The following is a 144,179-nucleotide window of genomic DNA, read 5'->3' on the forward strand; positions in this document are numbered from 1 at the left end:
GGACCCGCCGGCACTCGGATAGTAATCTTGGGCATAGCATTTTACCAAATCACCTCATTCTTTGGGGCACACGTGAGGAACACAAATGCAAACAAGCCTGAATGGTCCCCAGGACAATATGCAACTGAAAACTAACACCCCAGAAGTGACTCGAACCCATACTCCCAGGAGCCACGCAACTGGTGTGTACAAGACGCCTTAATCCACTTGACCATCACGACCGGACCCGCCGGCACTCGGATAGTAATCTTGGGCATAGCATTTTACCAAATCACCTCATTCTTTGGGGCACACGTGAGGAACACAAATGCGAACAAGCCTGAATGGTCCCCAGGACAATATGCAACTGAAAACTCACACCCCAGAAGTGACTCGAACCCATACTCCCAGGAGCCACGCAACTGTATGTACAAGACGCCTTAATCCACTTGACCATCACGACCGGACCCGCCGGCACTCGGATAGTAATCTTGGGCATAGCATTTTACCAAATCACCTCATTCTTTGGGGCACACGTGAGGAACACAAATGTGAACAAGCCTGAATGGTCCCCAGGACAATATGCAACTGAAAACTCACACCCCAGAAGTGACTCGAACCCATACTCCCAGGAGCCACGCAACTGGTATGTACAAGACGCCTTAATCCACTTGACCATCACGACCGGACCCGCCGGCACTCGGATAGTAATCTTGGGCATAGCATTTTACCAAATCACCTCATTCTTTGGGGCACCGTGAGGAACACAAATGCGAAGTTACTATCCGAGTGCCGGCGGGTCCGGTCGTGATGGTCAAGTGGATTAAGGCGTCTTGTACATACCAGTTGCGTGGCTCCTGGGAGCGATTTGCCTAATAAGCCAAGTTTTCATGAATTAATTGTTTTTCGACTACCTAACCTACCTAACCTAACCTAACCTAACTTTTTCTACTACCTAACGTAACCTATAAAGATAGGTAAGGTTAGGTTAGGTAGGGTTGGTTAGGTTCGGTCATATATCTACGTTAATTTTAACTCCAATAAAACAAATTGACCTCATACATAGAGAAAAGGGTTGCTTTATCATTTCATAAGAAAAAAATTATAGTAAATATAATAATTCAGGAAAACTTGGCTTATTAGGCAAATCGGGCCTTGAATAGTAGGCGGAGAAGTGAGTTCTGGCTACTAGGTACGACATATATATATATATATATATATATATATATATATATATATATATATATATATATATATAGATATATAGATTTAGGTGTATTTGCGGCGAGGTGGTGGCTGACAGGTACGGTCACCATGGCCTACTCTGCCAAAGCACAGGGGGATGGCACTCGAGGCACAGTGAAGTTAACGACATCATCAAGAGGAGCCTCACCACAGCTGGATGCCCAGCTGAAAGAGAGCCCCGTTACCTAACGCCCCGTAACTCTGATGCTCTTATTGGTCGCCCTGATGGTATCACAGTGAACCCCTGGAAGAATAGCAAGCAGTTGGTATGGGACTACACGTGCGTATCAACCCTGGCTAACACCTACATTAACCTCAGTGTTGCACAACCAGGTGGCGCTGCCACCCACAGGGAAGCAGCCAAATCCCGTAAGTATAGAGAACTGGATCACCACTACAATTTTGTCCCCATTGCTTCTGAGACGCTCGGCGCCTGGGGTAAAAGTGCTACCAGTTTTTTTAAGGAACTGGGTTCTAGGCTCATTGAAACAACAAGGGACCCGAGAGCTGCAAGCTTTCTTTTCCAGCGCCTCAGTGTGGCGATACAGAGGGAAAATGCGCACTGCATCCAGGGTTCCTGCCCGCCATCTGAGGAGCTGGAGGAACTCGACAACCTATGACAACCATCTTTGTAACCCATATGTAACTCCTTTTTTGTAACAAAGTTCAAATAAGGTAAATATATATGTGTACATACAAAAGAATGGGGGTGGTAGGAGAAGATAATATTAGTGTTCAGTGAGAAACCACAAGGTCTCCTCTGAATACTTTTTATTTTCTTCTCCGAGGCTATGGGTCCCCACATTGGCACCAGAGGTGGTACCATTTTTTGTTTTTATATATATATATATATATATATATATATATATATATATATATATATATATATATATATATATATATATATATATATATATATATATATATATATATATATATATATATGTCGTACCTAGTAGCCAGAATGCACTTCTCGGCCTACTATGCAAGGCCCGATTTGCCTAATAAGCCAAGTTTTCCTGAATTAATGTATTTTCTCTAATTTTTTTCTTATGAAATGATACAGCTACCCATTTCATTATGTATGAGGTCAATTTTTTTTATTGGAGTTAAAATTAACGTAGATATATGACCGAACCTAACCAACCCTACCTAACCTAACCTAACCTATCGTTATAGGTTAGGTTAGGTTAGGTAGCCGAAAAAGTTAGGTTAGGTTAGGTTAGGTAGGTTAGGTCGTCGAGAAACAATTAGTTCATGAAAACTTGGCTTATTAGGCAAATCGGGCCTTGCATAGTAGGCTAAGAAGTGCGTTCTGGCTATTAGGTACGACATATATATATATATATATATATATATATATATATATATATATATATATATATATATATATATATATATATATATATATATATATATATATATATATATATATATATATATATATATATATATATATATATATATATATATATATATATATATATATATGCAATTGACGATCACAAAACACTGATCATTTTATGCGGAAAATCCACAGAGAAATATGAAATGAGGTGAACGTTTCGGCTTTGTTAAAGCCTTTGTCAACACCAGACTGACTAAGGAGAAGGGAGAAGGGGGAGGATATATAGGCCGACACCTGACCAACCCATCCCTAGGGTTGGTCAGGTGTAATTAACCAAAATCAGGTATAGCTTAGCTTAAAATGGTCAAAGAGGATTAAGCGGTCAGAGAATAAGGATGAAAGATTAAAGAAAAGCCTCATGAACACACAATATATGAATATACAATTATAATGAGACATTGTAAGCCTCTTTATCAGAGTTGTTTCTTAAACTGTTGTGCAATATTATAACTTAAAAATGGATCAAGTTTGTACATTCCAGTACTAACATTAAGAAGATTTGGACACTGACTGATTAGAGCAGACTCAATCAAATTCCGTTCAACGAAATCCCCACAATTGGTAATGCTTTTTGCCCCATTCCAGTTAATATTGTGATCGCATAAACTCGTATGTAGATACAATGCATTAGACGTTTGGGCAGTTCTAATACTATAAGCATGTTGTGACAACCGCAATTGTAAGGACTTTCCTGTTTGTCCAAGGTACACAGAATCACAATCATTGCAGGGAATTGAATACACACAACCTGCTGTATCAGGGGAGTTTTTTATTAAATTGGATTTGATCGTACTATTAGTGAACACCAAATTTATATTAAGTTTCTTAAAAATCAGAGACAATTTTTCAAGTCCACTCGCATAAGGTACCACCAATGAGTTAATAATTTTTGGTTTCGCCTTAGGGACGTGATTATAAAACGTACGTTTGGCTTGTACAAACGAGAAATCCAAAAACCTCTTAGGATATTGTAAACTCTTCCCAATTTCATATATTTTAGCAATCTCTTCATCAAAAAACTCAGGGCTGCAAACCCTCAAAGCTCGTAGAAACATTCCTGAAAATACTGCCTGTTTAACTTTACTATGATGATTCGAATAAAAATGAACATACGACCCCACGTTGGTAGGTTTCCTATACACATTAAATTTGAACTTTCTAGCGACTCTATGAATCATAATGTCCAAAAACGGAAGAGTACCATTCTCCTCAGTCTCACAAGTGAATTTTATTGAAGGTACCAAAGAATTGAGTTCATTAAGAAAAACTATCTGGTCTTTGTTGCACGGCCATAAGCACAAAATATCATCAACATACCTATACCAAACCACATTAGCCGGCATAATCCTGGATAAGATTTTTGTTTCAAATAATTCCATATACAAATTGCTTAAAACTGGGGACAGGGGATTGCCCATCGCCATACCAAATGTTTGTTTGAAAAATTTTCCATTAAAACTAAAATAATTGTCTTTTATACACAATTTAATAAGTTCCAATACTTTATTGGTCTGCAAGCTCAAAGTGGTTAGTCAAAGTTTTGTCCCCTATAGTTGGTACTATTTCCAACTCACACTTGACAAACAATGTGGACTTAGTTAATAAGCTATCCACACTGAATTTAAATTTTGATTTTAAACTTATAAGTTTCGATGTAACCTCTTTATTCACTAAAGTTCCTGTTGATGATCTGTTAGAATTTCTACGTGAGGAACTGCCTAAATATAATTTGAGCCAATAAAGTATTGGAACTTATTAAATTGTGTATAAAAGACAATTATTTTAGTTTTAATGGAAAATTTTTCAAACAAACATTTGGTATGGCGATGGGCAATCCCCTGTCCCCAGTTTTAAGCAATTTGTATATGGAATTATTTGAAACAAAAATCTTATCCAGGATTATGCCGGCTAATGTGGTTTGGTATAGGTATGTTGATGATATTTTGTGCTTATGGCCGTGCAACAAAGACCAGATAGTTTTTCTTAATGAACTCAATTCTTTGGTACCTTCAATAAAATTCACTTGTGAGACTGAGGAGAATGGTACTCTTCCGTTTTTGGACATTATGATTCATAGAGTCGCTAGAAAGTTCAAATTTAATGTGTATAGGAAACCTACCAACGTGGGGTCGTATGTTCATTTTTATTCGAATCATCATAGTAAAGTTAAACAGGCAGTATTTTCAGGAATGTTTCTACGAGCTTTGAGGGTTTGCAGCCCTGAGTTTTTTGATGAAGAGATTGCTAAAATATATGAAATTGGGAAGAGTTTACAATATCCTAAGAGGTTTTTGGATTTCTCGTTTGTACAAGCCAAACGTACGTTTTATAATCACGTCCCTAAGGCGAAACCAAAAATTATTAACTCATTGGTGGTACCTTATGCGAGTGGACTTGAAAAATTGTCTCTGATTTTTAAGAAACTTAATATAAATTTGGTGTTCACTAATAGTACGATCAAATCCAATTTAATAAAAAACTCCCCTGATACAGCAGGTTGTGTGTATTCAATTCCCTGCAATGATTGTGATTCTGTGTACCTTGGACAAACAGGAAAGTCCTTACAATTGCGGTTGTCACAACATGCTTATAGTATTAGAACTGCCCAAACGTCTAATGCATTGTATCTACATACGAGTTTATGCGATCACAATATTAACTGGAATGGGGCAAAAAGCATTACCAATTGTGGGGATTTCGTGGAACGGAATTTGATTGAGTCTGCTCTAATCAGTCAGTGTCCAAATCTTCTTAATGTTAGTACTGGAATGTACAAACTTGATCCATTTTTAAGTTATAATATTGCACAACAGTTTAAGAAACAACTCTGATAAAGAGGCTTACAATGTCTCATTATAATTGTATATTCATATATTGTGTGTTCATGAGGCTTTTCTTTAATCTTTCATCCTTATTCTCTGACCGCTTAATCCTCTTTGACCATTTTAAGCTAAGCTATACCTGATTTTGGTTAATTACACCTGACCAACCCTAGGGATGGGTTGGTCAGGTGTCGGCCTATATATCCTCCCCCTTCTCCCTTCTCCTTAGTCAGTCTGGTGTTGACAAAGGCTTTAACAAAGCCGAAACGTTCACCTCATTTCATATTTCTCTGTGGATTTTCCGCATATATATATATTCTCCCAAATTATATTTATATTCCCAAATTCCCATCCCAGCCTCCCAAATTGCTCAACCAGCCTTCCTTTCCTCCTCCCACGCATCGCACGACCTCGTCAGAGATATGTTATCTGCAACCCTGAGAGATTTATCAGGAATACACGATCCTGCTTTCACTGAATGTTCAAATCAGTGGGATGTTCTTGCAACCTCAGCAACCATTATAGAGCCAACAAAACAACACAAACAGTCCGGCTGGGACCACCCATTAGTGGAAAAAGTAGCTGATGCCATGCTCAGCGCCGCAACATCAGACAAGGAGAAAGCCCGCCTCAGAGCAGTGCCTGCCCCCCATGCAGAAGACTTCCTCCTGGCAGTACCCATGTCAGCAATGGGCACGCGCCTAGATCCAGAATCCCTTCGTGTAGCAGTGGCCCTCCGCCTTGGTGCCCCAATTCACTCTGAAGATAAGTGTATTTGCAACAGGGTGGGAGCAGACCAATACGGACTGCATGGGTTGCATTGCGGAAGCACAAAGGGCTAACATGCAACGCACATCGAGGTCAATGACATCATCAAGAGAAGCCTTGTCTCAGCTAGGTGCCCAGCGGAGAGAGAACCTCGCATCCTAGGGGTCCAAACCCCGGATTTCCCCGCACTTCGTTCTGATGGCATCACCATATACTCATGGAAGGAGGGTAGACAGTTGGTGTGGGACTACACATGTGTATCCACCCTGGCTGACACCTATGTACACTTCGGAACTGATGAAGCAGGTGTGGTGGCCAACCACAGAGAAACAGCAAAATCACTCAAGTACAGGCGACTGGAAGGTCAATACCTCTTTGTTCCCATAGCGTCTGAGACGCATGGCCCCTGGGGCAAGAGTGCCTTGGGATTTCTCAAGGAATTGGGTTCCAAGCTCATTGACGTCACCAGAGACCCAAGGGCTTCCAGTTTTTTGTTTCAGCGCCTCAGTGTGGCGATCCAGAGGGGAAATGCTTGCTGCGTCCTCGGTTCCTGTCCGGAAGCAGAGGAGCATCATGAGATCCATAACCTTTAGGCATTTGTCTTGTATGTTTTGTAACCTTCAAATACACAATAAAGCAAAAAAAAATTATATATATATATATATATATATATATATATATATATATATATATATATATATATATATATATATATATATATATATATATATATATATATATGTCGTACCTAGTAGCCAGAACGTACGTCTCGGCCTACTATGCAATGCCCGATTTGCCTAATAGGCCGAGTGATTTTCTTGATTTTCAATAAAATATTTCCAGTTGGTTTATTTGAAGTTTTTTTTATTATATTATATTAAGAACATAAATTATTGATTTAGTTATGTTACTTTAGGTTAGGTTAAGATGGGTTAGGTTAGGTTGGGTAGGTTGGGTTCGGTCATATATCTCCGTTAGTTGTAACTCAAATTTAAAAAAATTAAGGCATACATAATGATATGGATAGTGTGACGGGAAAGTGTTGGAGTGTTGATGTTCGTCAGTCCTCCAATGGCAGGTGTCAAAGCCTGGTCACACATAAAACAAAAAGATAGACTGCTTGCCTATTGTCTGTGGTAAGTGAGAGGGAGGAACACGTAAAACACAAAGTATGAACAATGAAACTTTAATATATTTACTTTAAACATAAATGAAAATAAAGACAAATCTCAGGAGAATTAAAAGTACAATTACATAACAAAGATAAATGCAAAGACAATGTGAGACACAATAGTATCAAGGTGAAATGTTAAAATGGTGCTGAGAATATCGGCTATGGCTCAAACCTCCCTTCGTATACAAGCCAATGAGCTTAGTATGCCAGAGAGAGATGTCAACTCTAAGAGCACAAAGAATATTCTGAACTTGATAGCTGGTCAGGCTTCGACGTCGACTCAGGTAGATGGCACGGAGGTGCAGTGTGCAGGTGCGCGGTCGGCGAGTCACCAATCAGGAGCAGGCAGGCTGGAATGTGTAGTTTGCTGGTTGATGACAAGCCGACGTGGGGGGTTCTTGGGTACGTTTTGCCTCTTGGTCAAAACGTTTTGTGCTACCGATGACGTATCTTGAATGTGGCATCTTATACTTGTATAATTTGACGTAACTTGAGGTAGGGAAGAGCAGGCTCAATCTCTAGAAAGAGATTATCATCACAATAGCTTTATCATTTCGTAAGAAAAAATATTGAAATTCAGGAAAACTTGGCTTATTAGGCAAATCTGGCCTTGCATAGTTGGCCAAGAACTGCGTTCTGGCTACTAGGTACGACATATATATATATATATATATATATATATATATATATATATATATATATATATATATATATATATATATATATATATATATATATATATATATATATATATATATATATATATATATATATATATATATATATATATATATATATATATATATATATATATATATATATATATATATATATATATATATATATATATATATATATATATATATATATATATATATATATATATATATATATATATATATATATATATATATATATATATATATATATATATATATATATATATATATATATATATATTGTGACGGTAAAGCGTTGGTGTTCGGCTGTTTCAAAAGCTAGGGGCAGGGCCTCGTCACATAATAGAAAAAAAAGAGAAAAGCTGGAGCTTTCATCTGTGGTAAGGTAATGGGAAGACACACAAAACACAAGTAAATTAACAATGAAATTTTAATTACTTTAGAAAAACAAGACATGAATAAAGTTAAGCACATAAAATATGAAAGACAAGTCAACAAACAAAATAATATGAATAATCACTGGCAAATGAAAAGTTACGTTAAGACAAGTGAGTTACAGTGATAGCGAAATAAAATATTAGTGATGCTGGAATATTGGCTTCGAGCTGCCACCTCCCTTAGTACACGAAAGCCAAGGCTTAGTCTACCAGTGAGAGATGTCAACTGCTTGGAGAACTGAGATATTCTGATGATATTAGCGCACTGCAGCCCAGACGTCAACTTGTGTCGGAGGCGGAGGGCAGGTGCGACAGGACACCAGCCAATCAGCGACAGGCAGGCAAAGGATGAGCAGTTTGCTGGTTACGGCGGTGGTAGGTAGCAGGTGTCACTGTGTGCTGGGTACGATTTGCTCTCTGGGCAAAACGTTTGGCGATACTTGCTGGACGTATCTTCTATATTATCTTGTATATTGACGTACTTTGTAGGGAAGAGCAGGCTCCATCTCTCTTGAAAGAGATTATCGTCACAATATATATATATATATATATATATATATATATATATATATATATATATATATATATATATATATATATATATATATTGGTGTATACTGGCAGCAGGTTTTCTTTCAAACATGTTTCATTGAATATGACCGCATATTCTGTATTTATTATTTTTTGGTTTAGGGCTTCTATCCCTCTAACTATTTTCTTAGCATCAGGGCTTAATTGGAATAGGAGTTCTCCAAAACTCATTTTCGTACTTTTAAGGTGAAGAAAAGAAGTGATTTACTATAGAGTGTATTACACTTATTTGTATAATTTGCACGACGTTTCGAACCTCCATGGTTCATTCTCAAGTGAACAGATCTTACAATACTAGTTGATTTTATACCCGCATTAGGTCAGGTGATAATACAATGAAGGTGAAAAACATGGGGGGATACATAAGGGATAAACATAGGGGCTGCAGAAGGCTTATTGGCCCATACGAGGCATCTCCTATCCAAACACAAAGATTAATCCAGTGTAATTGGCCTGTTATGTTGGACATTGTCTTCTGTGTTGGCATCGATATGTTCTTGTCTTGTCCTTACTCTCATGGTGGGTAGAGTAAATAGTTCCGTGATTTGGGTGTTCATGGTAGGTCGCTCTATTCTTATGTGAATTGCCTCAAGAATTTGTAATCTTCTTGAATCTTGGGTTTTGTCTATTATGCAAGTATTCTTGTTCAACATTTCTCTTGTTAGAGTAATGTCATGGGCTTGTCTCATGTGATTCCTAGGGGCACCAGATTGAAGATGGCATGTCAAACGCCTCGTCAGCTTGGTCGACGTCATACCTATGTACTTACATTGAAGGTTACATCCTTCGTGGGGGCAAGTGTACATGTATACAACGCTTGACTGCTGTAGAGGGTTCTCCGTCGCCTTCGGGCTGTTTTTGATAAGGAGTTCGGAAGTCTTCTTGGTTTTGTAGAATATTATCAGGTTTATGTTTTGGTTAGGAGTAGTGCTTTTTACTCCTTTACGGATTATTTCTTTCATTATTCTTTCCTCTTTTATATGTTCACTGTGCATGGTTGATTTGTAATATAATTTTATTGGGGGTGTTGTGGTTTCTGTTCTAGGTTCTGAATTATACCAACGGTCCAAGTGTCTTCTTATAGCAGCGTTTATTTCCGCGTTGCTATATCCGTTGTTCACCAATACCTGAGGATTGTCTCGTACCTGTGGACGAGACAATCGGGATGATAGCCGACAGAGTGTATCGTGATCCAGCCTGTACTCCTCTTGACATACCAGAAAATATTCTAAGGAAACTACTCCAAGCTTGTACTAAAGAGGCACCCTTCTTGAGCCCGGATGGGCACATGTATAAGCAAGTAGATGGGGTCGCCATGGGTTCTCCCTTAGGTGTCCTGTTTGCAAACTTCTACATGGGTACCATCGAGCAAAAAGTCTTAGTCGACATGAACTTGAAACCGGCCATATACTGCAGGTATGTTGACGACATTTTTACACAGGTACCTGATGTCAGACATCTGCAGAAGCTGAAGGAGGCGTTTGAGCAGAGTTCCGTGCTGCGTTTCACTTACGAGATGGAAAAGGATGGGAAGCTGCCCTTTCTAGATGTAACAGTCATGGAAAAGAGCGGAGGTTTCCACACTGCAGTCTACACTAAGGAAACGAACATAGGAATGTGCCTAAATGCCAACAGCGACTGCCCAGACAGGTACAAAAGGAGTGTTGTTAACGCATATGTCGACCGTGCTCTCAGCCACAGCTCAGAATGGAAGCAAGTCGACGAAGAACTCTGTAGGGTAAGGCAGGTCCTAGTCAACAACGGCTTCTCCAATGGTTTCGTCGAAGACATCATAAGAAGGAAAGTGAAACGCCATGCAACCTCTGAAGAGACAACCAACACAACACCTATACCCCCTATTAGACTATTTTACAGGAACTTCTTTTCCACAGCTCATAAAACGGAGGAAAGGGTCCTGAATGATATTGTTAATATAAACGTTATCCCTACCAACAAAAATCAGAGGATACAACTGACGATTAACTATAAAACCAGAAAAACGGCCAGCCTACTCATGAGAAACTCTCCAGACACAAAGCAGAACGCTTTAAAAGAGACCAACGTCGTCTATGCCTTCAAATGCCCTCTTGGGGACTGTAAGCTCCAAAAAACCCAGTATATAGGCAAGACAACAACATCTCTTTCTAGGCGTTTAACGATGCATAAGCAACAGGGCTCTATTAAGGAACATATAATCTCTTCCCACAACCAAACCATCGCCAGAGAAATCCTAGTAAACAACACAGAAATCATCGATAGATACAGCGATAGCAGGCGGCATGACGTTTGCGAGGCACTACACATTAAAAAGTCAACACCAGCAATCAACAGCCAATTAATGCACAACTATATTCTACACACCTCAAGACTCCGCTCCAATATAGAAGCATCAAGAAATATGGACCAATAGGCTTTCTACAATCACTTCCATTCAATACCCATTGTTTCGTGTTCTGTCTTGTGTTGATGAAATTAATACCCTATTAATACCACCTCACCCCATCGACCTCACTCAAATGTAGATATAAACAAAATCGGAGATGCGTAAGTTCTATTCAGTTGTGTATTTGTAAACTAAAGTCTTTGAAAATGTAATAAGTTTTACGAAACGCGCTCGTGTCGCGTCAGACTAGAAATAAAAATGAATTTTGGAGAATTGATTTTTGAATTACCTCCAACAGTGAAAAGAAATGTACGAAAGATTGAGAAAATTCGTGTTAGAATTATTAATCTTACCTTTTCGGTCATATTTAATAATATATGTCTACAGGAAAGACTGTTACCAAAATATACTAATATATATATATATATATATATATATATATATATATATATATATATATATATATATATATATATATATATATATATATATATATATATATATATATATATATATATATATATATATATGTATATATATATATATATATATATATATATATATATATATATATATATATATATATATATATATATATTAGTATATTTTGGTAGCAGTCTTTCCTGTAGACATATATTATTAAATATGACCGAAAAAGTAAGATTAATAATTCTAACACGAATTTTCTCAATCTTTCGTACATTTCTTTTCACTGTTGGAGGTAAATCAAAAATCAATTCTCCAAAATTCATTTTTATTTCTAGTCTGACGCGACACGAGCGCGTTTCGTAAAACTTATTACATTTTCAAAGACTTTAGTTCGCAAATACACAACTGAATAGAACTTACGCATCTCCGATTTTATATCTACATATAAAGAGACTAACGTCGTCTATGCCTTCAAATGCCCTCTTGGGGACTGTAAGCTCCAAAAAACCCAGTATATAGGCAAGACAACAACATCTCTTTCTAGGCGTTTAACGATGCATAAGCAACAGGGCTCCATTAAGGAACATATAATCTCTTCCCACAACCAAACCATCGCCAGAGAAATCCTAGTAAACAACACAGAAATCATCGATAGATACAGCGATAGCAGGCGGCTTGACGTTTGCGAGGCACTACACATCAAGAAGTCAACACCAGCAATCAACAGCCAATTATTGCACAACTATATTCTACCCACCTCAAGACTCCGCTCCAATATATATATAAATATATATAATAAATATCAAGAAATATGGACCAATAGGCTTTCTACAAACACTTCTATTCAATATCCATTGTTTCGTGTTCTGTCTTGTGTTGATGAAATTAATACCCTATTAATACCACTTCTTGTTCTGTCTTGTGTTGATGAAATTAATACCCTATTAATACCCTATTGTTCTGTTTTGTGTTAATGCCACATCACCCCTTCCACCTCACTCAAATGTAGATATAGAATCGGAGATGCGTAAGTTCTATTCAGTTGTGTATTTGTGAACTAAAGTCTTTGAAAATGTAATAAGTTTTACGAAACGCGCTCGTGTCGCGTCAGACTAGAAATAAAAATGAATTTTGGAGAATTGATTTTTTATTTACCTCCAACAGTGAAAAGAAATGTAGGAAAGATTGAGAAAATTCGTGTTAGAATTATTAATCTTACTTTTTCGGTCATATTTAATAATATATATATATATATATATATATATATATATATATATATATATATATATATATATATATATATATATATATATATATGTATATATATATATATATATATATATATATATACATATATATATATATATATATATATATATATACATATATATATAAATGTAAATTAATAGATGGATATACAAATGGATGGTTAGAAGTAAAGTTAGATGGAGAAGTATATAAATGGCTAGATAAAAAGTAAATTGATAGAGGGATGAGTACTTGGATGTATTGACGGATAGAGATGAATATATTGGTTCATGAATAGATGGAGACATAGAAAGGTAAATTGATAAATGGATGGATAGATGTAGTAACAAATAGATAGCTAGATAGATGGTTAGACTGATAGATGTATGGATATATGAACAGACTGACTTTTCTTGGACTGTCAGAAAATCTTTGACACAGTACCAATTAAAAAGCCTGTTCCATAAGTTGTAGCAAAAGGCAGGAGTAAACGGTAAGGGCTCCGGTGAATAAGGAAGTATCTAAGCAACAGGAAACCGAGTAACTGTGAAAGGGGGAGACATCAAAGTCACGAGATTTCACCAGCGGAGCCCCACAGGGCTCTGTGCTTGTGCCCTTTCTGTTTCTAATATTTGTAAACGATCTTCCAGACTTATTCCTCTCAATGTTTGTTGATGATGCAAAAATTATGAGAGTAATCAAGACAGATGACGATAGACAGAGAATACAGGAGGACCTGGACAAATTGGAGGAATGGTCTAGAATATGGCTACTAAAGTTCAACTCGGTAGAGTGTAAGGTGATAAAATTAGATAAAGGGAGAAGAAGGCTGAACACAAGGTAACATCTCGAAGGTGAAATCCAGCAAGAGTCAATTAGAAAGAAAGATCTGGGGATTGATATCACACCGAACCTGTCCCCCAGAGGCCCATATCAAAAGGATATCATCAGCAGCATATGCTAGATTGGCCAACATAAGAACTTCCTTTAGAAAATTGTGTAAAGAATCGCTCAGGACCTTGTATACCATTTTTATGTCAGACCAATCCTGGAATATGTAGGTCCAGCCTGGAGTGGATACCTAGTTAAACACAAGATAAAGTTAGAGAAGATTCAGAGGTATGCCTCCAGACTAGTCCCAGAACTGAGAGGAATGAACTATGAGGAAAGGCTAAGGGAGCTAAACCTCACGTCCCTGGAAAACAGAAGAGTATGCGGAAACATGATAACCACCTACAAAATCCTCAGGGGAATAGATAGGTTGGACAAAGACAAACTCTTTAGCATGGGTGGAACACGTACAAGGGAACACAGGTGAAAACGTAGTACCCAAATTTGCCACAGAGACATTAGAATGAATTTGTTTGATGTCAGAGTAGTTAACATATGGAATGCATTACGCAGTGATGTGGTGGAGGCAGACCCCGTACACAGTTTCAAATGTTGATTTGATAGAGCCCAGTAGGCTCCAGATTCTGTAGACCAGTTGATTGACAGTTGAGAGGTGGTTATCTTGAGGTTATCTTGAGATGATTTCGGGGCTTTAGTGTCCCCGCGGCCCGGTCCTCGACCAGGCCTCCACCCCCAGGAAGCAGCCCGTGACAGCTGACTAACACCCAGGTACCTATTTTACTGCTAGGTAACAGGGGCCTAGGGTGAAAGAAACTCTGCCCATTGTTTCTCGCCGGCGCCTGGGGTCGAACCCAGGACCACAGGATCACAAGTCCAGCGTGTTGTCCGCTCGGCCGACCGGCTCCCTGGATGGGACCAAAGAGCCAAAGCTCGAGCCTCACAAGCATTACTAGGTGAGTACAATTAGGTGAGAACAGATGATGTTGTTTTCGGGATGAATATTCGGTTGGTGATTCAGCTCATGGTCATAGTGTTGATTATTCTCAGCATTACTTGCATCTTCACGCTTGATAGCGTTTCTGATTGGAGCTTGTAAAGGTGTAATGGGGGCTTCGCTATTATTAGTGACTGGAGATGGAGGAGACAGTGCTTCCGAATTAGTCACAAAAGTGGACACAGATGATAATTAATGAATTGTGTTAGTAGGTCGTAGCTATAACTCAGTGGTGCTGAAGGTCCTGCCCAATGATATGCAGCATTCCAATATCTGACAATCTCCACAACATTTGTTGAGTATCCAATCTTTTTTGGAAGTTGGTTAGGGTTTGTTGCATTATATAAATATATACTTACTTTCGAACTGCTGCTTTCGACCAATTTTTATATCTTATGCAGAAAAAATACGAGCCTATTAAGCAGTACCACTCATCGTTAAGGAACAAACCCCTAGAAGAAGAAAACCTGGTGGGTTCATTTTCTCCCTTTTACAAAAACGCACTTGGGACTCTCTTAATTGTCTGAAGTGGGTACTTCAAAAATTGTGTACTATCTTCCCCTCACTCAAGTATGTTATCATCCTTGGGCGAAGTGGGGAAATTCCGTACATAGAGTATCTATGTGTGATAACAAAGTCAAGTCTTAAATAATCAGTTTATATTGATTGTATCCTACACGTTTCCACTGATATCTAAGTATTTCAACACTCTCAGTTAGTGGTTCATGCACTTGACATCCATTACACTTGGGACATGAAGGTCAATCACTTTCTCTCATGTTCGCAGATTATCAAACTTCGCCGCTAAGCAGCAGGTTCTATCCTTTTGCTAGTTCAAATTCTCGTTATCGACCACCTGTTTCTCTGTGTTGGTAAATCCTTCAAGGCAAGTTCAAAGCAGTAATTGAGTTTACTCCATTTAGTCAGTGGAATCCGCCACATGGCTAATTTCCCTATTGCTAATACTTTGTCTAAATATGTTTTATATCAACGTCACAGAACGAAACAATGAATTTAGGAGCCGTGAGATCTGCTACCTGGGTAACTCACATTATCTCCCTCACACTCTTTCCATATCTATCTCTCTTCACATCCTATTCATTTCTCTTTCGTCTTCTCTCCTCCTAGTTCCTCCATTTTCTTGCCTTTTCGAAGACTCTCTCTATCACTCCTTCCACTGTCCTCCTCGTACCCCACCTATCATCGTATCTTTTAAATCTTATGCACCGAGTATACTTATCATAGGGTCCTTCATAATAACCTTGTCTGCCATTACCACATCAACTCCGCTACTGCTACCTCACTCTCCACTCAGTCTGGACGCAGCTGCATCACGCTTATCACTGCCACTCTTCCACTTCATCATGGGAGACAAAACGACTGAAGAAAGGTATGTAGTACATGTATGACAACAGGAACTCGTCTGTATTTTTTGAGCTGTTTATACATGTGTAACATATGATTACGAGTATTAGTTGATTTGACACACAGTTTAGTGGTTTTATATATCTATTTAGTATAGTCTTGGTTACATCAGTCTGTTTGTTGGCAATGTAGCGAAGTGTCGTTGAAGTTTAGACGAAGCCTGGAGCAGAACAGAGAACTGAGTGAGGCTGGGGGTAGATAGCTCGGTAGCGGGGTGAGAGTCGATGATCCTGGCGCTCTGAATGCGGGCGAGTCAAAGAGCTTGTGCAGAGCGAGAGTGTGAAAGCTCGATGCGGCCTGAGTCAGGCTGTGTGCTCTGTGTCAAAGTTGCAGCATTTTATGAGGGTAGGAACTGTACACATCAAGTGTTATGTTATTATTGATGAATGTTGAAGATATGCACTAGTCACTTACATCCTTTACTCAACAAATATAGATGCCTTGTACAGATATTTATATTATCTCCACAGACAACCTTAATATTAATTTATTTCACTATAACAAGTGTTTGGATGACCACCACTAACCAGCAGCAGCAGACCGAGGAAGGGAGGGAGAGCACCGTATCAACTGGGTGTGGAAAAAGATTACCAGTTGCTTGCTTGCACCTCAGTCAGCTAGTCCTCTTGTGCATTCACAATGTCACTAATAAGATGAACAAAATTGCCCGAGCCTAGCTTAACCCACGAATAGAAAACGGGACACCACGTCAATTTTGTGAGCCTCTATGATTTATAGAACATGTTTCTTTGATGTTGAGAATTTTGATATAAAAATATTATCTATTATATGTGAGGACAGATGGCTTTAGTTGGAAAAATTTGGATAGAGGCTGACAATTTTAGTTTGGCAGGGATGCTCCATACAGCTGGGAGGTGTCTTTTGGCTGGGACGGTTTCCAGTTTCAGACCCCTATTTTTGTATAATTGGGTGGATGGAATCGGATGTGATGAAGGTTGGGTTCTCTGAAAACATTCGTGATTGCCAATATCTGTGCTCTTTGGTGAGACCGTTGGTTTACACATGCGAGAGGTGACCTGTTTCCATCCCGTGTCCACCAGCTTACCTGCGCGTAACCGTCCTACCCACCACTATCCACTGTCACCCCTCACTTTACCTTGCAAGCGCCACTGTTGTTCATACTAGCCGCCGCTTACGCCGCCGCCAGCTCAACCTGTTAATTTCACCAGCTCACCTGCACGTCTCACGTTAGTAACAACTAATTTTCACAACCCCTGACATTTGTAATTATCTATTTGTGACTACTAGGAGAGACTTTGTGACGGCCAATTTATACAGCCGGTCGGTACTCCGAATTCATGTTTGGTGAGACCACGACAGTCAGCCTTCCACACTAACCACCCCCTCCGTACCAGTCGCTAGCTCACCTGGCCATTGCACCCACAGGAGGCCAAACACTCAACCTGCCTCCACGCACCGGGAGAACTAGTCGATCCTACACACAAGCCATGTTGCTTCTTAAATACATTACCAGCAAATGTTAATTTTAGGATCTCTACCAACAGATAGTTGGATAGGCAAAGAAACGGTAATACAGGCAGTCAAGACTTAAAGAAAAAAAATAACTCTAGACAGATAGTTGGATAGGCAAAGCAACAGAAATACAGTCAGAGTCGGGATACAGAGACAAACAATCATCCCTCTAGACACATAGACAGACAGGAAGAGAAAATCACAGACACATATGGAAAGGGCCAAAATTCCTTATATAAAACCGACTCACTATCTGAACTTTCATCTCATTAAAATAATAGAGCAATATAATGTTTAAGACAGAAAATAGAGACAGAGCTATCCCAGAGGCTAGAGACCTATCCTAGACCCTATTTCTTGGTCCTGTCACGTACGATTTAACCAGGTCTCGCATTCATTGCATAATTCCTACACACGAGGTTTAGGGGATTTTATCATCATAGTTCTTAAAACCGCTTCTAGGTTCCTCTAAAGGTATACAACGCTTTAAAATTAGTCTAACCTTCAATACTTAACTAAATAGTCAAAAGCATCAATTGGAGCATCAATTGGGGAGTGAGGGGCATCAATGAGAGAGAGAGAGAGAGAGAGAGAGAGAGAGAGAGAGAGAGAGAGAGAGAGAGAGAGAGAGAGAGAGAGAGAGAGAGAGAGAGAGAGAGAGAGAGAGAGAGAGAGAGAGAGAGAGAGAGTGGGAGAGAGAGAGAGAGAGTGAGAGAGAGAGAGAGAGAGTGAGAGAGAGTGGGAGAGAGAGAGAGAGAGAGAGAGAGAGAGAGAGAGAGAGAGAGAGAGAGAGAGAGAGAGAGAGAGAGAGAGAGAGAGAGAGAGAGAGAAAGAGACAGACAGACAGAGAGAGAGAGATCGTGTCATGATTCAAAGTAATGCTTGGTAACTTTCTGTAAGAAAAGTAATGTAAGTAAATAATGCAAAGTAACTTTTCCTCGTAAATCATTGAACTTTCTGGCCTTGAAGTGAATAAAATAAAAATGTCTAGGGGTGAGTTAAAGTCGAATGAAAATTCCCCAGTTTACTGGGGCGAACTTATCTAGATGACACAGCTTTATATACACTTATATATATATATATATATATATATATATATATATATATATATATATATATATATATATATATATATATATATATATATATATATATATATATATATATATATATATGTCGTACCTAGTAGCCAGAACGCACCTCTCAGCCTACTATGCAAGGCCCGATTTGCCTAATAAGCCAACTTTTCATGAATTAACTGTTTTTCGGCTACCTAACCTACCTAACCTAACCTAACCTAACTTTTTCTGCTACCTAACCTAACCTAACCTATAAAGATAGGTTAGGTTAGGTTAGGTAGGGTTGGTTAGGTTCAGTCATATATCTACGTTAATTTTAACCCCAATAAAATAAAATTGACCTCATACATAATGAAATGGGTAGCTTTATCAGTTCATAAGAAAAAAAATAGAGAAAATATATTAATTCAGGAAAAGTTGGCTTATTAGGCAAATCAGGCCTTGCATAGTAGGCTGAAAAGTGCGTTCTGGCTACTAGGTACGACATATATATATATATATATATATATATATATATATATATATGTCGTACCTAGTAGCCAGAACTCACTTCTCAGCCTACTATGCAAGGCCCGATTTGCCTAATAAGCCAAGTTTTCATGAATTAATGTTTTTTCGTCTATCTAACCTACCTAACCTAACCTAACCTAGCTTTTTTTGGCTACCCAGCCTAACCTTACCTATATATATAGGTTAGGTTAGGTTAGGTAGGGTTGGTTAGGTTCGGTCATATATCTACGTTAATTTTAACTTCAATAAAAAAAAATTGACCTCATACATATTGAAAAGGGTAGCTTTATCATTTCATAAGAAAAAAATTATAGTAAATATATTAATTCAGGAAAACTTGGCTTATTAGGCAAATCGGGCCTTGAATAGTAGGCTGAGAAGTGAGTTCTGGCTACTAGGTACGACATATATATATATATAGATGTCGTACCTAGTAGCCAGAACGCACTTCTCAGCCTACTATTCAAGGCCCGATTTGCCTAATAAGCCAAGTTTTCTTGAATTAATATACTTTCTCTAATTTTTTTCTTATGAAATGATAATGCTACCCATTTCATTATGTATGAGGTCAATTTTTTTTTATTGGAGGTAAAATTAACGTAGATATGTGACCAAATCTAACCAACCCTACCTAACCTAACCTAACCTATCTTTATAGGTTAGGTTAGGTTAGGTAGCAGAAAAAGTTAGGTTAGGTTAGGTTAGGTAGGTTATGTAGTCGAAAAACAATTAATTCATGAAAACCTGGCTTATTAGGCAAATCGGGCCTTGCATAGTAGGCATAGAAGTGCGTTCTGGCTACTAGGTACGACATATATATATATATATATATATATATATATATATATATATATATATATATATATATATATATATATATATATATATATATATATATATATATATATATATATATATATATATATATATTAGTATATATTGGTAGCAGTCTTTCCTGTAGACATATATTATTAAATATGACCGAAAAAGTAAGATTAATAATTCTAACACGAATTTTCTCAATCTTTCGTACATTTCTTTTCACTGTTGGAGGTAAATCAAAAATCAATTCTCCAAAATTCATTTTTATTTCTAGTCTGACGCGACACGAGCGCGTTTCGTAAAACTTATTACATTTTCAAAGACTTTTAGTTTACAAATACACAACTGAATAGAACTTACGCATCTCCGATTTTATATCTACATTTGAGTGAGGTGGATAGGGTTAGGTGGCATTAATAGGGTATTAATTTCATCAACACAAGACAGAACAAGAGGTGGCATTAATAGGGTATTAATTTCATCAACACAAGACATAACACGAAACAATGGGTATTGAATAGAAGTGTTTGTAGAAAGCCTATTGGTCCATATTTCTTGATGCTTCTATATTGGAGCGGAGTCTTGAGGTGGGTAGAATATAGTTGTGCATTAATTGGCTGTTGATTGCTGGTGTTGACTTCTTGATGTGTAGTGCCTCGCAAACGTCAAGCCGCCTGCTATCGCAATATCTATCGATGATTTCTGTGTTGTTTACTAGGATTTCTCTGGCGATGGTTTGGTTGTGGGAAGAGATTATATGTACCTTAATGGAGCCCTGTTGCTTATGCATCGTTAAACGCCTAGAAAGAGATGTTGTTGTCTTGCCTATATACTGGGTTTTTTGGAGCTTACAGTCCCCAAGAGGGCATTTGAAGGCATAGACGACGTTAGTCTCTTTTAAAGCGTTCTGTTTTGTGTCTGGAGAGTTTCTCATGAGTAGGCTGGCCGTTTTTCTGGCTTTATAGTAAATCGTCAGTTGTATCCTCTGATTTTTGTCTGTAGGGATAACGTTTCTATTAACAATATCTTTCAGGACCCTTTCCTCCGTTTTATGAGCTGTGGAAAAGAAGTTCCTGTAAAATAGTCTAAAAGGGGGTATAGGTGTTGTGTTATTTGTCTCTTCAGAGGTTGCATGGCGTTTCGCTTTTCTTCTTATGATGTCTTCGACGAAACCATTGGAGAAGGCGTTGTTGACTAGGACCTGCCTTACCCTACAGAGTTCTTCGTCGACTTGCTTCCATTCTGAGCTGTGGCTGAGAGCACGGTCGACATATGCGTTAACAACACTCCTCTTGTACCTGTCTGGGCAGTCGCTGTTGGCATTTAGGCACATTCCTATGTTCGTTTCCTTAGTGTAGACTGCAGTGTGGAAACCTCCGCTCTTTTCCATGATTGTTACATCTAGAAAGGGCAGCTTCCCATCCTTTTCCATCTCGTAAGTGAAACGCAGCACGGAACTCTGCTCAAATGCCTCCTTCAGCTCCAACATCAGAACATCAACAACACCTCATCAACAGACCAACATCACCTCAGCACTGAAACAAGGATTATCAAGAAACTAACAAAATTAATTTTTTTTTTTTTTTTTTTTTTTTTTTTTTGAGATATATACAAGAGTTGTTACATTCATGTACAGCCACTAGTACGCGTAGCGTTTCGGGCAGGTCCCTGGAATACGATCCCCTGCCGCGAAGAATCGTTTTTTCATCCAAGTACACATTTTACTGTTGCGTTAAACAGAGGCTACAGTTAAGGAATTGCGCCCAGTAAATCCTCCCCGGCCAGGATACGAACCCATGACATAGCGCTCGCGGAACGCCAGGCGAGTGTCTTACCACTACACCACGGAGACTGTAAAATATGGATATGGAGATATGGAGGACCTATGGCAATTCCACGACCAAGAGATGGCTTCCTGAACCTTGCAGGAATTAACCTCACTGAGGACCAAGTCACTCTCCTAAATCTGGGCATAAACTGTCATGTTATGTCCAGACCGAGTGAGATGGCCCGGAAAGTAGAGTTGGAAATTCTGTTGGACGACATATTCGACCTCGAGACACAAAAGAAGGTCACTACCAAAGATACCTTACAAGCAGAACTTATTGCAGAAGGAGGAAAGAATCGAGGCAATTACAGAAGCACCATACTGTCCCCGGAGCTCAAAGCGGCAGCTAAAAGCCTTCGTGAGAACAAGGAGATAGTTGTCAGGAGAGGTGACAAGTCGCCAATATATGTCATTCTTAAAAAAGACGAATATCTGGCGAAACTGAACATCATACTCTCTGACCAAACTAAGTTCCAAAGGGTAACGAAGGACACTACAGCCGAATTAAAAGCAAAGGTCAACAAACTGATCGAAACTGTGAACGCCAAGAAATCCGGACTCCACCTGCCAAAGATCATTGGGGAATATAAACCTGGATATGCGTATGGAAATGTCAAGACACACAAGCCTGGAAACCCACTTCGGCCAATCATTAGCCAGATACCCACACCCACGTACAGACTGGCGAAGCGACTCAACGGCCTGCTGACTCCTTATGTCCCCTGCGCCTTCAGCCTGAAGTCTCCAAAGGAATTTGTTGACTTACTGCGGGGCACACGGGCCACAGGGATAAGAGCCTTGTTGGACGTAGAATCGCTGTTTACCAACGTACCTGTGGACGAGACAATCGGGATGATAGCCGACAGAGTGTATCGTGATCCAGCCTGTACTCCTCTTGACATACCAGAAAATATTCTGAGGAAACTACTCCAAGCTTGTACTAAAGAGGCACCCTTCTTGAGCCCGGATGGGCACATGTATAAGCAAGTAGATGGGGTCGCCATGGGTTCTCCCCTAGGTGTCCTGTTTGCAAACTTCTACATGGGTACCATCGAGCAAAAAGTCTTAGTCGACATGAACATGAAACCGGCCATATACTGCAGGTATGTTGACGACATTTTTACACAGGTACCTGATGTCAGACATCTGCAGGAGTTGAAGGAGGCATTTGAGCGGAGTTCCATGCTGCGTTTCACTTACGAGATGGAAAAGGATGGGAAGCTGCCCTTTCTAGATGTAACAGTCATGGAAAAGAGCGGAGGTTTCCACACTGCAGTCTACACTAAGGAAACGAACATAGGAATGTGCCTAAATGCCAAAAGCGACTGCCCAGATAGGTACAAGAGGAGTGTTGTTAACGCATATGTCGACCGTGCTCTCAGCCACAGCTCAGAATGGAAGCAAGTCGACGAAGAACCCTGTAGGGTAAGGCAGGTCCTAGTCAACAACGGCTTCTCCAATGGTTTCGTCGAAGACATCATAAGAAGGAAAGTGAAACGCCATGCAACCTCTGAAGAGACAACCAACACAACACCTATACCCCCTATTAGACTATTTTACAGGAACTTCTTTTCCACAGCTCATAAAATGGAGGAAAGGGTCCTGAAAGATATTGTTAATAGGTACGTTATCCCTACAGACAAAAATCAGAGGATACAACTGATGATTTACTATAAAACCAGAAAAACGGCCAGCCTACTCATGAGAAACTCTCCAGACACAAAACAGAACGCTTTAAAAGAGACTAACGCCGTCTATGCCTTCAAATGCCCTCTTGGGGACTGTAAGCTCCAAAAAACCCAGTATATAGGCAAAACAACAACATCTCTTTCTAGGCGTTTAACGATGCATAAGCAACAGGGCTCCATTAAGGAACATATAATCTCTTCCCACAAACAAACCATCGCCAGAGAAATCCTAGCAAACAACACAGAAATCATCGATAGATACAGCGATAGCAGGCGGCTTGACGTTTGCGAGGCATTACACATCAAGAAGTCAACACCAGCAATCAACAGCCAATTAATGCACAACTATATTCTACCCACCTCAAGACTCCGCTCCAATATAGAAGCATCAAGAAATATGGACCAATAGGCTTTCTAAATTAACTTCTATTCAATACCCATTGTTTCATGTTCTGGCTTGTGTTGATGAAATTAATACCTTATTAAATACCACCTCACCCCATCCACCTCACTCAAATGTAGATATAAACAAAATCGGAGATGTTCTATTCTATTCAGTAAGTTCTATTATATATATATATATATATATATATATATATATATATATATATATATATATATATATATATATATATATATATATATATATATATATATATATATATATATATATATATATACATGTTCACAACTAAGTTACAATCAAATAGTTCAATGCACAAGTCAAGCAGCTCGATGTCACTAAGTAAAGATTACTTAATAACATTGGTACACTAGACGGCTGAAGACTGGCTGTTAAGCTGTGAACATGATGAGTATTGACTTCCCACAACTACAGTGGGGAATAATGTCTCAGCATAAACATCAATAATACAAATTAATGAAGTATTGCTTTGCCTTCAGAAAACGAAGTCCTAACTGGACAAGCTAGTAGCAAAATCTATCAAACTATCTATCATTGCCAGTCCACAAGGACTGGCAATGACAAATCCAAAAACTCATCAATTTACGTTAGAGTCAACACTGATGGACAAATGCAAAAATCTATTACTTGTCTTCAAAAGTTAGAGTACACAATGTCTCAGAAATCTGAGAGAGTCAGGAATTGCATTTCAAAAGTTAAATCCACAAACCATGAAATTTGCCTAAGTTTTGAATGTCCTCTCCAGAGTTAAAATTCACACAGGCACCGGAAATGACAATGTCCCCAAACGGCTCAAATACAAATATAAGTCGTCTCACCAAAAGTTACACATATGAATCAAGTGACAACACTATACAAACTCTGATCCACACTAATAATACACTTCTTACATTTTCAAGTAAAAAGCTCAAAAGATATATATACAAATATCTTTTGAAGTAATATACTCAAGAGAATACACACACACACGTGTGACCCCCTACATCCTGAGAGACCAGAGAGGCAACCGCTGGGTGACACCAATGGTCAACACACAGTACCAACACTGCACATCTATATACCTAAAAATATGTTGTTAAATATGACTGAAAAGGAAAAATTAATAATTCTAACAGGAATTTTCTCAATATTTCTTATGTTTTTTTTACTGTCGATGGTAATTGAAAAATCAAATCTCCAAAATTCCTTTTTATTTCTAGTCTGACGCGACGCCTGAACGCGTTTCGTAATAACTTATTACATTTTCAAAGACTTTAGTTTACACACACAACTGTAACCTGTAAACACACACAAATACATCTATATTTATTCTCGCATTTGGGTGAGGTGATATGATACAAAAGTTTTGGGTGAGGTGATTGAAATTTACACAAGATAGAACACGAACCAATGGGTATAAAAACATAAGAATGGAAGTAACTGCAGAAGGCCTATTGGACCATAGCATCAACACTTCATTTTGATACTTTAATATTGGTTCGGAGTCTTGAAGTGGGTAGAATACTGTTGTGCATTAATTGGGTTTTGATTGCTGGTGTTGACTTTTTGATGTGTAGTGCCTCACAGGTTTCCAGCCTCCTGCTATGGTTGTATCTATCGAAGATTTCTGTGTTGTTTGTTAAGATTTCTCTGGTGATGGTCTGGTTGTGGGAAGAGATTATATGTTCCTTGATGGAGCCCTGTTGTTTATGCATTGTTAATCGCCTGGAAAGAGAAGTTGTTGCCCTGCCTATATACTGAGTTCTTTGGGGCATACAGTCTCTAAGTGGGTATTTGAAGACAGACGACGTTGGTTTCCATCAAGGCATTATGCTTGGTGTCTGGAGAGTTCTTCATGAGTAGGTTGGCAGTTTTTCAGGTTTTATTGTAAATCGTTAATTGAATTTTGTCTGTAGGGATAACGTTCCTGTCAACAATATCTTTCAGATAAGTACAATTAGGTAAGTACGTTACCCCAACACCTCCACACCTTCACCACCTCCACATCTTCACCCCCCTTCCTCTAACGCCTCCACACCTTCACCACATTCCTCCAACACCACTACCACCAACCACAACTATCAACCACTGCCAACCCACCAATACCATCACCACCCTGCCAACTCCACCCCACCACTACCAACCCACCAACACCACCCAACCACTGGCAACCCACCACTGGCAACTCACCAACACCACCCCCACCACTGGTAACCTACCAACACCACCCCACCACTGGTAACCTACCAACACCACCCTACCACTGTCACTCCACCAACACCACCCTGCCAACGCGACCCCTCCACCGCCAACCCACCAGCACGCATAAAATTGTTGATGCAGTCACAGCTGAGAGCCCCCCTGTGATACCTACTTATCTACTTATCATTTGTGGCCCCTCTGGCGACCGAGTGGCCATGAAGCTGACCTTTATCACCATAGCTGAGACGGACTTTGTAGCAACGCAATGGATTGAGTGCTTTGGATTCAAGATTCCACCTGTCCTGATCAAGTAGGAGTGCTATTATGATCTACAGCAATGCTTCAAGTGTTACAAGTATACACACTCCACCAATAAATTTCTTGAACGCATCACCAAGTGCAGCTCTGCGCCGAAGACTACCTTTACTTCATTTGCAAGGTTGATTCCAACATTGTCTGCTCTGTGATGGTGACCATCCTGTTGTTTCATATTATTGCCCACGTCAACAGGAGGAAATACAGAAAATTGCTGATATGAGGAGACCTTATTCAATCACCAGCAACGCCATTTCAGCCAGCGCACGCGCCAACTCTCCCGACTCCACCAACCAATCAGAAGATTTGCCTGTTCTGCCAGGCGGTGACTCCCGGCCTCGGACCTCACAGCCTCCTCATTCTGGGCCCAACGTCCAATCAGCAGCCCAGTCTTGACCTACTTCAGAGGCTAGTCTGATACCTGCTCTGCTGCTCCCTGTTGAGAGGATTACTGGGTCTGACAACTGCATGTTCGTCACAACTCTCAACACGCTATATGCTGCAAAAGACATATAGCGTTCAGAGTTCCTGAGACAATGCTTCCTGCAGGACACGTGCCTTCATCATCAACAGAAACTGCCTCGGCAGCTGCTCAGCCTACAACACCTGCTGCTAACCCTCCATCTTACCCTGCAGAGGAAGACGACTCATTAGAAGATCCTACTGTTCCCTGTAGATCCTAAGGAACATACATCTTTCCCTGTAGAGGCTGCAGACCTTTCAGTTCCAGACGACTATCCTGATGAACCCATGTTGTTCTACATCGAAGACGCCGGCAACATGCAAGCTACCCCAGAAGAAAAACGCTCCCACATTCTGACTTGGAACCAGGAGCATGAGGAAGATCTAAAGAAAGGCAAGAGGAAGAAGTAGTACACTGATGCGCCCACAGTCCGTTACCAGTCGGATGTGATCCTACTCCTCCCGCACTTTATTAAACCCAAATGCTATGTTAAATATCAGAAACACGCCGCAAAGATTTTAGGAAAATGTCACAGCACTTACGAGAACGAGCAGGCGCCCCAACGGAGCCAGCCCACACCAAAACCTGTGACTACAATACCTTCACGGAGCCCTGCGCTAGTACACGCACAAGTACAAAGATACAGGACAAGATTTGGTGAGCTCGTAGTTGACTTACCTGGCACAGGAGCGGGGCTGTAACTGGTGTGGCTATTCGCATAACGCTTGCTTATATTTGGATTTGGAAACTACACTTCAGCTTCCTCCAATAGGATAGAAAGAATGTTACCTGTAATTAGGGAAAGAATTTCAGTAGCTATAATTAGTGCTAATTAGTTTGTCATTAAGGTAATGAGAGATTGAAGCGAGTATAAGGTTTACTCTCTACAGATCTGCCAGTACAGCTGGAGAGACACTAATGTCATAAGCTGGAGTTTTTACGGTAGCCGAAGTGGCTTTTGTGGCTGTTTTCTAGAAGAGTTCCTTCGCAATAGTGAATGTTGGTAGGCCGGTTGCAGCATAGAGTATGTTAAAAATTCGGACGAATTCATTGTAGTTTGAGCCTGCCATCTTCTCAGTCAGGTGCATGAGTGCGTAAACAGTACTGTTAACGATGATGGAGCAGGTATCGAAGGTTGGCTTGATGCTTGGCCGGAATGTGGTGGTAGCGGCTGATAGGTTGGTGACTTGTTGATGGTCTGGGAGCGGGGTCTCCATTGGCTTGCAGGATGTGCGGTAGCTGCTCTTCCCGGAAGCTCAGGGAAAAAGTTGGCTTGCACGTTGAAAGATGTTGGGTGACGAGCGGTGGACATCATCTTGATTTTTTGGATTCTGGTAGGGCACTCAATGGACACAGCAGTATGTTCACCAGAGTAGTAAAAGCAGTGAGGAGATTCGGCATCACAGATCTTGAAGTGATGATCCACGGCACATTTGCTGAACTTTTGGTCCTAGAGAGTGCACTTTTTCGTGAAGTGATCGAAGCTGTAGCACTTAAAACATTGACCAAGTCGAAAATAACGTTCATTGGCGATCTGGTGACGTGTGGTAGCAATGCCAAAGCATCAGAAGGCGTTGTGAGCAGCAAACAAAAGTAGCTTCTTCTGGTGATGGCGATTTATGGTGGCGAGGTGGGTGTCAGTTTCAGTGACTGTGACAGCAGTCAATGAAGAGTTCTGTTCGTTCCTTCTGTCTCTTTCCGATATAAGAAACCACGCTGGGAGTGAGGTCTGACCTAGAGTAAAGTGCTCAAAATCTGCGCTAGCTCGCCTCCCTTCAGATTCATCATCGGAGGAGGATATCTCTGAGGAAACACAGTCTACTGTATCCAAACCTAATTACAACCCTAAGGGCTTCCTTCTTGACACCACACCCTTCAACCCTAACGAAATTGCTGTGTCAACAAGAAGTAAGATCGCAACCAACAAAAAGAACAAGACCAAGAACGAAGGTCCAGCCAAAATCAATTAAGCCTGAAGAAATGACCCAAGAATGAAGAAGGAAGTGACACCATCGACCACCATTACTAACTAGCATCAACTACCTTCAATTACCATCAACTGTGAGCTGCTTGCTTACCAGCTCTATGGATCTTTTTAAGTTCAAGAACAACACAAAGTTAACTCACCACTCCACCTCCCCTCAAGCCCTTGCACAGCCCTTTCCAGCGCACACCCTGCGAACCACTCCGCCTCTCGCCGAACAAAAAAAAAATTAAATCAAGAAAAACATTTGATGCCAACCCACGGTGGATAGGCCACCAAATATTTTGGCCTTATTCCACTCTCCACCACTGCCACTCACCACTCTCCACCACTGCCACTCTCCACCACTGCCACTCTCCACCACTGCCACTCTCCACCACTGCCACTCACCACTCTCCACCACTGCCACTCACCACTCTCCACCACTGCCACTCTCCACCACTGCCACTCTCCACCACTGCCACTCTCCACCACTGCCACTCACCACTCTCCACCACTGTCACTCACCACTCTCCACCACTGTCACTCACCACTCTCCACCACTGCCACTCACCACTTTCCACTACTGCCACTCACCACTCTCCACCACTGTCCTTCACTATCAACACCCATACTACCCCTCCACCATCAACACCCACAACACCACCACCTACATCACCTCTCCACCATCATCACCCAACAAAACTCATCCTCCCCCATCACTACACATATCACCCGCACCACCACCACCACCCCAACACCGCCGACACCCACTTCACCCCTTTACCACCACCCACACCACCTCTCCACCATCACAACCACTCACACCACCCATCCACCACCACCCCTCCACCATCAACATCCACACCACCACTCCATCATCAACATTCACACCACCCCTTCACCATCAACACCCACACCACCTTTCCACCACCACCTCCCTCACCACTCATCCACCACCACCACCTCTCCATCACCAACACCCACACCACTCGTCTACCACCACTACGACCCACACCACCCCTCCACCACCCCCACCACCCCACCCCTACCACCACCTCCCCTCCACCATGACAACCATCCTTCTTTTGGTTCTTTTATTATCTTATATACTGTTAGTGAATACCTCTTCAACGGTTCTTTGGAATTGTGTTGTGGGGGAAGAATTAGTTCTACCATATAATAACCCTAAATGTTTCGAAGGAATAAAATTAATATTACAGAATCAGAGAACCAGTAGCTTATGGATCACATATAATAAATGCATAAATGAAATTACATAGATTTAGAGAAATGGACTGTAATATTTCTATTAAATCAGAACTAACAACATACACATCACAAATTGTGGGAAATAAATAATATAAATTTAATATACTTCTAATAATGAAATAATGCATTCAGAAATATTAAATTCAATAAGAAAACTGGTCAATTAGCTAACTTCAATGTGGAAGCAGAAACGGCATTGCTGCCAGAGATGAACATAGACAGCGTCTGGCAGCTTTTACCCATATATTCCTGTCTGAGTCAGCAGTCCCTAGCGACACGTAAACATGCAGGTAGAAACACATCTCTCTCGTAGTTAACTCCATGCTGAAAGGCAAATCTTATATAATTTCCACTCCAAACTGTCTACTCATACATTTAATCACATAATCTAAGTGGGTTGGGGGTAAAAAAAAGCTCTCACGTGGTTTATAGGAATATCCGGCGGCGTAACGACAGGACAATAATTAGATTTCAGAATAATGGCCAAAATTACAGAATCTATAAATACTGTCCTGCCGAACACGGTGTTTATAAACTGTGGAAGTTGTGTGATCAACCAGAAACTCGTAGATAGATGGATGCTCCCAAATACGATCGATAACAAGTGGACTACTCCAAAACACCTCAGTCCGAAATCAATGATGGCGGCTGTTTCCCCCGAGCTCCCTCCTCGATTTCTGGTGCATGTGCACTCACGTCGAATGTTGAAACGTAGGAAATTGTCATAATATTTTACTCAATGTTCCAAAGGGATGCAGATGTTCTTGAAATTAATTTATATCGAAATAAGGGTTTTATAAGACAGCAAATTATTTCTCGTGGTACAAATCATTTAATTTAAATGACGTTAAATGAACGAGAATATCGAGAGTGGAAATTAAGTTTATTGCTTTATTTACCGGAACAGCTGATCGTGACTGTATAAAATATTTCCAGTAAACAACTATATATTTTATTAACTAGAAGTAAATCTATTACTAATCTATAATCCTTAATAAAAAAAACGTAAAATGAGACTGGATTCAATTTGATGCATAAATATGTGGAAATTCTTCCCTCTGGCTGGGTGGCTGACGCAACTTCCCGGCCAAAATTTCTAGAAGGGATCTGACATGCTATGCCTCAATTCTATAATTTTAATATCTCTATTCTACTGGTTAGTTGTGTTAGTAAATTATAATGTCTAGTACAAGAACTACCTCTTATCGTATTAGAGGTTAGTATTTAAGTGTTGGAAATTTCCAACATAACTTCGGGGCAAGAAACTACGGGTCACAGTTCATGATTCAGTACTGGCGTATCTGTTACTCTTCCTGAAATTGTATTCATTACTTGTTAGTTAGTTAGTACATTAGAATGTACATGATGGATGACCCGTATCTGTGAAAAAGGTATGAAACTAAGTCATCATGGGAACATCAATTAAATGTTGAAAATATAACTCATAATGTCTTCTTAGATCAAAAAATCTCTAAGATCTACAGCAAAATCAATGATTGGGGTCGCAATGACTTGTAACGATTAAGTTACTTGGTCACTGAATTGTTTCTGTAGACTCAAGAAGTCTTCTCAACATCAGATGGCTATCATCTGCATTTATGCAGAATGAAAATCCAGTTTAAGTTTTAATTTTACATTGTTATGCATCAGTTAAAGAATTTAAAGTATTAGTCATTATGTCATTCAAAATCAAGTTGACTTCGAATCTTCAGTGAGGTCACTGTCTAGGGTCCCAGTGACTTGTGACTGTTGAGTTACTAGACACTAACTCATCACTGAAGAGTCATGATCTCCTCAACCTCAAATAAGGAATTATCTGCACTTAAGCAGAATTAAATATGGCCTAAATTTGCACTGTGGTGCAATAGTCATTTTAGACTATTTCATAGTATAAGTTTCTAACCTAGCTAGATTTTATTTAATATTAGAGAACTGAGTATGTTCATTCGTTAAAATTAAGGATGACTGAATCGACGGTGAAATTAGTAATTTGGTCATTATGACTTGTAGCTAGTTGATGTACAACTCACAGGCTTGTCACTGAAGACTCATTAATTCATCCTCAACTTTAAATGAGGGATTATTTTAATTTATCATCATTTCTTTAAATCAGTCTCTATTAATAGTTAACTATATTTATTTATAAGCACAGACTCAGCTGATACACTGCTGACCTTAACTAATTTCCCTAATATCTACCTAAGTAGAGGGCTATGCTAATTGTGACAACTTACTATTTCTTTGGTAGTGTCACCATAACTAAATTATGAGCAGTTAAGCTGCTCGTTTATGAATGTGTTAGTCTACAGTGCTATTGCCATCTTGAGACTTAACGAAGCACAGAGCTTAAAGAAATTTATGGTGAGCAGTATTGGGCTCGAATTATCGTGGTGGGCAATAATAGGATCGAATTATCATGGTGAACAATAAAGTGTGCTTGATTTATAATTATTAGTGACCATGCTCTCAGCCACATCTAAGGATGGAAGCAAGTCGATTTTGAACTCTGTAGGGTAAGGCAAGTCCTAGTCAACAACGGCTTTTCTACAGGTTTCGTTGAAGACATCATAAAAAGAAAGGTAAAAACGCCATTCTGAGGAGTCAACCAACACAACACTTGTACCCCCAATTGGACTATTTTACAGGAACTTCTTTTCGACGGCTCTTAAAACGGAGGACAGGGTCCTGAAAGATATTGTTGATAGGAACGTCATCCCAACAGACAAAAATCAGAAAAAACAATTGATAATTTATTATAAAACCAAAAAAACCGGCCAATCTACTCATGAAAAACTCCCCAGACACCAATCAAAACGCTTTGAAGGAGACTTACGTCGTCTATGCCTTTAAATGCCCATTTGGGGACTGTAAACCCCAAAGAACTCAGTATATAGGCAAGACAACAACGTCTCTTTCTAGGCGACTAATAATGCATAAGCAACAGGGAGCCATCAAGGAACACATAATCTCTTCTCACAACCAGACCATCACCAGAGAAATCTTAACAAGCAACACAGAAATTATCGATAGGTACGGCGATAGCAGGCGGCTTGACATCAGCGAGGCACTACACATTATAAAGTCAACACCAGCAATCAACAGCCAACAGCACAACTATATTCTACCTACTTCAAGACCCCGAACCAATATGGAAGCAGCAAGAGGAAGTATGGGCCAATAGGCCTTCTGCAGTTACTTGAAATTCATATGTTCACTTATCCAATTTATACCCATTGTTTCGTGTTCTGTCCTGTGTTTGTCACCTCACTCAAAACGTTTGTACCATATATCACCTCATCCAATAGAGTATAAGTACGAAGAATTTGCTTGCAAATTAAGTCTTTGAAAATGTAATATGAATTACGAAACGTGTTCAGGCGTCAAACAATTAAAAAAAGAATTTCGGAGAATTGTTATTTTTATTACAATCTCAATTTCAATCTCAATCTCAATACAATCTGGAAATTACAATCTCTTAAATTGAAATGGTATATCTGCTGGAATCATAGAAATGCGAGGAATGAGGACATAATCACCTTTGAAATGTCCTGTCAAGATTATTATTACTACGACATTGCTGATTAATTTTTTACTGCAAGGCGCGTGGCATTGCAAAGTTTTGGTTAGTTGATATTTCGCAACATGATAATTGGCACGCCGATTTTCAATTGCTGTATGTGTAATGGTATCCTTGGCAGATCAAGTGAATTAAAAAAAAAATTTGGGATAATTAACCGCTTCATGTGCTTCCTCAACAGTGTCGACGGACTTGTATGTGACTGCCTCGCTTTGAATGTTAGACTGAATAATGTTGTTAAGTTCGTAGATGTCTTTGTTCTTGGGGGCAAGAATAAATCGTTCACACAGCCAATCGGGATTCTTATAATTAGTTTGAATATTGGGAAATACTTTTTTCATCCAATTCTTCTTTTGACATCACTAAATTTTATAAGTTATGAGGCAATGAAATTCGTCCTGAGGTCAAATCAACCGGCACGTTCACGTTCCCAATTTCCTGAAATTGATGTGAGAATATCTCAGCTGATGAGTCGTTTTGCAGCTGGACACTCATATTTGTAGTTAATTTTAATGTCTTTACGTGGCAACACAAAGTAAAGTTTTTCAGGCGAGCATTTATTTCGTCCGCGGGTGTCGATCGAGGAATTACAGGTAATGTTTGCATGAAATCTCCTGCAAGCAATATTAATGTGTTCCGAAATAGTCTGATGTTTCCACGCAAATCTTGCAATGATCGATCAAGAGCTTCCAGCGATTTTTTGTGGGCCATTGTGCATTCATCCCAAACAATAATTTACATTTCTGCAATACTTTTCCCATGCCGGATGTTTTGGAAATGTTGCACATGGGAGTTTCAATGAATTGCATGTTCAATGGCAATTTCAAAGCCGAAGTAGCAGTTCTTCCTCCTGGTAGCGATGTCACAGCTATTCCGGACAATGCAAGTGCTAAGGCTATAACATTTTGGGATCGAAATGCTGCCAGAATCAATCTAATTAGAAAGGTTTTACAGTTCCTCCTGGCGCATCTAAGAAGATTTCTCCAAACCCGTTATTGACAGTTTGAATTATTTGATTGTAAATGCCTTTTCGCTCAAGCGTTAGCTTAGGAAAATTTGATTGCACATACGACAACAGATCACCCGTTGTGAAATTTTGTTCACGACGCAATTATACATCGAACGCAACAGCAGCAGATCGATTCGGTGATGGCATTTCCAATTGATTTAAAACATTGTTCGCGATTTCTAAACACAAATCTTCAATCATTACCATCGCTTCGTTGTAGATTTCTGCCGTGAAATCCATGTTCATATTTGAATTTGCGTATTCGACAGATAATATCTTCAGCCATGAGTGATTTATATTTCTCCGATAACTCTGTTGGAGATGCAGCAGAGTCGGTGGTCAATATGATTGCAAATAATGAACGAATTTGATTTTGATGTGACGTGTTGGTCGCGTCATTAGTGCATACATCCCAGTGTCTATCGGTCTCTAATAAATTCAGAGCTTGACATGCACTACGAAAAGTGACATGTGTGACGCCATGTTGTTGGTGGAAGCGGTTTTTGTTTGTTGTTTGTGGTAGTGTTAGTAGTTGTTAGTAGTTGTGGCTGTTGGGGGAAGTGGATGGTGGTAGTAGTTGATGGGGATTGTTGTTGTTAGCTGTATTTGTTGTTGGTTGTTGTTGTGGTGGTTGTTGGTTGTTTTTGGTTGTGGTGGTTATTGGTGGTAGTGGATGTTGGTGGAAGTGGTTGTTGGTGGTTGGGGTTGTTTGTGCAGGTAGTGGTTGTTGGTAGTAGTGGTTGTTGGTGGTAATTGTAGGGAGTGAATGTTCGTGGTTGTTGGTAGTAGTGGTTGTTGGCGGTAATTGTTGGTAGTGAATGTTCGTGGTTGTTGGATTTTATTGGTGGTAGTGGTTGATGTTGTTGGTTGTGGTTCTTGATGGAAGTGGTTGCTGGTGGTAGTCGTTGTCGTTGGTCTTGGTGGTGGTGGTTGATGGTTGTGGTTGTTTGTTCTGGCAGTGGGTGTTGGTAGTAGCGGTTGCGGTTGTTGTTGATGGTAGTAGTGGTTATTGATGTTGTTGGTAGTGGTTGTTGGTGGTTGTGGTTGTTGTTGGTAGTGGTTGTTGGTGGTTGTGGTTGTTAGTGGTAGTGTTTGTTGATGTTAGTGGTTGTTGTTGGCGGTACTGGTTGTTGTTTGTTATTGGTGGTAGTAGTTGTTGTTGGTAGTGGTTGTTCGTGGTAGTGGTTTATCGTAGTGGCTGTTGTTGGTGGCAATGGTTGTTGGTGATAGTGGTTTATGGTAGTGGTTGTCGTTGGTAGTATTGGTTGTAGTTGGTGGTAGTGGTTGTTGGTGGTGGTAGTGGTTGTCGTTGGTGGTAGTGGTTGTTGATGGTTGTTGATTTTGGTGGTAGTGATTGGTCTTGGTGATAGTGGTTGTTGATGGTTGATGTTGTTGGTGGTAGTGGTTGTTGTGGTTGATGTTGGTGGTTGTTGATGGTAGTGGTTGGTGATAGTAAATGTTGGTGGTACCGGTTGTTGGTGGTTGTTGGTGGTATTGGTTGGTGATAGTAATTGTTGGTGGTACTGGTTGTTGGTGATTGTGGCTGATGTTGGTGGTAGTGGTTGTTGTTGGTGGTGGTGGTTGTTGATGGTAGTGGTTGTTGGTTGCAACCACGCAAGAAGGGCCTCGTGTGTCAGTTATATTGATATTGTACACCATGCTAGTGGGGACGAGCTTGTCAGTCGTACTGGTATTGTACTCAACGGAAGTGGGGATTAATGTGTCAGTTGTACTGGTATTGTACACCATGCTAGTAGGTACTAGTGTGTCTGTTGTACTGGTATTGTACACCATGCTAGTAGGTACTAGTGTGTCTGTTGTACTGGTATTCTACACCATGCTAGTAGGTACTAGTGTGTCTGTTGTACTGGTATTGTACACCATACTAGTAGGTACTAGTGTGTCTGTTGTACTGGTATTCTACACCATGCTAGTGAGGACTAGTATGTAAGTTGTCCTGGTATTGTACACCATGTTAGTTAGGACTAGTGTATGAGTTTTACTGGTATTGTACACCATGCTAGTGGGGACTAGTGTTTTAGTTGTACTGGTATTCTACGCCATACTAGTGGGGATTAGTGTGGCAGTTGTACTGGTATTGTTCACTACGCTAGTGGGGACTAATGTGTTCATTGTACTAGCGTTGTACTCAATGCTAGGTGGGACTATATTCATCTAGTGGTGCTCACCATGTTGTTATCACCTATATGTATTTACTCTCCTTGTTGTTCCCGGGTAGTTGTACTCTCCTACTTGCATTTACCTGGCAGTATATGAGAGTACATAAATTGTACTCACCTATGTGTTCTCTCCTAGTTGCACCTATTTAGTTGTATTTACCATGTTGATCTCACGAATTTGTGTTTCAGTTATATTTTATGTAAAATCTGCTAGAATACAGATGCATGTGATAAAGGTTTTTTTATGTACCTTAATTTTTCTCTAATGTATTTTACATAAAGAACCTCAATATCATTTTAAACTTGAAAACAGTAATATTTAATATGTCATTTAGAAAATAGTGTTTTAACAAAAAAATTTTGCAAAATCATTTTAAAGTCAATAACAGTTTAGATTAAGTGAATGTTTTGCACACCTTTTATACAACTAAGATACAACCTTTCAATTATTATTATTATTATTATTATGATTACTATTATTATTATTATTATTGTGAAGTACAAAATGACATGTAAATTTAATAAATATACCTGGAAAAATAGTTTTAATAATTTTGGGAACAAATAGTATATGTCAATATATTCGGTATATATATATATATAAATTATGATCCGATCATCTAGTAACTAAATGATTTAAAAATATTTCATACAGCTTTAAAACAACATTAAAATATATATATGTAATATACATAAATTTAATTTTTAAACATGAACAAAATATTTTTGTAATATATTAAGGTGAAAATAGTGTTAGAAAAGGCGGCATTTACCTTATTACAAAAAGAAATACTTTTAACATTCTTTTGGTTTGGAGGTTGCACATGTACCTGCTGAAGCACACATGAAACTTTTCTTTCCCACAACCTATTGAAACGTTATTGGACGTTGCCCCGACGTTTTGTGTTTGCTGGGGAGAGACTGACTGCATGCTATTTTCTGTGTGTTTGTCACGTGTATGTTGTGTTTTAGTGATACTCAAGATGGGAGCATAATAACGAATTCTTATTAATCCACTAAACACCTAGTTTGGTAAAAAATAAGGGTAAGTTATCCTGATTTGCTGTCAACACATGACAAATTTAGAGTTATCAATAGCATTTTGTTTACCCCACAGAATTATGATAAGGGAAGTGACGGGTCCACAAATAGACATCATTCGTGATCTTTCGCTGGTGACCCCCCCTGGGTACTTGGAGATTGGGCCAGAGAACGTGTTATTGCCAAGTTTTTATGCCAAATGGCAATCCAAATACACCAGTTTTCCAGTTTACCCGGATGATGTTTGGGTCGTGACATTCCCGAAGTCAGGTGAGAAAGTTTTCCATTGTCATGTGGTTTCTTTATCGCGGCAGTTTACCGCTAGAATTTTATTTACAAAAAAGAAATAGTAAACTAAGTAGTCCAATGATATCACTCATTATCAGATATACTGATCAAGTGTTTGAATATGATGTCCCTTTTTCCACTTTCCTTGTTGACTATGACAAATTTTGAACCTGGTCAGTTTTCAATATTGGTTCAGTTTATCTACCACTCAAAATGTCTGCATCGAATCAACTCAGAAAGATGTTATCAAGATCAATAACGTTCCTGAGAAAACACCAAATTAACGTTAGAAGCCACGTACGACTTTATTCAGAAAAGTATTCGAGGGGAGTTTGACATACATAAGATATTTTGATCTTCTCTAGGTATGTACATCTGATTCAATCTATAATAAGGATATTATTTTAGTGTATTCAGCATAAAATTTTTAGATGTTAAGTAGTGGGATCAATAGTTAAGGTAAACCTAAAAAATATGGTTTTTACATTGCCAGCTAACATTTAATTAATATCGGCTTCATTTAAATGTTGATAAATGAGTTTTTTGTTGTGAGGTTCATGGATAAACTCACAAGCTCAATAGAAGGAATACTTCTGTCTAACAAAATTCTTTACAAAATATCATACATATATGATCTTATTATTCATCAGCCATGAGTCTAACATATATACTGTGACTTTTTCAACCTAAAAATTTTAGAAAGTTGGGTTTCTACCATCAATCCAAATATATACCAATATTTATTTGTATATATTGTAGAATTATAGGGGGTACTATTTTCCCACAATACAGAGTGATTGAGAGTAGTGGAGTGAGTAGACTCACAATACTTTAGCCATATTTAATTACAGGTCTTCCACACAGAGTTCTTAAGTCTCAGAGACTTTTCTGAGAAGCTGAGCGACTAGAGTTGCCACGATTCTGAATCCTTGTGTTTAAAAGTATCTACAATGTTTCTACTCAATTACTGTGGAGTCGCTTAGAGCAGTATATTGCTAAGTGTCCGTGAATCTCACTGTATTATTAGTATTAAAGTAACTATTAATATTGTGTTCATTGGATCATGAGTCGGGTAACTTAATGAGGATTTTCTGTATATTGTTCCTCAAACGCTCTTAATTTTGGCTGCATAATTTACATGGCAAGGGCTTCAACTTTTTATAATTGTTCAACATAGTAACTTGAGCACTAAAATATTGTAAAATGCCAAAATTTTTGTATTATGGTATCAGATTTGAATATAATATTTATTTTGTTTATTTTAGAATATAGCTTGCGAGTATAGTTTACTTTAAACAAAATTTCAATGTAGTCGACCAAATATGCTCCAATTTTAAAAGGAAACAAATTATAACTCCAATAGTTTTCCGTTTATGAAAAAACGAAAAAGAGCATATTTTAGAACAAAGAATTTGTACATAATATATAAAAATGGTGGGAATCGATCAGAAACTAATTTTTCAGTCTTCTCAAATTTCAAAATCATATTTAAAAGAAAACTGAAGATCAAGTTCTCATCAATGCATATGGTCATTCTACACGCATATGGACATTCTTTCAGTGTTCAATATATATTACTGGCTACTCGTACTCGAATATGTGAAAGTTGTAGGTCAATATATTTTTAAATGAAGTCAAGAAAAATTAATACCAAAAAGATTTTCACATATTTACTGTATAATTATTATTTTAAAAATGTACAACATTTCACAGGTATGATTTGATATACATCGACTTTATTAGCACTGCTATTGAATATTTTCCGGTGTTCTGATATATGTCACTATAACTGAACATAAAGTTCAGTAATGTGTGTGAGTTAAGGTAAAAAACAAATATATTTCAATAATTTTTGGCCAATATTTAGGCAATAAATTTTCCTGGCAACCCATTCTTCCTTCTTGTATTTGTACGTGTAACACACTTTCCCTCTTCTAATTAGTGTCCTTCGATAGGAAAGGAATCGTGAATACGGACAATGTAACAGTCAAGAAACCAAGGGATACGTAATGACACAATAGTGTGTCATGGTTTGTCACACCAGCCTTAGTGTGTCACCTGACAACTGGCAGGGCTGGCAGGGCCCAGGTTTAGTGTGACACACCTGACAACGGTCGTGGCTGGCAGGGCTTAGCCTTAGTGTGTCACCTGACAACGGTCAAGGCTGGCAGGGGCCCAGCTTTAGTGTGTCACCTGACAACGGTCGTGGCTGGCAGGGCTTAGCCTTAGTGTGTCACCTGACAACGGTCGTGGCTGGCAGGGCTTAGCCTTAGTGTGTCACCTGACAACGGTCAAGGCTGGCAGGGGCCAAGCTTTAGTGTGTCACCTGACAACTGTCGTTGCTAGCAGGGGCCCAGCTTTAGTGTGTCACCTGACACCGGTCGTGGCTGGCAGGGCCCAGCCTTAGTGTGTCACCTGACACCGGTCGTGGCTGGCAGGGCCCAGTCTTAGTGTGTCACCTGACACCGGTCGTGGCTGGCAGGGCCCAGCCTTAGTGTGTCACCTGACACCGGTCGTGGCTGGCAGGGCCCAGCCTTGGTGTGTCACCTGACACCGGTCGTGGCTGGCAGGGCCCAGTCTTAGTGTGTCACCTGACACCGGTCGTGGCTGGCAGGGCCCAGTCTTAGTGTGTCACCTGACACCGGTCGTGGCTGGCAGGGCCCAGTCTTAGTGTGTCACCTGACACCGGTCGTGGCTGGCAGGGCCCAGCCTTAGTGTGCCACCTGATACCGGTCGTGTCTGGCAGGGCCCAGCTTTTGCGTGTCACCTGACACCGGTCGTGGCTGGCAGGGCCCAGCCTTAGTGTGTCACACCTGACAACGGGTCTGCTGGCAGAAATTTTTTCTAACACAATTCATGAAGACCTCGTAGGGAAAACAGAACATAAACAATACCACTGCCACTAAACATGTGTTGTGATTTCCTTTAGAAGGAGGTAACATCCTAACACCATTCCATATTTGGTGAGGATCCTTTAAAGATGTAGTATGGCCAGATGTCGCAATCCAAAGTAGATCGCAGGTAGATACTCATTTGGGATTAGATGCACTGTTTAACAGTACACCTACTCCACCAGTCGTCGACAGTACTCCATATACCTCTCTAGTTTCTATTCCAGAACCAAGCACTGGTCTAGAGCCACCTTCATTGTGGAGCAAGAGAAGGAAGCACCCCCAGGGGCAAGCACTCGCAGATACTATTGAGTCTGGATCGAAGACAGGTGACCAGTACTTCTGGAAGGATAAGATACTGTGCCTTATCGACAAAGAACTCCCCAGACTCTAGAAGTAGGTACACAGAAAGTCGTGCCCTACGTGTTCAGAACCAAGATGTTGGAAACAGCTCACGATGGATTATTTTCCTGACATTGTGGGATATCCAGAAATTTTCATCGCCTTGCCAGATGTTGCTACTGGTCTAGTATGAAACAGGACGTTCGACGGTACTGTAAATCCTGCCTTGTATGTCAGCTTACAGGGAAAGTGTATCGTCTGTCCCGAAAGCCCCTCATTGTCCCATACCCTCCATTGGTGAACCCTCAGAACACCTCATCCTGGACATAGTAGGCCCGCTTCCACCTTCTACTGCTGGGGTGCAGTATTTGCTCACCATTATGGATAGAGTTAGTAGATACCTTAAGCGATCCTCTTTAAGTCCATCACATGAAGGTAGTAGTCAAACATCTGATATGGTTCTTTTCCAGACAGTGTCTCCATAAGAAGATTCATACACACCAAGGGACTAAACTCACCTACCGATATTTTAACAAGCAGATAGCCGACAAGGGAGTCCAACATACAACACCGAGTGCCAACCATCCCGAGTTGCAAGGGGCATTAGAACGATTTCATCAGACGTTGAAGAACATGAGAAAATATTACATCGAAAGGCAAGGTAGATGGGCTGAAGATCTACCTTACTTCCTCTTTGGCATTAGATTAGTACTGAATGAGTCTCGGGGCCTTCGAGATGGTGTATGGTCACACTGTGAGAGGACCATTGGAGGTTATCAAGGACCAGTGGGCGGACAAAGAGAGCAACATTAATGTGCTGGACTGGTTATCTACACACAAAGTCAGGTTGTTTGATGCATGAGAACTAGCTAAAGAGAACCTGTTACGTTCTCAGGTAAATGCATGGAAGAGATACGAGAGCAAAGCGACAACCAGGGAATTTCAGATAGGAGACCTCGTACTGGTATGTGCTCCATACCAGTACGTACTGGTATGTAACAGGACGCTTGAATACCAAATTCATTGGTCCTTACCCTGTTCTCAAGAAAGATAATTCTGCTAACTATATCCTTAGCAAAAAATGCAGATGTTTGTACACGTGCACATGGTGAAGTTGCACCAACGACGGGTCATTCGCCCAGTGACGATGGGGGTCACAAGAGACCATGACCAACAGATGATGGAGGATGTTAGTAAACAAATGGGATCGAATTCAGCTATTCCGCTGAATCTTTCTACCAAGTTGACTTACGTGCCTGAGGAGCAACATAGGGCCCTAAAAGAGTTAATAATGCAATATAAGTTTATTTTCAGAGATACTCCAAGCCTGACGTCCGTCTTGAAGCACGACGTTATCCTTGAGGAGAGCGTGAGACCGATAAAGCAACATCTCCATCGACCAAATCCCCATAAGAAAGAGGTGATAAGTCTTGAGATGCTACATGCTCCAACATGATCTGATCGCCCCAAGTCTTTAGTCGTCCTCTATTCTACTATTATTGAAGCCTGGTAATGAACAGAGGCTATGCATAGACTACCGACCAGTTAACAAGGTCACAGTAGCTGATACATATCCCATTCCCAGGATAGAAGAGTGTATGGGCCTACCATCGGTAGGCCCACCTATTAACAAAGTTTCATCTCTACAAAGGTTATTGGCAGGTACGTCTGACAGAGAGTGCCAAACCTATTTCTGCTTTTGTGACTCCTGATGGTCTTTTAGCGTGTCAAGTCATGCTATTTGGTATGACAAAATGCTGCTTTTATGTTTCAATGATTGATTACTAGTGTACTACGCGACGTAGAGAATTCTTTGGTCTGCATAAATGATGTATTGATCTACGATTCCAGTTGGGAAGAGTATTTGCGGTATATTGAAGATTTTTTTCGGCTTTTCAACAAACTCGGTCAGCAATCAATCTACACAAATCTGAATTTGTTAAGACATCTGTAATCTTATTAGGACATGTGGTTGGGGGAGGATGGATCGCCCCTAAGAACAGCAACGTAGAAGCCGTCTTTCAGTACCCGACCCCTTCAACACCTAAGGAGGTCTTGTGTTTCCTGGGTATGGCCGGATTCTACCGTAAGTTTGTTCCTAAATTCTCGACTACAATGGTACCTTTGACAAATCTCCTGAAGAAAGGAGCAAAGTTCACGTGGACCAAGGACTGTCAGCTTGCCTTTGAGAGCCAAACAACCATTCTCATATCATCTCCAATTTGCTTGTCCCGTATTTTCGATGACATTCATATTAACAGTCGATGCTTCAGATTATGACATAGGGGCAGTGTTGACACAAAGTTATAACAAAGGGGTAGAACACCCTGTGGCTTATTATTACAAGAAAATTAAGTGGTTTTCAACGGAATTATTCAGTGATAGAAAAATAAACATTGGCTCTTGTCAGCGCTGTGCAACACGTTAACGTCTATCTGACGAGAATGGTTATCCAGTTTTGATCAGGTCTGACCATAATCCATTGATGTTTTAAGCACAGTTCCATCATAAGGATTTTCGGTTAAATAGATGGAGCCAACACCTTCAACAGGTGGAGGTGTAGGCTGTACCCCTGCCTGTAGGCTGGAGGTTTAGTTCACTTAGTAATAATATAAAAGGAGTTGAGAACGTTGAGAATAGTAGCAGATGCCTTATTACGCATCTAAAACACTAATTGGTTTTCTGTCAAGAAATAAAACAAATTCTTTCAGGAAGGGAAGGGTGACCCTACCAACGTCATCTGTCGAGCGCACCTGACCCCATTTTCTTGTCCCCGGTGGAAGGCTGTGATCTTACTAACACCTGTGAAGTTTCCTCCTTACTATACAATTTTTACTCCTCAGAAGTGATGTAGGGGATACCATGGTCGACAAGAGTCGACCTGAAGTGACGACAAAGAGTAGTCCTGAACGCAAGACTTGTCAGAACAAGTAGGGCCCAGTCGGTGGCGACAGTGGTGGTCAGCGAAGTATTGGTGATTGGACCTACATATCCCGGGAGGGCCCAGTTGTGTTACTTGAAGGAATTAGCATAGATCTGTCCACTAAGTTAAGGCTTGTTATAGGTGTAGCCTTTAGTGAAAGAAAATTAGTGTGTTGCTGGAGACCAGCTAGCGTGTTGCTGGAGACCGGCCAGGGTGTTGCTGGAGACCGGCCAGGGTGTTGTTGGAGACCAGCCAGTGTGTTGCTGGAGACCAGCCAGTGTGTTGCTGTAGACCAGCAAGGGTGTTGCTGGAGACCAGCCAGCTTGTTACTGGAGACTAGCCAGCATGTTGCTGGAGACCAGCAAGGGTGTTGCTGGAGACCGGCCCAGGGTGTTGCTGGAGACCAGCCCAGGGTGTTGCTGGGGACCGGCCCAGGGTGTTGCTGGAGACCGGCCAGGGTGTTGCTGGAGACCGGCCCAGGGTGTTGCTGGAGACCAGCCAGCGTGTTGCTGGAGACCAGCCAGCGTGTTGCTGGAGACCAGCCAGGGTGTTGCTGGAGACCAGCCCAGGGTGTTGCTGGAGACCGGCCAGCGAGTTGCTGGGGACACAGTGATGATACTGTGGAGGACTGTTCCCTGATTTGCTGAGAAAGATGGGCTCACCAGCGTGGGTACCGTTGAGGAAAGGCTCAGGGAATTAACCCTTAGTGTTGTGCGATAGAAGATACAGAAGGACTCGCCAAGATAGAAGATTGCAGAAGTTCTTTTGTAATGTCCAGAGTGACAGTGACACCTGCTGTGTTATCTGTGCTATACATGTGTAATAAGTGTATATTGTTAAGTAGTTCGTGTGCTAATGGTTTCGTTTAGTGTTAATTACGCACATTCCCGTTGGGTTGATTATTACTGCTCAGTTCTTAATGACTTACCATTGCCTCAGGGTTGGATCTGGGGAATAAGAGGCACTAAAGCCCCATAGAATGTTTGTGTAAAGATACCGGTTACTGGCTAAGTGAGGCCGTAACATTTTGCTTGAGGAATAACATCAGTTCGGGATCTGGTCATTTCATACTAACGAACCAGATGCTTTATTTCAGGAACTACCTGGACTCAGGAGGTGGTGTGGTGTCTAGTGAAGGATACGAAGTCTCCTGAGGCGTCACTCGAGATGATGAAGAGGTTCCCTTTCCTTGAGTAGGCACTGTTCATTTTTTTAGTATTTTGAATTTACTTTAGACTTCCAAATAACATTACAAATGGTCACTAAAACATCAGATTAAGGTAGTAAGACTTTTCCTTCTGTTATGGACCTTTATCAAGTTGTATGTGATGGAACACAGGGAGAAGGAAGGTAATAAAGTGAGGTTCAGTAATATTAGTGGTCGGTGAAGAGACAAAAGTGTTGACAGATGACAGACAATCTAGTAGATTGTCAAGAATTTTTTGGCAAATTTTCAGAGGAAAAGGAAATGTCAACTTCTTTTGGTCGCAGTATCTACCTGAGGTTGGCGATAGCAGGTTACATTTGTGAATGAGGAAAGCCGCACAGTCATGATAATTAGAGAACATGATATCGTAATTGTGGTAAATAAATCGTGACCAGTAAACCCGTATTGCTCAGTGAGGAAGGACTCGCCTAGCTGTGCTTGCGGGGGTTGAGCTTCGACTCTTTGGTCTCGCCTCTCAAGGATCAATCTACTGGTCCACAGAAGATTGGCAGTTGAGCTTCTCCTGATCTTCTCGAGCTCTGTCATATATATACATTTGAAATTGTGTATGGAGTCAGACTCTACCACATTACTTCCTAATGCATTCCATTTATTAATTACTCTGACACTGAAAAAAATTCTTTCTAATATCTCTGTGACTCATTTGCGTATTCGGCTTCCACCTGTGTCCCCTTGTGCGAGTATCACCCAAGTTGATTCATTGATGAATACTAAGCCACCCAAGAGGTGGCACGGGCATGAATTGCCCGTAAGTGGTAGATTTTTTTAGTAAATGATGTGTGTTCGACCTGTGTACTGAGGTTGCATTTAATCATCAAGCTGCTTTCGTGGGGGAGGATACTGCTTGACAGTATTTATGAGGGTGTCCAGCTGCTGGACACCTTTTTTTGACCAGAAGAGTGGCAGTGTTGATGGCTTCAGGGTGGTTACTGGAAGATTCGGGGTTCTTTTAAAACTCTAATAAGGTCGTTGGTTGCTTCACATTCCACGAGATTGTGAAGTAGTGACTTTTCTGTAATGGTTTTGGCAGAAGATGCATTCCCTCTTTCGGTGTTCACCAGTCTACCAGTTGCATATGCAACCTAGATGTAGTCTATATAACCGAACTGCTATTTCCCTGTGGATTACTTTTGGGATAGTTAACCTTTCTAACTTAGTGGCCTGAAGATACCGTATTGCAGAGGGCGAACCTTCTGTTATTCACTGGTGATTTCAACCGTGTTAGATAATCCATCCTTAGCAACCATGTCAATTTCCTTGAGACTTTTGTATGCGGTGATCATGTCTCCTCGACGTCTTTTGTCTTCCAGCGACGTGAGGTGCAGTTCACTCAGCCTCTTAGTTCTGGGACTAGGCTAGTGGCAAACATCAGAACTTTCCCCAGCTTCGTCTGCTTAGCAAGGTATGAGCTCCAAGCAGAAAATACATACTCCAGGATTGGTCTTTTATATGTGTGTCAACCTGTCCTCTTACAAATTACGTCTAAATTTTGGCCGTTGCCCGTGTTGCCGGAAATATACGTAACTTGAAATGAAACAAAATTAAAAATATATTTTTGATATTTGTTTTCCAAAACAGTCAGTTAAGGGTCCTCTGGTAGGTTAGAACAATAGGAAATTCTCCTAAGGTTTCATTACGTCATGGTAAACGTTAATTGAAAGTTTCCTCTTTTAATCCTGCCAAGTAAGCCAGAGGATTCAAACAGACAACTAAACAGTACATCACTTTCGTGAGCTGATTTCATTTCAAATTACGTTTATTTTGGACCATAGAACGCATACGTGCAAAAAGTGACGATATTTTTAAAAGGACGGGTAGGGTATACAAGGTTCTGAAAGATTCCTTACAAATTCCTAACACAGATTCTTTCTGTTGCTTAGGTGCTCCCTTATCCAATGGAGGACCTTCCCTTTCCCTCCTGCCTGCATATCCAGCTTGTGCACTAGTCTCCTATGTGGTACTGGGGCTTTCTGGCAATCCAAAAATATGCAGTCTGCCCGCCATTCTCTTTCTTGTCTGATTCTTGTTGCCAGGTCAAAGAATTCAAATAATCCTGTGAGGCAAGATAGGCTATCCCTGAACCCATGCTGATGCGGAGTTACAAAGTTCATTCGCTCCAGATGTTTACTTTTTTCGCACTGTGTTCTCCATCACCTTGCATGGTATGCAAGTTAGGGACACAGGCCTTTCGTTAGTGTCCCTAACGAATAATGACCTCCTGTTTGTCACCCTTCTTATACATCGGGACTACAATAGTCGTCTTCCAGGTTTTAGGCATTTCCCATTTTACCAGATATTTCTATAAACCATGTAGAGTGAAGTCATCAACATAGGATTTATTTAACTTCCAATGAAAAATCCATGACTTAAGCAAGTCAGTCAAGAACCTTAGAGTACTAAAACAATACAATACAATACACAACAAAAACGTTTGTGAAATTATACCATGTTGATAAAGGAGCCTGGATATATTTCAAGAACGTTACTTAATTTTTTTCGGAAAATTCATAAGCAGGAAGCAGTCGGGATTTAGTATGTGAGCTATTGAGCTCATATAAAAATTTGGGATAAAATGTCTCAAAAAATAAAAACAATTACTTCTTCAATTATCATTTGAACTTATTCCTTGAAAAACCGAATACTGTCGGGGCCGAAATCGAGCGATTTCCTCAGAACATTCCGAACATGTACAAACGGTACCAGGGCAAGTGGAGCTCTAATATCCTGGCTCATTACTACTCCATACTCAAAATGGATGTATCTGAAGCAAAATATACCAATAAATCATAAAATCAGTCGTTTAAAAAATATTAATTTGTAATATAAGTGTATATCAAATGTGTGTATATATAAATATGATTTATTAAAATTAGCCTGTATATTACCAAAAACTTTGCAAGGTACAGATATCTAATAATATATTTGAATTTATCATTAATATCATTTATCAAAATATATAAAGAAAACATATTACTGTGTATGTGACAAAAATAAGTTATTTTGTAAATCAGTAATCCAACAGTATTACGGATTAGATTTGTAAATATGTTTTTCAGACTTGACACTATTCGTCCTCCTACCGACGAGAACTTTCCGTTTGAGAAAACGTGTGATGTTACTCAGCTCACTTCCACTTGGGACATCATTGAGAAGCTAAAGGCTCCCAGGACCATTAAGTCTCACCTCCCAAAGGAACTCCTTCCCAAACAACTCTGGAACGTGAAACCAAAGGTATTCCTACACTTTCTGTGTGCACGTCTGTTTTTTTCTCATATTTTTGTATAAATACTTTGGTGCACTCTAGCGTTGTTACACGACGACAATGTATTCATTATCAGCAACAGAAATAATAAATAAAAAATATAAATAACTTGCAGAAGGTTTAAAATAAAGAGCACACACACACCAGTATTACAATTTCCGTAATACGGCAAATAGGTTGACAAGATAGCAGGCTGGTAGACTGGCAAAATGGTAGGCTGTATGCTTGTAGAATGGCAGATAGGTGGACAAGATGGCTGGCAGGATGGCTGATTAGCAGGACGGCATCCAGACTGGGAGATAGGAGACAGAAAGGCTGTGAGGAAGGATGGCTGGACGGAAGACAGACGAGCAGATAGGATGGCAGGTAGGCCGACAAGATGGCTGGCTGACTGGCTGGCAGGCAGGCCGGTAGGATATAAAACTGGCAGGCAATCTAAAAGACTGGCCTGCAGAATGGCAGGCAGGCCGGCAGGAAGGTTGGCAGACTGACAGAATGGTAGGCAGGCCAGCATGATGGCAAGCAGGATGGCAGATAGGTTGACAAGATGGCAGGCAGGCTGCCAGACAGGATAGCGGAAGAGCAAGTTGGCAGGCTATCTGGCAGGCAGGGTGACAGTCAGATGGCAAACTGGTAATCTAGCTGGCAGGCATGCTGGAACACAGACTGGCAGGGTACCTGACAGGCTGGCATGCACGCAGGCAGCCAAGTTGGGAAAGCTGAGAGGTGGGCAGAGGGGAGGCAGCCTTGTGGTTAAGAAGGTCGGTAACCACAAGGGGGTGGCCTGGTTGTGCCCGAGCCTTGATTATACCGCATTGGAAATGTTAAACAACGCAGCCTGGGCATTATAAACAGTATGTCTCAGGAGTACTTTAGAACCCTGAGGACGGGTTGAAGCATGATACCCTCCCTATAAGTCTCGGCGGCATTGGTGTCTGTACAGCCTCCAAGATTACTCTGCCAGCCTTCCTTCCCCCTCCTCCTATGCATCGTATAACCTCGTAATTCTACCAGATTTCCTGGGATATCCTACCAGAACCCTAAAGTGATTCAGCAGGGATACGCGATCCTGCTTTCACTGAATGTTCAAATCAGTGTGATGCACTTGCAGCCCCAGCACCCATCATAGATCCAACAAAAACACAAACAGCCCAGCTGGGACCACCCACTAGTGGAGAAAATACCTGATGCCATGTTCAGTGCTGCAACATTAGATAAGGAGAAAGCCCACCTCAGAGCAGTGCCTGCCCGCCGTTCAGGAGACTTCCTTCTGGAAGTACCCATGTCAGTAACTGGCACGCACCTACATCCAGCATACCTTCGTGTATCAGTGGCCCTCCGCCTTGGTGCCCCAATTCACACTGAGCACAAGTGTATTTGCAGCAGGGTGGAAGCAGACCAATATGGACTCCATGGGATGCTGAGGCTTCCACTGAGATCCAGAGTGCATGGGGGGGGGGGATTGTGTGAAAATCCTGCTTCGGTTTCAATGGAAGCATCAGGAAACACTTGTGAGCTCAGTAGAACTCCAGGTTGCAATCATTTTGAACATGTCGTGGTTTAGTCGTTAGCGCATGTGTGTGGGAACTGCCACCACATAGGTTCGAACCTTCATCACAACCCCCACGGATTTTCTCTCTTATCTCTGATAAGTATCACACTGGGAGGGACCCACCAGTGCCCGGGACAGTCTCCACCCACACAACCCATTCCCCTCTCTTCTCTTGCCACATGTCCCATATTCCCTCTGACCTACACAGTATGCCAATGTGTAGTGACTCGGGCATGAGCTATGTGAACTGTGTTCCGGTCAACACTGTGGAGAAATGCCCGACAGGCCACTGGAACATTATCTAACACAGTGCACAGTTACAAACCCATTCATATTTCAACTTAGATTCAACAGAGCAGAAGAGGTTGTTAAACATATATCGCAAAATCTTACTTAAGCGACCATACGAGTCATAAATACTTATACTCCGCCCAAGTAAAACAGAAACAAGCAACACTTAGTGGGCCAGCCAGAAGCTTAGGGCCCGCGCAGGAATATCCCTGCAAAACAAAAAAAAAATGTGTTCCTGTATTCACTTTTCACATGATGAAGGCAAATATGTGAATGGAACTTATTCAGTTAAATGATATTTTCATTTTCAGGAAGAATATAGAAAAAATATATATATTGCATGAAATTCTAGCAAAAAATGGCATAGTAAACAATATTTATTATACCAGTTTTAATTTAATGAGAAGATGCGCTAATTTGTCCTTAAGTAGTTGATGACAATTTGAGGAAGTCAACGCTGCACAATGCTTATGCATTTCAATTCAGTTTCTTTCTTTATTATGTACCCCATACCTATCCCGTGGTCGGTGGTTAAAACAAAGATTTCTCGCACATAGCATAGAAAGACTCTTACAGAATGGTAAGAATGTGAGTTAGTGTAACAAAAAAACTATCACTCTGCAAAACTACAATGCTGTACAAAAGACTAAGACAGTCTGCAAAAACTAGATCAGTCTGCAAAAACTAAATGGCACTATTGTTAATTCTACCAAAACGATAGGACGGGTAGAAGTTTGGTTGGATAACACCATTAAGCTAGCAGATTTCGGGGGAAAATAACACATAAGCAATAAGCTGAGATTGGACAAGTAAGGAAATAACTGATATTGATATAATAATAACAATATTATTTGTTAGTCATGAAACATATACCCTAATATATGCAAACTCTCCTATTGCATGGGAGAGTTTGACAGTGTTGAAAGCATAAATTGTTGATCTAGATATATTTATAATGGAAAAACCAGCTTTACCCTAAAAATAAATACATCGAGCAGGAAGTAGCAGTGCTAAGAGGGGTGAATTTCTATGAGAGCATAGGTTTAGATCTCTTATTGTGAGAGGAAATAATATAAAATAAAATAAATAAAACTCAGCTTGAGAGAAAGAGAGAGAGAGAGAGAGAGAGAGAGAGTATAGTGGAATTTGAAGTGGAAGTGGAACAAGTAGGAAAACCATGCAGCAAAATAATTCCAGAGTTAACGTAATAATAACACAACAATCTAAGTTTTACATCAGTTACAAGTAGGGGTTACATCCTAGTACATGATCATGATCAAGTATGTAGGGTGGAAGTGTTCTACATGTGGAGTACCATATAATACAATGGAGAAATAATGAGAGAACTGGGAAATATCCAGACGAAAAAAATGAGGAAGCACTTAACTACTGTATAGTATAAGCTATTCAGCAGTTGTGTTTATGTGAAACTACCTAATAATACGTCTTGGTAAAGTAAATGGAGTAATATAGTTGTTCTACAACTTGTGATATTCTCTGATAATATGGAGAAATGATGAGTGAACCGGTAAATAACCGAACAGAATAATGAGAAAGCACTTGACCACTGTAGAGCAACGTGTCAAACACTGGGATAAGTAAACTCACTAGGAGAAAGATTTGAATTGTGGGTAGTTTTCTTATATAATTGAGTAGAATGGGGAGGGGTATTTATGTGGAAAATAAATAAGTATGGAATGATACCCCTGATGCTGCTGCAAAACCTTGCTTTAAAAATGAAATTTAACTTGTAATGGTAAAAGTAATACCTTTATGGGGGGAGAGAAAAATAGAGAGATAGTGGAAATAAGAATGGATGAACCTATCAAGATGTTAAAAGATTGTGAACGTTTAGTTGGAACTTGGATGTTAGATGTGATGTGATGAGAAAAGTGAGCTTTGGTAATTATATTCAGAGATGGACAGAGTGACGTTAAGAAATCTAAAAGATAACTATAATGTGATGGATTGGGATCAAGGGGATGAGATTAGGGTGCATATGAGTGTTAAAAGCGTAAATTGTGTTTGAAACTGTGATTGACATAGAGTGTTATGTGACTACCTCACAGATGACTAGGGGAGGAGCGTTGAACTAACTAATTAGTGCATGTATATTGGTGGAAGGAGTAAGTGCACCTGTGGAGTATTGTTTTCCTCTTAACAAGAGGAACATTGAACAGTGTATTTTTACTGGGAAGCGCAACTTACGCGCACAAGGGTGGATAACATGAGCAAGTATAATCTGAGATCATATTAAAAAATTGTACTTGAATGTTAAATTGTTGCGTATAGTGAGGGAAAAGGATTACCTTGACTAGTATGTGGAAGAGTAAAAGGATTCGATGGTCTTGATTACCTAGTTTGATTCTTGACTGGACCTGATGAGTGGAAAGGCTAAAAGTAAATACAGGAATGAAGCAGAGTACTGACATGATGAGTGTATAATGTTTTAAACTGTACTGTGATATTGAAGAAATACTTGATGGGTTACTAAACTTGATAAGATACTATGGAAAAGCAAATATGACTGGAGAAAAGACTCTAGATAGAATTTGATCCGAATGGATCTATACAAAAATATGTGATTTTTCTATTCGCTAAATAGTGAATTAACATGAGTCTCTCATGATGTTACGGAGTTGTAAGACCTAACGCGCAGTGATGAGGCGGGTGGGGTATCAGGCTTTTTTGTACGCATATGTTATATCAGTGGATAGTATCTTGTTTACCCTAATACTCCTAACACGTGATGTAATACACTCTAATAGTCTGTCATATATTTTTTATTAACTTAAGCTACACATTGTGATAAACTGATAGCGTGTGATAAGAATGAAAGTCTCCTGTCTCTGTCCACTTCAGTGATTTGAGAATAAAGGCCAATTTACTTTAACTCTGATTAACCCTCCTAGGGCTTGGAGGCAGTATCTCTCACATACACTCACTCACCGTGTCAGTTGACAATCGGATGAGGTGATTATGGGAAGCGTGTGTGTGGTCACCTATTTGTGCTTGCAGGGTCGAGCATTGACTCTTGGATCCCGCCTTTCTAGCCATCGATTGTGTAGAGCAATGACTCCTGTCCCATTTCCCTATCATAACTAGTTTTAACATTTGAAATAGAGTTTACTTCTACAACCTGTTAGTTAAGTATGTGTGTGTGTGTGTACCAACCGTGTTAAATAATTCATCCATCCTGTTTAGCCTGTCAATTCCCCTGAACATCGCATCAGGCTTGGATACCCGTGTGTATGGGAAATAGGCTTACAGGTTCCGGAAGATGAGAGGAAATGTCAGCACTGTAGAGAAATGCCCGACAAACTACTGGAACATTATCTAACACAGTGCACAATTACAAACCATTAAGATTTCAACTTAGATTCAACAGAGTAGAAAAAGTTGTTAAACACATATGGCAAAATCTTACTGAAGTGATCATTCGAGTCATAAATACTCATACTCCACCCGGGTAAAACGGAAACAAGCAACACTTAGTGGATCAGCCAGGGTAAAATTAATAATTCTAACACAAATCTTCTCAATATTTCTAATGTTTTCTTCACTGTAGAGGGTAATTGAAAAATTAACTCTACAAAATTAATTTTTTTTATTTTTTTTTTATTTTTTTATTTTATTACCCTCTTCACTGTAGAGGGTAATTGAAAAATTAACTCTACAAAATTAATTTTTTAAACTTTTATTTTTGGTCTGACGCCTAAAAGCATTTCGTATGGCTTCTAACATTTTCAAAGACAGGTTTTCACATAACATACATCATGCTTATATTTGTTTTGGGTGAGGTGATATGATACAAATGTGTTGGGTGGGGTGAGTATAAATTGGGTATGAAAACATAAGAATGGAAGTAACTACAGAAGGCATATTGGCCCATACTTTCTCTTGCTGCTTCTTTGTTGGTTCGGGGTCTTGAAATGGGTAGAATATAGTTGTGCATTAATTGGCTGTTGATTGACGGTGATGACTTTTTGATATGTAGTGCCTCGCTGATGTCGAGTCTCCTGTTCTCGCTGGAGACGATATATATATATATATATATATATATATATATATATATATATATATATATATATATATATATATATATATATAAATATATATATATATATGTCGTACCTAATAGCCAGAACGCACTTCTCAGCCTACTATGCAAGGCCCGATTTGCCTAATAAGCCAAGTTTTCATGAAATAATATATTTTCTCTAATTTTTTGCTTATGAAATGATAAAGCTACCCATTTCATTATGTATGAGGTCAATTTTTTTTATTGGAGTTAAAATTGACGTAAATATATGACCGAATGTAACCAACCCTACCTAACCTAACCTAACCTATCTTTATAGGTTAGGTTAGGTTAGGTAGCCGAAAAAGTAAGGTTAGGTTAGGTTAGGTAGGTTAGGTAGTCGAAAAACAATTAATTCATGAAAACTTCGATTATTAGGCAAATTGGGCCTTGCGTAGTAGGCTGAGAAGTGCGTTCTGGCTATTAGGTACGACATATATATATATATATATATATATATATATATATATATATATATATATATATATATATATGTCGTACCTAGTAGCCAGAACGCACTTCTCGGCCAACTATGCAAGGCCCAATTTGCCTAATAAGCCAAGTTTTCGTGAATTAATTGTTTTTCGACTACCTAACCGACCTAACCTAACCTAACCTAACTTTTTCTGCTACCTAACCTAACCTAACCTATAGAGAATGGTTAGGTAAGGTTAGGTGGCGTTGGTTAGGTTCGGTCATATATCTACGTTAATTTTAACTCCAATAAAAAAAATTGACATCATACATAATGAAATGGGTAGCTTTATCATTTCATAAGAAAAAAATTAGAGAAAATGTATTAATTCAGGAAAACTTGGCTTATTAGACAAATCAGGCATTGCATAGTAGGCTGAGAAGTGCGTTCTGGCTACTAGGTACGACATATATATATATATATATATATATATATATATATATATATATATATATATATATATATATATATATATATAAATATATATATATATATATATATATATATATATATATATATATATAAATATATATATATATATATATATATATATATATATATATATATATATATATATATATATATATATATATATATATATATATATATATATATATATGCGAACAAGCCTGAATGGTCCCCAGGACAATATGCAACTGAAAACTCACACCCCAGAAGTGACTCGAACCCATACTCCCAGGAGCAACGCAACTGGTATGTACAAGACGCCTTAATCCACTTGACCATCACGACCGGACATAATGAGGTGATAGCCGAGGCTATTTGAACCACCCCACCGCCGGCACTCAGATAGTAATCTTGGGCATAGCATTTTACCAAATCACCTCATTCTTTGGGGCACACGTGAGGAACACAAATGCGAACAAGCCTGAATGGTCCCCAGGACAATATGCAACTGAAAACTCACACCCCAGAAGTGACTCGAACCCATACTCCCAGGAGCAACGCAACTGGTATGTACAAGACGCCTTAATCCACTTGACCATCACGACCGGACATAATGAGGTGATAGCCGAGGCTATTTGAACCACCCCACCGCCGGCACTCGGATAGTAATCTTGGGCATAGCATTTTACCAAATCACCTCATTCTTTGGGGCACACGTGAGGAACACAAATACGAACAAGCCTGAATGGTCCCCAGGACAATATGCAACTGAAAACTCACACCCCAGAAGTGACTCGAACCCATACTCCCAGGAGCAACGCAACTGGTATGTACACGACGCCTTAATCCACTTGACCATCACGACCGGACATAATGAGGTGATAGCCGAGGCTATTTGAACCACCCCACCGCCGGCACTCGGATAGTAATCTTGGGCATAGCATTTTACCAAATCACCTCATTCTTTGGGGCACACGTGAGGAACACAAATGCGAACAAGCCTGAATGGTCCCCAGGACAATATGCAACTGAAAACTCACACCCCAGAAGTGACTCGAACCCATACTCCCAGGAGCAACGCAACTGGTATGTACAAGACGCCTTAATCCACTTGACCATCACGACCGGACAAAATGAGGTGATAGCCGAGGCTATTTGAACCACCCCACCGCCGGCACTCGGATAGTAATCTTGGGCATAGCATTTTAATAAATCACCTCATTCTTTGGGGCACACGTGAGGAACACAAATGCAAACAAGCCTGAATGGTCCCCAGGACAATATGCAACTGAAAACTCACACCCCAGAAGTGACTCGAACCCATACTCCCAGGAGCAACGCAACTGGTATGTACAAGACGCCTTAATCCACTTGACCATCACGACCGGACATAATGAGGTGATAGCCGAGGCTATTTGAACCACCCCACTGCCGGCACTCGGATAGTAATCTTGGGCATAGCATTTTACCAAATCACCTCATTCTTTGGGGCACACGTGAGGAACACAAATGCGAACAAGCCTGAATGGTCCCCAGGACAATATGCAACTGAAAACTCACACCCCAGAAGTGACTCGAACCCATACTCCCAGGAGCAACGCAACTGGTATGTACAAGACGCCTTAATCCACTTGACCATCATGACCGGACATAATGAGGTGATAGCCGAGGCTATTTGAACCACCCCACCGCCGGCACTCGGATAGTAATCTTGGGCATAGCATTTTACCAAATCACCTCTTTCTTTGGGGCACACGTAAGGAACACAAATGCGAACAAGCCTGAATGGTCCCCAGGACAATATGCAACTGAAAACTCACACCCCAGAAGTGACTCGAACCCATACTCCCAGGAGCAACGCAACTGGTATGTACAAGACGCCTTAATCCACTTGACCATCACGACCGGACATAATGAGGTGATAGCCGAGGCTATTTGAACCACCCCACCGCCGGCACTCGGATAGTAATCTTGGGCATAGCATTTTACCAAATTACCTCATTCTTTGGGGCACACGTGAGGAACACAAATGCGAACAAGCCTGAATGGTCCCCAGGACAATATGCAACTGAAAACTCACACCCCAGAAGTGACAGCTGATGCAGGCACTGATGGTGTGATGATAAGCTGGTGCAGGCACGGATGGTGTGATGTGGCAGCTGATGCAGTCCCTGATGGTGTGATGTGACAGCTGATGCAGGCACTGATGGTGTGATGTGGCAGCTGATGCAGTCCCTGATGGTGTGATGTGACAGCTGGTGCAGGCACTGATGGTGTGATGTGGCAGCTGGTGCAGGCACTGATGGTGTGATGTGGCAGCTGGTGCAGACACTGATGGTGTGATGTGTCAGGTGGTGCAGGCACTAGTGTGATGTGACAGCTGGTGCAGGCACTGATTGTGTAATGCATCAGGTGGTGCAGGCACTGATGGTGTAATGTGTCAGGTGGTGCAGGAACTGATGGTGTAATGTGTCAGGTGGTGCAGGCACTGATGGTGTAATGTGTCAGGTGGTGCAGGCACTGATAGTGTAATGTGTCAGGTGGTGCAGGCACTGATGGAGTAATGTGTCAGGTGGTGCAGGCACTGATAGTGTAATGTGTCAGGTGGTGCAGGCACTGATAGTGTAATGTGTCCGGTGGTGCAGGCACTGATAGTGTAATGTGTCAGGTGGTACAGGCACTGATGGTGTAATGTGTCAGGTGGTGCAGGAACTGATGGTGTAATGTGTCAGGTGGTGCAGGCACTGATGGTGTAATGTGTCAGGTGGTGCAGGAACTGATGGTGTAATGTGTCAGGTGGTGCAGGCACTGATGGTGTAATGTGTCAGGTGGTGCAGGAACTGATGGTGTAATGTGTCAGGTGGTGCAGGCACTGATGGTGTAATGTGTCAGGTGGTGCAGGCACTGATAGTGTAATGTGTCAGGTGGTGCAGGCACTGATGGAGTAATGTGTCAGGTGGTGCAGGCACTGATAGTGTAATGTGTCAGGTGGTGCAGGCACTGACGGTGTAATGTATCAGGTGGTGCAGGAACTGATTGTGTAATGTGTCAGGTGGTGCAGTCACTGATGGTGTAATGTGTCAGGTGGTGCAGGCACTGACGGTGTAATGTATCAGGTGGTGCAGGAACTGATTGTGTAATGTGTCAGGTGGTGCAGGCACTGATTGTGTAATGTGTCAGGTGGTGCAGGCACTGATTGTGTAATGTGTCAGGTGGTGCAGGCACTGATTGTGTAATGTATCAGGTGGTGCAGGAACTGATTGTGTAATGTGTCAGGTGGTGCAGGCACTGATGGTGTAATGTATCAGGTGGTGCAGGAACTGATTGTGTAATGTGTCAGGTGGTGCAGGCACTGATGGTGTAATGTGTCAGGTGGTGCAGGCACTGATGGTGTAATGTGTCAGGTGGTGCAGGCACAGATTGTGTAATGTGTCAGGTGGTGCAGGCACTGATTGTGTAATGTGTCAGGTGGTGCAGGCACTGATTGTGTAATGTGTCAGGTGGTGCAGGGACTGATGGTGTAGAAGTTGGAGAGGGTTCTGAGTGTGTAATGTTCTTCTGCAGATTGTGTACGTGTGCCGGGATCCACGTGATGCCTGTGTCTCCTTTTATTTCCACTCCGTCAGGCATCAAGGTTTCCATGGAACAATCAACCAGTTTGTCGACATATTTCTCGACGATAAAAGTAAGAAGTCGCCTGTTATTGCTATTATATGAGTCTTATAGGGTTTTATTTAATCTGTGATATGAAATGTATTACAGCTCTCCTGCATTCATATTAAATATGTTGTATATGGTTGACTTCTTGGCATAAAATTTAGTAACAATTGTTTTTTGGTTATCGTGTTACTTTTTTTTTCTGGGGTTTAATCTCTGTTGTAACCCAAATAATGCTCTTATGTTAGAATCACAAATTATAAATTATGTATATATATATATATATATATATATATATATATATATATATATATATATATATATATATATATATATATATATATATATATATATATATATATATATATATATATTCGAGTTTTTTATACCTACATTTGGGGGAGGTGACATGTTACAATAGTTTTGGATGAGGTGAAAATAAACTTTTAACACAAGACAGGACACGAAACAATGGGTATTAAAGATAGGTCTCTGCAGAAGGCCTATTTTTATTGGCCCATATTTCTTGATGCTTCTATATTGGAGCGGAGTCTTGAAGTGGGTTGAATATTGTTGTGCATTAATTGGCTATTGATTGCTGGTGTTGACTTCTTGATGTGTAGTGCCTCGCAGACGTCGAGCCGCCTGCTATCGCTGTATCTATCGATGATTTCTGTGTTTTTGCTAAGATTTCTCTGGTGATGGTTTGGTTGTGGGAAGAGATTATATGTTCCTTAATGGAGCCCTGTTGCTTATGCATCGTTAAACGCCTGGAAAGTGATGTTGTTGTCTTGCCTATGTACTGAGTTTTTTGAGGCTTACAATCCCCAAGAGGGCATTTGAAGGCATAGACGACGTTGGTCTCTTTTAAAACGTTCTGCTTTGTGTCAGGAGAGTTTCTCATGAGTAGGCTGGCCGTTTTTTTGGTTTTATAGTAAATTGTCAGTTGTATCTTCTGATTTTTGTCTGTAGGGATAACGTTTCTACTAACAATATCTTTCAGGACCCTTTCTTCCTTTTTATGAGCTGTGGAAAAGAAGCTCCTGTAAAATAGTCTAATAGGGGGTACAGGTGTTGTGTTAGATGTCTCTTCAGAGGATGCGTGGCGTTTCACCTTCCTTCTTATGATGTCTTCAACGAAACCATTAGAGAAGCCGTTGTTGACTAGGACCTGCCTTACCCTACAGAGTTCTTCATCGACTTGCTTCCATCCTGAGCTGTGGCTGAGAGCACGGTCGACATAAGCATTAACGACACTCCTCTTGTACCTGTCTGGGCAGTCGCTGTTGGCATTGAATCACATTTCTATGTTTGTTTCCTTAGTGTAGACTGCAGTGTGGAAACCTCCGCTCCTTTCTATGACTGTTACATCTAGAAAGGGCAGCTTCCCATCCTTCTCCATCTCGTAAGTGAAACGCAACACAGAATTCCACTCAGATGCCTCCTTCAGCTTCTGCAGATGTCTGACATCAGGTACCTGTGTAAAAATGTCGTCAACATATCTGCAGTATATGGCCGGTTTCAAGTTCATGTCGACTGAGACCTTTTGTTCGATGGTACCCATGTAGAAGTTCGCAAACAGGACACCTAGGGAAGAACCCATGGCGACCCCATCTACTTGCTTATACATGTGCCCATCCGGGCTCAAGAAGGGTTCCTCTTAAGTACAAGCTTGGAGTAGTTTCCTTAGAATGTTTTCTTGTATGTCAAGAGGAGTACAGGCCGGATCATGATACACTCTGTCCGCTATCATCCCGATTGTTTCATCCACAGGTACGTTAGTGAACAGTGATTCTACGTCCAACGAGGCTCTTATCCCTGTGGCCTGTGTTCCCCTCAGTAAGTCAACAAATTCCTTTGGAGACTTCAGGCTGAAGGTGCAAGGGACATAAGGAGTCAGCAAGCCGTTGAGTTGCTTCGTCAGTCTGTACGTGGGTGTGGGTATCTGGCTAATGATTGGCCAAAGTGGGTTTCCAGGCTTATGTGTCTTGATATTTCCATACGCGTACCCAGGCTTATATTCCCCAATAATCTTTGGCAGGTGGAGTCCGGATTTCTTGGCGTTCACAGTTTCGATCAATTTGTTGACCTTTGCCTTCAGTTCGGCTATAGTGTCCTTCGTTACCCTTTGGAGACCCATTCGGTGTGAGATGCGTGCCAGTTGATGACATTGGGGTTGCTAATAGGAAGTCACCTGCATGTAGAGCATCTAGGATTTCCTTCACCAGGTTGTCAGATGCCACTGAAAAGGACAGAAACGCTGGAACAGCAATTTGAGTTGGTGTGCGAATGCCGAGGGCCCCAAGTCTGACAGGAAGAGAGGCCTGTTTCTACTGTGAATCGATGGTCTGGTTGTGTGAGGATATTATATGCTCCTTGTCGGAGCCCTGTTGTATATTCATTGTTAGTCGCCTAGAAAGAGACATTGTCTTGCCTATATACTGAGATCTTCGAGGCTGACAGTCCCCAAGTGGGCATGTGAAGGTATAGATGACGTTGGTTTCTTTCAAGGCGTTCTGTTTGGTGTCTGGAGAGTTCTTCATGAACTCTCATGTTCCTCATGAATTCAGTGCCATGTCTCGATTTGTTATTAACCTTATTGATCCTAAATATGACAATGTACATTCCCTCAACAAGTGATATTTTGTTATTTCAATAGTCAGTGAGAGGCCTAGGTAGATGGCGAGAAATATGGCCTAGACAGGAGAGAGGAGACAGCGGATGTGTGGACAGTGCGGGAGGAATCTGGGGAAGAGCATGTAAGGAAAGTGAGGGAGAAGATTGGAGGAAAGAGTGTGCATGCAGGGGGGAAAGGAGATGTGGGAAGGAGCAGAAAGTGATTTAGTAAGGGCAAGTGTGGAAGGAGAGGAACAAAATCCCATTGATCACAGAGCTCATGCAACAAAGATTTGACTTAAATAGGACTCTAAATTCCTTTAGTAAGACATATATTTGTGACACGAGATTCCTAATGATTCAAAATATACTGACGGGGTTTTCCTGTTTTCTCCGCTGGCTAGTTGTTTAATTTTTTCCTGTAGACCTGTAAAACCATTTAGCAGTACCCATTCTTAAGATGTATTTCCTAACAACCAAGTTGATATTTCAGGTAAGGTTGGAGTGCTTCAAAAAAAGACCTGACTTAGTTTATTGGATGGGTATTACCCTAGTAGACAAATGAACAGTAGACCCGAGGCCAAGTTTGAGATTTCAATGAGTGCAAAAATTGCTTTAAAATATGCCTTGAACATTTCTTCTATTTGCAATAGAGATTAATAATGTCTTCTTTTTGTACGTTTCATTGTTAGTGTCCATTTAACTTTTACATTGTTAAATAACCTTACTTTCGACCTATCATTCTAATAACCAAATTTGTTCACTATCTCCCAAATGATCCACTATCTGTCATCCAGAGATGGCAGTCGCACATTATCTAGAATGCTAAGAAATAGTATGATTGCCTGTCATCGTGAAAGACATTAATAAATCTGAAATCACTCGTGAATGTTTTTATATTTTTTGGGGGGTATGTTCTATTTCAATCACGAACATCTACTTGTTGTGAGCACAGTTGGCACTGTATTGGTTGGGAATATCTCCGACCATGATTTAAATTAAAATATTTTTATTTAATTTCACATCATTATGAGTTTCGTTTTGCATATGTACGTAACATATCTAATCTGACGTTCAAACACCACTTCTAAGAAAATAATGTTTAGCAGAAAACAAATTACTGTGAAACATTCGCACTCACACATGTAAATAATAAACAAGACTTTAATTTAACGTTTAGGTAAAAAAAAAGATGCCGAGTATTTAATGAGAGGAAGGTAGTGAAACAGGAATGTTGTGATATGTTCTGGTGACTCACTGCTAACTCTTTCCTGGCCGCAGTGTATTACTCTCCCTACTGGCGTCACGTCCTTAACTTTTGGAAGATGAGACACGAAGAACATATTCTGTTCCTCCGCTACGAAGACATGAAAAAGGTAACGATACCCTGTTCTTATAATTAAACACAATATCTACGATTTACTTTTATAACTTTCTCCTCTCCAAATTTCCTAGCATCTCGTTCACAATATGTACAGGTATTTCAAAACTATGAGTTTTTACAAAAAGAATTATTGTCTTAATTTTACATTCTGAATATATTACTATGTTGTAAGCATCCAGGGAGTAATGTACAATGTTTTACTTCATGATTTTGCAATGACTGTCATGGCCAGGATCTGGCAGCCATTGTGAGGCAAGTGGCGAATTTCCTGGGGAAGGAGGTGGACGAGGAGCAGGTGGCCTGGCTGACGAATCACTGCTCCTTCTCAGAGATGAAAAACAACCCGGCAACCAACAATGCCACCTACCTCACTCCACCCACAGAAGAATCCAAAAAAATAAAGTTCATGCGGAACGGCAAGGTAACTATTGTTGAGGAGTACAGTCTTGACACTGAGCTAGCTGATCTTGACACTGAGCTAGCTGATCTTGACACTGAGCAAGCTAATCTTGACACTGAGCTGGTTTATCATGAAACTCAGCTATTTGATCTTCACACTGAGCTCGCTGATCTTGACACTGATCTAGCTGATCTTGACACTGAGCAAGCTGATCTTGACACTGAGCAAGCTAATCTTGACACTGAGCTAGCTGATCTTGACACTGAGCAAGCTGATCTTGACACTGAGCGGGCTAAAAAAAATCATGAAACTGAGCTATCTGATCTTGACGCTGAGCTAGTTCATCCTGACAATGAGTTGATCCTTACACTGAGTTAGCTGATCTTGACACTGAGATAGCTGATCTTGACATTGAGATAGCTGATCATGACATTGAGTTAGCTGATCTTGACACAGAGATCGCTGATCTTGACACTGAGCTAGCTGATCTTGACACTGAGATAGCTGATCTTGACACAGAGATAGCTGATCTTGACACTGAGCTAGCTGATCTTGACACTGAGCTAGTTGATCTTGACACTGAGCTACCTGAAATTGACACTGAGCTACCTGAAATTGACACTGAGCTAGTTGATCTTAAGAAATAAGAACATAATGTAACTGCAGAAGGCCCATTGGCCCATGCCAGGCAGCTCCTATTTATAACCACCCAATCCCACTTATATACGTGTCCAACCCACATTGCCGGGTCAAACTTTCCACAGCCCTTAGACCCTACCTGGTGACAGAGCACCAGGTAGCTGGTCCATTCCTGCCCCTCTACCGTTATTCCTTCTGTTTACATCACATAAATCTTTGTCGTACGGCAGCTTAATATTGCAAGTGGTGGCCAGGTCACCCCTGGACCCCCACCCCAGTACCTAACGCTCAGCCACACACCCCACCACTCTTGGAAGTTAAGGCGGCGACATACGTGTGAAATAAGCAATGGAAGGCCTAATTTTTGGCATAAATATTCTTTTGATGGCGGACTGCTAAGTCAGGTTGAACGCCCCCTCAGACTCTCACAGTGTAAACATATGCTCATGTTCAGTCTTCTGGGCTCCTTAGCTTCCCCTGAGTCCCTTCATACCCTTCCCCACGCCCCAAGGGTTATGCAGTTGGTGCGAAAAGTGGCTAAATACTCACCCAACTGTGGGAAAACACTTCATTAATGAAGAATCGCCTGACATATCCTGCATCGACCACAACATTCTTGACATTGAGCTGACTAAATCATGAAACTGATCTATCTGATCTTGACACTGAGCTAGCTGATCTTGACACTGAGCTGAACCTCACACTGAGTTAGCTGATCTTGACACTGCCAGTCGATTTTGACACAGAGTTAGCTCATCATGACACTGAGTAAGCTGGTCATGACTCTGATTTTGCTGATCGTGACACTGAGCTTGCTGACCATGACACTGAGCTAACTGATCATGACACTGAGCTAGCTGATCTTGACACTGAGCTAGCTGATCTTGACACTGAGCTGAACCTCACACTGAGTTAGCTGATCTTGAGACTGCCAGTCGATTTTGACACAGAGTTAGTTCATCATGACCCTGAGTAAGCTGGTCATGAACCTGATTTTGCTTATCATGACACTGAGTAAGCTGATCCTCCCACTGTTTTAGCGGATCTTGACACTGTGCCAGTCGATCTTGACACATAATTAGCTTATCATGACACTGAGCTAGCTGATCTTGACACTGAGCTAGCTGATCTTGACACTGAGCTCGCTGATCTTGACACAGACCTAGCTGATCTTGACACTGAGCAAGCTAATCTTGACACTGAGCTGGCTAATCATGAAAATCAGCTATTTGATCTTGACACTGAGCTCGCTGATCTTGACACTGAGCTCGCTGATCTTGACACTGAGCTAGCTGATCTTGACACTGAGCTAGCTGATCTTGACACTGAGCGGGCTAAAAAAAAATCATGAAACTGAGCTATCTGATCTTGACGCTGAGCTAGTTCATCCTGACAATGAGTTGATCCTTACACTGAGTTAGCTGATCTTGACACTGTGCCAGCTGATCTTGACACTGAGTTAGCTGATCATGACACTGAGCTAGCTGATCATGACCCTGATTTTGCTGATCTTGGCATTGAGCGTGCTGATCTTGGCACTGAATTAGCTGATCACGACACTTAATTAGCTGATCTTGACACTGACCTAACTGAATTTTACACTGAGTTGGCTGACCTTGACACTGAGCTAGCTGATCTTGACACTGTGTTAGCAGATCTTGATACTGAGCTAATTGATCATGGCACTAAGCTAGCTGATCTTAACACTGAGCTTGCTTATCTTGACACTGAGCTAGCTGATCTTGACACTAAGCTAGTTGATCTTGACACTGAGCTGGTTGATCATTTCACTAAGGTAGCTGATCTTGACACTGAGCTTGCTGATCGTGACACTGAGTTAGCTGATCTTGACACTGAACCAGCTGATCATGACTGATTTTGCTTATCTTGTAACTGAGCTAGCTGATCTTGACACTGAGCTAGCTGATCTTGACACGTAGTTAGCTGATCATGACAATGAGCTAGCCCATCCTGACACTTAGTTTGCTGATAATTACACTGAGCTAGCTCATTATGACAATGAGCTAGCTGATCTTGACACTGAACTCGCTGATCTTGGCACTGAATTAGTTGATCATGACATTGAGTTAGCTGATCTTGACACAGAGATCGCTGATCTTGACACTGAGCTAGCTGATCTTGACACTGAGATAGCTGATCTTGACACAGAGATAGCTGATCTTGACACTGAGCTAGCTGATCTTGACACTGAGCTAGTTGATCTTGACACTGAGCTACCTGAAATTGACACTGAGCTACCTGAAATTGACACTGAGCTAGTTGATCTTAAGAAATAAGAACATAATGTAACTGCAGAAGGCCCATTGGCCCATGCCAGGCAGCTCCTATTTATAACCACCCAATCCCACTTATATACGTGTCCAACCCACATTGCCGGGTCAAACTTTCCACAGCCCTTAGACCCTACCTGGTGACAGAGCACCAGGTAGCTGGTCCATTCCTGCCCCTCTACCGTTATTCCTTCTGTTTACATCACATAAATCTTTGTCGTACGGCAGCATAATATTGCAAGTGGTGGCCAGGTCACCCCTGGACCCCCACCCCAGTACCCAACGCTCAGCCACACACCCCACCACTCTTGGAAGTTAAGGCGGCGACATACGTGAGAAATAAGCAATGGAAGGCCTAATTTTTGGCATAAATATACTTTTGATGGCGGACTGCTAAGTCAGGTTGAACGCCCCCTCAGACTCTCACAGTGTAAACATATGCTCATGTTCAGTCTTCTGGGCCCCTTAGCTTCCCCTGAGTCCCCTCATACCCTTCCCCACGCCCCAAGGGTTATGCAGTTGGTGCGAAAAGTGGCTAAATACTCACCCAACTGTGGCAAAACACTTCATTAATGAAGAATCGCCTGACATATCCTGCATCGACCACAACATTCTTGACATTGAGCTGACTAAATCATGAAACTGATCTATCTGATCTTGACACTGAGCTAGCTGATCTTGACACTGAGCTAGCTGATCTTGACACTGAGTTAGCTGATCTTGACACTGCCAGTCGATTTTGACACAGAGTTAGCTGATCATGACACTGAGCTAGCTGGTCATGACCCTGATTTTGCTTATCTTGACACTGAGTTAGCTGATCCTCCCACTGTTTTAGTTGATCTTGACACTGTGCCAGCCGATCTTAACACATAATTAGCTGATCATGACACTGAGCTAGCTGTTCTTGACACTGAGCTAGCTGATCATGACACTGAGCTAGCTGATCTTGACACTGAGCTAGCTGATCATGACACTGAGCTTGCTGATCATGACACTGAGCTAGCTGATCATGACACTGAGCTAGCTGATCTTGACACTGAGCTTGCTGATCATGACACTGAGCTAGCTGATCATGACACTGAGCTAGCTGATCTTGACACTGAGCTAGCTGATCATGACACTGAGCTAGCTGATCTTCACACTGAGCCAGCTGATCTTGACACTGAGCTTGCTGATCATGACACTGAGCTAGCTGATCATGACACTGAGCTAGCTGATCTTGACACTGAGCTAGCTGATCATGACACTGAGCTAGCTGATCTTCACACTGAGCCAGCTGATCTTGACACTGAGTGTGGGAAAATCCTAGCAGTTTTTCATTCTTTTATTCTATTTTTTATTCAGATATTTACTTTAATTTATTTTTTCAGTTGACTTTAATATTATTATATTTTTCTTCTAAGTTAGTTCTTAGTTAGTTAGTGGACTGTATATATTTTAATTCACCTGCTAGAATTTTTCACACACATTTGAGGGGACAATTTGTAGCTTTGACCACTTGGAGGTGGCTCCTTCATAATCCACAAATTGCTTACCAAGTCTTTAATATATAAATTTTAAATCACACCACATATGGTGGTCTAATCTACTCTTATACTTAAAGTTAACCTATCTACAGTATAAAACACAAAAGGGCCTTATCTAATACTGTAGTTGTAGCCTGCAAAGGCTGTGTAATGGTAGCATCACATTGGGATGTGGCCCTGTGCCTCAGAGTGCCACGTAATGGCGACTATCTGGAGGCCTGCAAGGCTTGATGTACAGCAAGGTAACAAATTTCTATAATTATGTTGGGACCCAGCTGTCTGCTTCAGTAACTTCCCCTCACAATTTCCTGTTTAGGATGTTTAACATAACACTTTTACATTAGTAAAAGCACACCAACATATTAAGGCACAGGTATGACACGAATAAGAGGGAAGTATAATGTTGAGTACGTACTCGGTTGAGCTTTAAAGCTATCTCCATAACGGGCTACCTAACTAATATTACTTAAGTGCAAATATTAATAAAAGTTATAAGGCAGTCGGATACTCCAGTGTTCCAGTTGTGTGGTAAAGGTGTTGCTGTTGTAGCTCTCTTGGGATAGAGTAAGTCTATCGTGCGAGACTAGTATCACAATTCTCTCTGTGATACTCTGTAAAACAACAAAGCTCATGTTGTTTTGTTTACTAGTTCTGTGGTGAACGTGCCGACCCCTCGAGCCAATGTTTTGGTTCAACTTCTGATTTTCTTTAACAGTAACTAAGCCGTCAAGCTGCACTTTTGGAGTTGGAAATTATATTCAGTCCTAGTGAACATTTTTTTTATTAAGTTTAAACACTAGACTGTTTTTTAAAAAGAGATGAGAAATATAAATATACGTCTTGTTGGATGACGTCACAGAATAACCCATTCTCCTTTTCTTTAATGGGTAACTTATGTTATTTTGAGTGTCAGATTTCCGACACTGAGCTTGCTGATCTTGACACTGAGTTAGCTGATCCTGACACTGAGCTAGCTGATCTTGACACTGAGCTAGTTGATCTTGACACTGACCTTGCTGATCTTGACACTGAGTTAGCTAATCCTGACACTGAGCTAGCTGATCCTGACACTGAGCTAGCTGATCTTGACACTGAGCTAGTTGATCTTGACACAGACCTTGCTGATCTTGACACTGAGGTAGCTGATCCTGACATTGAGCTAGTTGAACATGACACTGAGATAGCATCATGACTCTCATTTTGCTCATCTTGTCACTGAGCTAGCTGATCTTGACACTGAGCCAGCTGATCTTGACACTGAGCCAGCTGATCTTGACATTGAGCTAGCTGATCTAGACACTGATCTAACTGATCTTGACACGGAACACGCTGATCTTAACACTGAGCTATCTGATCTTGAAACTGAGCTATCTGACCTTGACAATGAGCTAGCTGATCTTGACACTGAGCTAGGTAATCTTGACACTGAGTTAGCTGATCCTCACACTGATTTAGCTGATCTTAACATTGTGCCAGCCGATCTTGACTCAGAGTTAGTTGATCATGACTCTGATTTTGCTGGTCTTGACACTGAGCTTGCTGATCTTAGAACTGAATTAGCTGATCATGACTCTGTATTAGCTGATCTTGACACCGAGCTAGCTAATCTTGACAATGAGCTAACTGAATTTGAAAATGTGCGGACTGATCATGACACTAAGCTAGCTGATCTTAACACTGAGCTTACTGATCAAGACACTAGGATAGCTGATCCTGATACTGAGTTAATTGAACACGACACTGAGATAGCATCATGATTCTCATTTTGCTGATCTTGTCAGTGAGCTAGCTGCTCTTGACACTGAGCTAGATGATCTTGACACTGAACTAGCTGGTCTTGACACTGGGCTAGCTGGTCTTGACACTGGGCAGTTAACTGAACTGAGTGTCATGTTCAGCGTACTGAGTGTCAAGATCGGCTGGCACAGAGTTAAAATCAGCTAGCTCAGTCACAGCATCAGCTAACTCACTGTGCTAGCTGATCATGACTATGATTTTGCTCTTTTTTCAGGGATATTCCTGCACGGGCTCTAAACCTCTGGCTGGCCCACTAAGTGTTGCTTGTTTCTGTTTTACTTGGGCGGAGTATGAGTATTTATTACTCGTATGGTCGCTTCAGTAAGATTTTGCCATATGTGTTTAACAACTGCTTCTGCTCTGTTGAATCTAAGTTGAAATATTAATGAGTTTGTAACTGTGCACTGTGTTAGATAATGTTCCAGTGGTCTGTCGGGCATTTCTCCTCAGTGTTGACATTTCCTCTCATCTTCCGGAACCTGTAAGCCTATTTCCCATGCACATGGGTATCCAAGCCTGATGCGATGTAAGTGCACTTCTGTTGCTCTACTGCTCCCTTTCATCAAACTAAGTGGTTCATAGTTGGTTGAATTCTTGTACCAACCCGGAGATCCTGATGTTGCAACTGCTGTGTTGTGGTCACTGTACATCTTTTGCATTGCTCTGTTTCTAATTACTTTCTTAATCTGTGATAGACTCTGTGGTATGTAAATGTCTACATTTCTTCTCTTAGTTGCAAATTTTTGCAGCTTCGTCTGCAATGTCATTTCCTATTATTCCCACATGACTTGGCACCCAGTTGATAAGTACCCGTTGGCCTTGTCGCTTTTGCATTAATGATATGACATATATATATATTACTGATAGTGTTTGCATTAATGATATGACATGTGTGGGTCAGATGTATGTTATCACACATGTGTTCTTGTTGCAAGGTTTCAATGGCGGTTCTCGAATCTGTATGTATGATAACATGTTGTCGGTGTTGAGCAAGAGCATGTTCCAAAGCCTTTTCATTTTGTTGATCTTGACACTGAGCTAGCTGATATTAACACTGAGTTAGCTGATCTTGACACTGACCTAGCTGATCTTGACACACTACTTCCGATCTTGACACTGAGAGGAGTGCCAATAGTTGTTTCGTACATCCTGGAGTGCTAATAGTTGTCCTGTACTTCCTGGAGTGCTAATAGTTGTCCCTTATTGCTTCTCTCCTGAATTAACCTGCCCTGGCTTTGCGCCCTGGTGAGGCCACTCCAGACCAGGCCGACACCAGAGCGCAACTCCATAGTCTCCTGAGACTGATGGATGCCTACTACTCCTACTACTTCCTGGAGTGCTAATAGTTGTCCCGTACATCCTAGAGTGTTAATAGTTGTCCCGTACCTCCTGGAGTGCTAATACTTGTCCCATACATCCTGGAGTGCTAATAGTTGTCCCGTACTTCCTGGAGTGCTAATAGTTGTCCCGTACCTCCTGGAGTGCTAATACTTGTCCCATACATGCTGGAGTACTAATAGTTGTCTCGTACTTCCTGGAGTGTTAATAGTTGTCTCGTACCTCCTGGAGTGTTAATAGTTGTCCCGTACCTCCTGGAGTGTTAATAGTTGTCCCGTACCTCCTAGAGGGCTAATAGTTGTCCCGTACCTCCTGGAGTGCTAATAGTTGTCCCGTACCTCCTGGAGTGCTAATAGTTGTCCCGTACCTCCTGGAGTGCAGATAGTTGTCTCCTAGCCTGAAGTGTATTTTTATATCCATCAGACCTTCTCCTGTATTATTTCAATTCTCCTGCAATATTTGGTAACATAGCGAGAAGATTATCCCAATAATATACTCGTTCCAATTTCATTAGCTTTCGTCTTAACCTGTCAGTTTATTCTGTCTGCTTGAGATCCAAAACTGATGTTGGATTTTCCGTGGGTCATAACTATAATTAGAAATTAGTAACTTGACAGATGATTTAAATGCAATTTTTATGGACTTAAGCAGATGTTAATATTAAAACAAACGATAGTTTATACTGTGGTAAACTCAATGTGCCCAATTCTGTCAAACAGCTATCTTTTAGCCACAAACAAACATGTCGGTTATCCTAAATGGAAAAGAAACTTGTCGCATATTTTTCTGGCTTTATTCTTCCACTTACGGTGTATCTTATTTTCTTGTGACTGTTATCATTTTGAGGATAGAAGGATGCGATGTACTAGAAGCATTCCTTTACAACAGTTTCCACCATTTACACTGCTGTGTAAATGGTATTCTTTTTATACAAACATATATTAATCTGATTCCATATTACTATCTTGAAAATATATAATTAATTTTTAATGACTTGGTAATAGTAGACGAGGTTATACCATAGCAGCAACTTTTTGTTTTGGGAAAAGTAGCCGCTAAGGTGCACAAAATATGCGGGTGGAATACAGCTTAGTCCCAAAGTTACCACTAAGGTGCACATCGTTTTAGGGTGAAATCGTGGTCGTAGTGAATTCATTTGCAGGAGATATATTAATAAGGAGTGTGTTATGTAATTAATATTGACAGGTTTTAGTTCTTGGACCCGCCTCTCAAGACTTATAGGCGCATTATTCGTTACTATTAACTCAGTTTTCATAAGATTTAAAACAGACTTATTTCAGACGTAATAAATGGGAAAAAGTCAAGTTCCGTCGCTTGTCCTCCGACTCAGTTTTATAATGTATTTACTTTATAATTAACTCGATTTTCTTGACGTTTAAATATATAGTTATTTTAGATGCATTAAATAAATGTGATCTAGTTACCGAGTCTCAGTTCAGTTGTCCTATGCTTCAGTTCACCTTTGTATTTAAAATGTAATGTATATGAAAAAGAAAACATATGATCAGTATTAAAATCTCAAAATTTTTATTTAATGTGCATGCATTATGAATGCAAGCACGCAACACAATATTCAAACAGCAGTGTCTCAGTTACGACCGTGGAGGTCTGTTTACAACAAACAATATGTTTACATCAAAGTAAATGAGTTTACGGTAGAGTCTGTTGTTGGCCTGCCGAGCTGTTGGTGGTTCGACGAATTATTTACGTTTTAAACTATGACTGAATATAGGAAACATAGAGAACGTGTAACAAGGTGTTTACTGATAATATTGGTACCTATATGCTTAAGTGTTGACAAAGATACAGAGTAAAACTACATGTAAGATGGATATGAAGATTATTGATAAGAAGCAAAGTAATAACTTTTTGCACATGATAAACTATTCCATGAGACGAAAATGATAACAGCGACCGACACCTAGTGGATAAACGACGGAGGGGTGTGGGAGAGCAGGGAGGGTGTGGCGGGGAGGGATGGGGGAGAGCGGGGAGGGTGTAAAGGGGGAGGGATTGGGTAGAGCAGGGAGGGTGTGGCGGGGAGGGATGGAGAGCAGGGAGGGTGTGAAGGAGAAGGGATGGGGTGGAGCAGGGAGGGTGTGAAGGGGGAGGGATGGGGTAGAGCAGGGAGGGTGTGAAGGGGGAGGGATGGGGTAGAGCAGGGAGGGTGTGAAGGAGAGGGATGGTGGAGAGCAGGGAGGGTGTGTAGGGGAAGGGATGGGGTAGAGCAGGGAGGGTGTGGCGGGGAGGGATGGAGAGCAGGGAGGGTGTGAAGGAGAAGGGATGGGGTGGAGCAGGGAGGGTGTGAAGGGGGAGGGATGGGGAAGAGCAGGGAGGGTGTGAAGGGGGAGGGATGGGGTAGAGCAGGGAGGGTGTGAAGGGGGAGGGATGGGGTAGAGCAGGGAGGGTGTGAAGGGGAGGGATGGGAGAGAGCGGGGAGGGTGTGAAGGGGGAGGGATGGGGTTGAGCAGGGAGGGTTTGAAGGGGAGGGATGGGAGAGAGCAAGGAGAGGTGTGAAGGGGAGGGATGTGCGAGAGCAGGGATGGTGTGACTGGGAGGGATATGGGAGAGCAGGAAGGATGTGAAGGGAAGTGATGTGGAAGAGCCATCAAAAAACTATCAATTTAAAGTGTCCTCTTCTAACCTACCAGAAGACCGAAAGCAGAAACGGGACAGTACGTCACTTTTGCGAGAATCCTCTCTTTTCCAGTACGACAGATTTTGGCCTTAGGTAACGCATACGAATGAGAAGCAACGTTCTTTGTAGGAAGACTGGTTGGAAAGTAACGAAGTTAAAAGTTCTAACTAAGGCGGGGAATTGAGCTAGAACTAAAGAACTTCCTTGGTCCGTTTCACTACATCTGAAATACGTCTGTTTTAAATATGGTTTAAACTATGTTATATTAACGAAAATACAAGAAAGAACTGATGCTGAGGAAAAAGAGCCGCAATATGACACTTGCTTTATCTGGTTTCTACGTCTGAAAACGTCTGTTTTATATCTCATGAATTTTGTTTAAAAGTAACGAAATACAGCTATAAACTCCTAGAGGCGGGTCCAAGACCTAACACCTAAAATTAATAATTACATAACGCACTTCTAATTAATATATCTCCTGAAAATGAACTCACTTCAGCCATGATATCACCTTAAGTGTGCACCTTAGTGGGAACATTGGGACTAAGTTAAATTCCACCCTTATGTAGTATACACCTTAGTGGGATTTTTTCCAAAAACAAAAAAATGCTGCTGAGGTGTATTTGCTAAGCACGTTATCGTGATAATTAATCATAGTTCCTTGTGCGCAGAGAAAGTATTTTTCGTAGAGTCAATAATTATTTTATAAATAAGTGTTCAGTGGTCAATGTATATACTACAAATATAAGGAACAGTAAAGGAATATTCTGCTCTAATGCCCTTGTTAACCAGGTTCTTATATAAATTTTTAATTTATGGAACGTTTTCTGTGAGCAAAATTAAGTTTATATCGTGATTTTTATTTTATTCTTTTATACTGTGCTTGTGGTCATTTGTGATTTCGTGAGTGAAAATCTCATTCGTTCGTGTCACCACGTATATGAACCGGAGAATGGAAAGTTATTTTCTGTTGAAATTTTTCCTTATGTTCACTTCCAAAATAATATTGTATTTATTGTTCTTTATTTTACATAAATAAATCCAACAGGTAGGAGACTGGAGGAACCACTTGAACAAGGAGCAGCTGAAGGCCTTCAAGACGTGGACACTGCAGTTCCTTGAGGGATCCGACTTCCCATACTATCAAGACTATGATTAAGTTTCGATGTTTCAGTACAAGCCCTGCTGGGTCAATACTGGCCATGCAGGGTCAATGACTGATTTTCTACTGGATCAATATCTGACTACTTTGTTTAACTACTAATGAATCTTTTGCACAAAGAAATCACATTAATGTGATGTATCAATGAGAACATCCGTAGGAGTCATGGGGGGTGATTCGAACCTATGCTAAGGGTTCTCCCAAGCAAATGCTCTAGACCACTACACCATGAATGTGGTGAAGTGGTCTAGAGCGTTTACTTGGGATTACTGAGAGCATAGTTTTGCATCCTCCTCATGGCTCCTACTGATGTCCTCGTGCATACAGCAGTTTAATGTGATTTATTTATGTATGAGAAGAGATACGTAGGAGGTAGAACTCTTAGACTACAAGCCATAGGGCCTGTTGGCAATGTGTGAAACCCTGGACTGGCTTCAAGGCAAGCCTCATGAACTTTATAAGATACAATTGAATCCCAGGAGCCAGATTCACGAAAGCACTTACGCAAGCACTTACGAACGTGTACATCTTTCCTCAATCTTTGACGGCTTTGTTTACATTTATTAAACAGTTTACAAGCATGAAAAGTTGCCTTTCAACTGTTGTTATTGTTATAAACAGCCTCCTGGTGCTTCGGAGCTCATTAACTGTTTAATAATTGTAAACAAAGCCGCCAAAGATTGAGAAAAGCTGTACAGGTTCGTAAGTGCTTTCGTGGATCTGGCCCCTGGATGCAATGCTTTTACCATGTCGAGGTGTAGCGGTCAAGGGCGTGGGATTGGGAGTACTCAAAGCATAGGTTCGAATCCTCCTCATGGCTCCTACTGACTTTACCACTGAATCTTTGTTGTATCAAGAATTACCCGTATACAGACCCTGTACCTAGCCCGTGATCTTCACTAGGTGGAGGAATTCACTGCTGCGCTGGTAAATACCCTTCCTGTACCACCCTGCGATAGCGCAAGTGAGAGGTGGTCATATCTCAGGGGCACTATTTTCAACACTGCCATGTCCACCTTCGGTAAGAGGCAGAACAAGTCAGCAGATTGGTTCGAGGCCAGTGCAGAGGAACTGTTACCCCTCGTAGAGGAAATGAGACGAGCTCTATCATCCTACAAGAACCTGCCCCAAGAAAGAAACCTACAGGCCCTCCATACTGCCTGCAGTAGAGTTCAACAAACGGCGAGGCACTGTGTTAACGATTACTCGGTCCGACTCTGTTCCAGCATCCAGACTGCGGCCACTGTCGGCAACATAAGAGGCATGTACGAAGGGATCAAACAGGCAACAATCCCTACACAAAACAAAATATCAATAACTGGCACTTTCCATAATCATTAACTAGCCCCTTTCTTGATTAATGCCTATCTTCTTGAGGTTATCTTGAGATGATTTCGGGGCTTTTTAGTGTCCCCGCGGCCCGGGCCTCGACCAGGCCTCCACCCACAGGAAGCAGCCTGTGACAGCTGACTAACACCCAGGTACCGATTTTACTGCTAGGTAACAGGGGCATAGGGTGAAAGAAACTCTGCCCATTGTTTCTCGAAGGCGCCTGGGATCGAACCCAGGACCACAGGGTCACAAGTCCAGCGTACTGTCCGCTCGGCCGACCGGCTCCCATTGTTGCTAGCTCCCTAGCCCTTTGCTTTAATAATTAATAGCCGTTTGCTTGGTTATTGAATTGCATTTTGTTGGATCAGTAACTGGTCCTTTTCTGGACGAATAAAATAGTTCCCCCTTGGTCAATAAGTAGCCTTTTTTTGGATCAATAACTAACTATGCTTGATCAATAACTAGCCTTTGCTGCAAAAATGTTTAATCCTTTTCTGGATCAATAATTACCCCATTGTTGGAATAGTTGTTACGAATCAATAATACTTGATTCTGACATTTATCATAATAAAGCATTAATTTTCCTAAGTTCATTCCTCAGTTATTTGGAGATTGACGTTCTTGGCTTATTGCTTTCTCGAGTATTTTGTTTTGTTAAATGTAGCATGCTCTAGTGTGCTTGTATTGTATATATCATTAATGAGATTGTGGGGTTTATTAATGTAATTTGGGGACAGTGGCGTTTAGTGAGGTCGTGAGGGGAATGCCCATATATGGAGTCTCCACTGCTGCGCGCAATTCTATCAACTTTACGTCATATTAAACCCCTGTAATTATTACTTATTATTGAATGTATTACTGAATGGGGTGAGAATAGCTTGAGCTACCTCATCCCTTTGTGTGTATTTTACCTCAATAAACTTATTTCAATTTCAATTTCAATTTCAATTTCAATTGAATGTACATTTTTTAATTACACCTTATTAGAGTTAAATGTATATTCTTTTATTAATAATTATGTTTATAAGTATTGCTCTCGGCTAGTAGAGTATCTGAGAGTATTCTTGTGGGTCTTGGATGGTAATGTGTAGACGCCACCTGGACGGCGTCTGGGCAAGCCTGTCGCGTGGGTAGGGCTCACTAGGTCGGACATGTAACCAGGAGATACAGTCAAATTTTGCCTGTTTAGTTCAGTTAACATAGCTAATTTTCTGGTTAGACCATTATTTGCATTAACATTTATTCATGTTGGATTTAATCCCGTGATCAGTGCTTGTTAGTTGTTATTTCACCCCATTGATTGTCTTTATATATTTCTGGTGATTCTTGGCTACCTGTGTTTATTTTATATTTCTGTGTTTTGTTACCCCTTCATGAAGTATATTGATGTGTTTGTGAAGCAGTAGTTTCTTTCATCCCTAAACAATTGCTATTGGCAAGGGCGGCTTTATTATTAATTACGTCTGCAAGGCACATGAACTTTACCCAGATACACAGGAGATTTTTACTACAATAACCAATTTCTTCTAGATCAGTAACTAGTCCTTAGTTGGAACAATAACTAATTCTTTTCTGGCTCAATAACAAGCCCTTAGATGTAACAATAACAAGTAAGTTTCTGGATCAAAAACAAGTCCTTTGCTAAAATAATAAATAGTTTTTTTATGGATTAATAAGTAGCCCCTCGATGAAAAAATAACTAGTCCTTTAATATGTCAATAACTTTTCCATTGCGACACAATAATTTGTCCCTTGCTGGATCAATCCATAGCCTTTTCCTGGACAAATAGCGAACCAATTTTTTGGATCAATAACCTGCCCTTTGCTTTATCAACAACTAGCCTCTTGCTAAAACAATAACTAGTCTTTTGGTGGATCAGGAACTTTTGTTTTCTTTATTATATTAAACAACATATATATACAAATAAAAGTAAAGTTACCAAAGTAACATTGCCGTACACGAACACCACAAGACACAATGCCTGAAATAGTGCACCAAACGAATGCTTCTTGATGACTCAGTGTATATACACAAAGATATGAAGAACACCACTCCGTGAATATACACTATGAGACGAAGGACACCACTAGGTGTATATACACTGAGAGATAAAGAACCCTTTTCAGTGTAACTACCCTGAGAGATGAAGTGCACCTCTCAGTATATGTGTATAAACAGAGAGATTAAGAACACCTCTCAGTATATATACACTGAGATATGAAGAACACCTCTATGTGTAATACTCCATGAGATAAAGATCACCTGTGTATATACACAGACAGACGAAGAACATATCTCAGTGCAAATATACTGAGATATGAACAACACATCTCAGTGAATATGCACTGAGAGATGAAGAACATATCACAGTGTATATACACTGAGAGATGAAGAACACCACTCGGTTTATATCCCCTGAGAGATGAAGAACATATCACAGTGTGAGAGAGATGAAGAACACCACTCGGTTTATATCCACTGAGAGATGAAGAACATATCACAGTGTGAGAGAGATGAAGAACACCACTCGGTTTATATCCACTGAGAAATGAAGAACATTTCACGTTGTATATACACCGAGATATAAAGAACCTCACTCAGTATATATACACTGAGACAAAGAAAACCACAATGTGTATATATACACTATGAGATGAAGTACACCTCTCTTTGTATATAAACTGAGTAGTGAAGAGCACTTCTCTTGGTATGTACATTCAAAGATGGCGAACACCTCTCAGTGTATATACACTGAAATGAAGAACACCACAATGTGTATACACACTTTGAGATGAAAAACACCTCTCTGTGTATATACACTGAAGGATGAAGAACTCCTCTCAGTGTATATCCACTCAGATGAAGAACACCACTCAGTGTATATAAACTGTGAGTTGAAGAACACCTCTCAGTGCGCAGTGTATATACACTGCGAGATGAAAAACACCTCTCAGTGTATATACACTGAGAGATAAACATCTCCTCTCTGTATATGTACACTGAAAGATGACGAACACCTATCTGTGTAGATACACTGAGTGGTGAAGAACACCTCTCAGTGAATATTCAATGTGAAAAGAAAAAAACTCTCAGTGCTCAGTGAATATACACTGCGAGATGACGAACACGTCTCAGTGTATATACACTGAGAGTGTATATACACTGAGAGATAAACAATACCTCTCTCTGTGTATATATACACTGAGATGAAGAACACCATTCAGTGTTTATACACTGTGATATGAAGAATACCTCACAGTGATCAGAGTAAATAGACTGAGAGATGAGGAATGGTGATGTCAGGATGGTGTTATGTTCTTGTGTGTATAATTCATCTAGTATATCGCTGGACAATTTTCGTTGAAGGACTACTTTGGTCATCCATTCACTAGTAGTTATATCAACCTTAAGACTGAATGTACTTAGTAGTGACTCAAACTCCATGCTGAAGGATTGTAATGAGTCAGCAGTCTGATCAGGTCGAGGTAAGTCCAGCAATTGTAGTACTAAATGTATGACAGTTTTCTCATTGCCAGCATTATCCCTAGGAAGCTGGACTGGGAAACATATATATATATATATATATATATATATATATATATATATATATATATATATATATATATATATATATATATATATATATATATATATATATATATATATATATATATACGACATATATATATATATATATTTATAATTATATATATATTATTAAATATGACCGAAAAAGTAAGATTAATAATTCTAACACGAATTTTCTCAATCTTTCGTACATTTCTTTTCACTGTTGGAGGTAAATCAAAAATCAATTCTCCAAAATTCATTTTTATTTCTAGTCTGACGCGACACGAGCGCGTTTCGTAAAACTAATTACATTTTCAAAGACTTTAGTGTACAAATACACAACTGAATAGAACTTACGCATCTCCAATTTTATATCTACATTTGAGTGAGGTGGAAGGGGTGATGTGGTATTAATCAACACAAGACATAACAAGAGGTGGCATTAATAGGGTATTAATTTCATCAACACAAGACAGAACAAGAGGTGGCATTAATAGGGTATTAATTTCATCAACACAAGACAGAACACGAAACAATGGGTATTGAATAGAAGTGTTTGTAGAAAGCCTATTGGTCCATATTTCTTGATGCTTCTATATTGGAGCGGAGTCTTGAAGTGGGTAGAATATAGTTGTGCAATAATTGGCTGTTGATTGCTGGTGTTGACTTCTTGATGTGTAGTGCCTCGCAAACGTCAAGCCGCCTGCTATCGCTGTATCTATCGATGATTTCTGTGTTGTTTACTAGGATTTCTCTGGCGATGGTTTGGTTGTGGGAAGAGATTATATGTTCCTTAATGGAGCCCTGTTGCTTATGCATCGTTAAACGCCTAGAGAGAGATGTTGTTGTCTTGCCTATATACTGGGTTTTTTGGAGCTTACAGTCCCCAAGAGGGCATTTGAAGGCATAGACGACGTTAGTCTCTTTTAAAGCGTTCAGTTTTGTGTCTGGAGAGTTTCTCATGAGTAAGCTGGCCGTTTTTCTGGTTTTATAGTAAATCGTCAGTTGTATCCTCTGATTTTTGTCTGTAGAGATAACGTTTCTATTAACAATATCTTTCAGGACCCTTTCCTCCGTTTTATGAGCTGTGGAAAAGAAGTTCCTGTAAAATAGTCTAATAGGGGGTATAGGTGTTGTGTTAGTTGTCTCTTCAGAGGTTGCATGGCTTTTCACTTTCCTTCTTATGATGTCTTCGACGAAACCAATGGAGAAGCCGTTGTTGACTAGGACCTGCCTTACCCTACAGAGTTCTTCGTCGACTTGCTTCCATTCTGAGCTGTGGCTGAGAGCACGGTCGACATATGCGTTAACAACACTCTTCTTGTACCTGTCTGGGCAGTCGCTGTTGGCATTTTAACACATTCCTATGTTCGTTTCCTTAGTGTAGACTGCAGTGTGGAAACCTCCGCTCTTTTCCATGACTTATACATCTAGAAAGGGCAGCTTCCCATTCTTTTCCATCTCGTAAGTGAAACGCAGCACGGAACTCTGCTCAAATGCCTCCTTCAGCTCCTGCAGATGTCTGACATCAGGTACCTGTGTAAAAATGTCGTCAACATACCTGCAGTATATGGCCGGTTTCAAATTCATGTCGACTAAGACTTTTTGCTCGATGGTACCCATGTAGAAGTTTGCAAACAGGACACCTAGGGGAGAACCCATGGCGACCCCATCTACTTGCTTATTCATGTGCCCATCCGGGCTCAAGAAGGGTGCCTCTTTAGTACAAGCTTGGAGTAGTTTCCTCAGAATATTTTCTGGTATGTCAAGAGGAGTACAGGCTGGATCACGATACACTCTGTCGGCTATCATTCCGATTGTCTCGTCCACAGGTACGTTGGTAAACAGCGATTCTACGTCCAACGAGGCTCTTATCCCTGTGGCCCGTGTGCCCCGCAGTAAGTCAACAAATTCCTTTGGAGACTTCAGGCTGAAGGCGCAAGGAACATAAGGAGTCAGCAGGCCGTTGAGTCGCTTCGCCAGTCTGTACGTGGGTGTGGGTATCTGGCTAATGATTGGCCGAAGTGGGTTTCCAGGCTTGTGTGTCTTGACATTTCCATACGCATATCCAGGTTTATATTCCCCAATGATCTTTGGCAGGTGGAGTCCGGATTTCTTGGCGTTCACAGTTTCAATCAGTTTGTTGACCTTTGCTTTTAATTCGGCTGTAGTGTCCTTCGTTACCCTTTGGAACTTAGTTTGGTCAGAGAGTATGATGTTCATTTTCGCCAGATATTCGTCTTTTTTAAGAATGACATATATTGGCGACTTGTCACCTCTCCTGACAACTATCTCCTTGTTCTCACGAAGGCTTTTAGCTGCCGCTTTAAGCTCGGGGGACAGTATGGTGCTTCTGTAATTGCCTCGATTCTTTCCTCCTCCATCCGGACTCCACCTGCCAAAGATCATTGGGGAATATAAACCTGGATATGCGTATGGAAATGTCAAGACACACAAGCCTGGAAACCCACTTCGGCCAATCATTAGCCACGCACCCACCCACACCCACGTACAGACTGGCGAAGCGACTCAACGGCCTGCTGACTCCTTATGTTCCTTGCGCCTTCAGCCTGAAGTCTCCAAAGGAATTTCTTGACTTACTCCGGGGCACACGGGCCACAGGGATAAGAGCCTCGTTGGACGTAGAATCGCTGTTTACCAACGTATCTGTGGACGAGACAATCGGAATGATAGCCGACTGAGTGTATCGTGATCCAGCCTGTACTCCTCTTGACATACCAGAAAATATTCTGAGGAAACTACTCCAAGCTTGTATTAAAGAGGCACCCTTCTTGAGCCCGGATGGGCACATGTATAAGCAAGTAGATGGGGTCGCCATGGGTTCTCCCCTAGGTGTCCTGTTTGCAAACTTCTACATGGGTACCATCGAGCAAAAAGTCTTAGTCGACATGAACTTGAAACCGGCCATATACTGCAGGTATGTTGACGACATTTTTACACAGGTACCTGATGTCAGACATCTGCAGGAGCTGAAGGAGGCATTTGAGCAGAGTTCCGTGCTGCGTTTCACTTACGAGATGGAAAAGGATGGGAAGCTGCCCTTTCTAGATGTAACAGTCATGGAAAAGAGCGGAGGTTTCCACACTGCAGTCTACACTAAGGAAACGAACATAGGAATGTGTTTAAATGCCAACAGCGACTGCCCAGACAGGTACAAGAGGAGTGTTGTTAACGCATATGTCGACCGTGCTCTCAGCCACAGCTCAGAATGGAAGCAAGTCGACGAAGAACTCTGTAGGGTAAGGCAGGTCCTAGTCATCAACGGCTTCTCCAATGGTTTCGTCGAAGACATCATAAGAAGGAAAGTGAAAAGCCATGCAACCTCTGAAGAGACAACTAACACAACACCTATACCCCCTATTAGACTATTTTACAGGAACTTCTTTTCCACAGCTCATAAAATGGAGGAAAGGGACCTGAAAGATATTGTTAATAGAAACGTTATCTCTACAGACCAAAATCAGAGGATACAACTGACGATTTACTATAAAACCAGAAAAACGGCCAGCTTACTCATGAGAAACTCTCCAGACACAAAACAGAACGCTTTAAAAGAGACTAACGTCGTCTATGCCTTCAAATGCCCTCTTGGGGACTGTAAGCTCCAAAAAAACCAGTATATAGGCAAGGCAACAACATCTCTTTCTAGGCGTTTAACGATGCATAAGCAACAGGGCTCCATTAAGGAACATATAATCTCTTCCCACAACCAAACCATCGCCAGAGAAATCCTAGTAAACAACACAGAAATCATCGATAGATACAGCGATAGCAGGCGGCTTGACGTTTGCGAGGCACTACACATCAAGAAGTCAACACCAGCAATCAACAGCCAATTATTGCACAACTATATTCTACCCACTTCAAGACTCCGCTCCAATATAGAAGCATCAAGAAATATGGACCAAAAGGCTTTCTACAAACACTTCTATTCAATACCCATTGTTTCGTGTTCTGTCTTGTGTTGATGAAATGAATACCCTATTAATGCCACCTCTTGTTTTGCCTTGTGTTGATGAAATTAATACCCTATTAATGCCACCTCTTGTTCTGTCTTGTGTTGATTAATGCCACATCACCCCTTCCACCTCACTCAAATGTATATATAAAATCGGAGATGCGTAAGTTCTATTCAGTTGTGTATTTGTACACTAAAGCCTTTGAAAATGTAATAAGTTTTACGAAACGCGCTCGTGTCGCGTCAGACTACAAATAAAAATGAATTTTGGAGAATTGATTTTTGATTTACCTCCAACAGTGAAAAGAAATGTACGAAAGATTGAGAAAAGTCGTGTTAGAATTATTAATCTTACTTTTTCGGTCATATTTAATAATATATGTCTACAGGAAAGACTGCTACCAAAATATACTAATTATATATATATATATATATATATATATATATATATATATATATATATATATATATATATATATATATATATATATATATATATATATATATATATATATATATATATATATATATATATATATATATGTCGTACCTAGTAGCCAGAACGCACTTCTGGGCCTATTATGCAAGGCCCGATTTGCCTAATAAGCCAAGTTTTCCTGAATTAATATATTATCTCAAATTTTTTTCTTATGAAATGATAAAGCAACCCATTTCATTATGTATGAGATCAATTTTGTTTTATTAGAGTTAAAATTAATGTAGATATATGACCGAACCTAACCAACCCTACCTAACCTAACCTAACCTATCTTTATAGGTTAGGTTAGGTTAGGTAGCCAAAAATGTTAGGTTAGGTTAGGCTAGGTAGGTTAGGAAGTCGAAAAACAAATAATTCATGAAAACTTGGCTTATTAAACAAATTGGGCCTTGCATAGTAGGCTGAGAAGTGCGTTCTGGCTACTAGGTACGACATATATATATATATATATATATATATATATATATATATATATATATATATATATATATATATATATATATATATATATATATATATATATATATATATATATATCGTACCTAGTAGCCAGAACGCACTTCTCAGCCTACTATGCAAGGCCCGATTTGCCTAATAAGCCAAGTTTTCATGAATTAATTGTTTTTCGACTACCTAACCTAACCTAACCTATAAAGATAGGTTAGGTTAGGTTAGGTAGGGTTGGTTAGGTTCGGTCATATATCTTCGTTAATTTTAACTCCAATAAAACAAAATTGACCTCATTCATAATGAAATGGGTAGCTTTATCATTTCATAAGAAAAAATTAGGGAAAATATGTTATTTCAGGAAAACTTGGCTTATTAGGCAAATCGGTCCTTGCATAGCAAGCTGAGAAGTGCGTTCTGGGTACTAGGTACGATATATATATATATATATATATATATATATATATATATATATATATATATATATATATATATATATATATATATATAATCATACTCACTAATGATCTGAGTGCTCCTCGACTATCACACTGGGATGGTATAGACACTAATTAATCACTCAAAGGTGTAATGATCATAAGTAAATTATTATATATACACAACTCAACTCGAGCTGGTAACAATTACACCCAAAATAATGTCTGCATCATTCATTAATGGTGCTAGGTTGTTCAATATAGTACAACTAGACAATGGTAATAATGGGACTAGGATGAACAATAAATAGTTCAAATAGTCAATGTTAATATCCTACTCTGTTGTGGGTTGGCAATTGGTAAATATTATATTGTGAAACTAGTGCAATATATATTTGATAATTTTCTATTTTGGAGAAATAATATACACAATTATTTATGATAGCCTCTTAGTTGCCTCTATGAAACTTCTAATGTTATCTAGAAGTATTAAATATTTTTAGTGACCTCGCGAAATTAACTCACAAAATTCATGGAATCTCTCGCGAAATTAACACCACAAAATCGGAAACAATCTTGCGAGGACACAGCCACTAATTTGGCTGGCTTCAAAATAGGCGCTGTCACTTCACAGAAATAGTACGCCACCAAATCGGTGGGTGACCATGAAACCGCTGAGTAAGGCTGGACTGAGTGGCTCTTGAGCTCGCTCGAGGGAGGCTACACTGCAGGTTTTTGACTGGCTAAGTATTGTTCACTTATTTATTACACTAGTTTATTTAATTTGATGACAATCTAGTTCTCTAGACCATCTAGTTTCGATGGACCATATTGTGGGACATTTAGGGCTTGACTCTATTTATTTAATTATTAAAGTAATGAAATCAATTACGAAGGACCACCCGCTTTTATAGTAAAGAGGGAACTAATGAAAATGTGATCATTTGAAATTCCTTGAGGAACCAGTAACTATGGATAAATACTAGAAATATAATCACTTGAATAATTAATGGGCTGTATAAATAATTTAATTGAATCAAAGCCTCAAACACCTACATTGGGGGGTTATTGCTAGAACTTCATATATGTCTAGGAACTAGTGTGGTTCGTACACCAGTTCATTGTGTAATAACCTAATCTTATGACCAATTAGAGAATCAATAGTGAATTTGTCACCAATAAGAATATAGATCATAAATATCAGCAATTAATAATTATAATATAATGTGTTACTTCCAGTGCACAGTACTCTATAATGATAACTAAGTACAGATAATTTGAATAATGAAGAAATACGAAAAAGTCTTAGCTTGAAGACGTTTTCGAAGACATCAGTCACAAATCATCCTCGGAATGTCCGGTATTCTTCGTGGAACACTGGGAGATGAATAACACGGGTAAAGTAACAGCTCGGGGAATTCTTCACACGCAAGCTGTAAATTAAGATATATTACGTAGCAACATATTAGGCTACTAAATATCTATATTCAAGAAATTGGGAATGGAGAGTAATAAAATATACTAACATGTGTTTTATTTATGTCGCTCGGCGTGACGACAAGCTACCCTGCTATATACAATCTCTAATGATGCATCAAAAGGGAATTATATGTGTACTTAGCTAATAGGGCACTGTATAAGTTGAAGCTTGCACACTTGTGACTCTTCTCCACATGCACACTTGTGACTCTCAGCCACAAGCACAATTGTGACTTTCAGTTAAATGCACACTTGTGACTCTCAGGCACAGGCACATTTGTAACTCTCAGCCACATGCACACTTCTGACTCTCAGCACCATGAAAACTCGTGACACTCAGCCACGTGCACACTTGTGACACTAAGCATTATGCAAACTTGTGGCTCTCAGCTGAATGCACACTTGTAACTCTAAGCGTTATACAAACTTGTGACTCTCAGCATCATGCAAATTTGTCACTCTCGAAGAAAAGCTCACTTGTGACTCTCAGCCACATGCACACTTGAGATTCTCAGGCACATGTACACTTGTGACCCTCATTCTTATGCACACCTGTAAATCTTAGCCATATGTACAGTTTTGACTCTCAGCCACATCCACATTTGTGACTCTCAGCGTCATGCACATTTGTGACTCTCAGCCACATGTACACTTGTAACTCTCAACCACATGCACACTTGTGACTTTTAGCATCATGCACGCTTGTGACTTTTAGCATCATGCACACTTGTGACTCTCAGGAACAAGCACACTTGTGACTCTCAGGAACAAGCACACATGTGACTCTCAACGACATGAACACACGTGACACTTCCACACATACACATTTGTGATTCTCAGACACATGCACACTTGTGATTCAAAGCCACATGCACACTCGTGACTCTCAGCCTCATGCACACTTGTGACTCTCACTATCATGCACATTTGTAACTCTCAGTATCATGCACACTTGTTGCTCTCAGCCACATTCACACGCGTGACTCATCCACATGCACACTAGTAACTCTCAGCCACATGCACACTTGAGATTCTCAGGCACATGCACACTTGTTACTTTCATTTATATGCACACCTGTAAATCTAAGCCATATGCACAGTTTTGACTCTCAGCCACATCCACATTTGTGACTCTCAGCGTCATGCACATTTGTGACTCTCAGCTACATGTACACTTGTAACTCTCAACCACATGCACACTTGTGACTTTTAGCATCATGCACGCTTGTGACTTTTAGCATCATGCACACTTGTGACTCTCAGGAACAAGCACACTTGTGACTCTCAGGAACAAGCACACATGTAACTCTCAACGACATGCACACAAGTGACACTCAGACACATACACATTTGTGATTCTCAGACACATGCACACTTGTGACTCAATGCCACATGCACACTCGAGACTCTCAGAGTCATGCACACTTGTGACTCACTATCATCAGATTTGTAACTCTCAGTATCATGCACACTTGTTGCTCTCAGCCACATGCACACGCGTGACTCAGCCACATGCTCACTAGTAACTCTCAGCCACATGCACACTTGAACTCTCAGCCATATGCACACTTATGACTCTCAGCATCATGCAAACGTGTGACTCTCAGCATCATGCAAACTTGTGACTCTCGACCAAATACACACCTGTGACCCTCAGCAACCAGCACACTTGTGACTCTCAGCCATATGCACACATGTAATTATCAGGCACATGCACACTTGTGACTCTCAGTCACATGCACACTTGTGACTCGCAACATCATGAACATTTGTGACTTTCAGCATCATGTACACTTGTGATTCTCAGCCACATGCACACTTGTGACTCACAGATACATGCACACTTGTGACTCTCAGAAACATGCACACTTGTGACTCTCCTCCACATGCACACTTGTGACTCTCAGCCACAAGCACAATTGTGACTTTCAGTTAAATGCACACTTGTGACTCTCAGGCACAGGCACATTTGTTACTCTCATCCACATGCACACTTCTGACTCTCAGCACCATGAAAACTTGTGACTCTTAGAATCATGCACACTTGTGACTATGGGTCACATGCACACTTGTGAATCACAACCACATGTACACTTGTCACTCTTAACCCCATGCACACTTGTGGTTCGCAGCCACATGTACACTTGTGACTCTTAACCCCATGCACACTTGTGACACTCAGCCACATGAACACTTGTGACTCTCAACATCATGAACATTTGTGACTTTCAGCATCATGTACACTTGTGATTTTCAGCCACATGCACACTTGTGACTCACAGATACATGCACACTTGTGACTCTCAGGCACAGGCACATTTGTAACTCTCAGCCACATGCACACTTCTGACTCTCAGCACCATGAAAACTTGTGACTCTTAGCATCATGCACACTTGTGACTCTTAACCCCATGCACACTTGTGACTCACAGCCACATGTACATTTGTAACTCTCAACCACATGCACACTTGTGACTTTTAGCATCAGGCACGTTTGTGACTTTAGCATCATGCACACTTGTGACTCTCAGGAACAAGCACACATGTGATTAAGTCACATGCACACACGTGACACACAGACACAAACACATTTGTGATTCTCATACACATGCACACTTGTGACTCAAAGCCACATGCACTCTTGTGACTCTCAGCATCATGAACATTTGTGACTTTCAGCATCATGTACACCTGTGATTCTCAGCCACATGCACACTTGTGACTCACAGATACATGCACACTTGTGACTCTCAGAAACATGCACACTTGTGACTTTCAGTCAAATGCACACTTGTGACTCTCAGGCACAGGCACATTTGTAACTCTCAGCCACATGCACACTTCTGACTCTCAGCACCATGAAAACTTGTGACTCTTAGCATCATGCATACTTGTGACTCTCATCCACGTGTACACTTGTAAATTTCAGCCCTTGCAGACTTTTTATTCTTAGCTATATGCACACTTGTGAATCGCAGCCACATGCACTCTTGTGATTCTCATCCACAGGCATACATGTGACTCTCAGCATCATGCACACTTGTGACTCTCAAAATCATGCACACTTGTGACTATGGGCCACATGTACACTTGTGACTAGCAGCCACATGTACACTTCTGACTCTTTACCCCATGCACACTTGAGGTTCGCAGCCACATGTACACTTGTGACTTTTAACCCCATGTACACTTGTGAGTTTTAAACTTATGTACACTTGTGACTTTTAACCCCATGTACACTTGTGACACTTATCCACATGAACACTCGTGACTCTCAGCCACGTGCACACTTGTGACTCTCAGCATCATGCACACTTGCGACTCTCAGCAACGTGCACACTTGTGACTTTCAGCATCATGTACACTCGTGATTCTCAGCCACATGCACACTTGTGACTCACAGATACATGCACACTTGTGACTCTCAGAAGCATGCACACTTGTGACTCTCAGAAGTATGCACACTTGTGACTCTCAGCATCGTGCACACTTGGGACTTTCACCATCATGTACACGTGTGATTCTCAGCCACATGCACACTTGAGATTCTTAGGCACATGCACACTTGTGACTCTCATTGACATGCAAACCTGTAAATCTTAGCCATATGCACAGTTTTGACTCTGAGCCACATCCACGCTTGTGACTCCCAGCGTCATGCACATTTGTGACTCAGCCACATGTACACTTGTAACTCTCAACCACATGCACACTTGTGACTTTTAGCATCATGCACGCTTGTGACTTTTAGCATCATGCACACTTGTGACTCTCAGGAACAAGTACACATGTGACTCTCAGCCACATGCACACCCGTGACACTCAGACACATACACATTTGTGATTCTCAGACACATGCACACATGTAATTCTCAGGCACATGCACACATGTCACTCTCAGCCACAGTCACACTTGTGACTCTCAGTCAGATGCACATTTGTGACTCTCAGCCACAAGCACTCTTGAGACTCTCAGCTTCATGCACACTTGTGACTCTCAGAAACATGCACACTTCTGACCCTCCCCCACATGCACACTTGTGACTCTCAGCCACAAGCACAATTGTGACTTTCAGTCACATGCACACTTGTGACTCTCAGAAACATGCACACTTGTGACTGTACTCCACAGGCACACTTGTGACTCTCAGCCACAAGCACAATTGTGACTTTCAGTCAAATGCACACTTTTGACTCTCAGGCACATGCACATTTGTAACTCAGCCACATGCACACTTGAACTCTCAGCCACATGCACACTTATGACTCTCAGCATCATGAAAACTTGTGACTCTTAGCATCATGCACACTTGTGACTCTCATCCTCGTGCTCACTTGTATATTTCAACCCTTGCCCACTTGTGACTCTCAGCTACATGCACCCTTGTGAATCGCAGGCGCATGCACTCTCGTGATTCTCATCCACAGGCATACATGTGACTCTCAGCATCATGCACACTTGTGATTCTCAGAATCATGCACACTTGTGACTATGGGCCACGTGCACACTTGTGACTTTCAGCCACATGTACACTTGTGACACTCAGGAACAAGCACGCATGTGACTCTCAGTCTCATGCACACACGTGACACTCAGACAAATGCACACTTGTGATTCTCAGCCACATGCAAACTCGTGACTCTCAGCTACATGAATAAATGTGACTCTCAGAATCATGCACACTTGTGACTCTCAGCATCGTGAACACTAGTGGCTTTTAGCATCATGTACTCCTGTGATTGTCAGCCACATACACACCTGAGATTCTTAGGCACATGCACACTTGTGACTCTCATTGACTTGCACACTTGTAAATCTTAGCCATATGGACAGTTTTGACTCTCAGCCATATCCACACTTGTGACTCACAGCGTCATGCACATTTGTGACTCTCAGCCACATGTATACATGTAACTCTCAGCCACATGCACACTTGAGACTTTTAGCATCAGGCACGTTTGTGACTTTTAGCATCAGGCACGTTTGTGACTTTTACCATCATGCACACTTGTGACTCTCAGGAACAAGCACACATGTGATAAAGCCTCATGCACACACGTGACACTCAGACACAAACACATTTGTGATTCTCATACACATGCACACTTGTGTATCAAAGCCACATGCACACTCGTAACTCTCAGCTTCATGCACACTTGTGACTCTCACTATCATGCACATTTGTAACTATCAGTATCATGCACACTTGTTGCTCTCAGCCACATGCACACTAGTAACTCTCAGTCACATGCACACTTGTAACTCTCAGCCACATGCACACTTGTGACTCTTAGCATCATGCAAATTTGTGACTCTGAGCATCAGGCAAACTTGAGACTCTCGACCAAATGCACACTTGTGACTCGCAGCCACTAGCACACTTGTGACTCTCAGCCATATGCACACATGTAATTATCAGGCACATGCACAATTGTGACTCTCAGTCGCATGCACACTTGTGACTCTCAGTATCGTGAACATTTGTGACTTTCAGAATCATGTACACATGTGATTCTCAGCCACATGCACACTTGTGACTCACAGATACATGCACAGTTGTGACTCTCAGAAACATGCACACTTGTGACTCTCCCCCACATGCACGCTTGTGACTCTCAGGTACAAGCACAATTGTGACTTTCAGTAAAATGCACACTTGTGACGCTCAGGCACATGCACATTTGTATCTCTCAGCCATATGCACATTTCTGACTCTAAGCATCATGAAAAATTGTGACTCTTAGCATCATGCACACTTGAGACTCTCATCCACGTGCACACTTGTAAATTTCAGCCCTTGCACACTTTTGACTCTCAGCTACATGCACCCTTGTGAATCGCAGCCACATGCACTCTTGTGATTCTCATCCACAGGCATACATGTGACTCTCAGCATCATGCACACTTGTGACTCTCAGAATCATGTACACTTGTGACTATGGGCCACATGAACACTTGTAACTAGCAGCCACATGTACACTTGTGACTCTTAACCCCATGCACACTTGAGACACTCAGACACATGAACACTCGTGACTCTCAGCCACGTACACACTTGTGACTCTCAGCATCATGCACACTTGTGACTTTCAAGAACAAGCACGCATGTGACTCTCAGCCTCATGCACACACGTGACACTCACACAAATGCACACTTGTGATTCTCAGCCGCATGCAAACTCGTGACTCTCAGTCACATGCATACATGTGACTCTCAGAATCATGCACACTTGCGACTCTCAGCAACGTGCACACTTGTGTTTTTCAGCATCATGTACACTTGTGATTCTCAGCTACATGCACACTTGTGACTCTCAGAAGCATGCACACTTGTGACTCTCAGCATCGTGCACACTTGTAACTTTCAGCATCATGTACACTAGTGATTCCTAGCCACATGCACACTTGACATTCTTAGGCACATGCACACTTGTGACTCTCATTGACATGCACACCTGTAAATCTTAGCCATATGCACAGTTTTGACTCTCAGCCACATCCACACTTTTGACTCTCAGCGTCATGCCCATTTGTGACTCTCAGCCACATGTACACTTCTAACTCTCAACCATATGCACACTTGTGACTTTTAGCATCATGCACGCTTGTGACTTTTAGCATCATGCACACTTGTGACTCTCAGGAACAAGCACACAAGTGACTCTCAGCCACATGCACACACGTGACACTCAGACACATACACATTTATGATTCTCAGACACATGCACACTCGTGACTCTCAGCGTCATGCACACTTGTGACTCTCACTATCATGCACATTTGTAAATCTCAGTATCATGCACACTCGTTGCTCTCAGCCACATGCACACGCGTGACTCAGCAACATGCACACCAGTAACTCTCAGCCACGTGCACACTTTTGACTTTTAGCATCATTCACGCTTGTGACTCTCAGCCTCATGCACACACGTGACACTCAGACAAATGCACACTTGTGATTCTCAGCCATATGCAAACTCGTGACTCTCAGCCACATGCATATATGTGACTCTCAGAATCATGCTTACTTGCGACTCTGAGCATCGTGCACACTTGTGACTTTCAGCATCATGTACACTTGTGATTCTCAGCCACATGCACACTTGTGACAAACAGATACATGCACACTTGTGTCTCTCAGAAACATGCACACTTGTGACTCTCAGCCACAAGCAGAATTGTGACTTTCAGTCACATGCACACTTGTGACTCTCAGGCACATGCGCATTTGTAACTCTCAGCCACATGCAAACTTCTGACTCTCAGCATCATGAAAACTTGTGACTCTTAGCATCATGCACACTTTTGACTCTCATCCACGTGCACACTTGTAAATTTCAGCCCTTGCACACGTGTGACTCTCGGCTACATACACCCTTGTGACTCTCAGAAACATGCACACTTATGACTCTCAGCCAAATGCACACATGTGACTCTCAGCATATTGCATACTTGTGACTCTCTGCGACGTCCACACTTGTGACTTTCAGCATCATGTACACTTGTGATTCTCACCTACATGCACACTTGAGACTCACAGATACATGCACACTTGAGACTCACAGATACATGCACACTTGTGACTCTCCGAAACATGCAGACTTGTGACTGTCCCCCCCATATTCACACTTGTGACAGCCAGAAGCACAATTGTGACTTTGAGTCACATGCATAGTTGTGACTCTCAGGGACATGCTCATTTGTAACTCTCAGCCACATGCACACTTGTGACTCAGCATCATGAAAAATTGTGACTCGTAGCATCATGCACTCTTGTGACCAAATGCACAATTGTGACTCTCAGCCATATGCACACATGTAATTCTCAGGCACATACACACTTGTGACTCTCAGTCACATGCAAACTTGTGACTCTGACCATCATGCAAACTTGAGACTCTCAGCATCATGCACACAGGTGACTCTTAGCCACAGTCACACTTGTGACTCTCAGTCAGATACACATATGTGACTCTCAGCCACATGCACTCATGATACTCTCAGCATCATGCATACTTTTGACTCAGCATCATGAACAATTGTGACTTTCAGCATCATGTACACTTGTCATTCTCAGCCACGTGCACACTTGTGACTCACAGATAAATGCACTCTTGTGAGTCTCAGAAACATGCACACTTGCAACTCTGCCCCATATGCACACATGTGACTCTCAGCCACAAGCACATTTGTGACTCTCAGCCACGTGCACACTTGTGACTCTCAGCATCATGCACGCATGTCACTCTCAGGAACAAGCATGCATGAGACTCTCAGCCCCATGCACACACGTGACACTCAGCTACATGCATATATGTGACTCTCAGAATCATGCTTACTTGCGACTCTCAGCATCGTACACACTTGTGACTTTCAGCATCATGTACACTTGTGATTCTCAGCCAAATGCACACTTGTGACTCACAGATACATGCACACTTGTGACTCTCAGAAACATGCACACTTGTGACTCTCCCCCACATGCACACTTGTGACTCTCAGCCACAAGCACAATTGTGACTTTAAGTCACATGCACACTTGTGACTCTTAGGCACATGCGCATTTGTAACTCTTAGCCACATGCACACTTCTGACTCTCAGCATCATGAAAACTTGTGACTCTTGGCATCATGCACACTTTTGACTCTCATCCACGTGCACACTTGTAAATTTCAGCCCTTGCACACTTGTGACTCTCAGCTGCATGCACCCTTGTTGACTCTCAGAAACATGCACACCTATGACTCTCAGCCAAATGTAAACATGTGACTCAGCATATTGCATACTTGTGACTCTCAGCAACGTGCACACTTGTGACGTTCAGCATCATGTACACTTGTGATTCTCACTTACATGCACACTTGAGACTCTCAGCCACATGCACACTTGTGACTCTCATCCACGTTCACACTTGTATAATTCAGCATTTGCACACTTGTTAATCTCAGCCATGCACCCTTGTGACTCACAACCACATGAACTCTAGTGATTCTCATCCACAGGCATACATGTGACTCTCAGCATCATGCACACTTGTGACTCTCAGAATCATGCACACTTGTGACTATGGGCAACATTCACACTTACGACTTGCCGCCACATGTACACTTGTGACTCTGCGCAGTGCACACTAGTCACACTCAGCCACATGAACACTCGTGACTCTCAGCCACGTGCACACTTGTGACTGTCAGGAACAAGCACGCATGTGACTCAGCCTCATGCACACACGTGACACTCAGACACATGCACACTTGTGAGTCTCAGCCACATGCAAACTCGTGACTCTCAGCCACATGCATACTTGTGACTCTCAGAATCATGCACACTTGCGACTCTCAGCATCGTGAACACTTGTGATTTTCAGCTTCTTGTACACTTGTGATTCTTAGCCAAATACACACTTGTGACTCTAAGCATCATGCACACTTGTTACTTGCAGCAACATTCACACTTGTGACTCTCAGCCACATGCACACTCATGACTGTCAGTCACAAGCACTCTCGTGTTTCTCAGAATCTACACTCTTTTGACTCACAGCATCATGCAAACTTGTGACTCTCAACATCATGCACACTTGTGACAATCAGCCACATGCACACTTGTGACACTCAACATCATGCACACTTGTGACTCGCAGCATCATTCACACTTGTGACTCTCAGTCACATGCACACATGTGACTTTCAGCCACATGTACACTTTTGACTCTAGCCACATGCACATCTGTGACTCTCTTCATCATGCACACTTGTGATTCTCAGCCACATGCCCACTTGTGAATCTCAGCCACATGCACGTCTTTGACTCTCAGCTTCATGCACCCTTGTGACTCTCAGCCACATGCACATTTACTACTCTCAGCCACACGCACACTCGTGACTCAGCTACATGCACACTTGACTCTCAGCCTCGTCCACACTTGTGACTCTCAGTAACCTTTACACTTGACTCTCAGTCACAGGTACACTTGTGACTCTCAGCCACATGCACTCATGTGACTGTCAGCAACATGCACACTTCTGACTCTCAATCACATGCACAATTGGGACTCTTAGCCTCATGCACACGTGAGACTCTCTACCTCATGCACACTTGTGAGTCTCAGCCACATGCACACTTGTTACACTCAGCCACATGCACGTCTTTGACTCTCAGCTTCATGCACCCTTGTGACTCTCAGCCACATGCACATTTACTACTCTCAGCCACACGCACACTCGTGACTCAGCTACATGCACACTTGACTCTCAGCCTCGTCCACACTTGTGACTCTCAGTAACCTTTACACTTGACTCTCAGTCACAGGTACACTTGTGACTCTCAGCCACATGCACTCATGTGACTGTCAGCAACATGCACACTTCTGACTCTCAATCACATGCACAATTGGGACTCTTAGCCTCATGCACACGTGAGACTCTCTACCTCATGCACACTTGTGAGTCTCAGCCACATGCACACTTGTTACACTCAGCCACATGCACACTTGTGACTCTCAGCATCATGAACGCTTGTGACTCTCAGCATCATGCACACTAGTAACTCTCATCCACATGCACATTTGTACATCTCAGCCAAATGCACACTTGAGACTCTCAGCCACATGCACCGTTGAGACTCTCAACATCATGCACACTTGTGACTCTCAGCTACATGCACCGTTGACACTCTTAACATCATGCACACTTGTGACTCTCCGTAACATGCACACTTGACTCTGAGCCACACTAACACTTGTGACTCTCAGCCACGCTAACACTTGTGACTGTCAGCAACATGCACACTTCTGACTCTCAGCATCGTGCACACTTCTCACTCTCAGCCACATGCACACGTGTGACTCTCAGCTTCATGTACACTTGCGACTCTGGACACCTGCCAGCACTGAGGGCAGTCCCGTGACATTACTGGAGAACACGAGACGGTTGTTCGGGCGTCGAGGAACCATAAACAAGGGGTTGGAATACTAAGAGACTGACACCTCTAGTCATTACCGGTATCCCCCCCTCCTCAAAGCGAGGCGGCCGCCCCTCCCATCTTCCCCACAATGATTGACGGCGCCACAAAGGTTAATCACCAGTCAAGAACTACCAATGGCATTTTATTATACCGGAAGGGAATCATCAGCGGTGGTAGAAAACAATAACATTTGATAACAAGGAAACAGGTGACGTAATTGACCAACAGAAACAAAGGCGTTTAAAAGCTTAATGCAAGCAGGATGTAATGAATGTAATTATAGGGGCGTGAGATACGTCTAGGGTGACACAAGAACAGTGTGGTTATATTGGTGTATGCGACGTCTAGGGTGACACAAGGACAGTGTGGTTATATTGGTGTGGGCGACGTCTAGGGTGACACAAGAACAGTGTGGTTATATTGGTGTATGCGACGTCTAGGGTGACACAAGGACAGTGTGGTTATATTGGTGTGGGCGACGTCTAGGGTGACACAAGAACAGTGTGGTTATATTGGTGTATGCGACGTCTAGGGTGACACGAGGACAGTGTGGTTATATTGGTGTGTGCGACGTCTAGGGTAACACAAGGACAGTGTGGTTATATTGGTGTAGGCGACGTCTAGGGTGACACAAGGTCAGGGTGGTTATATTGGTGTAGGCGACGTCTAGGGTGACACAAGGTCAGGGTGGTTATATCGTGAACAGGATCAATGTCAATATACTAGAGATCCATAATCGAACGTAACAAATATATTTGTATTAGCAACACTCCTCCAATATGTAAATTAACTGATAATTTTTTAACTGAATTTAAATTTATTAAAAAGAAATTGAACTCTGAACTGAATTGAACTCAAACTGAAAATCCTGGGATAAAATAAACTAATTCAGTCTTAATGTATATGAAGACTGTGTTAATATACTGTATAGAGTAATGTTTTAAGATTCATGTTTTGTGATAATTTTATTTATATCAAAGAAATATTTATAAAGTTCATATTCGTTACAATTCGAGTAACACATGACAACAGGTTAAGGGATATGGGTGTGTGCATGCTATTGAGAGACAGATACTTACATAAAATCTCAATGGAGGGAAATGCACACTCCCTAACTTTTAACTTTGTAGCATACGCCCACACCAACCACATCACTTGTGTGTTGGAAACACTGCATGTCTGGTACTGAGTTAATTGCATTGCAGGTGCTTCACACTAGATGTGTATCTTTATCCTGAATTTATCTAATAACTGAAGATAAAATAACATACATGAATCAGAAATTTGAGGTGAGTACTCCATTATTGATCTGATTTGATAGTTGTAAAGTGTTATACATTATATGTATAACATAGAATCTAGGAGGGGGGATTATACACGCACATCCTGTGTTATACATTTTATGTATAACACCGGATGTGCGTCCCTCCGAAAACATAAAAGTTAATCAGCGCATTCACATTTTGGAACAAATTTCTCCTCCAAATGTCCTAATGAATGAGTTGTATATTAGTATTTCCATGTCCTTGTCCTGGCCTTGGTGAGATTGCCATCAATTGTGCACTAACGTATTACCTTCTTCCCCAAAGATTTTATAATTATAACGAATTTCATGGTGTAATTAGCATCTTCTTTGTTGTCTTTAATAAAAGAATGTGTACAGTTATCTTCGTATGCTCTAGCATTTTGTGTTAACTACAATATGTTCTAAAGAACTGATCACGCTGCTCTAGGGCGAACCAGTCTCAACAAATTTGTTTTCACATATAAGTGCAACAACTGTAAGCAAAAACATAGGCCTATAGGTTTGCTACTGATTTATTGGTATTCTTTTGTGGGCAGATACAACCCTGGACCCGTTCACAAGTAATGACCATCTTTGTTGGTCAATACAGCTAGAAGCGGGTGACAACTAGGGTTCAAAAGAAGGTGCACAACTATTAATGATGTGGAGACTTGTTTAGTCTTTTCCTCGAGCCTTACAGATACATTATATTCAGTCAAAGTTTAATTACCTTCCCTACGTAATGTTATGGAAAGAGAGGAAGGAACTGGCGAGGGACGGCTGCTCAAAGAGAGACCGATCTTGCTCAGAACCTGCATCTTATCAATGTTCTTTCAACATTATTTTCTAAAATAATGGTATTAATAATTATTATTGTTATATTATTTTGCATTATCATTTATTCTTATTATTATAATATGATGAATCTTTAGTGTAATAATTATTTTAACTACTTGTATATTATTATTTTTTGGAAGTATTTTATAATGATCGCAAAATACGTACATTAATCAATAATATATTGCAAACATTATATTCTCTTGTGCCATTTACATGTTCAAAACCTTGTTCCTAGATGCAAAACCTGATCTGAAACTCTTCCTTGACATATGTAACAGAACCCATAATAATCACACCAAAAATAAATGTTTCATTGATATCCCCAGAGTCAAACTAAATCACTGTCTGCAAATAAATGAACTTAGTCAATGGAACTCACTCCCTAACGAATTAAAAAGCTGTCCAACCACCTCCTTATTCAAAAGTAACACCAAAAAGTACCTTATTTCTTCCTCATAGTGTTCTACCTAGTGCTTCACACTCGCACTGTATCGTGTGCTACCCCAAAATATGTTCATAAACCATATAACTTCACCGTTATAATCACTGCCATAAACTTATATTATTATTTAATATATTTTTATTATTTTTAACTAAAATTTTACCACAATGTACCTGTCGATAATCCTAAAATTATATTAAAATGTACCTACTAATTTTCTTCAAATTTTCTTACAATGTACCTGTTAACTTTTTTCAGTTTTGCTAAAAATTACCTTTTTAAAATTATCTGTAAGATTAAGGGCCTGCCCGAAAAGCTATGCGTGTCAGTGGCTTTACAAGAATGTAAAAGCATCAATGCTATGTACTCTCCTAAACCCATTGTACCTTCTTGTATATTTATAAATAAATCAAACAAATAAAATAAATAAACATTTCTTGTTTCTTGTTAATCATCACAAGGGGGGAAGAAAACATTGTGCTTCTCGCTTCTCTTGACTTCCTGTCCCATCTTGGGTTACACAGGGGTTACATGGGACCATCAAAACTCTACCGGAATTAAGTGGAGATTCTTTGGTGTCAAGAGATGCATATTCAGTCCCAGTTATTGCAATAAAATTGTCTTCCCCCTATAAATTCTGGATGATTTTATGAAAAGAACCTAAAACAACCAGGAAATTTTAAAGAAGAAAGCGTGGGCAACTCGGGGGCCTGAACGAGGCCCTACGGACCGCATGGCCACCAGGCTGGAAGACCATTATCAAAGTGACCCTTGTGAGGACCAACCTCTTACATTGCATAAAGTTCAAGCAATTTCAATGATCTTCTAAGGACGTACTGTGGACCGGACCCCCCCCCCCCCTTAGTTGAATTAACCCATCTGGTTTCATTTAACTGTTTACTGAACCCAAGACTTTATATTTTATTATAGAAAAAGACCTGACACCAGCTGGTGACCATGATGGAGCCACACACCCACCAGCTGGTGACCATGATGGAGCCACACACCCACCAGCTGGTGACCATGATGGAGCCACACACCCACCAGCTGGTGACCATGATGGAGCCACACACCCACCAGCTGGTGACCATGATGGAGCCACACACCCACCAGCTGGTGACCATGATGGAGCCACACACCCACCAGCTGGTGACCATGATGGAGCCACACACCCACCAGCTGGTGACCATGATGGAGCCACACACCCACCAGCTGGTGACCATGATGGAGCCACACACCCACCAGCTGGTGACCATGATGGAGCCACACACCCACCAGCTGGTGACCATGATGGAGCCACACACCCACCAGCTGGTGACCATGATGGAGCCACACACCCACCAGCTGGTGACCATGATGGAGCAACACACCCACCAGCTGGTGACCATGATGGAGCCACACACCCACCAGCTGGTGACCATGAAGACCACCAAACATTCACCAGCTGGTGACCATTAAGAACGGCACACATTCACCAGCTGGTGGCTATGTAGACCACCACTCCCCAGTGGGTCGTCACATATTCAGTTCCTAAATATTTCACAAAATTATTACATATTACGTTTACTACATATCACATTTTAAATAATATTAGTAAATATTTATAATTAATGTTACTCACTATTTTTACAAATGTTATAGCTTCTTGTAATTTATTATTAAATAGATTTATGTTGTGTTTTAATTACTATTTATTGTATTATTATATTTATTTTATATATATTGTTATTATTATTACTATTATTATCATCATTATAATTGTTAGAATAATAATTATAATTATTATTATTAATATATATTATATATATATATATATATATATATATATTATATATATTAGTATATTTTGGTAGCAGTCTTTCTTGTAGACATATATTATTAAATATGACCGAAAAAGTACGATTAATAATTCTAACACGAACTTTCTCAATCTTTTTTACGTTTCTTTTCACTGTTGATGGTAATTCAAAGATCAATTCTCCAAAATTCATTTTTATTTCTAGTCTGACGCGACACTTGAGCGCGTTTCGTAAAACTTATTACATTTTCAAAGACTTTAGTTTACACAAACACACACAACTTTAACTGAATAGAGCTTAAACATCTTTCGAGTTTTTATACCTACATTTGGGTGAAGTGACATGTTACAATAGTTTTGGATGAGGTGAAAATAAACTTTTAACACAAGACAGAACACGAAACAATGAAATACAAATAGGTATTAAAAGTAGGTAACTGCAGAAGGCCTATTTTTATTGGCCCATATTTCTTGATGCTTCTATATTGGAGCGGAGTCTTGAAGTGGGTAGAATATAGTTATGCATTAATTGGCTGTTGATTGCTGGGGTCGACTTCTTGATGTGTAGTGCCTCGCAGACGTCGAGCCGCCTGCTATCGCTGTATCTTTCGATGATTTCTGTGTTGTTTGCTAAGATTTCTCTGGTGATGGTTTGGTTGAGGGAAGAGGCTATATGTTCCTTAATGGAGCCCTGTTGCTTATGCATCGTTAAACGCCTGGAAAGAGATGTTGTTGTCTTGCCTATATACTGAGTTTTTTGAGGCTTACAATCCCCAAAAGGGCATTTGAAGGCATAGACGACGTTGGTCTCTTTTAAAACGTTCTGCTTTGTGTCTGGAGAGTTTCTCATGAGTAGGCTGGCCGTTTTTTTGGTTTTATAGTAAATTGTCAGTTGTAACTTCTGATTTTTGTCTGTAGGGATAACGTTTCTACTGACAATATCTTTCAGGACCCTTTCCTCCGTTTTATGGGCTGTGGAAAAGAAGTTCCTGTAAAATAGTCTAATAGGGGGTATAGGTGTTGTTAGTTGTCTGTTCAGAGATTGCATGGCGTTTCACTTTCCTTCTTATGATGTCTTCCACGAAACCATTGGAGAAGCCGTTGTTGACTAGGACCTTCCTTACCCTACAGAGTTCTTCGTCGACTTGTTTCCATTCTGAGCTGTGGCTGAGGGCACGGTCGACATAAGCGTTAACAACACTCCTCTTGTACCTGTCCGGGCAGTCGCTGTTGGCATTCAGGCACATTCCTATGTTTGTTTCCTTAGTGTAGACTGCAGTGTGGAAAACTCCGCTCCTTTCCATGACTGTTACATCTAGAAAGGGCAGCTTCCCATCCTTCTCCATCTCGTAAGTGAAACGCAACACAGAATTCTGCTCAAATGCCTCCTTCAGCTCCTGCAGATGTCTGACATCAGGTACCTGTGTAAAAATGTCGTCAACATACCTGCAGTATATGGCCGGTTTCAAGTTCATGTCGACTAAGACTTTTTGCTCGATAGTACCCATGTAGAAGTTTGCAAACAGGACACCTAGGGGAGAATCCATGGCGACCCCATCTACTTGCTTATACATGTGTCCATCCGGGCTCAAGAAGGGTGCCTCTTTAGTACAAGCTTGGAGTAGTTTCCTTAGACTAGGTTTCTGGTATGTCAAGAGGAGGAGTACAGGCCGGATCACGGTACACTCTGTTGGCTATCATCCCGATTGTTTCATGCACAGGTACCAACGTACCTGTGGTAAAATTCGTGCTAGAATTATTAATCTTACTTTTTCGGTCATATTTAATATATATATATATATATATATATATATATATATATATATATATATATATATATATATATATATATATATATAACTGAAAACTCACACCCCAGAAGTGACTCGAACCCATACTGCCAGGAGCAACGCAACTGGTATGTACAGGGACGCCTTAATCCGCTTGACCATCACGACCGGACATAAGGAAGTGATAGCCTAAGCTATTTGAACCACTTCCCCGCCGGCACTCGGATAGTAATCTTGGGCATAGCATAACTATCCGAGTGCCGGCGGGGAAGTGGTTCAAATAGCTTAGGCTATCATTTCCTTATGTCCGGTCGTGATGGTCAAACGGATTAAGGCGTCCCTGTACATACCAGTTGCGTTGCTCCTGGCAGTATGGGTTCGAGTCACTTCTGGGGTGTGAGTTTTCAGTTGTATATAGTCCTGGGGACCATTCAGGCTTGTTTGCATATATATATATATATATATATATATATATATATATATATATATATATATATATATATATATATATATATATATATATATATATATATATATATATATATTTTATGATGAATAGGAAAACCAGGGATATACTTGTTTCAGATTCACAAGATTAACATCTTGTTTCAGATTCTTTACTTTAAAATGCATAACGTTTCGAATACTTCTCGTATTCATCATCAGATCTAAAAGAAAAAACAGAAATCACAATCAAATAACTAGTAAACAAAGAACTCATACTGAATATAATTGCCTATCAAAGAAAGGAAAATGCTTAAAAAACAAAACACTTAAGAGCACTTAAAGCAATCAATACAAATAAAACTTATTAACTGTCACATATATTAAAACTAATTTAAAAATCCATTAAACTACAAGATGAATTTTATAACTACTAAAACAAACCATTCCATTAAACTTAAGTGAAGTGATCAGAAGTGAAACTCGATACCTAGCACATAGATACTAAACACTATAACAAATATTTATATAATGACTACAAATCTACAAAAAATATATATAAAACACAAACAAAATAAACGACAATTATAAAGTACTAACCAAAATCTTATGAAAAACTCAAATATTAAATAAAATTAAATACCAAAAAATGTATTATATATCCTAAATAAAAGAATATATTAATGTACAATGTCAAGACTTGAAATAAGTAACAAAGTGCAAAGACATGGTAAACTAAACAAAATTATAATAAAATTAAACAACCAGAATGAACTATAAATCACATCACTTTGACATCAAGAAACGACAATGAATTATCAACTTCACACTCTGCAGTAAAACGTATATTACTATGTTGTGCATTAAGATACTTTCTAAATTTCTCAATATGACATTGGTCCTTAAATAACAAAAAAGTGTCATCTACATATCTCCTGTACAAGGCCAAAGGACAATTATCAAGCCAATTTATACCAAGGCAATACAGGAGATATGTAGATGACACTTTTTTGTTATTCAAGGACCAATGTCATATTGAGAAATTTAGAGAGTATCTTAATGCACAACATAGTAATATACGGTTTACTGCAGAGTGTGAAGTTGATAATTCATTGTCGTTTCTTGATGTCAAAGTGAATAACCTTAATGGGTTCAACACTAATGTTTTTAGAAAACCAACTTTTACTGGTTTAGGTTTAAATTTGAATTCTTTTGTTCCTGATATTTTTAAGAAAAACGCAATTAACACTCTACTGAATAGGGCCTTTGTTTTATGTTCAAATTGGAATAACTTTGATCAAGAAATTAATTTTCTTGTGAAATTTTTTTCAAATAATGGTTATCCTTTGCATATGGTTTATACCTTTATAAGGAATTTCTTAAATAAGAAGTTTCACCCATCGTGTAGGATTACTACAGTAGAAAGGGACCTTAAATATATTAAATTACCATTTTATGGCACTATTAGCTTTTCTGTAAGGAGTCGTTTGAGAAGACTGTTGCAGCATTGTTATCCTCAAGTAGACTTTAGATTTATTTTTGTCAACACAAATACCATAGGCTCTTATTTTAAATTTAAAGATAAAGTGCCTACTCCCCTGTGCTCTAATGTCGTATATATGTATAATTATTCCAGCTGTAATGCTGGATATATCGGGAGTTCCATTCGGAACTTTAAGATTAGGATACTTGAGCACCGGGGATTATCTTTTAGGACTGGATTACCATTGTCTAAACCAGCATTTTCGGAGATTAGAAACCATTGTTATGAGTTTGATCATTCTCTGCTGGAATCTGATTTTAAAATTCTGGACACTTGTATGAATGGCCAGTCAGATTTGAGAGTAATGGAATCCTTATATATAAAGGAGCTGCGGCCTCTGTTAAATAGCAACCTTTCAGCTGTTCAATTGTACACTGTATAGTGCACAGTAGGCCCTGTAATGTGATTTATAGTTCATTCTGGTAGTTTAATTTTATTATAATTTTGTTTAGTTTACCATGTCTTTGCCCTTTCTTACTTATTTCAAGTCTTGACATTGTACATTATCATAATCTTTTATTTAGGATATATAATACATTTTTTGGTATTTAATTTTATTTAATATTTGAGTTTTTTATAAGATTTTGGTTAGTACTTTATAATTGTCGTTTATTCTGTTTGTATTTTATATACATTTTTTGCAGATTTGTAGTCATTATATAAATATTTGTTATAGTGTTTAGTATCTATGTGTTAGGTATCGAGTTTCATTTCTGATCGCTTCACGTAAGTTTAATGGAATGGTTTGTTTTAGTAGTAAAAAATTCATCTTGTAGTTTAATGGATTTTTAAATTAGTTTTAATATATGTGACAGTTAATAAGTTTTATTTGTATTGATCACTTTAAGTGCGCTTAAGTGTTTTCTTTTATAAGCATTTTCCTTTCTTTAATAGGCAATTATATTCAGTATGAGTTCTTTGTTTACCAGTTATTTGATTGTGATTTCTGTTTTTTCTTTTAGATCTGATGATGAATACGAGAAGCATTGGAAACGTTATGTTTTTTAAAGTAAAGAATCTGAAACAAGATGTTCAGTATTACCCTGGTTTTCCTATTCATCTTAAAATTAAGATTCCCGAAGGGAACATCGATCATAAATATATATATATATATATATATATATATATATATATATATATATATATATATATATATATATATATATTTATATATATATATATATATATATATATATATATATATATATATATATATATATATATATATATATATATATATATATATATATATATAATCATTTAAATTTCTCCCCTCCCCTGTCCTATTGTCCTTCCCACCATTCTCCAATCCTCTGTCCCCTCGTCCCCACCATCTCCAACTCCCCCTCCCTTCGTCCTCCCCACCATTACCCCCTCCCCTCGTCCTCCCCACCATTCCCCCACTCCCTCGTCTTATACATTCCCAAATGATGTGTTGTTCCCATCAGAAAATTGGGAACATCAAATGAGCTGTTGTTCCCATCACTGACATATAAGAAAAACAGTTAAAAAACGAAATGAAAAACGATGAAAAAATTAAAAAGTAAACTATTCTCAGGAAATGACAGATATGGTCAACAACACATCTCAATTCAAATGCAATGTCACACAAAATAATTAAATCAAAATGAAAATACGTCGAAATCTATGATAATTTAATTTGTCAGTGCAGTCAGAAACATTGAAATGGAATCGTAACATATTTAGGATAGCGTGAGTTGCTCCTACGTGACCCAGATGGTGCTGTTTCTTCCAAGAAAATGTTTTTACCTGTCACAGGTGAGGCATCTATACTTATACTTATGAAATTAACGGTATGGTAACAACACAGCTTAATTCCAACTCAATGTCACACAAAATAATTAAATAAAAATAAAAATGAATTGAAATCTATGACAATTTAATTTATCTATGCAATTGAAAACATTGAAATGGAATTGTAACATATTTAGTATAGCGTGTGTTGGTGTTACAAACAGCAGCTGGCGCTGTTTTGCAAATTGAGCATGTGTTTACCTGTCACAGCTTTGGCATCTATATAGTAGACATATAAAAACACGTGTGTATTCAAATGGAACGTTGTTTCAAAATTTTAAAGCAATCGATGAAGAACTTTAGGATATTAAAGGGTGTGTTGCTCTTATCTCCGACAGATGGCACTGTTTAAAAAAAAAAAATCCAGTCACAGGTGAGGCATGTATAATATATATATATATATATATATATATATATATATATATATATATATATATATATATATATATATATATATATATATATATATATATATATATATGTCGTACCTAGTAGCCAGAACTCACTTCTCAGCCTACTATTCAAGGCCCGATTTGCCTAATAAGCCAAGTTTTCCTGAATTAATATATTTACTATAAGTTTTTTCTTATGAAATGATAAAGCAACCCTTTTCTCTATGTATGAGGTCAATGTTTTTTTATTGGAGTTAAAATTAACGTAGATATATGACCGAACCTAACCAACCCTACCTAACCTAACCTAACCTATCTTTATAGGTTAGGTTAGGTTAGGTAGCCAAAAAAAGCTAGGTTAGGTTAGGTTAGGTAGGTTAGGTAGACGAAAAAACATTAATTCATGAAAACTTGGCTTATTAGGCAAATCGGGCCTTGAATAGTAGGCTGAGAAGTGCGTTCTGGCTATTAGGTACGACATATATATATATATAATATATATATATATATATATATATATATATATATATATATATATATATATATATATATATATATATATATATATATATATATATATATATATATATATGTCGTACCTAGTAGCCAGAACGCACTTCTCAGCATACTATTCAAGGCCCGATTTGCCTAATAAGCCTAGTTTTCGTGAATTAATTGTTTTTCGACTACCTAACCTACCTAACCTAATCTAACCTAACTTTATCGGCTACCTAACCTAAGCTAACCTATAAAGATAGGTTAGGTTAGGTTAGGTAGGGTTGGTTAGGTTCGGACATATATCTACGTTAATTTTAACTCCAATAAAAAAAAATTACCTCATACATAATGAAATGGGTAGCTTCATCATTTCATAAGAAAAGAAATAAAAAAAAATTATTAATTAAGGAAAACTTGGCTTATTAGGCAATTCGGGCCTTGCATAGTAGGCTGAGAAGTGCGTTCTGGCTACTAGGTACGACATATATATATATATATATATATATATATATATATATATATATATATATATATATATATATATATATTTTATTAAATATGACCGAAAAAGTAAGATTAATAATTCTAACACGAATTTTCTCAATCTTTCGTACATTATGCTTCACTGTTGGAGGTAAATCAAAAATCACTTCTCCAAAATTCATTTTTATTTCTAGTCTGACGCGACACGGGCGCGTTTCGTAAAACTTATTACATTTTCAAAGACTTCACAAATACACAACTGATTAGAACTTGCGTTTCCCTGATTTTATATCTACATTTGAGTGAGGTGGGAAGGGTGATGTGGCATTACATTTGAGTGAGGTGGGAAGGATGATGTGGCATTAGAGGATATTAATAGGGTATTAAAAGTATCAACACAAGACAGAACACGAAACAATGGATATTGAATAGAAGTGTTTGTAGAAAGCCTATTGGTCCATATTTCTTGATGCTTCTATATTGGAGCGGAGTCTTGAGGTGGGTAGAATATAGTTGTGCAATAATTGGCTGTTGATTGCTGGTGTTGACTTCTTGATGTGTAGTGCCTCGCAAACGTCAAGCCGCCTGCTATCGCTGTACCTATCGATGATTTCTGTGTTGTTTACTAGGATTTCTCTGGCGATGGTTTGGTTATGGGAAGAGATTATATGTTCCTTAATGGAGCCCTGTTGTTTATGCATCGTTAAACGCCTAGAAAGAGATGTTGTTGTCTTGCCTATATACTGGGTTTTTTGGAGCTTACAGTCCCCAAGTGGGCATTTGAAGGCATAGACGACGTTAGTCTCTTTTAAAGCGTTCTGTTTCGTGTCTGGAGAGTTTCTCATGAGTAGGCTGGCCGTTTTTCTGGTTTTATAGTAAATCGTCAGTTGTATCCTCTGATTTTTGTCTGTAGGGATAACGTTTCTATTAACAATATCTTTCAGGACCCTTTCCTCTGTTTTATGAGCTGTGGAAAAGAAGTTCCTGTAAAATAGTCTAATAGGGGGTATAGGTGTTGTGTTAGTTGTCTCTTCGGAGGTTGAAGAGGATACAACCAGAGGATACAACTGACGATTTACTATAAAACCAGAAAAACGGCCAGCCTACTCATGAGAAACTCTCCAGACACGAAACAGAACGCTTTAAAAGAGACTAACGTCGTCTATGCCTTCAAATGCCCACTTGGGGACTGTAAGCTCCAAAAAACCCAGTATATAGGCAAGACAACAACATCTCTTTCTAGGCGTTTAACGATGCATAAACAACAGGGCTCCATTAAGGAACATATAATCTCTTCCCATAACCAAACCATCGCCAGAGAAATCCTAGTAAACAACACAGAAATCATCGATAGGTACAGCGATAGCAGGCGGCTTGACGTTTGCGAGGCACTACACATCAAGAAGTCAACACCAGCAATCAACAGCCAATTATTGCACAACTATATTCTACCCACCTCAAGACTCCGCTCCAATATAGAAGCATCAAGAAATATGGACCAATAGGCTTTCTACAAACACTTCTATTCAATATCCATTGTTTCGTGTTCTGTCTTGTGTTGATACTTTTAATACCCTATTAATATCCTCTAATGCCACATCATCCTTCCCACCTCACTCAAATGTAATGCCACATCACCCTTCCCACCTCACTCAAATGTAGATATAAAATCAGGGAAACGCAAGTTCTAATCAGTTGTGTATTTGTGAAGTCTTTGAAAATGTAATAAGTTTTACGAAACGCGCCCGTGTCGCGTCAGACTAGAAATAAAAATGAATTTTGGAGAAGTGATTTTTGATTTACCTCCAACAGTGAAGCATAATGTACGAAAGATTGAGAAAATTCGTGTTAGAATTATTAATCTTACTTTTTCGGTCATATTTAATAAAATATGTCTACAGGAAAGACTGCTACCAAAATATACTAATATATATATATATATATATATATATATATATATATATATATATATATATATATATATATATATATATATATATATATATATATATATATATATATATATATATATATAATGTCGTACCTAGTAGCCAGAACGCACTTCTCAGCCTACTATGTAAGGCCCGATTTGTCTAATAAGCCAAGTTTTCCTGAATTAATATATTTTCTCTAATTTTTTTCTTATGAAATGATAAAGCTACCCATTTCATTATGTATGAAGTCAATTTTTTTTATTGGAGTTAAAATAAACGTAGATATATGACCGAACCTAACCAACCCCACCTAACCTAACCTAACCTATCTTTATAGGTTAGGTTTGGTTAGGTAGCCGAAAAAGTTAGGTTAGGTTAGGTTAGGTAGGCTAGGTAGTCGAAAAAACATTAATTCATGAATCTTGGCTTATTAGGCAAATCGGGCCTTGCATAGTAGGCTGAGAAGTGCGTTCTGGCTACTAGGTACGACATATATAAATATATATATATATATGCGAACAAGCCTGAATGGTCCCCAGGACAATATGCAACTGAAAACTCACACCCCAGAAGTGACTCGAACCCATACTCCCAGAAGCAACGCAACTGGTATGTACAAGACGCCTTAATCCACTTGACCATCACGACCGGACATAATGAGGTGATAGCCGAGGCTATTTGAACCACCCCACCGCCGGATAGTAATAGCCCAAGATTACTATCCGAGTGCCGGCGGTGGGGTGGTTCAAATAGCCTCGGCTATCACCTCATTATGTCCGGTCGTGATGGTCAAGTGGATTAAGGCGTCTTGTACATACCAGTTGCGTTGCTTCTGGGAGTATGGGTTCGAGTCATTTCTGGGGTGTGAGTTTTCAGTTGCATATTGTCCTGGGGACCATTCAGGCTTGTTCGCATTTGTGTTCCTCACGTGTGCCCCAAAGAATGAGGTGATTTGGTAAAATGCTATGCCCAAGATTACTATCCGAGTGCCGGCGGTGGGGTGGTTCAAATAGCCTCGGCTATCACCTCATTATGTCCGGTCGTGATGGTCAAGTGGATTAAGGCGTCTTGTACATACCAGTTGCGTTGCTTCTGGGAGTATGGGTTCGAGTCACTTCTGGGGTGTGAGTTTTCAGTTGCATATTGTCCTGGGGACCATTCAGGCTTGTTCGCATTTGTGTTCCTCACGTGTGCCCCAAAGAATGAGGTGATTTGGTAAAATGCTATGCCCAAGATTACTATCCGAGTGCCGGCGGTGGGGTGGTTCAAATAGCCTCGGCTATCACCTCATTATGTCCGGTCGTGATGGTCAAGTGGATTAAGGCGTCTTGTACATACCAGTTGCGTTGCTTCTGGGAGTATGGGTTCGAGTCACTTCTGGGGTGTGAGTTTTCAGTTGCATATTGTCCTGGGGACCATTCAGGCTTGTTCGCATTTGTGTTCCTCACGTGTGCCCCAAAGAATGAGGTGATTTGGTAAAATGCTATGCCCAAGATTACTATCCGAGTGCCGGCGGTGGGGTGGTTCAAATAGCCTCGGCTATCACCTCATTATGTCCGGTCGTGATGGTCAAGTGGATTAAGGCGTCTTGTACATACCAGTTGCGTTGCTTCTGGGAGTATGGGTTCGAGTCACTTCTGGGGTGTGAGTTTTCAGTTGCATATTGTCCTGGGGACCATTCAGGCTTGTTCGCATTTGTGTTCCTCACGTGTGCCCCAAAGAATGAGGTGATTTGGTAAAATGCTATGCCCAAGATTACTATCCGAGTGCCGGCGGTGGGGTGGTTCAAATAGCCTCGGCTATCACCTCATTATGTCCGGTCGTGATGGTCAAGTGGATTAAGGCGTCTTGTACATACCAGTTGCGTTGCTTCTGGGAGTATGGGTTCGAGTCACTTCTGGGGTGTGAGTTTTCAGTTATATATATATATATATATATATATATATATATATATATATATATATATATATATATATATATATATATATATATATAAACAAGTGCCTTTTTGAATGCAATGTTGTGTCAAAATTTCAACGCAATCGGTAACGAGATTTCTAAGATTTCCCTTACATGAAAAACACAGTTTTTTTTAAAAATCATGTTTTTTCCCGTCACAGACATGTCATCTATATAGTATGTATATAAAAACCTGATCGGATGCGAATGGAATGATTTGTGAAAATTTTTAAGCAATCTATAAAGAAATTTAGGAGATCTTGAGGTTATCTTGAGATGATTTCGGGGCTTTAGTGTCTCCCCGGCCCGGTCCTCGTCCAGTCCTCCACCCCCCAGGAAGCAGCCCGTTACAGCTGACTAACACCCAGGTACCTGTTTTTACTGCTAGGTAACAGGGGCATAGGGTGAAAGAAACTCTGCCCATTGTTTCTCGCCGGCGCCCGGGATCGAACCGGGAACCACAGGATCACAAGTCCAGCGTGCTGTCCGCTCGGCCGACCGGCTCCCGGAGGTTAGGGATTGTGAACAAACGAACATTTCCAATTTTATTTATATACTAGCTGTACCCGACCACGCGTTGCTGTGGCTGTTGCTGGGCCACAGCAAACTTCCCCTGTCTCACAGTTCTCCCCACCATTCTCCCCCTACCCCGTCCCCTCGTCCTCCAAACCATGCCTCACTTCTATGTCCCCTCGGCTTCCCAACCATTTCCCACTCCCCTGTCATCTCATCTTCCCAACCATTCCTCACTCCCTTGTCCCTTTTCCTCCCCATCATCCCCCACTCAAGCATCTCCTCGTCTTCTTAACCATTCCTCACTCCACCGTCCCCTCGTCCTCCCCACTATCTCCTACTTCCCTGTCTCCTCGTCTTCCCTTCCATTCTCCCTTCCCCCGTCCCCTCGTTCTCCCCACTATCCCCCACTCCCCTGTCCCCTTGTCCTTCCCCAGCATTCTCCTTTCCCCTGTCCCCTCGTCCCTACTATCCCCAACTCCCCTGTCCCCTCATCCTCCCCTCTATTCTCCACTCGCATCCCCTCGTCCTTCCCACCATTCAACACTCTCTTGTCTGATGATCAAATGATCTGATGTTCCCATCAGAAAATTGGGAAGATCAAATGATCTGGGGCTAGATTCACGAAGAAGTTACGCAAACACTTACGAACCTGAACATCTTTTCTCAATATTTGGTGGCTTTGTTTACAATTATTAAACAGGTAATGAGCTTCGAAGCACCAAGAGGCTGTATATAACAATAACAACAATTGATTGGCAACTTTTCATGCTTGTAAACTGTTTAATAAATGTAACCAAAGCCATCAAAGATTGAGTAAAGTCGTACACGTTCGTAGGTACTTGCGTAACTGCTTCGTGAATCTGGCCCCCGATTTTCCCTTCACTCATCACCCATAAGAAAAACAGTTCAAAAAACGAAATGAAAACATTGAAAAAATATCAAAATTAACTATACTCAAGAAATGGACGGTATGGAAAACAACACCGCACAATTATAACGCAATGTCCCACAAAATAATTAAATCAAAATGAAAATAAATCGAAATCTATGAAAATTCAGTTCATCAATGAAATCAGAAACATGGAAATGGAATCATAACAAACCAGTATAGCGTGTGTTGGTCTTATGTGCAACTAATGGCGTTTTTTTTTTTAAAGCATGTTCTTACCTGTCACAGGGGTGGCATCTTTATAGAAGTATATAAAACACGCACCTCTTTTAATGGAACGTTGTGTCCAAATATCAAAGTAATAGGTGAAGAATTTTCGGGGATTTCAGCATGTGTTGTTCTTACATCCAACAGATGGTACATTTTTTTGTTTAAACATGTTTTTTTTCTATCAAAGATGAGGCATGTGAATAATAGTAGGAATATAAAAAGTGGCACCGATTCGAATGCAACATTGTGTCAAAATTTCAATGAAAACGGAAAAGAGGTTTCGAAGATTTCCCTCACATGAAAAACAGTTATAATTTTTTTTTTATTTTTTTACCGTCACAGACGTGACATCTATATTGTATGTATATAAATACCCACTCGGATGCGAATGAAACGTTGTTTGAAAATTTTGAAGCAATCGGTGAGGAACTTTCGGAGATTATCGATTATGAACAAATGAACATTTCCATTTTATTTATATACTAGCAGTACCCGGCCACGCATTGCTGTGACTCAGCAACGCATGCACGTTGCTGAGCCACAGCAACCTTCCCTGTTCCCCAGTCTTCCCCACCATTCCCCCCTCACCCGTCACTCGGCCTCCCAACTATTTCCCACTCCACTGTCCCCTCGTCATCTTCACCATTCCCTACTCCACCATTCCCTCTTCCTTCCCACCATGCCCCACTCCCCTGTCCCTTTGTCCTCCCACCATTCTCCATTCCCCCATCCCCTCGTCCCCCACCATCCCAAACTCCCCCGTCCCCTCGCCCTTCCCCACTATTACCCCCTTCCTTGTCCCTTCGTCCTCCCCACCATCTCTCACTTCCGTCCCCTCGGCATCCCCACCATTCCCCACTCCCTCGTCTGAAGCCTTACCAAATGGTCTGATGCTCCCATCGGAAAATTGGTAACATCAAGTGCTCTGATGTCCCCATCACTGTAATATAAGAAAAATGTTAAAACATTAAATGAAAATATGAAAAAACTAAAAAAATAAACTATAGTCACAAAATTAATTGTATGTTAAACAACGCAGCTCAATTCCAATGCAATTCACACAAAATAATTAAACCAAAATGAAAATAAGTCAAAATCAATGAAAATTAAATTTATCAATGTAATCAGAAACATTGAAATTGATTTTAACATATTTAGTATAGCATGTGTGTTGCTCTTACATTCAACAGATGGCGCTGTTTTAAAAAAAAAAGCATAGGTTTATCTGTCACAGGTGTGGCATCTATTCTTATATTTACGAATTGAACGATATGATAAGCAACACAGCTCAATTCCAACACAATGTCACACAAAATAATTCAATAAAAAAATAAATAAATCGAAATCTATGAAAATAAAATTTATCAATGCAATTGGAAACATTAAAATAAAATTTGTGACATATTTAGTATAACATGCATATTGCTATTATGTGCAACTGATGGCGCTGTATTTCAAAAACGTATGTTTTTACCAGTCACAAGAGTGGCATCTATATAGTAGGTATTCAAAAAGACGCGCCAATTCGAATGCAACGTTGTGTCAAAATTTCAAAGCAATTGTTGAAGAACTTTTGGAGATTACAGCATTTGTTCCTCTTACGTCCAACAGATGGCTCTGTTTAAAAAAAAAACATGTTTTTCCTGTCACAGGTGAGGCACGAATATAGTAGATATATAAAAAGATGCGCCTATTTGAATTCAACGTTGTGTCAAAATTTCAAAGTAATTGCTAAAGAGATTGTTCTTTACCTCACATTAAATTTCCCTCACATTAAAAACACTTGAAAAATAGTGTTTCAGCAAAAACATTTATTTTTACCGTCACAGACGTGACATCTATAGAGAATGTATATAAAAACCTGATCGGATGCGAATGGAATATTGTGTGAAAATTTCAAAGTAACCAGTGAAGAACTTTCGGAGATTAGCAATTATGCACAAACGAACATTTCCATTTATATATATGTATATATATATATGTCTTACCTAGTATCCAGAACGCACTTCTCAGCCTACTATGCAAGGCCCGATTTGCCTAATAAGCCAAGTTTTCCTGAATTAATATATTTTCTCTAATTTTTTTCTTATGAAATGATAAAGCTACCCATTTCATTGTGTATGAGGTCAATTTTTTTATTGGAGTTAAAATTAACGTAGATATATGACCGAACCTAACCAACCCTACCTAACCTAACCTAACCTATCTTTATAGGTTAGGTTAGGCTAGGTAGCAGAAAATGTTAGGATAGTTTAGGTTAGGTAGTCGAAAACCAATTAATTCATGAAAACTTGGCTTATTAGGCAAATTGGGCCTTGCATAGTAGGCTGAGGAGTGCGCGTTCTAGCTACTAGGTACAACATATATATATATATATATATATATATATATATATATATATATATATATATATATATATATATATATATATATAACTGAAAACTCACACCCCAGAAGTGACTCGAACCCATACTCCCAGGAGCAACACAACTGGTATGTACAGGGACGCCTTAATCCGCTTGACCATCACGACCGGACATAAGGAAGTGATAGCCGAGGCTATTTGAACCACTTCCCCGCCGGCACTCGGATGGTAATCTTGGGCATAGCATTTTATCAAATCACCTCATTCTTTGGGGCACACGTGAGGAACACAAATGCAAACAAGCCTGAATGGTCCCCAGGACTATATACAACTGAAAACTCACACCCCAGAAGTGACTCGAACCCATACTCCCAGGAGCAACACAACTGGTATGTACAGGGACGCCTTAATCCGCTTGACCATCACGACCGGACATAAGGAAGTGATAGCCGAGGCTATTTGAACCACTTCCCCGCCGGCACTCGGATGGTAATCTTGGGCATAGCATTTTATCAAATCACCTCATTCTTTGGGGCACACGTGAGGAACACAAATGCAAACAAGCCTGAATGGTCCCCAGGACTATATACAACTGAAAACTCACACCCCAGAAGTGACTCGAACCCATACTCCCAGGAGCAACACAACTGGTATGTACAGGGACGCCTTAATCCGCTTGACCATCACGACCGGACATAAGGAAGTGATAGCCGAGGCTATTTGAACCACTTCCCCGCCGGCACTCGGATGGTAATCTTGGGCATAGCATTTTATCAAATCACCTCATTCTTTGGGGCACACGTGAGGAACACAAATGCAAACAAGCCTGAATGGTCCCCAGGACTATATACAACTGAAAACTCACACCCCAGAAGTGACTCGAACCCATACTCCCAGGAGCAACACAACTGGTATGTACAGGGACGCCTTAATCCGCTTGACCATCACGACCGGACATAAGGAAGTGATAGCCGAGGCTATTTGAACCACTTCCCCGCCGGCACTCAGATGGTAATCTTGGGCATAGCATTTTATCAAATCACCTCATTCTTTGGGGCACACGTGAGGAACACAAATGCAAACAAGCCTGAATGGTCCCCAGGACTATATACAACTGAAAACTCACACCCCAGAAGTGACTCGAACCCATACTCCCAGGAGCAACACAACTGGTATGTACAGGGACGCCTTAATCCGCTTGACCATCACGACCGGACATAAGGAAGTGATGGTCAAGCGGATGGAAGTGATGGATGGTCCTTATGTCCGGTCGTGATGGTCAAGCGGATTAAGGCGTCCCTGTACATACCAGTTGTGTTGCTCCTGGGAGTATGGGTTCGAGTCACTTCTGGGGTGTGAGTTTTCAGTTGTATATAGTCCTGGGGACCATTCAGGCTTGTTTGCATATATATATATATATATATATATATATATATATATATATATATATATATATATATATATATATATATATATATATTGTGACGATAATCTCCTTCAAGAGAGATTGAGCCTGCTCTTCCCTCCTAAGTACGTCCCTATACAACTAATAACAACAATAACAACTAATATAGAAGATATATCCAAGAAGTACAACACCAAGGATTGCCCAGAGAGCAAACGTATTCAGCACCAGGAACACCTGTTCCACCTCCGCCACTCAAACCAGCAAACTACTTGTCCGTCGCCTGCTCATCGCTGATTGGCTGGTGCCTGTCGCACCTGCTCCCTCCACCCGCCACACTAGCTGACGTCTGGGCCACCACGACCTACAGTCCTCAGAATATCCCGTGCTTTCCACAAGTTAACACGTCTCATTGGTAGACTAAGCCCTGGCTTACGTGTACTAAGAGAGGTGGCAGCTTAAAGCCAATATTCCTGCACTCATATATCTCCTTGTATATTATTCACTTGTCTTAACGTAACTTTTCATTTTGTCAGTGATTATTCTTTTTATTTTGTTTGATTGATTTATGTTACAATTTTTATGTCCATTTTATTCATGTTTTGCTTTTCTAACGTAATTAAAATTTCATTGTTAAATTTACTTGTGTTTTGTGTGTCTTCCCATTACCTTACCACAGAAGAAAGTTCCAGATTTTCTCTTTTTGTTTCTTTATGTGACGAGGCCATACCCCTAGCTTTTGAAACAGCCGAACACCAACGCGTTACCGTCACAATATATATATATATATATATATATATATATATATATATATATATACACTAGCTGTACCCGGCCACGCGTTGCTGAGCCATAGCAACCTTCCCATGTCCCATGTTTCCCAGTCCTCCCTACCATTCCCCATGCCCCGTCCCCTCATCTTCCCAACCATTCCTCACTCACCCGTTCCCTCTTCCTTCTATCAATTCCCCACTCCCCCGTCCCCTCGTCCTCCCGACTATTCCTCCAATCCCACGTCCCATTGTCCTCCCCAACATTTCCCACTCCATCGTCCCCTCCTCCTCCCTACCATCCCCCACTCCCCAATCCCCTCATCCTCCCAACCATTCCCCCCTTCCCCGTCCCCTCGTCCTTTCCCCCAACTTCCACTCCTCTGTCCCCTTGTCCTCCCCACCATTCTCCATTCCTCTATCCCCCTCGTCCTCACCATCCCCAACTGCCCCGTCCCCTCGTCCTCCCCACTGTTACCCCCTCCCCTGTCCTCTCGTCCTCCCCAAAATCCCCCACTCCCGTCCCCTTGTCGTACCCAACATTTCCCACTCCTTCGTTCGATGCATTCCCAAACGATCTGATGATCCCATCAGAAAATTAAGAACATCTAATGATCTGATGTTCCCATCACTGAAATTTAAGAAAAATGGATAAAAACGAAATGAAAAACAATGAAAAAATACAAAAAATAAAATATACACAGGAAATGAATGGTATGGTAAACAACACAGCTCAATTTCAACGCAATGTCACACACAATATATTAAATCAAAATTAATATAAATCAAAATTTAAGAAAATTAAATTTATCAATGCAATCGGAAACATTGAAATGGAATCATAACATATTTAGAATAGCGTGAGTTGCTATTACTTGCAACAGTTGGCGCTGTTTTTCAAAAAAGCATGTTTTTACATGTCACAGGTGTGACATCTATATAGTTGGTATATAAAAACACACGTGTATTCGAATGAAACGTAGTATCAAAATTTCAAAGCAATCGATAAAGAACTTTTCGAGATTTCAGCGTGTGTTGCTCTTACCTCCAACAGATGGCGCAGTTTTTCAAAGGAAGGACGACATTTCCTGTCATAGGTGTGGCATGCATATAGGAGGTATATAAAAACACCTGCCTATTCGAATGCAACGTTGTGTCAAAATTTCAAAGTAATCGGTATAGAGGTTTCGAAGATTTCACTCATCTAAAAACACATGAAAAAATACAGTTAAAAAAAACATGTTTTTTTTCGTCACAGACGTGACATCTATATAATATGTGTATATTAACCCGTTTTGATGCGAATGGTACGTTGTGTAAAAATTTCAAAGCAATTGGTGAAGAACTTTCTGAGATTAGTAATTTTGAACAAGCTAGCGCGTGTGTGTGCTAGCAGTACTCGGCCACGAGTTGGACGGCTACGGCTAGTATATATTCCTGTCCCCTGGAACCTTCCCTGTCCCCCAGTCCCCCCCCCCCCCCCCCACAATTCCCCACCTCACCCGTTTCCTCGGCCTCCCAACCATTCCCCACTCCCCCGTCCCCTCGTCCTTCCACACCATTACCCCCTCCCTTATCCCCTCGTTCTCTCTACCATCTCTCACTTCCTTCCCCTCGTCATCTCCACCATTCCCCACTCCCTCGTCCAATACCTTTCCAAATGGTCTGATGTTCCCATCACAAAATTGGGAACATCAAGTGATCTGATGTTCCCATCACTGAAATATAAGAAAAACAGTTAATAAATTAAATCAAAATATGAAAAAAGCAAAAAAATAAACTATACTCACGAAATGAACGGTATGGAAAACAACACAGCTCAATTCCAATACAATTCACACAAAATAATTAAATCAAAAAGAAAATAAATTAAAATCTATGAAAATTCAATTAATCAGAAACATTTAAATGGAATTGTAACATATTACGCATGTGTGTTCCTCTTACATGCAACAGATGGCGCTGTTTTACCATTAACAGATGTGGCATACATACTTATACCTACGAAATGAGCGGTATGGTAAACAACACAGCTCAATTTCAACACAATGTAACACAAAATAATTCAATCTATATAAATAAGAATTGAAGTGTTCGTTTGTTCAAAATCGCTAATCCCCGAAAGTTCTTCACCGATTGCTTTGAAATTTTCACACAATGTTCCATTCACATCCGGCCAGGTTTTCATATACCTACTATATAGATATCACTTCTGTGACGGTAAAAAAACATGTTTTTTCTGAAAAACTGTGTTTTTCATGTGAGGGAAATCTTCGAAACCTCTTTACCGATTGCTTTGAAATTTTGACACAACGTTGCATTCGAATAGGCGCGTCTTTTTATATATCTACTACATACATTCCTCACCTGTGACAGGAAAAAACATGCGTTTTTGGAAAAACAGCGCTATCTGTTGGACGTAAGAGCAACACACGCTGTAATCTCCGAAATTCTTCACCAATTGCTTTGAAATTTTAACACAAAGTTGTATTTGAATAGGCGCATCTTTTTATATACCTACTATATAGATGCCATCCTTGTGAAAAGTAAAAACATGCGTTTTTGAGAAACAGCACCATCTGTTGCACATAATAGCAACATTCACGCTATACTGAATATGTCACGAATTCCATTTCAATGATCCCAATTGCATTGATAAATTACATTTTCATAGATTTCGATTTATTTAATTTTTTATTGAATTATTTTGTGTGACATAGTGTTCGAATAGAGCTGTGTTGTTTACCATACCGTTCATTTTGAAGGTATAGGTATTGATGCCACACCTGTGACAGGTAAAACTATGCTTTTCTTGACAAACAGTACCATCTGTTGACTGTAAGAGCTACACACTCATGCTATGCTATATATGTTACAATTCCAATTCAATATTTCTGATTGCATTGATAAATTGAATTTTTCAAAAATTTTGCTTTATTTTCATTTTGATTTAATTATTTTGTGTGAATTGCATTGAAATTGAGCTATAATGTTTACCATACCGTTCATTTCGTGAGTATAGTTAATTTTTTTAGTTTTTCGTATTTTCATATCATTTTTTAACTGTTTTTCTTGTATTTCAGTGATGGCAACTTCAGATCACTTGATGTTCCCAATTTGCTGATGGGAACATCAGACCATTTGGGAAGGCATCGGACGAGAGAGTGGGGAAATAGTGGGGATGACGATGGGACGGAAGTGAGAGATGGTGGGGAGGACGAGGGGACAAGGGAGGGGGTAATGGTGAGGAAAGACGAGGGGACGGGGGAATTTGGAATGGTGGGGACGAGGGGATGGGGGAATGGAGAATAGTGGGAAGGACAAAGTGATAGGGGATTGGGACATGGTGGGAAGGAAGAGGGGATGGTGGAGTGGGGAATAGTTGGGAGGCCGAGAAACGGGTGAAGAGAGAATGGTGGGGAGGACTGGGTTACAAGGATGGTTGCTGTGGCTCAGCAACGCACATGCGTTGCTGAGCCATAGCAACGCGTGGCCGGGTACAGCTAGTATATAAATTAAAAGGGAAATGTTCGTTTGTTCAAAACCGCTAATCTCCGAATGCTCTTCACCAATTGCTTTGAAATTTTCACACAATGTTCCATTCGCATCCGAGCATATACATACTTTATAAATATCACGTCTGTGATGGTAAAAAAAAAAAAAAAAATGCTTCTCTGAAAAACTGTGTTTTTCATGTGTTTTTCATGAGAGGGAAATCTTCAAAACTTCTTTACCGATTGCTTTGAAATTTTGACACAACATTGCATTCGAATAGGTGCGTCTTTTTATATATCTACTATATACATGCCTCACCTATGACAGGAAAAAACATGCTTTTTTTAAAAACAGCGCCATCTGTTGGACATAAGAGCAACACACGCTGTAATATCCGAAAGTTCTTCACCGATTGTTTTGAAATTTTGACACAACGTTGCATTCGAATAGGTGCGTCTTTTTAAAGGCTTGCTACCACCCTCCTGTGACAGGTATAAATATGGGTTTTTTAAAAACATCGCCATCTGTTGCACATAATAGCAACATTCGCGCTTTACTAAATATGTCACGAATTCCATTTTAATGTTTCCAATTGCATTGATAAATTATATTTTCATAGATTTTGATTTATTTAATTTTTTATTGAATATTTTTGTGTGACATTATGTTGGAATTGAGCTGTGTTGTTTACCATACCGTTCATTTCGTAAGTATAAGTATAGATGCCACACCTGTGACAAGTAAAACTATGCTTTTCTTGACAAACAGCGACATCTGTTGCCAGTAAGAGCAACACACATGCTATCTATATAAATAAAAATGGAAATGTTCGTTTGTTCAAAATTGCTAATCTCCGAAAGTTCTTCACCGATTGCTTTGAAATTTTCACACAACGTTGCCGTCGTATCCAAGCGGATTTTTATAGACATACTAAATATATGTCACGTCTATGAATGAAAAAAAATGATTTATTTGAAAAACTGTGTTTTTCAAGTGTTTTTTTATGTGAAGGAAATCTTCGAAACCCCTTTACCGACTGCTCTGAAATTTTGACACAACGTTCCATTCGAATAGGCGCGTGTTTTTATATACCTACAAAATACATGCCTCACCTGTTACAGGAAAAAACGTGCTCTTTTGAAAAACAGCGCCACGTGTTGGACGTGTGAGCAACACACACTGTAATCTCTGAAAGTTCTTCACTGAATGCTTTAAAATTTTGACACAACGTTCCATTCGAATACGCTTGTGTTTTTAAATACCTATTATATAGATGCAATACCTGTGACAGGTAAAAACATGTTTTTTTTTATTTAACCGCGCCATCTGTTGCATGTAAGAGCTACACACGCAATACTAAATTTGCTACAATTCAATTTCAGTGTTTCCAATTGCATTGATAAAATGAATTTTCTGGTATTTCGATTTATTCTCATTTTGATTTAATTATTTTGTGTGATATTGCATTGAAATTGAGGTGTGTTGTTTACCATACCGTTCATTTCGTGAGTATAGTTTATTTTTGTTTTTGTTTTCATTTTTTCATATCGTTTTTTAACTGTTCCTTTGTTTCACTGCAGTTGGTGGTGGAATTGAGCTGTTTCGATTGAACTGTGTTTGAATTTAAATATTTCCTTAGTATTTTTTGTTTTTGTTTTGAAAACAAGAAAATGAACAACGTGTTTATTTCACATCTGCATATGTGAAACAAATAGCCTTGAATCCACCAGTTACAATGTTAACTGCTTTCTTCACGTTATGTTAGAATGACGCGTTGGCGAAAACACTGCTGTATGCGGAAGTGCCTACGTAATACATATGGAATGCGAGTAAAAAATCATTTGAACGTCGCAAACGAGGAGAGACAGTCGACAGACAACTTGGCATATTCAAACAATCTAAGATAGGCAGATTGTACACCATGCATCCCAATCATGATGAATTCTTTTTCCTTCGCGTGCTGTTGGTGTATGTGCCAGTTCAACGTCTTTCTAGCAATTGAGATTTGTCAAACGGCGTCACACATGCCACTTTCCGTAGTGCATTTCAAGTTGTGAATTTAATGTTGAACAACAGACACTGGGATGTATGCATTAATGACGCGTCAAACACGTCACAACAAAATCAAATTCGTGCATTATTTACAGTCATATTGACCGGCTGCTCTCCTATCCAACACAGTTATGGGAGAAATATAAATCGCTCACGGCTTCAAATATTGTCCGTCGAATACGCAAAGAAATTTCAAATATGAACATGGTTTTCACAGCAGAAATCTACAACGAAGCGTTGATAATTATTAAAGATTTTAGCTTAGAAATCGCGATCAAAATTCCCATTTAACTGGGAATGACATCACCGAATCCATCTGCTGCTGCTTCGTTCGTTATAGAATTGCGTCGTGTACCAAATAGATCAATAGATCACACAGGTGATCTATTGTCGTATGTGCAATCAAATATTCCTAAGCTAACGCTTGAGCAAAAATACATTTACAATCAAAAAATTCAAACTGTTAATAATGGGATTGGAGAAATCTTCTTCTTAGATGCGCCAGGAGGAACTGGTAAAACCTTCCTAATTAGATTGATCCTGGCAGCGATTCGATTCCAAATTGGCATAGCCTTAGTTTTTGCGTCGTACAGAATAGCTGCAATATTGCTACCAGGTGCAAGAACTGCTCATATGACTTTGAAATTGCCATTGAACATGCAATTCATTGAAACTCCCACGTGCAACATTTCCAAAGCACCTGGAATGGGAAAAGTATTGCAGAAATGCAAACTTATTGTTTGGGAAAAATGCACAATGGACTCCAAAAAATTCCTCGAGGCTCTTGATCGATCATTGCAAGATTTGTGTGGAAACATCAGACCATTTGGGAACGCATTAATATTGCTTGCAGGAGATTTCAGGAAAACATTACATGTAATTCCTTGATCGACACCAGCGGCCGAAATAAATGCTTGCCTGAAAAACTCTACTTTGTGGAGCTACGGAAAGACATTAAAATTAATTATGAATGTGCGAGTCCAGCTGAAACCGATCCATCAGCTGAAATATTCTCACATTATTTTCTGGAAATTGGGAACGGAAACGTGCCGGTTGATCTGACCTCAGGACGAGTTTCAGTGGCTCATAACTTCTGCAATTTAGTGACGTCAAAAGAAGAATTGGTTGAAAAACTATTTCCCAATATTTAAACCAACTATAAGGATCAGGATTAGCGAAGTGAACAAGTTATTCTTGCGGCCAAGAACAAAAACGTCTACGAACTTAACAATATTATTCAGTCTAACATCCAAAGCGAGGCAGTCACATACAAATCCGTCGACAGTGTTGTGGAAGCAGATTAAGCGGTTAATGATCCAACAGAATTTTTTAATTCACTCGATTTGCCAGGGATACCACCGCACGTACAGATGCAATTGAAAATCGGCGTGCCAATTATCATGTTGCGAGATATCAACCAGACAAAACTTTGCAAAGGCACGCGGCTTGCAGTAAAAAATAATCAGCAACGTCGTAGAAGCAACATTTTTGACAGGACCTTTCAAAGGTGAAGATATCTTCATTACTCTCATTTCTATGATTCCAACGGATATGCCATTTCAATTAAAAAGATTCTTGATTGAGATTGTTAAGACAATTGCAGGACGCCTGACAACTGAGTGGACAGCGTTTCGGATTCGTAGTCCTGAGGTTTCAGGTTCGATGTCCGGTGGAGGCAGAGACAAATGGGCAAAAAAGTTTCTTTCACCCTGATGCCCCCCTGTTACATAGCAGAAAAAGCCCCACCTGATGCCCCCGTGTTACATAGCAGTAAAACTCTCAGGCTAGCTGTCTAACCTGGGAGTTAGACAGCTGCTACGTGCTGCTTCCTGGGGAGGATAACAAAACGGAGGCCTGGTCGTGGACCGGGCCACGGGGACGCTAAGCCCCGAAATCATCTCAAGATAACCTAATGATAACCATCAACAAAGTTCAGGGTCAATCTTTAGAATTGTGCGCTCTATATGAAGACACGGATTGCTTCTCACATGGACAATTATATGTTGTGTGTTCTAGAGTCGGCAAACCAGATTATCTCTATATTTCCACATACAATGGAACAACAAAAAGTATTGTATACCCACATGCATTTTAAAATTAAACATCAAAAAGGTGCATTTTCTCTTTTCTCTCTTTTCCATTTATCCACATTTAGCCACAGCAACGTGTGGCGGGTACAGATAGTATGTATATATATATATATATATATATATATATATATATATATATATATATATATATATATATATATATATATATATATATATATATATATATATATATATATATATATATATATATATTTACTATTGTATGCTATAATTATCTATTTATTAGCCTGTGTGTGGTTGCTGCATCAGATGGGCCAATGGGCTGCATATATATATATATATATATATATATATATATATATATATATATATATATTTATGACAATGTCAGACCACGGAGGAAAAATGAAACAGGAAATTTCCTTAAGTACTTTCGTATATTAAATACATCTTCAGAAGGTTTGGACCTTCTGAAGATGTATTTAATATACGAAAGTACTTAAGGAAATTTCCTGTTTCATTTTTCCTCCGTGGTCTGACATTGTCACATTCTTAATCACGTGTTTATTTTCGTGATATACACACACACACACACACACATATATATATATATATATATATATATATATATATATATATATATATATATATATATATATATATATATATATATATATATATATATATATATATATATATATATATGCAGCCCATTGGCCCATCTGATGCAGCAACCACACACAGGCCAACAAATAGATAATTATAGCATACAATAGTAAATATATACAATGAATTAGTGAGACAAATGTGTTCCAATGATCCTCCTTAAATCGCCCTTTAATTGATCTATTAAAAATGGATCTAGGTTATATAGACCACTGCTAATGTTCAAATTACTTTCTTTTGTGATCTGTATCAAAGCAGATTCAATTATGTTTCTGTTATAGGTACTTTTACAATTTGTTATTGAAGAAGCCATCTCCCAATCACTTTGGTGAGAATCTTCTGACTATATATATAAATATATATATATATATATATATATATATATATATATATATATATATATGTCGTACCTAGTAGCCAGAACTCACTTTTCAGCCTACTATGCAAGGCCCGATTTGCCTAATAAGCCAAGTTTTCATGAATTAATTGTTTTTCGACTACCTAACCTACCTAACCTAACCTAACCTAACTTTTTTGGCTACCTAACCTAACCTAACCTATAAAGATAGGTTAGGTTAGGTTAGGTAGGGTTGATTAGGTTCGGTCATATATCTACGTTAATTTTAACTCCAATAGAAAAAAATTGACCTCATACGTAATGAAATGGGTAGCTTTATCACTTCATAAGAAAAAAATTAGAGAATATATATTAATTCAGGAAAACTTGGCTTATTAGGCAAATTGGGCCGTGCATAGTAGTCCAAAAAGTGCGTTCTGGCTACTAGGTACGACATATATATATATATATATATATATATATATATATATATATATATATATATATATATATATATATATATATGTAGACATATATTATTAAATATGACCGAAAAAGTAAGATTAATAATTCTAACACGAATTTTCTCAATCTTTCGTACATTTCATTTCACTGCTGGTGGTAATTCAAAAATCAATTCTCCAAATTTCATAAATAAAAATGAATTTTGGAGAATTGATTTTTGAATTACCACCAGCAGTGAAAAGAAATGTACGAAAGATTGAGATAATTCGTGTTAGAATTATTAATCTTACTTTTTCGGTCATATTTAATAATATATATATATATATATTTATGTCGTACCTAGTAGCCAGAATGCACTTCTCAGCCTACTATGCAAGGCCCGATTTGCCTAATAAGCCAAGTTTTCCTGAATTAATATATTTTCTCTATTTTTTTTCTTATGAAATGATAAAGCTACCCATTTCATTATGTACGAGGTCAATTTTTTTTTATTGGAGTTAAAATTAACGTAGATATATGACCGAACCTAACCAACCCTACCTAACCTAACCTAACCTATCTTTATAGGTTAGGTTAGGTTAGGTAGCCGAAAAAGTTAGGTTAGGTTAGGTTAGGTAGGTTAGGTAGTCGAAAAAACATTACTTCATGAAAACTTGGCTTATTAGGCAAATCGGGCCTTGCATAGTAGGCTGAGAAGTGCGTTCTGGCTACTAGGTACGACATATATATATATATATATATATATATATATATATATATATATATATATATATATATATATATATATATATATATATATATATATATATATATATATATATATATATAGATACTTCGTGTTTTAATTATGATTTACTCACTTTTATTTTGATATTTTATATTTTATATTCTATATTTTTTAATCTATTTCCTACTTCTTTCTTTTTGAGTGTAAAAAAACATAAGATCAACTCCGGCAGTATTGATCTCTCGAAACAAAGAGGAAACAATGTGTTATTTTCCAAAAACTTTAAAATACTGGTTGAAGTTAATGGCATGTTTTTCTCAAATGTTTTGTTTTATCGCAGTTAACAGATGGTTGTGTAACTCTCTGAGGAAAATACTTAGTGTGGTATTGTGCGGTAATCACCGGTCCCGTCGGCGCTAGAAAGGTCATACATCTCACGGTGCTGGTTGTTGAGTTCACGGAATTGTGTTTGTATGCAGGACGGTTGGGTGGGCGGAAGGGTTGGGTTCTTCTGAGTTGTATGTTGGACGGTTGGGTGGGCGGAAGGGTTGGGTTCTTCTGAGTTGTATGTTGGACGGTTGGGTGGGCGGAAGGGTTGGGTTCTTCTGAGTTGTATGTTGGACGGTTGGGTGGGCGGAAGGGTTGGGTTCTTCTGAGTTGTATGTTGGACGGTTGGGTGGGCGGAAGGGTTGGGTTCTTCTGAGTTGTATGTTGGACGGTTGGGTGGGCGGGGGGTTGGGTTCTTCTGAGTTGTATGTTGGACGGTTGGGTGGGCGGAAGGGTTGGGTTCTTCTGAGTTGTATGTTGGACGGTTGGGTGGGCGGGGGGTTGGGTTCTTCTGAGTTGTATGTTGGACGGTTGGGTGGGCGGAAGGGTTGGGTTCTTCTGAGTTGTATGTTGGACGGTTGGGTGGGCGGGGGGTTGGGTTCTTCTGAGTTGTATGTAGGACGGTTGGGTGGGCTGGGGTTGGGTTCTTCTGAGTTGTATGTAGGACGGTTGGGTGGGCTGGGGTTGGGTTCTTCTGAGATGTATGCAGGACGGTTGGGTGGGCGGTGGGTTGGGTTCTTCTGAGTTATATGTAGGACGGATGGGTGGGCGGAAGGGTTGGGTTCTTCTGAGTTGTATGCAGGACGGTTGGGTGGGCGGGGGGTTGGGTTATTCTGAGATTTACGTCTCTCTGGAAGTCGTGATTGGTTCATTATAGGATTTGTGTCACTTATGTGGCTGCATGCGTTGTACTTAGTGGTGTCTGCCATGGTGCCAAAATTGGTACTTTATGAGGCCATCCTAACCATGGTACCATGATTAGTACCTTGTGAGGCCATCCTGACCATGGTACCATGATTAGTACCTTGTGAGGCCATCCTGACCATGGTACCATGATTAGTACCTTGTGAGGCCATCCTGACCATGGTACCATGATTAGTACCTTGTGAGGCAATCCTGACCATGGTACCATGATTAGTACCTTATGAGGCAATCCTGACCATGGTACCATGATTAGTACCTTGTGAGGCAATCCTGACCATGGTACCATGATTAGCACCTTGTGAGGCCATCCTGACCATGGTACCATGATTAGTACCTTGTGAGGCCATCCTGACCATGGTACCATGATTAGTACCTTGTGAGGCAATCCTGACCATGGTACCATGATTAGTACCTTATGAGGCAATCCTGACCATGGTACCATGATTAGTACCTTGTGAGGCAATCCTGACCATGGTACCATGATTAGTACCTTGTGAGGCCATCCTGACCATGGTACCATGATTAGTACCTTGTGAGGCAATCCTGACCATGGTACCATGATTAGTACCTTATGAGGCAATCCTGACCATTGTACCATCATTAGTACCTAATGAGGCAATCCTAACTATGATACCATGATTAGTACCTTGTGAGGCCATCCTGACAATGGTAACATGATTAGTATGTTGTGAGGCAACCCTAACCATGGTACCATGATTAGTATTTTATGAGGGAATCCTAACTATGTTACCATGATTAGTACTTTATGAGGCCATCCTGACCATGTTACCATGATTAGTACTTTCAGAGGCGTGTCACACAATGGCTAACTAGATTATTACTATCTGAGGTCTGTCACATCACGTTACAATTATTAATTCCCTACGAGACCTGCCGCACCATGATACCATGAACAGTTCCCTACGAGGCCTGCCGCACCATGATACCATGAACAGTTCCCTACGAGGCCTGCCGCACCATGATACCATGTAAAGTACCCTACGACGCCTGCCGCGCCATGATACCATGTATAGTACCCTACGAGGCCTGCCGCACCATGATACCATATATAGTACCCTACGAGGCCTGCCGCACCATGATACCATATATAGTACCCTACGAGGCCTGCCGCACCATGATACCATGTATAGTACCCTACTAAGGTCTGCTACTCCAGGGCTGTGCTACGCAAGAACAGCTGTGACTGGTTCTTTATAGGGTTTTTAGGGCTACTTCACCAAGGCACCAACTAGTTATTTTTTAGGTATAATTATGGTTTCACTAACTGGAATGTTCTAAATCTGGTTAAAATGGTTCCTTCCCCTCGGGACTGAAAAAAAATTAGATCATTGTAATAGTAAGATTTGATCAGATCATCATCACTTTAGCTTAATTTACTGATTTATTATATAATTGCCATGAAAGAAACTGTTATGCATAGTTCCATCAGAAGTCTGCGTCACTGTGGCTGCCACGATGGTTCCCTCAGGTGTCTGCGTCACTGTGGCTGCCACGATGGTTCTCTCAGATGTTTGCGTCACTGTGGCTGCCACGATGGTTTCCTCAGATGTCTGCGTCACTGTGGCTGCCACGATGGTTCTCTCAGATGTTTGCGTCACTGTGGCTGCCACGATGGTTCCCTCAGATGTCTGCGTCACTGTGGCTGTCACGATGGTTCTCTCAGATGTCTGCGTCACTGTGGCTGTCACGATGGTTCTCTCAGATGTCTGCGTCACTGTGGCTGTCACGATGGTTCCCTCAGATGTTTGCGTCACTGTGGCTGCCACGATGGTTCTCTCAGATGTCTGCGTCACTGTGGCTGTCACGATGGTTCCCTCAGATGTCTGCGTCACTGTGGCTGCCACGATGGTTCCCTCAGATGTCTGCGTCACTGTGGCTGCCACGATGGTTCCCTCAGATGTCTGCGTCACTGTGGCTGCCACGATGGTTCTCTCAGATGTTTGCGTCACTGTGGCTGCCACGATGGTTCCCTCAGATGTCTGCGTCACTGTGGCTGTCACGATGGTTCCCTCAGATGTCTGCGTCACTGTGGCTGCCACGATGGTTCCCTCAGATGTCTGCGTCACTGTGGCTGCCACGATGGTTCTCTCAGATGTTTGCGTCACTGTGGCTGCCACGATGGTTCCCTCAGATGTCTGCGTCACTGTGGCTGTCACGATGGTTCCCTCAGATGTCTGCGTCACTGTGGCTGCCACGATGGTTCCCTCAGATGTTTGCGTCACTGTGGCTGCCACGATGGTTCCCTCAGATGTTTGCGTCACTGTGGCTGCCACGATGGTTCCCTCAGATGTCTGCGTCACTGTGGCTGCCACGATGGTTCCCTCAGATGTCTGCGTCACTGTGGCTGCCACGATGGTTCCCTCAGATGTCTGCGTCACTGTGGCTGCCACGGTGGTTCCCTCAGATGTTTGCGTCACTGTGGCTGCCACGGTGGTTCCCTCAGATGTCTGCGTCACTGTGGCTGCCACGATGGTTCCCTCAGATGCCTGCGTCACTGTGGCTGCCACGATGGTTCCCTCAGATGTCTGCGTCACTGTGGCTGCCACGATGGTTCCCTCAGATGTCTGCGTCACTGTGGCTGCCACGATGGTTCCCTCAAATGTCTGCGTCACTGTGGCTGCCACGATGGTTCCCTCAGATGTCTGCGTCACTGTGGCTGCCACGATGGTTCCCTCAGATGTCTGCGTCACTGTGGCTGCCACGATGGTTCCCTCAGATGTCTGCGTCACTGTGGCTGCCACGATGGTTCCATCAGATGTCTGCGTCACTGTGGCTGCCACGATGGTTCCATCAGATGTCTGCGTCACTGTGGCTGCCACGATGGTTCTCTCAGATGTCTGCGTCACTGTGGCTGCCACGATGGTTCTCTCAGATGTCTGCGTCACTGTGGCTGCCACGATGGTTCTCTCAGATGTCTGCGTCACTGTGGCTGCCACGATGGTTCTCTCAGATGTCTGCGTCACTGTGGCTGCCACGATGGTTCCCTCAGAGGTCTGCGTCACTGTGGCTGCCACGATGGTTCCCTCAGAGGTCTGCGTCATTGTGGCTGCCACGATGGTTCCCTCAGATGTTTGCGTCACTGTGGCTGCCACGATGGTTCCCTCAGAGGTCTGCGTCACTGTGGCTGCCACGATGGTTCCCTCAGAGGTCTGCGTCACTGTGGCTGTCACGATGGTTCCCTCAGGTGTCTGCGTCACTGTGGCTGTCACGATGGTTCCCTCAGGTGTCTGCGTCACTGTGGCTGTCACGATGGTTCCCTCAGGTGTCTGCGTCACTGTGGCTGCCACGATGGTTCCCTCAGAGGTTTGCGTCACTGTGGCTGCCACGATGGTTCCCTCAGAGGTTTGCGTCACTGTGGCTGCCACGATGGTTCCCTCAGGTGTCTGCGTCACTGTGGCTGCCACGATAGTTCCTACAGAGGTCTGCGTCACTGTGGCTGCCACGATAGTTCCTACAGAGGTCTGCGTCACTGTGGCTGCCACGATGGTTCCTACAGAGGTTTGCGTCACTGTGGCTTCACAAATAAGATAGAAGCTCCAGTTACCACTTGAGTTTCGGTGAAAGCGCAGGAGGCCCTCTGGTCTCCATCAGGAGAGGAAAGCTGGGGTAGGATAGAATAGGTTGGGCTTCTATTATATAAGGGTAGCTTCCGTGACCATGGAGCTTTATTGTACTCAACCCATAAGTAAAATGTTTGTTTAAACGGAGTTTCTATGATCACGGGGGGGGGGGCATTATACTTGTTCAACTAAGAGGACTGCGACGTAACAGGACCTCAGTCAGGCAGTATTTGTCCTGAAAAACCATATACCCGCAGGTTGGGCATCCAAGTAACAGACCGAGATACCTGACTACCTCCTATTTCACCAACCTCCTTGCCTTCACAATGCCATGGGCCTGCCTATCCGCTTAGGAACGGTTTCAAAAACCCTCCCAGTCGGTTTGTATTATCCAATTAGTTGCTTGAAAACGTTGTAACCATCCCAAAGTGCACTCCTAAGTGCACTTTGTTATAAACCAACGACATCAAGGGTTTGAGAAACACAGCACCCCACCCAGGGATGTAGACTGGATAAGCACATGAGATGGGCCCTAGCATAGGAAGGACGAAAGAGAAGTGTTTGGAAGAGACAAGGTGCTGTACTGGGCTATGCATTTCGTAAATATAGTAAATATTTACGTTGCAAACTTTCTGTTAAAAACTCCATTATAATTGAGGCACAGTACATAAAATACATTAAATTGTTACAATTCATGTTTGAAACGACGGTCCGCCGATGCTTGATGAAGTCACTACCGAGGCGAAAACTATCGTGAAACGTCATAAATAACTTGTTCTAGAAAGGCGTGATGTATTAACATCCCTAATATACTAACATTTGGGCCTTCTGTTTTTTTCACATTAGGTAAGGCTCCGCTATTTTGTAAGCGAAAACATTTAATAGTTACAAAGATACAGATTGACTGGCGGAAAACTGGGTGCACTTGAACCCCCATTTCTATCTCTCTGTATTTGTAAGTAAAGCAGAATAGGCGAGACTCCACCTCGACAAGGGGAGTGCCCTCACGGCCCAGAAAAAACCTTGCGATTTATTACTACAGGAGTTTAAAATGGTTTGCGGTAAATATATGACAGGAGCTCCTGTAACTACAAGCGTTTCGGTCAAAGCAAATGAGACCCTCGGATCTGCATTGGGATAAGAAAGTTAGGTTAGGCTAGAATAGGTTGGCTCCCTTGCATTTAATTAATTGTAGCTTCCAAGAGAGTTCGGGTTCTATTGTACGCAAATCAAATATGTGAAATTGTATAAATATAGCTTTCATGACAACAAGGGGGGCCACTTTTCCAATTCAAATAAGCCGACTGCGACGTAACAAGGCAACAGTTGGCCAATGTTTATCCTGAGAAACCAGACACCCACAAGTTTGGCCCACAGGAAACCAACTTAACCCCCTACCATCTATTTCACCAACATCCTTGATTAATATCTTATGAGGCCATCCAGACCTGACAAATAAAAATGACACATTTATTATCACAACGCCATAGGCAAGCGTCGAGGGCAGACCCAACCTGCCTACCCGATAAGGTACACCACCATAGTAAGCATGTGCTACCTCAATTCCTTCCTGGGAAATGCAGTAACAATCCCCTAAGCGCACACCAACAAGAAGCATGCAAGTAATCACACTATGCTCGTTGGCGCCTGGTAATAAACCAACGGCACCAGGGATTTATAACACTCAGATCCATAGCAATAAAAGCAGCATTCCTCTGATTACAGGTGTAATAAATCCAAAAGAATACATGGGATTTGGGAGAGCCTCTTCTATTTGAAAAATAACAGGATTCACTCGGCCTGTAGGGATCTGGAGAGACCAAATATGAACAAGATAGGTACCCCCGGGGTACAAACCTGGCATACACACCTCCTGCTCCGTCATCACTCCTTCATCTTAGTTCCCATATGAGGGTGGCAAGGCTACTTATACATCTCGAAGACGTCACCAGAGAAACTCTTCTGCTTTGTCTGCATCCTGAGTTGTCCCCGGGTTTTGGTCAACCAGCACAACCCTCGACGGGGTCATAGCCATATGTATCTAGCTTAAGAGACAGAAAACAAAGGTTCGGTACACAGAAATTTCATCTCGAAAATAGACACAGTATGAGGAGGGGACACCAGGGCATGAGAGAGACAAGATGGTTCTAGTCCCTCATCAATCATGTGATTGATTTCAAGTGGTGATTATTCTGTCCTTAGTCTGGCAACTATCACAGTTTCTGAATGTCCTTCCTACACAGGAATTTACTTGTTAAATTGTAGTCCTGGCCCAGTCGACAATACCTCTGGCAGAATGCAACAGGTTTATTTCTCACACATTTTTCTTCTTCAGAATATAATTATGATAGTATTATCATTATTATAATTCAGAATATAGTTATGATAATATTATCATTATTATAATTCAGAATATAGTTATGATAATATTATCATTATTATAATTCAGAATATAATTATGATACTATTATCATTATTATAATTCAGAATATAATTATGATAATATTATCATTATTATAATTCAGAATATAATTATGATAATATTATCATTATTATAATTCAGAATATAATTATGATAATATTATCATAAGTACTTTCTGATCCCACTATGATTCAGAAATCCAGAATGTGGGAAATTTAGTCAGAGTGATGACTATAATCAGAAAATTTCCTTTTCCCTTTTCTCTAAGGAATTATACTGTGGCGCAGGGACCATTCACTTGGCGGTCAGTGGAAATTTTACCTTCCACAATAGCCTGCATATGTCTAGTACAAGCTATGAAGATGAACAATGAATAGTTGTTCAAATGAACAAATAGTTTTACTATTTTAAATGTCTGAGGTTCATTGCTAGTCAAGAGCCCAGATATGTTAAAGGTAACTTGATGTACAGTTTTATACTGACGAGTCCCTGTTATTTGCCTCATTACGAAAGTCTTTTGGAATCCTTGGTGAACCAAAATAATTAGCAGTAGCCTACTTGAGCCACTCTAAAAATCATCTACGCTCATCTAGATCTACCTAATAGCTTATTAAACTCCTATGCCCTAATGAATATGGAAACTATACTAGTTAGGCCAAGCAACGATTTTTGTTGATTAAATACGTGGAATTAAATACATGTGTAGGCGATGAGTCACAGAAACGTGGCTGAAGTATGTTGACCAACCCACTCACTAGAAAATGAAGATACGACGACATTTCGGTCCGTCCTGGACCATTCTAAAGTCGATTTGAGAATGGTCCAGGACGGACCGAAACGTCGTCATCCCTTCCTTTCCTAGTGTGTGGATTGGTCAAGAATTAAATACATATTAGCTCATCATCATTAGGTTGCAACTGATTCGAAAGACCAATACTAAAGTTAAAAAGTCTCCCCACACTTTACAATAGGCTCTAATTTTCTAGCAATAAATTATCATAAATAAATAAAACAAAATTAAAAATGCTAAGCTGTTTCAGGAGTGGATTCCATCTCCTTGGATGGAAATGTACCAGTGCAGAGTGAGTGCTGTTCTCACTTTCCTGTCAGTTAAATATACATTATTATTTCCAGATTAAGAAAAATAGCGATTGATTAAAACTGTAAGTCAAGCAAAGCATTTATACATGTATAGTATATAAAGGTTACTGGCTTAGCTGTATAAATTGTTTTATCCTATCAAAACTATTAAATATCAAATCACCACTCTGCCTATTGGTACTAATTAAGGAGCGTTTATATCTTAGCTATACCGACTGGTTACTGGCGTGAAAGCCCATATGGTATAATCGCATATCTGGAAAATAATGGGGTGAATCACACAATAATTATTAAGTGGATCTATCTAAAAATGTTTGTCATGTTGTATATAGTGTCCTCCAGGGTGCTCAAGCTTTGTAGCTTGAGAAGACTTATCCAATCCAATCACATTAGTCATGATGAGCAAAGGAAATTTTCATTGGTTCTGACGGTTCTCAAGTTTGGTTTTGATGGTGGCATAATGTTGTCACTGCTTTTCCTCACATCATCAATATCACAGCATGGTTTTTGTGCCCAATATTAAGGATAGTCTTGTACTGAAAGAAAAAATATCGTGGCACTAAATTCCTGTGATAAATTCAATTATTAACATAGTTTTTAGCCTCTCAAGTTTTGTGAAGCACAACGCCCACGTTTTTCATGAGGCAATCACTTTGGCTGGCCACTACTCCAGGGTAACCCATGTGCTCACTAGTGCTCCTGTGTTACCCATGTGCTCACTAGTGCTCCTGGGTTACCCATGTGCTCAAAAGTGCTCCTGGGTTACCCATGTGCTCAAAAGTGCTCCTGGGTTACCCATGTGCTCAAAAGTGCTCCTGGGTTACCCATTTGTTCACTAGTGCTCCTGGGTTACCCATGTGCTCACTAGTGCTCCTGGGTTACCCATGTGCTCAAAAGTGCTCCTCGGTTACCCATGTGCTCAAAAGTGCTCCTGGGTTACCCATTTGTTCACTAGTGCTCCAGGGTTACACATGGGCTCACTAGTGCTCCTGGGTTACCCATGTGCTCCTGGGTTACCCATGTGCTCCTGGGTTACCCATGTGCTCCCTAGTATTCCTGGGTTACCCATGTGCTCACTAGAGGTCATGGGTTACCCCATGTGGTCACTTGTTCTCCTGCTTACTCATGTGGTCACTTGTTCTCCAGGGTTACCCATGTGCTCATTTGTTCTCCAGGGTTACCCATGTGCTCATTTGTTCTCCAGGGTTATCCATGTGGTCACTTGTTCTCCAGGGTTACCCATGTGCTCATTTGTTCTCCAGGGTTACCCATGTGCTCACGTGTTCTCCAGGGTTACCCATGTGGTCACTTGTGCTCCAGGGTTACCCATGTGGTCACTTGTTCTCCTGGCTTACCCATGTGGTTACTTGTTCTCCTGGGTTACCCATATGATCACTTGTTCTTCAGGGTTACCCATGTGGTCACTTGTTCTCATGGGTTACCCATGTGATCACTTGTTCTCCTGGCTTACCCATGTGCTCACTTGTTCTCCAGGGTTACCCATGCCGGTTACAGAAAACTATTTCTTATTTTACTCCTTTAAAGTCACATTTAAGTAATCATTTATGAACATATATTAAACATTTTATTATGATTAGGTATTAAACATTTTATTAGGATTATATTATGTTAGCTAGATATCAATTTATGTGTTATCATTCTTAGGGATGTGAATTTCTAATGTGACCATATACACCACAAGTGTCTTTGTACCAGAAATCTACGTTAATAAGCTTATATAATAAATACATTTATATAATTATATTTAAGCTAAAATATATATATTGACTACATTTATAAGTTTACATATATATATATATATATATATATATATATATATATATATATATATATATATATATTTATATATATATATATATATATATATATATATATATATATATATATGTATATATATTTATGTATATATATATATATATATATATGTATATATATATATATATATATATATATATATATATATATATATATATGTATATATAAACTTATAAATGTAGTCAATATATATATATATATATATATATATATATATATATATATATATATATATATATATATATATATATATATATATATATATATATATTGACAAAGGAATTTACATAGAAAATTAAAACTATATAGCAAGGGTGGTACGCGAACAACAGGACACAGGTGGAATCTGAGTACCCAAATGAGTCACAGGGACGTTAAAAAGAACTTTGTCAGTGACAGGGGTAGTTAACAGATGGAATGCATTAAGCAGTGATGGGGTGGAGGCAGACTCCATAGTTCAACTGAAAATATGATAGATGTAAATAGGCTCAGGAATCTGTACACCAGATGACAGACAATTGAGAGACGGGACAAAAAAGCCGAATCTCAACCCCTGCTAGGACCACTAGGTGATTATATGTTACTAGAGGGTGAACTGGGTATTGTACGGGTCTGTCTCTGTTTACCATCTATAAATCCACCCATCTTTCTATTAATCTATCCATCTATCTCTACATATATACATCCATTTATCTTTTGATCTATCCAACCATCCATCTATCTTTCTGTCCTTCTATCTGCCCATCTGTTTATCCATCTATATATTCATATATCCATCCATCCAAATATTCTCGTATCTATCCACCTATCTATCTATTTATCTATATGTTTAATCACCCATCTATCTATCCATCAGTCTACCATCTAACTATCTATCTGCCTATCCATCTATCAAACATCTGTCCTTCCATCAATATCCCCATCCATCTAGCCATTCGTCAGTCCTTCCTGTACCACAGACCACTCCCTCTGAGTTTTGGCGAGGCTAGCCACAAACATCTGGTGACCTGTAACTTTAGAATGACAGAGACAGACAGACGTTGCCTCATTTGGCGTTGATATCATAATACCTTACATAACAGTAGATGATTGCTAAGCACCAAATGTGGAGGTCCTTCCAACACTGGTACACAGGTGGAGGCCAGACCAACACTGGCACACAGGTGGAGGCCAGACCAACACTGGTACACAGATGGAGGCAAAACCAACACTGGTACACAGATTGTTTAAACACCAGCAGTATTACACAGCTGGGGGTCTGGTAGCTGAGCGGACAGCGCGCAGGGCTCGTAATTCTGTGGCCCGGGTTCGATTCCCGGACCAGACAAAAACAAATGGGCAAAGTTTCTGTCACCCCTGATGCGCCTGTTCCCTAGCAGAAAATAGGTACCTGGGATTTAGACAACTGTTACGAAGTAGCTTCCTGCGGGTGTGTGTGTTTGTGAAGAAAAATAGTTAGTAGTTACAGTTGATTGACAGTTGAGAGGCGGGCCGAAAGAGTAGAGCTCAACCCCCGCAAGAGCAAATAGGTGAATACAGCATTCATCTTTGGAGACTAGACAGAGATGTGATATATCAACATCCCTACTGTTATCTTTCAAAAGATTATCTGGGAATCCCTCACTGGGGCAGGATATCCCAGCAACCCTGTACTGACCGTCCCAGCTTTTACCTGGACCGGGAGCCCTTATCTGGTGGATATCCGAGCATCAATTTTCTAATCGTCCCATCAATTATCTAGGGGTTATCACTGGGTTGGGATATCCCAACTTCCTTGTACTGATTGTCTGAGCGCTCAATTTGGAAGTCCAGAGTTAGTTTAATACCCCAGAATCCCTGTTCTGGCCTTCCCAGCATTCATCTTCGGGCCCCACATTTGGGTGGGATATCCCAGCATCCCTATATCGACTCTCCCCAGGAGCAGTTGGGAGAGTCCGCTTTCCACTGCTACTCTGCCTCAGTATTGATTTCTCAGCCAGAGTTCCTTTGTTCTGTGTGGCGGGGCGTGGTTCCCGGAGCTGATTGGCCAGTCACCAACAGGTTCAGCCATCTTATGCTTCTTCCTGTATTTTCATTGGCCCGTTGTCCTACCTTGAACTGTTTGGACATGTATTGTGATATGTGAATAACACTATTATGTTGCTTTTCCGGCAATTTAAACTATTACTGGACCACTTCTCGACTTCTTTTAAAAAAATAATAATAATAATCAAATTACTATAATACTAATTCCATTATATGCTGCTATAAATAACAACACCAATAAAAATAATAATAATGATAATAATAATAATAATAATAATAATAATAATAATAATAATAATAATAATAATAATGAGAAAATCAGTAGGAGCTGTGACGAGGATTCGAACCTATGCTCTGGCAACCCGTTCTCGCAAATTCGTAAAGTCAATATTGACTTATTAACTGCGTGCATAGGTGATATACTAAACATAATAGATACCCTTAAAAAGATTCATAAAAAACACCGACCTTACCTAACCTTGTTAGTATCTTAAGATAAGCATCTTATTGCTTCGTAATTACAATTATTACTTAACCTATACCTATTATAGGTTAGGTAAGAATTGTAATTACGAAGCAATAAGATGCTTATCTTAACATGCTAAGTAGGTTAGGTAAGGTCGGTGTTTTCTATGAAGCTTTTCAAGGGAAACTATTATGTTAAGTATGTCACCTATGCACATATTTAATATGTCAATATTGACTTATTGTCAATATTGAGGCCTCTCCGCCTCTTGACGTCACACTGCCCGAGGGCTCTCGTTATTGGTCACTTCCGGCACGTGACCTCACCTGGCCAATCAGGTGCCAGGAAACGCCAGGACGTCTTGGCGGGAAACAGGATTGCTCGTCACCGTCCTGTGCTTCAAAAGGCATAAGCCCCTTGCATTTTCAAACTTACCTGGCCACTTTTCAGCCAGCTACATCACGCTTCACGCTTTCCCATACATGAAAATGTTCCTTGAACATTAGAGAACATTTAGGCTACGGAGATATGACTCTTCTAAGCTGGGAAGGAAGAAATACAGGGGTGGACACCGTCACTGTGCATGTGGCTGAGAATCACAAATGTGCATGTGTCTGAGTGTCACGTGTGTGCATGAGGCTGAGAGTCACATGCGTGCTTGTTCCTGAGAGTCACAAGTGTGCATGATGCTGAGAGTCACGAGTGTTCATGTGGCTGAGTGTGACAATTGTGCCTGAGTCTAAGAGTCACAAGTATGCATGTGGCTGAGAGTCACATGTGTGCTTATTCCCGAGAGTCACAAGTGTGCATGATGCTGAGAGTCACAAGTGTTAATGATGCTGAGTCACAAGTGTGCATGTGGCTGAGTGTGGGAAAATCTGACTCCAATAATTTATAATTAAATAAAATAATTCGATAGCTGTGAAGGATCACCACTTTTTGAGAAATAGTGGAAAACAATATGAGGCAATGGATTAAGCTGATGTCAAGAACTAGTGTCTTATGGATCTTAGTAAAACTGTATTTTTTATATAAAAGGAGTCAAATTAATCTGCACAAAATTGGGGGTATACATGCTAAAAGATTAATGCATCGATAGCATTATTCTGGCATTGTTTCGTCGCCAGAGTAAATAACTTATGAAAGTAAATAAGGTTGATTATATAATATTAATTAGAGGTAATTTCACCTCAATATACTACTGGAATAATATATAGTATATGGTAAATCAATGGGTAAGTATAATTAATCTCAAGAGATCACTAATATAACTAAAGAGTTATTACCACTGATAAACATGAACAGCTTAACTGTAAATCTAATGAAGTGTAATCGGTTGCCACGCTCCACCGACAACGTGTTGCATCGAGTAAACTGTTGCACTTGATGGTGGGGAAGCCTAGCACCTCGGTTGACGTCGACTCTGAGCTGGAAGGCAATTACATTGTAGAAATTTTCTACATAACAAACTATAAGTGCATCCTAAATTAAGGAAATCTTCCTAAAAGGTATGATGATCATTATAGAAATCTGCAAATATCTGTGTAATTTATGTTCAAGCACTGTAAATTTCTTCTACAGAAATTTGAATATAATCGCCTATTTAGATTATAAAACTATTAAACGTACGGGATTTTGTTATTTTATATACGGCATAACGAAAACAAGCCTAAATGTTAACTATGGCCACATGGTAACAAAAAAGAAATAATAGTTGCCGAGCCGCATGTCCGTTACTGTAGAGAACTGTGCAATCCTTCGTCCTCCAGCTGCTGCTTGAAGGGCGTTGAATATGGAATTGGAGATATACTAGCTCTGCTACACGGCTAGATGTGCCAAATGACGAGGCACCGCTCTACTGGTCGTGGGAGTGAAATAAGCATGATTGAAATGTAGCTCTCTGTTGCATGCTACTAATGGCATCAGAATCGTGTGGTGGCTGGTCACGTTCTCTCGCCTTCCTCCTCTTCCCGATTACGCATGCGCGGCTCTCGATATACATCTCGAGCGTAAATAGATTTATATATCGGAATGAACTAAGGAAAGAAGAGATGGTGACGATT

General features: G+C 40.4%; 2 protein-coding genes across 2 annotated transcripts; one reads left to right on the forward strand and one right to left on the reverse strand.

The window, feature by feature from the left end:
* Positions 1-16,244: 16,244 nt before the first annotated feature.
* On the forward strand, positions 16,245-77,762 carry LOC123755061 (luciferin sulfotransferase). The gene is made up of 8 exons (XM_045737524.2): positions 16,245-16,400; positions 38,358-38,551; positions 45,822-45,918; positions 49,010-49,184; positions 59,587-59,707; positions 63,577-63,671; positions 63,912-64,100; positions 75,381-77,762. The coding sequence occupies exons 1-8, from the start codon at positions 16,375-16,377 to the stop codon at positions 75,489-75,491; spliced, it is 1,008 nt and encodes a 335-aa protein (XP_045593480.1). The 5' UTR covers positions 16,245-16,374; the 3' UTR covers positions 75,492-77,762.
* Positions 77,763-132,079: 54,317 nt separating this feature from the next.
* LOC123755109 (mucin-22-like) lies at positions 132,080-136,151 on the reverse strand. Its single transcript, XM_069332704.1, has 3 exons — positions 136,124-136,151; positions 135,665-135,913; positions 132,080-134,196 (listed from the first exon to the last, which is right to left on the reverse strand). The coding sequence occupies exons 1-3, from the start codon at positions 136,149-136,151 to the stop codon at positions 132,080-132,082; spliced, it is 2,394 nt and encodes a 797-aa protein (XP_069188805.1).
* Positions 136,152-144,179: the final 8,028 nt, after the last annotated feature.

Source organism: Procambarus clarkii, chromosome 28, assembly GCF_040958095.1.
Source record: "Procambarus clarkii isolate CNS0578487 chromosome 28, FALCON_Pclarkii_2.0, whole genome shotgun sequence".
Classification (NCBI taxonomy): domain Eukaryota; kingdom Metazoa; phylum Arthropoda; class Malacostraca; order Decapoda; family Cambaridae; genus Procambarus; species Procambarus clarkii.

Coding starts and splice junctions, on each gene's coding strand:
- LOC123755061 (XM_045737524.2), top strand. CDS start 16,375: ATGGGAGACAAAACGACTGAAGAAAG. Junction 38,552..45,821: donor CGTGACATTCCCGAAGTCAG/GTGAGAAAGTTT, acceptor GCTTTATTTCAG/GAACTACCTGGACTCAGGAG. Junction 49,185..59,586: donor TCTGGAACGTGAAACCAAAG/GTATTCCTACAC, acceptor GTTCTTCTGCAG/ATTGTGTACGTGTGCCGGGA.
- LOC123755109 (XM_069332704.1), bottom strand. CDS start 136,151: ATGACGGAGCAGGAGGTGTGTATGCCAG. Junction 135,914..136,123: donor GCAGGAGGTGTGTATGCCAG/GTTTGTACCCCG, acceptor GTTTATTACCAG/GCGCCAACGAGCATAGTGTG. Junction 134,197..135,664: donor GGATGTTGGTGAAATAGATG/GTAGGGGGTTAA, acceptor AAACCTCTGTAG/GAACCATCGTGGCAGCCACA.